Genomic DNA, 144,179 nt, shown 5'->3' with positions numbered 1-144,179 from the left:
TGTATGATCATGTATGAGTTTTACAGGTACACAGAAAGTATAGCAGGCTTGCTACGGGTTCTGGCGGGCTTAAGCCGACCTGAATCCTAGCGCCGGTGACGGTCCTTTTTGGGGTCGTTACAAGTTGAATTTTTTGATTTTTCTAATAACCATAAAGACCATTCAAAGGATCATTTAAACAATATTAACATAGAAAAAATCTATTTTATAAGAAGCAATCATAAAAATTCCATTAGACATTACCGATAAAAATAATGGTGAAATATAAAATATAAAGTTTAGAGTTAATTGATAATTAAATTAATATAGGGTATAATTATAAAAAATTAAAAAGAATAGAGTTTTTTTATTAAGCAATCATATAAATTCCATTAGACATTAACAGTAAAAATAACGGTGAAATATAATATATAAAGTTTAGAGTTAATTGATAATTAAATTAATATAGGGTGTAATTATAAAAAATTGAAAAGAGTAGAGTTTTTTTATTAACTTTTTAAATTTTTTTAAAAATTATATTTTAGAAGTTTTTGTTTATTTATTTATTCATTATTCATTTTTTATGAACTTATTTATTTTTTTATTTTTAAAGTTAAAAGATTCATTCATGTGGAATATGGGTAAGGTAACTAAACCAAAATTGTTTAATTTTGTAGGTCCTATCAACATTTTATATATAATTGATTTGTTAGTATTATGTGTACCCATTGTTGTTTGCGGTGGAAAAGATTCTCCACGCGCAGCCGCAGACTTGCATATTTCAGTAGTCCTTTAGGGCTGTTCCACAATAGAGTAAAGATTTTATAACTCTTTCTGATGGTAGCAAATGACCTTCTAACTCCTAACTTCCCCTTCTGTGGATGTGGTCCTCACTTCCCTTTAAGGAAACAACCCTGAACTTCTATCGAACAAAAATCCTTGTGATTAAACTCTGCTTCTTGTTTGGTCAGATTTAGACTTGCTTTCACTGGTTTTTTTGCAAGGATCTCCAGAGTGAGTTTTACTAGCTTTCTTTCTGTTTCTATCATTCTTCTTCCCTTTTTTTCTTTTGTCTTTCTTCAAGTTTTACATGTTTTATACTGTAAATTCAGTGTTGTTTCGAAGCTATGAGAAATGGGTTGTTATTGTTTTCCTTGTTTTTAATTTCTTTTTTTTTTTTTTTCCTTGTGAGGTTAGTTTTGTTGTTAGTTACTTTCTGTTGTTCAACTGGTGAAGTTGATACCCACTGTAGAATTGATTAATTGGTTAGGTGGTTTCAAGTTGAGTTGGTTTTTGAAATGGTTTCTTAATAATACAAAGTTTGCTGCTGGTAATTTTGTGAAGATTTCCTGTTGGCTAGTAAAAATTTTTATTGGGTCAACCACAATGTTTATGTTGTGTAAGATTGTAATCAAGATCTTCTTTCTGTTTGGTGAATTAGCTTGTATTAGTTGTGAATGAAACTGTGTCCTAGGCTTCTTCCTCTGAAATACATTTCTGATTGCAGTTTACAAAAGCAATTTTTGTTGACGATGTTTCTCCAAGCTGGGCCATATTGGATTTTCGGATACAAGCATTAACAATCCTTCCTGGAAGTTCCTCTTTTTGTTTTACATTTTTTTCTGTTCTTTTTTTGTTTCAATCGGATCATGATACAGTGTACAATTGGGATTTAATAGGTTCTGTTAGATGCAAATTTGAAGCAAGTGCAATATGGAGGATGGTGGCTTTAAAACTGATTCTGTCTCTCGGAACTTACCAGGCGCTGCAATGGATTTGGATTTCATGGATGAACTCTTGTATGATGGATGCTGGTTAACCACTGATGGATTGAACATTTCACAGCCAGGCCTGTCTTCTTCCACTGTTCCAAATGACTCTTCACAATATTTTCCTTTTGTGGATACAAACCTTCATCAGCAAATAAACCAAGATGGAATGGAAAATAACTTTCCTGAAAACCCACCTCTTAGTAATCCCAAAGTGGAGCAACTTGCTGACGATGAATCTCAAGACCATAAATCTGTCAAAATTACAACATCTTCAGTATCTGCAGGTTTTCCTAATGAAGGCAGTGAATTGAGCAGAAGCTTTTGGATTGAACCAAGGGCAGATCCAGGACCAACTTCTTCAGTAAAAGTGAGATTAATGCATGCTATTCGGAGGTTGAAAGAATGCACAAAAGATAGGGAAGTCCTTGTTCAGATATGGGTACCAACAAAGAAAGAAGGCAAACATGTCCTTACGACTACTGACCAGCCATGCTTTGTCAGTCTAAAGAGTGAAAGTCTTGCAAGATATAGATATGTTTCAGAAAACTATCATTTCCCTGTTGAGGGGGATTCAAAAGAGTCACTTGGGTTGCCTGGTCGGGTTTTCTTGGGGAAATTGCCGGAGTCGACTCCAGACGTTCGCTTCTTTAGAAATGACGAGTACCCACGCAAAACTTATGCAAAGCAGTATAATATTAGTGGTTCTCTTGCAGTTCCAGTCTTTGAAAGGGGTACTGGCACTTGCTTGGGGGTTGTTGAGGTTATAACAACCACCCGATATATTAATTACCGTTCAGAGCTAGAAACTATCTGCAAAGCTCTTGAGGTCTCTTCTTTATCTACCTCCTCTTCTTATGTCTTAAAAAAAAAAAAACACTACTACTGGATGGGATCTATAAAACTTAACTTGATGGAAGAATAATGGAACTGACACATATTAATACTTGCTCTAATCCATAATGTCTAAAAAGCCTACAAATTCCCTTTTATGTCCCTGAGCATTTTTCTCATGAAAACTCACCATGCCAGCTTTCCTCAGTCAATCTTTAGTTTGAGCATGTACTCCTCTTTGTTGTACTTGATACATGTGATGAGTTGCCCAGGCAGTAAAAATGACACTAGGCTTCGTCCTTTCGGTTTCTCAGGATTATGCTACTTTTATTTGCAAAAATTTTCCTTTATTTGGTTATTGTTACTACTTTCTTTGATGCTTTCTTTTCCCTATGCTTTGACTTTTCTATTTAGATAACATTAGAAAATGAAGCTTTCAGAGTACTAATGGTTATTACTTTACTTTTGTAATCTGACTCATCTAACCATTTTACTTTAATGGATATAGTCTTAGTTTGATAACATTTTTTTCCAGGCTTTTGATCTAAGGAGTTCTCAAGACTTCTGCCCTCCTAGTGTAAAGGTAAGAGGATGATATCCCATGGAACACGGGATTTACTATCTAAGTTTTTATGACATGTTTACTAGAATCAAAGTTTTCCTTACTTTTTCACAGGCTTGTAAAGAGTTTTGCCAAGCAGCTGTTCCAGAGATATCTGAGATTTTGGGATCTGTATGTGAAACACACAAGTTACCTTTAGCTTTGACATGGGCCCGATGTTTTCAGCAAGGGAAAGGCGGTTGTCGCCATTTTGATGAGAAGTTTGCTAATTGTATTTCCACTGTGGATTCTGCTTGCTTTGTAGATGATAGAGAATGTTTAGTATTCCATGCGGCATGCTCTGAACAATTCCTTTCTCTTGGTCAAGGGATTGTTGGGAGAGCTTTTGTAACAAACAAACAGTGTTTTGCAAGTGATGTAACTGCCTTTTCTAAGACAGATTATCCTCTATCTCACCATGCTAAGGTGCTTGGTTTGCATGCTGCTGTTGCAATTCCTTTGCGGAGCACCCATGATGGATCAGCTGATTTTGTCTTGGAGCTATTCTTGCCAAAAGACTGCCGGGATCCTGAAGAACATAAGCAAATGCAGGAACTGTTGCCCATTGCCATACAACAAGCTTGTCGGAGTTTACAAGTAGTCATGGACAAGGAGCTAGAAGGTAATAGAAGCTGGCAAATGGCTATTGCTTCAAATGAAATAAATAATAAACAAGAAACGCATATATTTGCAGCTTCTTCATTGAATGAACCTTATCCCCTGGGTTCATCCTGGTTTGCCCAGATGTTGGAGGCTCAGCAGAAAGGTAAACGTGTCTGTGTTTCATGGGACAATCCAGAAGAACCAAAAGAAGAATTTAAGGTAGCAACTCATTGGGATGAAGGTCTAGAAAAATTATATGAAGGGCAGGTTTTTGCAGAATCTGGACAACTTCAGCAAAATTCTGGACGCAAAGATAGTACTGAGGGTGGCAACAATTCTTCTTTTGCCGGGCAGCAGTCATTAGGCAGCAGAAAGACAGGTGAGAAGAGACGGACCAAGACAGAGAAGACAATCAGCTTGGAAGTTCTTCGACAGTACTTTGCAGGGAGCCTTAAAGATGCTGCTAAGAGTATTGGCGGTAGGAGAATTATCTATCACAACTGGAAATCAAATATACTTTCGAACTTTTTGTGGTTGATTAAATATTACTTAGCAGCTAAGTAAAGACTAATAATATATAAGCAAATGAAAGCCATCCTTAACTAATGTTATCTTAGACTTTACTGGATGCCTCTATAATGCAATTCTCTAAAAGCTTGAATGGCTGACATTTCCATGAATTAAAGCAATCTTTTGAAAGCATTACTTAAAAGAGATCTGTATAGTTTAATGTGTAGCGTAGATTGTTCATTTTATGTTATGAAGCAATCGGGGTATATTAGAAAAGTTGTGTGCATGCCATCTAAAGCGATGGAAGTAAAAGTGAATACCTCTAGATAGTAATTTTGAAATTATGTCTCCCTTTCTTGAATGCAAATGGTTTACATCTCATGCTTGATTATTTTGTCTTTTCAATAATTCTTGAATTTGTTACCAAACTTTAACTTAGCAATTGGTTTATCATAATTTTTCCGAAGTATTGTGACGCGATCTTCCCTCCATATTGTCCTGATATTTGTGCCTGTCTTGAGACTAATTGTTTCCGCTTATCATAATTGCTTTAAAATGCATTAGCTTGAATTAAGTCTGTCCTTTTTGTGTATATATATGTTATAACTAGATTGATGTCTGTAGCTCATCAGTTTGTTCTTATTGCAGTTTGCCCCACCACTTTGAAAAGGATATGCAGGCAACACGGTATCTCCCGCTGGCCTTCTCGAAAGCTTAAGAAGGTTGGCCACTCATTAAAGAAACTCCAACTTGTGATTGACTCCGTCCAAGGTGCTGAAGGAGCCATTCAGATTGGTTCCTTTTACAACACTTTTCCAGAATTGACCTCTCCAAGTTTTTGCAGAAAACCTTCATTAATGATGAATGAAAATCTGAAGCCCTTAAACCCTCAGCCTGAGAGTGGCACATCAAATGCTGGGGCCACTGCTTCGAAATCCCCATCCTCATCCTGTAGTCAAAGCTCTGGATCAAGCATCTCATGTTCTACTGGAGCAAAGGAGCATACAATCACCAACAATACTTCGAACACCGAGGATGCCTTAGCAGTAGAAGACCCAGGAGGTGTTCTCAAAAGAACACTTAGTGATGCAGAATTACATGCCTTGTATCGTGAGGAACCCAAACCTCTTGCCAGATCCCAAAGCCATAAAATACTGGGGGATCAACCAAGTCTTGATCAGATTCTGCCCCCCTTGGGAAAAGGAAGTGGCAAGAATTTACGAGAAAATGGTGCTTTTAGAGTTAAAGCCAACTTTGGAGAAGACAAAGTCCGGTTCAGCTTGCAGCCAAGTTGGTGTTTCAAAGACTTGCAGCAAGAGCTTGCAAAGCGATTCAATATAAGTGATGTCTGCAAAATTGACCTCAAGTATTTGGATGATGATCATGAATGGGTTCTTCTGACTTGTGATGCTGATCTCGAGGAGTGTAAAGACATATACAGATTGACACAGAGCCAGACCATCAAATTATCTGTCCATCAAGCTTCTCAGAACCTCCGATAGTTGTTGTGGGGTTAAGGCAACATCATATGTGATGACTCTTGGTTTAATATTGTAGGGTCTAGCAACTTGTAAAATGGAAGGAGATTCCAACTGGGAATCCTTTCAGTTTATTGTTTACATGACAGCTATTGAATCTTGTTTTATAATTCAGTGGCTATTTAGAAGGAAATAAAGATACGAAAATGGAAACCATCGGGTCAGAAGTCCAATGGCTGCGCACAAATCCTGTAATTAGATCCGTAGCACTGGACTCTTTAGCGTAAGAGATGGTTTGGTGCTTTACTTTGTATGATGATATTGATGGTTATGGATGGTAGCTTGGAGAGTCGCTAATGCTGGAGAAAAGAGAAATAAATAAGGAAATAAGTTAGTAAGGTAGTTTATCGTTTTATCTCCTTTTTTCCTATTACATTTTTAATCTTTTTATTTAAGTTTAATCTACTTTGAAAATTAAAAAAAAAATATATATATTTATTTATTTATTTTAGGGTAAATTTTAATATCACGTCATTAAAATTTATTGAATTAGCTGAAAAGTGTCCCTTGACTAATGATACGAAGGCAAAATACAAATTTAATGTTTAGACTCTGGAATGAAAATTTATTAAATTACAAGTCACTTTTTTAAATTTTTTGGCACATTAATAATATTTAATTATGCTAGAAAAAAAAAATATTTACTAGTTGCATGTAATTATAAAGTATCACTTTGTCAAAAATTTAACTTTGGATTATTATATGAAAATGCGTATACGATAGTGATGTTGCAGAGATTAGATCGATGATATTACCGGAAGGGAGTTACGCTCTGATTGGTTAGACCTACAAGAAAGAGATTGTGAAGTGCGGGTGGGTGTTCATGGCAGCCACTCCGACACTCAAATCAGAAGATAGAGAGTAATGAATTGCTTAAAACTTGAAAGTATAAGAGAATAACGTACCTTTATTTCTATGATCGTTCTCCTTTTATACTGCAATAGGATGAAAATAAATATAGTATTTTTTGATAATTCGGCGATGATATGGTCGACTGCTTAATAAGGAATGTTGTCAACTGATACGTTGGTAATCCTGCAATTATAGGTGTAATAGGGATACGCTGGACTGTGCTTGATAACAGTAACTTTGTGCCAAGACCTGGGCTATCCAGAGGAGGACAAGTCTTGTTGATGAACCGGGTATTAAGGTGTCCGGGTCTTCCTTTCCTCGGGCTGAACCGTGTTTCCTACTTACCAGATTCTTGTCATGTGGTCCTGTCTCGTGGTGACAGCTCATAGCTTACTTTGGGCGATTATTATGTAGCATTAGAGGTCCTACGTGGGTCTTTAATTCTTCAAATTCGAAGGCGACGATTTTATCTTTTCAATCTAGGACATGTGACACGGTTTGGTTGGTCTTAACTGTTTGTGTCGTTTTGCCTGCCTATGATGATTGCCTTATTTCTTGAGCTGTATTCAAAACTTTGACAGTTACACCATTGTATAAGGACCCTCCTTTCTCTCTCTTTTTTGTTTATGACTATCTTCTGTAGAAGAAATGAATAAGGATCCTTCCTTTTCTATTCTTGAGGATAACTAGATTTATGTGGAGGATAATATTATGATTTGCGAAGAAACAGCTGAAGGCGGGTCTTCATGAAGATGCAAATATGCTGCTTAGCCTTGAGGACTGTAACCAGTCCGACTATAACGACTTTTCAGTGCCACGACCTCAGGAAGGGGGGTTGGATTGTGCAAGATTGATGCTGAAGGTCAGGCCAGGAAAACAGTTGAGAAAATGGTCCTTCATGTTGTTTTTCCTGGATAGACGACTCCTTTTCGGAGGAGGATGTTAAGCGAGAGGCTGATGAGAACCTTGCTAACTGGGCTTCTGCTAATGATATAATAGATGTTTAGGAAATTCTGATGTACTAAAGACTTGCGAGGGATACTAAAGTCCTCCTCTTTGTGATCTTTTGTAATGAAAATACATATTTTACAATCTATTCTTTTGTTTATTCCATGCGTACCCTTGTTGTTGCCCAAGATTTAAACCATAGCCCAAGGGGCTACCTCTCAACCAAACTATGAATCTAGTGTCCATCATTTGTTCCCCAAATAAGGGGGCTAAAGCGCATTTACTTTGCAGGACTTAGCACCCGTTTTAATAGATATAAGATAATTAAATTTTTTTTTTGTAAACCAGGATTAATACTTGGGCATGTGGCCTAGTGGACTTCCGTCGGTCATTTGTCTTGAGATTTTGTTCATAAGACTCACCATATTAATCTTCGGCTGACACATTCGTCTTTTGGAGATTGGTATGCTTGCTTCATGGCTATCTGGCATGGATGACTTAATTAGTGGGACCAACGCCCTAATTATGATATGGCGGAACCCACCTTGTAATATGGCCTGACGGAACCTACCTTGTGACTTAACCTAGCAGAACCCGCCTTGTGGCCTTATTTAGTGGGATCAATGCCCGAATAGTCTGGTGGAACCCGCCTTATGATCTGGCCTGGTGGAATCCACCTTATGGCATTGTTTAATGAGACCAACACTCGAATGGTTTAGTAGAGCCCGCGTAGAGTCCGCCTTGTGACTTGGCCTGGCAGAACTCGCTTTGTGGCCTTATTTAGTGGGACCAATGCCTGAATGGTCTCGCAGAATCCGCCTTGTGACTTGACTTGACTTAGCGGAACCCGCCTTATAGCCTTGTTTAGTAGGACCAACACCTGGATGGTCTGGCGAAACCCGCCTTGTGGCTTTTTCTTGTCTCCTTAAACTTTTTTAGGAAGGAAATCCTATCTTCCTTATCATTGAAGAACACAACATATGAAAAATACTTCGTTAACTTGTTATTGATAAAATTTTCTTAGATTATAAATATTCCAGGGATGGGGAATGACTCGATCGTCTAGTTTGGCCAGCTTATATGACCCAGGGCGAATAACCTTCGAGATCCTAAATGGTCTTTTTCAGTTCTCACCTAACTTACCAGACTTGACACTGCCATTCGTTACATCTGTTCTTTTAAGGACTAGATTCTCCACGTTAAAGGCTTGCAGTCTAACCTTACGGTTGAACATTGTAGATATTTTATTTCTATAGACTGCCATTTTGATTATGGTATTCTCTCGTAGGAATTCAGCTTGGTCCAAATTGAACTATATTTCTTTGGAATTCCCTAAAACCTCATGGTGTTTTGTCCTAAAACTACTTACTTAGATTTCCATGGGATGACTGTCTCAGCCCCGTATACAAGAGAAAAGGGGGGGTTTCTCCTATAGTTTTCCTGGGGGTGGTCCTGTATGCCCACAGCATGTGAAGTAACTCCTTGGACCAGTTGCCATTGGCTTGATCGTGTTGGAAATCTTATGAGCTTAAGATCGGATTAGCGCAGCAGAAAAATAAAATAAATTTAAGCCATAAGATCAAACAAGAGTCAATGCATGCAATAATGACGTCAAAGGTGTAAGAGATACCTTTGCTGAATCGTTTGCAAGACTAGACCAAAGAGAAACAAATCAAAAATCACATTTTTGATCTCCTCTCTAGCAGCAAAACATGACAAAGAGACTGTCCAATAGCGACTCCCCTCTACAATTTCATACACAAATTTTCGGCTAAAGAAAGTGTGCTAGCACCTGGAATGTTTGTCTCTTCCTTTTGGTTTTGTGAGTTCGGCTTAGGTAGAGGATTGGAGATCTAATCTCTATCAATCCCTGATGTGTTTAGTGCCAAAAAAATTAAGAGCAAGTAGGAGAAAAATCTCTTTTTTTCTCTAAGAGATTCAGCCAAAGAGAGAAGGTGTAAGCAATGTGTTTTTCTTTCTCCTTTTTTCTCACCTATATATAGCCACATCTTCAGAGTCTTTTTAGGGTTTTACTTTCCCTTATTTTAGGAACTCTAATTCAGCCAAAGGAGTAGGAAACCTGGAGAGAAAGTTTTGATTTAATTTGAATTCAAATCCAATTAGATATTGACATTTAATTCAAAATAATCTTCCTTAAAACAAGCCTTAATCCTATTACGACTATCTCTCTCTCTCTTTTAACTAATTAATTCAACCTTTTAATTAACTAATTATATCATACCTTAAGCCACATTAAGTGAGTCTAGGAATGTATGCCGAAATTCATATGAGCCCATTGATAATTTTTTAAACAAAAATACTTATTAATGGCCCGATAAAGAAAAGACTAAAATACCCTTTGTCCAAATTTTATCGTGTGTGATCTTGTAGGACTATTCAATGTTGGCAATGAATTTTCAAGGTCCATAAATTATAATTGGTCTCTAGCAAGACATTATAATTACCCAAAGTGAATAGTTATGAATTTGTTCAGAAAATCACCCTACTAGTGGACTAATACAATCCTTTGCCATAAGATATTATGATTTGCATAAGGCATCCTTACTCATTGCTAAATCATTTTCCTTGACCTATTAGTGATACTGAATCAATCAAATTAATAATAACTCTTATCATACAACTTGGATGTGGCCATACTCTTCTCAGTTTCACTAGTCAAGTGGTTGATGATATTTTTCTCTTTCTTCGAGAGAGGCAATCCCTTCACTTCTCTCATGTTGCTTAGCATGAATCGTGGCATTACCCAATCATACCCATACTTGCCAACCCATTTACGGCCGCGTTAGATGTAAGTCAAAGCATACGAGGACTCATTTAGGCATCCATAGAAATTTCCGGTCTAAGGACTTCTAGTACAAGTATCACTAGAGAGACACTTATGACTTTCAACCATATAGTATTCTCGTAAGTGGATCATTTTCAAAATCGGTTCGGTTCGGTTCGATTACTTCAAACCGAAATCTGTAATTTTTTTTTAATTTTCTACTTTTAATTTCAGTAGAATAATTTAATAAATATTTCACATAAATTTACTAATAAATATTGTCTGAATACATAATGATAATACTTAAAAAAATCCATATAAAATTTAAAAATACGAATAAAATTAGTATTTCACATAATAAAAATATGTATAAAATCGGTTATTTGGTTTGTCGGTTATTTAACACGTTTAAACCGAATAAACTGAAAAATACTAATCGAACCGAACCGAATATTCCGATTAACCGAACCATTAAACCGAAATTGATCGATTCGGTTCGGTTTTTCGATTCAAACCGATTTATGCTCTCCCCTAATTACAAACATACGTTGAAAAAAGAACAAAAAAAGTCTCTTCATCCACTTCCATTATTCCAACATTCGCCCCATAACTAGATCTATTAACTGAAATCTTATCAATTTGGTATCAGAGCTAGTGTTAAGGGAGACTCTATTCAACAACAACTTGATAGACTTTTTTCATTGTTTCTTGAAGAACAGGCTGCCAATAAAACAAGACAAGAATAATTAAATGCCAAATTGATCGAGTTTTATCCTTGTTTCTTGAAGAACATGCTACTAATAAAACAAGACAAGAATAATTAAATGCCAAATTAGAGGTCCTCAAATTTCTAGTGCCAATCAGATCTCATCAACTTCAAAAGGAAGTGGACATGGTTGAATTTCAAAATCCAAAGGAGCTGTCAATTCCAATGCTGCAGGATTTGATTCTTTAGGCAATACTGCTATTGTTTCCAAATTTACCAAGCTAGATTTTCCATGATTCAATGGTGAAGACAATCCATTGGGTTGATTAAATTGTTGTGAGCATTTTTTTTTCATCAGCAATAAATTGGAAATTAGAGGAAGCAAGTCTAGCTTCATTTTACTTAGAAAGTATTACACAACTTTGGTTCATTCAATTGTTGAATGATTATCCTGGTCCATCTTGGGAAGACTTCAAACAACCGTGTCACTTACGTTTTGAGCTCTCAATTCATAGCAATAAACTGGGAGAATTAGCTAAATTAAAGCAATCAAGTTCAATTTCAGAGTATCAAACTCATTTTGAGGCTCTAACCTCTCAGGCAGGGTCTTTAACCCAAACTCAAGAAGTCCAACTTTATCTTAGTGGTTGATAAGATAAGACTATATTGCCTTTGAAGTAGTATTGCACCATCCAAAAGGCTTAGCCACTGCCATGAGTATTTCTTGCTTGTATGAATGAAAGCGTTTCAATTCTCGACCACCATCCCATCAACTTTCAACTCGATGTCCAACTGAACCATTTGTCTGAGGCCATTAGTGTAAAAAGATCTTTTGGCTGGATCTGGTGGAGAGCGAGGAAGACTTTGGAGATTCTTCTGTTTCAACCGAGATAGACCCAACACCAGAAATTTCTCTCAATGCTATCAGCGGCATACACACTCCTCAAACCATGAAATTGGAAGGCACTTGTAATAGGAAACCAGTTTTTTTTAATCGATTCTGATAGTACCCACAGTTTTATGGAATCAGAATTGCTTGACAAGTTATGTAACGACCCGAAAATCGGACCGCTACCGGCGCTAGGATCCAGATCGGCTTAAGGCCGCCGGGACCCGTAGCAAGCCTGACATGCAATCTGAAAACCTGTTTAATCCCATACATGATCAACAACATACATAAAAATTTAAAACTTTTCCTTCAAACATCCAACTCAACCTGAACATATACTGTACATGGTCATGATCATAATCGTGATCCCTCTGTGGGATCCCATAAATGCCCCAATGGACGCTAAAACATGAGATGAGTTGGCTTACATGAACATTAAAAACATTTTTGATCATGTAATAAAAGGGATTTCTCATACACAATGTCAAACACAATATCTAATCCTCAATATCATTACATGACTGAAACTATACTTTTACATAACATTAATACATTTATCATGTCCACACTATCTATTACATACACAGGACTTCAATACTCTTATGGATCTTCTGGTCTACCCTGTACCTGCAATCCTGGGGAAAATGGGAGAGGGATGAGCTACTAGAGCCCAGTGAGCAGAATAATAAAACATTTAAAACATATGATAACATGAAATGCATCACATCACAGCTAATCACATCAAGGATGAACTTGTCACCAATAGCCCTCTACATGGTCCAACTGTGCCAGAACGTAGAATGGGTCCTGGTCTTTCCCTTACATATCATAACATAACAGTGTCCAACTGTGTCGGAACGTAGAATGGGTCCTGGTCTTTCCCTTACATATCATAACATAACAGTGTCCAACTGTGCCAGAACGTAGAATGGGTCCTGGTCTTTCCCTTACATAGTGCCAGCGAACGTAGAATGGGTCCCACTGGTCTTACATTCCGTACCGTACATATCACATCGTCATATCATAGATCAAGGGCTATGGATCATCCAACATTCATCCGCATCAACATTTAGAATATGCAATGCAACATATTCGTGAATTCTAATGCAAGCAACCTAATTCATCACATGGCATTCATGATGCATGAAGCATGCTAAAAAGTACATTATTTGCTTTAAAACATAATAAGTTATTCCACTCACCTCTGGATAGCTCTGACCAGACACTGGGGCAATAGACTCACTGCTGGGGTCCTCGGTTCCTTGGGTCCGAACCTACACAGGTGGACTCAAATGAGGGACCAAACATACATGAACATAACTCTAAACTATTCCCCAAAAACCCCCTAAAACATCATGGAAAAATCATAGAAAAACATGCAAGAAATGACTGAACAGGGCACTTTCGGCGGCAGGTTCGGCGGCCGAAAGTCCCTCCAGAGCCGAAAGTCAGGCAGGTTCGGCGGCACCTTCGGCGGCCGAAACTCCCAGACAGAGCCGAAACTCATGCATGTTCGGCGGCACCTTCAGCGGCCGAAAGTCCCAGACAGAGACGAAAGTCTCCTTTCGGGGGCAAGCTTCGGCAGCCGAAGGCTGTCTCCACAAGCACGTTCGGCGGCCGAAAGTTCCTTCGGCTGCCGAACCTGGTTTCTCCCAGAATGGCAGAAACTCAGCTCCCCTATGCATTTATGCCTCCAAAACTATCCAAACATGCATAAACCTATTCTACAACATCTCAATCATACATAAGCAAACATACAAGTTCCTAGGGGCATCAAACTATAAAAAACCCCAACTACAACACACAAGCAACTCACATTGTTCAAAAACACATATAAAACCCATAAACCTAACTATGAGCTAAACATGCATTCTACGCCATAGATCCACTTAAAACTTGCTTAAAACATGAAATGAGCTTAAGATCGGCTCTTACCTCGTGGAGATCGAGAGAGACGACCTAAATTCGGAGAAGGGAGGGGTTGAGTTCCCTTGAACCTCAAAGCTCCAAAACTTTGCTCAAAGCTTGAAAATCTTTAAAACAAGATGAAAACTAGTGAAAAACTCGAAAGATCTGAAGGAAAAGACTCAAGATCGGTGAGGGGTGGCGGAGAACTCACCTTGGCCGGAAATGGGGAAAAAGCTCGCCCGTTTTCAGCTAAGGGACCCTTTTATAGTGGCTGGCCAGGCCACGTTCGGGGGCCGAACGTGCCTCCTCATGCATGCCATGTTCGGCGGCCGAACTTGAGGTTCGGCGGCCGAACCTGGACTTTCCTCACTTATGCTTTTGGGGGCCTAAAGGCGCTCCCGGAGGCATACATGTTCGGCGGCCGAACTTGAGGTTCGGTGGCCGAACCTGAGGTTCGGTGGCCGAACCTGAGGTTCGGTGGCCGAACCTGAGTTTTCCTTCAAGGTTGTTTTTATGCAAAAACTCATTTTCATTTTACTTAAAACCATGAAATACCTTAAAACATTTTATGAAACATGATTCTACCCTACTAGAGGCTTCCGACAACCGAGATTCCACCGAACGGTAGGAATTTCGATACCGGAGTCTAGCTGGGTATTACATTCTCCCCCCCTTAAGAACATTCGTCCCCGAATGTTCCTCAACTAGCACATAGCATGGCATAAAACATAACATACATACATACATAGCATATACACATAGAGATCTAACCTTAAAAGAGATGAGGGTACTGCTGGAGCATAGACTCCCGTGTCTCCCAAGTGCATTCTTCCAAATTATGGTGGTTCCACAGGACTTTCACCATCGGGATTTCCTTGTTTCTAAGCTTCCTGATCTGGGTGTCAATGATCCGCACTGGCTGCTCAACAAAGGTGAGATCCTCTTGGATCTCCATATCAGGCTCACTAAGAACCTTGCCCGGATCTGACACAAACTTCCTCAACATCGAAACATGGAAAACCGGATGGATTCTTTCCATTGAAGCAGGTAAATCCAGCTTGTACGACACATTCCCAATCTTTTGCAAGATTTCAAAGGGTCCGATGTATCGTGGGGCTAGTTTACCTTTCTTTCCGAAGCGAACCACTCCTTTCATAGGAGACACCTTGAGCAATACCAGATCCCCCTCCTGAAACTCTACCTGCCTTCTGCGGATGTCTGCATAACTCTTCTGTCTGCTTGCAGCAGTCTTGATCCTTTCTCTGATTATGGGTACTACCCTGCTGGTAATCTCTACTAGCTCAGGCCCTGCCAAGGCCTTTTCTCCAACCTCTTCCCAGCAAACAGGTGATCTGCACTTCCTTCCATATAAAGCTTCATATGGAGCCATCCCGATGCTAGCATGATGGCTGTTATTGTAGGCAAACTCCACTAAAGGTAGATGCTGTCTCCAAGAACCGCCAAAGTCCAGCACACACATTCTAAGCATATCCTCGATAGTCTGGATGGTCCTTTCTGACTGTCCATCAGTCTGGGGGTGGAAGGCAGTACTGAAATCCAACCTAGTACCCATGGCATTCTGCAGACTCCGCCAAAACCTGGAGGTGAACTGGGGCCCTCTATCTGACACTATCGAAACAGGAACCCCATGCAGCCTGACGATCTCATCCACATATACCTGCGCCAACTTGTCCACAGAGTAGCCACTCCTGACAGGAATGAAGTGAGCAGATTTGGTGAGTCTGTCCACAATCACCCATATGGAGTCCACTCTGTTGGACGCCGCCGGTAACCCCACTACGAAGTCCATAGTTATATTTTCCCATTTCCATTCTGGAATAGGTAGCGGGTTAAGCATTCCAGCCGGCTTCTGATGTTCCAGCTTCACCCTCTGACACACTTCGCAGGCTGACACAAACTGTGCCACTTCTTTCTTCATAGCTGGCCACCAATAAACCTTCTTCAAATCTTGATACATCTTGGTGGCTCCGGGGTGAATGCTGTATCTTGCATTATGAGCCTCTCTCATAATGTCTCCTTTGAGCCCTATGTCATCTGGTACACATAGTTTGCTCCCATAGCGGAGGATCCCCTTGCTGTCGAATTTGAACTCACTGTCATTGCCTGACTGAACAGTCCTGGCAATCTTCACTAACTCCGGGTCCTCATGCTGTTTCTGAGCCACCTGCTCCAGAAACACGGGTGCCACTCTCATCTGGGCCACCAAGGCACCTGTACCAGACAACTCCATCTGTAGACCTTCCTCAATGAGCTTGTAAAACTCCTTCACCACTGGCCTCCTCTCTGCCGATATGTGGGATAAACTGCCGAGTGATTTCTGGCTTAAGGCGTCTGCCACAACATTCGCCTTACCCGGATGGTACTGAATCTTGCAATCATAGTCACTCAGCAGCTCTACCCATCTCCTCTGTCTCAAATTCAAATCTCTTTGACTCAAGATGTACTGCAGGCTTTTATGATCCGTGAAGATCTCACATTTAACCCCATAGAGGTAGTGCCTCCACATCTTGAGTGCAAAGATTACTGCTGCCATCTCTAGGTCATGTGTGGGGTAATTCAACTCATGCTTCTTCAGCTGCCTAGAAGCATAAGCAATCACCCTCTCATTCTGCATTAGTACACAACCCAGTCCCACACGGGACGCATCACAAAAGACTGTAAAGTCCTCATCACTAGATGGCAGAGCTAAAACTGGTGCTGAAGTCAACCTCTTCTTAAGCTCTTCAAAACTCTCTTCGCACTGGTCGGTCCACACAAACTTCTGATTCTTCCTGGTTAGTCTGGTTAGAGGAGCTGCTATCTTTGAGAAGTCCTGAACGAACCTCCTGTAGTAACCTGCCAAACCCAAGAAACTCCTGATCTCCGTCACTGAAGTGGGTCTAGGCCAGTTAGCCACAGTTTCTGTCTTCTTGGGGTCCACCTCAATCCCATTCTCTGACACTACATGCCCCAAGAACGAAATGCTCCTCAGCCAGAACTCACATTTAGAGAACTTGGCATACAAGCCATGTTCCCTCAAGGTCTGCAAGACCAACCGCAGATGATGGGCATGCTCCTCTGCATTCCTGGAATACACTAAGATATCATCTATGAAGACAATAACGAAGTGATCCAGGTATTGGCTAAACACTCTATTCATGAGATCCATGAATGCTGCAGGGGCGTTGGTTAACCCGAACGGCATTACAAGGAACTCAAAATGCCCATATCTGGTCCTGAAAGCTGTCTTTGGCACATCTCCATCCCTTATTCTTAGCTGATGGTACCCCGATCTTAGATCTATTTTGGAGAAACAACTCGCTCCTGCTAGCTGGTCGAATAGATCATCGATCCTTGGCAGAGGGTACCTATTTTTGGTAGTGACTTTGTTCAACTGCCTGTAGTCGATACAAAGTCTGAGGGACCCATCCTTCTTTCTCACAAACAAGACCGGAGCACCCCAAGGTGAGGTACTCTGTCGGATGAAGCCCTTTTCTACCAGCTCTTGCAACTGCTCCTTCAATTCCTTCAACTCGGCTGGGGCCATCCTGTAGGGAGGGATAGAGATCGGTCTAGTTCCAGGCACCAACTCTATCTTGAACTCTATCTCCCTGTCAGGTGGTAAACCTGGAAGCTCGTCTGGAAAGACATCCTGAAACTCTCTGACAACTGGCACCGAGGCTGGCTCCCTGACCTGACTGTCTAGCTCTCTCACATGAGCTAAGTACCCCTGACATCCCTTCCTAAGCAACCTACGAGCCTGAAGAGCTGATATCAGACCTCTAGGTGTGCCCCTCTTGTCTCCTCTGAAGACGACCTCTGACCCGTTCTGATCTCTGAACCTGACTACCTTGTCCCTGCAGTCCAAGGTAGCACCATGGGTAGATAGCCAATCCATTCCTAGAATGACGTCAAAGTCTGTCAAATCTAGAACCACAAGGTCGGCAGAGAGGCATCTTCCCTCAACAAAAACTGGACTGTACTGGCAGACTGACACTGCCACTGACGGGTCACACTTGGGTCCACTGACCCATAGGAGACACTCTAACCCAGAGACTATCAGACCCAACCTCTCAACGGCTCTCGGAGCAATAAATGAATGAGATGCACCCGGGTCCATTAAAGCATACACATCAGAACACCCAATGACAAGATTACCTGACACCACGGTGTTGGATGTGTTAGTCTCCTGCTGAGTCATGGTGAAGATCCTGGCTGGAGCTGATGGACCTTCACCTCGGGAACCAGAAGAAGAGGCTGCCCCTCTTCCTCTACCTCTGCCACTGCCCTGAGTTGTGGCTGGAGCTGCTGGCTGTGCCACACTACCAAAAGCTGTCTGCTGGGGCTGGCCCATAAAAGGCGCTCTAGGACACTCTCGAGCTATGTGTCCCTCCTGTCCACATCTGAAACATGTATTAGTCCCAGCTCGACACACTCCCCTGTGCGGTCTTCCACATCTCTGGCATTCTGTACCATCTGAGCCTGAGCTCGAGCCACCGCCAAATCCCAGACCAGACTTCAGCTTATTCCAAAACTTATTCTTCTTCGGCTTCTTGGTGGTGTTGTCCCACCTCTTCTTACTTGAGCTCTGAGAAGAGAGACCTGGCCCTCCTCTGCCAGGGGACTTAACCCCTGAAGACTGGGTCACTGATTGCTTCACTGACCCCTCAACTATAGCACTTGCCTCCATTCTTCGAGCCATATCCACCACAGTGTGGAAACTTTCCCTCTCAACTAACTGAATCAATGAGGAGTACCTGGAATGCAGCTTCATAACATACCTCTTGGCTTTCTTCGTATCTGAATCTAGAGCTTGCCCTGAGAAAGGCAATAGCTCCAAGAATTTATCCGTGAACTCCTCTACACTCATGTGCTCTGTCTGCCTCAGTTGCTCAAACTCAATCATCTTCAGTTCTCTGGAACTGTCTGGAAAAGCCCATCCAGCGAACTCATTCGCAAATTCCTCCCATGTCATACCGTCTAGTCTCGGGTCCACATAACACTTGAACCATTCCCGTGCCTTCTTGCACTTTAAAGTGAACCCTGCCATCTGAATGGCCCTGCTATCATTCGCCCTTAGCTCATCAGTTATTGTCTTCACTACTCTCAGATACTCAAAGGGGTCATCCCCTGACTTGTATTTGGGAGCATCCAGCTTAAGGTAATCTGTCATCTTTACTTTGCTCCCATCGGCTGAGCTAGGTCTAGGAGGTTGAGTAACTGGGGCTGCTGGTTCTGTGGATGGTGGAGGTGGGGGTGCAGCATTCCCCGAGGTGGGGTTTGCCGGGTTAGGATAGAAGGGTGAGGGTGGATAAGCTGGGTATTGTGTATAAGGTGGATAGAAAGGTGGATAAGGCATGTAGGTAGGGTAGGGGTTAAAGCTGGAATAGTCCGATGTACCTCCCATCGGATACCCTGAACCCTGTGGAAAGGGTGGATAATGGGGTGGAAAACCATACCCCGAGGCCTGAACGCCTCCCTGAGACTCCCCTGTCCCTTCTTCCTCCATGCTCACATCTAGGTTCCCATCCCTCCTCTGATCCTCTTCCATAACCTCCCTCACATCTGAAGAACTTCCTCCTCTATCTGTCCCCCTTCTGCTAGCGTCAAAAGACCTTCTAGGGTCCCTTGACACTCTTTCTTTGTTGGCTCTACAAGACATTGCCCTAGGCAATGTAGGAGGACGGGCGCTCGTGCCCTCATCCTCAGGTGGCACTCCAGTCAATCTTGCAGATCGACGGGTTCCTCTCATCCTATTTTCTGAAAAACAGTACACATCATACAAACATTAGCATCATATGGTTCATGTGGGCACACATGAACCCTCATCACATATACATCATCCATATCATAGCATCAATGCACATGTATATAATCATGGCATTTCACATCATCATACAAGACAGGACTCCACATCCTATCCTAGTGGACATGATCTTTCCTATTGTGCTTGACCTTCTAGAACATCTATGAGCCCGACACTCTAGGTCCGATCCTATGAACCTAGGGCTCTGATACCATTCTGTAACGACCCGAAAATTGGACCGCTACCGGCGCTAGGATCCAGATCGGCTTAAGGCCGCCGGGACCCGTAGCAAGCCTGACATGCAATCTGAAAACCTGTTTAATCCCATACATGATCAACAACATACATAAAAATTTAAAACTTTTCCTTTAAACATCCAACTCAACCTGAACATATACTGTACATAGTCATGATCATAATCGTGATCCCTCTGTGGGATCCCATAAATGCACCAATGGACGCTAAAACATGAGATGAGTTGGCTTACATGAACATTAAAAACATTTTTTATCATGTAATAAAAGGGATTTCTCATACATAATGTCAAGCACAATATCTAATCCTCAATATCATTACATGACTGAAACTATACTTTTACATAACATTAATACATTTATCATGTCCACACTATCTATTACATACACAGGACTTCAATACTCTTATGGATCTCCTGGTCTACCCTGTACCTGCAATCCTGGGGAAAATGGGAGAGGGATGAGCTACTAGAGCCCAGTGAGCAGAATAATAAAACATTTAAAACATATGATAACATGAAATGCATCACATCACAGCTAATCACATCAAGGATGAACTTGTCACCAATAGCCCTCTACATGGTCCAACTGTGCCAGAACGTAGAATGGGTCCTGGTCTTTCCCTTACATATCATAACATAACAGTGTCCAACTGTGCCAGAACGTAGAATGGGTCCTGGTCTTTCCCTTACATAGTGCCAGCGAACGTAGAATGGGTCCCACTGGTCTTACATTCCGTACCGTACATATCACATCGTCATATCATAGATCAAGGGCTATGGATCATCCAACATTCATCCGCATCAACATTTAGAATATGCAATGCAACATATTCGTGAATTCTAATGCAAGCAACCTAATTCATCACATGGCATTCATGATGCATGAAGCATGCTAAAAAGTACATTATTTGCTTTAAAACATAATAAGTTATTCCACTCACCTCTGGATAGCTCTGACCAGACACTGGGGCAACGGACTCACTGCTGGGGTCCTCGGTTCCTCGGGTCCGAACCTACACAAGTGGACTCAAATGAGGGACCAAACATACATGAACATAACTCTAAACTATTCCCCAAAAACCCCCTAAAACATCATGGAAAAATCATAGAAAAACATGCAAGAAATGACTGAACAGGGCACTTTCGGCGGCAGGTTCGGCGGCCGAAAGTCCCTCCAGAGCCGAAAGTCAGGCAGGTTCGGCGGCACCTTCGGCGGCCGAAACTCCCAGACAGAGGCGAAACTCATGCATGTTCGGCGGCACCTTCGGCGGCCGAAAGTCCCAGACAGAGACAAAAGTCTCCTTTCGGGGGCAAGCTTCGGCAGCCGAAGGCTGCCTCCACAAGCACGTTCGGCGGCCGAAAGTTCCTTCGGCTGCTGAACCTGGTTTCTCCCAGAATGGCAGAAACTCAGCTCCCCTATGCATTTATGCCTCTAAAACTATCCAAACATGCATAAACCTATTCTACAACATCTCAATCATACATAAGCAAACATACAAGTTCCTAGGGGCATCAAACTATCAAAAACCCCAACTACAACACACAAGCAACTCACATTGTTCAAAAACACATATAAAACCCATAAACCTAACTATGAGCTAAACATGCATTCTACCCCATAGATCCACTTAAAACTTGCTTAAAACATGAAATGAGCTTAAGATCGGCTTTTACCATTGGAGATCGAGAGAGACGACCTAAATTCGGAGAGGGGAGGGGTTGAGTTCCCTTGAACCTCAAAGCTCCAAAACTTTGCTCAAAGCTTGAAAATCTTTAAAACAAGATGAAAACCAGTGAAAAACTCGAAAGATCTGAAGGAAAAGACTCAAGATCGGTGAGGGGTGGCGGAGAACTCACCTTGGCCGGAAATGGGGAAAAAGCTCGCCCGTTTTTGGCTAAGGGACCCTTTTATAGTGGCTGGCCAGGCCACGTTCGGGGGCCGAACGTGCCTCCGCATGCATGCCATGTTTGGCGGCCGAACTTGAGGTTCGGCGGCCGAACTTGAGGTTCGGCGGCCGAACCTGGACTTTCCTCACTTATGCTTTCGGGGGCCTAAAGGCGCTCCCGGAGGCATACATGTTCGGCGGCCGAACCTGAGTTTTCCTTCAAGGTTGTTTTTATGCAAAAACTCATTTTCATTTTACTTAAAACCATGAAATACCTTAAAAACATTTTATGAAACATGATTCTACCCTACTAGAGGCTTCCGACATCCGAGATTCCACCGGACGGTAGGAATTCCGATACCGGAGTCTAGCCGGGTATTACAAGTTAAATGTCGAGATTGACAAAAAAGATGGGCTTAGAGTGATGGTCACAAATGGAGAAACATTGAGCAGTCTAGGTACATGCTGAAATGTCTTCCAAAGTCTAAACTTTAAATCCTAAACCCTAAAGATTTAGATTAATAGGAGTTATTCTTCTCCAACAAAATAAGCCTATAGCCTATTTTAGTTAAACAATGGCAGCAAGACATTGTGCACGTCTAGCTTACGACAAGGAAATAATTAGTCCGGTTAAGGCTATTAAATACTGGAAATCTTATTTATAGGGGTGTAAATTCCTAGTGTGCACAAACTATTATAGCCTTAAATTTCTATTGGAGCAAAAGGTACTCTATTCAATCTAACAACATTGGGTTAGTAAACTAATGGGATTCTCATTTTCTGTAGAATACAGACCAATAAAAACAATACAGTAGTTGATTCTCTCACGCATGGATGAAGATATTTGAAGATGACAGTGACATTTTTGCTGCTGTCAGAAAATTATGTCCTTTCTTTTTGGCTTAATATTTTTCTTTACTTGTAATCTTAGCATGGCATGGTGAAGTATGGCCTAAGTGTTGTTTAGGTGAAATTGTACTAGCTAAGTATGGGAAAGTTAATCTTAGCAGCTTTTTGCTTTTGTTTAAATATCTGTAATGTTACAGCAATGAATAAGATTTTCTCTTCACTTCTTTGTCCAAAAACCAACAAATGGTATCAGAGCTCTCTTGTTCTTAGAGGGACAGTGGAGTTGAGAGAAAACAAGTGAGAAAACCCCACCAAAAAACCTGTTTCGAACAGAAAATGGCTTCAAGCAATGCTGGAGCACTTTCACCACCAGTCTTCAATGGTGACAACTATCAACTTTGGGCTGTGAGAATGAAAGCCTTGTTGAAAGGCTTAGATTTATGGGAAGCAGTAGAAACAGGAGCTGATCCTCCTCCATTGAGGACCAATCCCACAGTCACACAAATGAAGTACCATGCTGAAGAAGTGGCAAAGAAATTCAAAGCACTCTCTTATATACACTCAGCTGTGTCTGAGTCAATATTCACACGCATTATGGCATGTGAAACAGGAAAAGAAGCTTGGGACAGACTCAAAGAGGAGTTTCAAGGCAGTGAAAAAACAAGACAAATGCAGGTCTTGAACCTAAGAAGAGAGTTTGAAGCTTTGAAGATGAAAGAAACAGAGAATGTGAAGGAATTCTCTGACAAAGTTTTGAGGGTTGTGAACCAGATCAGGGTCCTTGGTGAAGATCTTCCAGACAAGAGAGTTGTAGAAAAGGTTCTTGTAAGTCTTCCTGAGAGGTTTGAAGCCAAAATTTCATCTCTTGAAGACTCAAAGGATCTTTCACAAATTTCACTAGCAGAGCTTGTTAATGCACTACAAGCAACAGAACAAAGAAGGAATTTGAGGCAAGAAGACAATAATGAGGCAGCTCTTGTCATGAAAAGCAAAGAGAAAGTTCAGTTCAACTCAAAAGGAAAAAAGTTTAATGATAGAAGGAATAAAAAAGAAGGTGACAGCAGAAGGAATGCAGAAAGAAAAGGGAAGTTTCCTCCATGTCCAAATTGCAAACAAACTAATCATTTGGAGAAATTTTGCTGGTACAAACCTGGTGTTCAATGCAGGTCTTGTAAAAAATTTGGACACATTGAAAAAGTTTGCAAGTCAAAGCCAAGCCAAGAAGAATATCAAGCTCAAACTGTAGAAAGTTAAGAGCAAGATGAGGCAAAGCTCTTTGTTGCAACTTGTTGTGCAGCTGGAACCAGCAGTGATTCCTGGCTCATTGACAGTGGCTGCACTCATCATATGACATCTGAGATTGCGACATTCAAGAAGCTTGACAAGTCCTACAATTCTAGAGTAAAGATAGGAAGTGGAGAATTTCTGGAAGTCAAGGGCAAAGGTGAAATCTCAGTTGAAACTCCAGCAGGTACAAAACTAATTTCTGAAGTCTTGTATGTACCTGATATAGACCAGAACTTACTGAGTGTTGGTCAGATGCTTGAGAAACAATATTCCTTATTGTTCAAAAATAAGACATGCACAATCATGGATCCTGCTGGAAATGAATTAATGCAAGTTAAAATGAAAGATAGAAGCTTTTCCTTAAGGTGGAATAAGTTAAATGCACATGCATTCTCTAGTTCTGTTGATGAATCTGCACTTTGGCATAGAAGATTTGGACACTTCAACTTTGATGCACTTAAACACATGTATGACAAGTGTTTAGTTCAAAACATGCCTGTTGTGCTTTCCCCAATTGAAGTGTGTGATGTGTGTCAATTTGGAAAGCAAACCAGAATTCCTTTTCCTATTAATCAATCATGGAGGGCAGTAGAGAAGTTGCAGCTTGTTCACAGTGATGTTTGTGGTCCCATGAGTTCTCCTTCACTCAATGGGAGCAAGTACTTTGTCCTTTTCATTGATGATTTTTCCAGGTTCTGTTGGGTGTATTTCTTGCAACAAAAATCAGAAGTGCTACGGATGTTTCAAAAGTTCAAAGCTGCAGCTGAGAATCAATGCAACTCAAAAATCAAAATACTCAGAACTGATAATGGAACTGAGTATGCTAACAAGAATTTCAGCAAGGTTTGTGAAGAGGCAGGAATTCAGCATCAATTTACAACTAGTTACACTCCACAGCAGAATGGAGTAAGTGAGAGAAAAAACAGGACAATTATGGAGATGGTTAGATGCTTAATGTTTGAGAAAAAATTACCAAAAAAATTATGGGCTGAGGCAGTAAATACATCAATCTATCTATTGAATAGACTACCAACGAAGGCTTTAAAAGAACAAACTCCTTTTGAAGCCTGGTTTGGAGTTAAACCTTGCATTGAACATTTAAAAGTCTTTGGGAGCATATGCTATGCTCATATTCCAGCTGTGAAAAGAGATAAGTTGGATCACAAGTCTCAGGTTGGGATTTTTCTGGGCTATGGCAGCAATGTAAAAGGATATAGGGTGTTCAACATGGAGACAAAGAGTGTAATAGTTTGCAGAGATCTGAAAGTGGATGAAGAAGCTTACTGGGATTGGGAAAAGGCACAAGTGGAACTTATGAACAATAATCAAATTCAGAGAGTTGATTGTCTCAATCAAGAACCAGCTCATGAACAAGAAGATGCAGATTATGGAAGTGACTCAGATTCAGATTTTGCAGTCAGAGGTACCAGGTCTCTAGAAGAAATTTATGAGAGGTCTAATATAGCCTTGTTGGAGCCAACAAGTCTAGAAGAGGCAATGCAATCTCCAAATTGGATGAATGCAATGCAAGAAGAGCTGAAAATGATAAATAAAAATGAAACGTGGAACTTGGTTGACAGACCAAAAAACAAGAAGGTAATTGGTGTAAAGTGGGTTTATAGAACCAAACTCAACTCTGATGGTTCTATAAATAAGCACAAAGCAATATTAGTTGTGAAAGGCTATTCACAACAGTTTGGAGTGGATTACACAGATACCTTTGCTCCAGTAGCAAGGTATGATACAATAAGGTTTCTTATTGCCTTGGCTGCTAAAAAATGTTGGAAGATTTATCAGCTTGATGTGAAATCTGCATTTCTAAATGGTCATCTACAAGAGGAGATTTTTGTGGAGCAACCACCTGGTTTCATTAAGAAAGGACAAGAAGATAAAGTTTTCATCCTCAAGAAAGCTTTATATGGGTTGAAACAGGCCCCTAGAGCCTGGTACAGCAGAATGGATGATCATTTGTTGAAATTGGGTTTTACAAAAAGTCCTAGTGAAGCTACTTTGTATGTTAAAGCTGAGAATGAAGATTTGGTAATTGTTTCCTTGTATGTGGATGACCTTTTGATCACAGGAAGTAGCAATGAGTTGGTACAACAATTCAAGAATGAAATGCAGTCTGTATTTGAGATGACTGATCTTGGAGAAATGACCTTCTTCCTTGGATTGGAGGTTCATCAAACAAGTCATGGAACCTTCATTTGTCAAGAAAAATATGCAAATGAAGTACTCAAGAAGTTTGGGATGGAAAATTGCAGTAGTATCAGCACTCCTTTAGCCCAAAATGAGAAATTGAGCAAGGAAGATGATTCAGAAAAAATAGATTCAGCAATTTACAGAAGTGTAATTGGATGTCTATTGTATTTAGCAGCTTCCAGACCTGATATTATGTTTGTAACCAGCCTGCTATCCAGGTTCATGCATAATCCTAGCCAAAGGCACTTCAAGGCTGCAAAAAGGGTTCTCAGGTATGTGAAGGGAACCAGTAATTTGGGCATTTGGTTCAAGGCTGGTCAAGAAGTGAAGCTGATTGGGTATACAGACAGTGGTTGGGGAGGCTCAGTTGATGACATGAAGAGCACCTCAGGATTCATGTTCTCTATTGGTTCAGGAGCTGTTAGCTGGAGTTCAAGAAAGCAGGAAGTGGTAGCTCAGTCTACAGCAGAAGCAAAATACATTTCTGCTGCTGCTGCTGTGAATCAGGCCATTTGGCTTAGAAAAATTATGAAAGATTTGAAGCAGGAACAAAGGGAAGCAACTGTGATCTTCTGTGATAATCAGTCAGCTATAGCAATGGCAAAAAACTCAGTTTTTCATGGCAGAACCAAGCATATCAAGATCAAATTTCATTTTATTAGAGAAGCAGAGAAAGAAGAAGAAGTGAAGCTCATTCATTGTGATTCTGAAGTTCAAGTTGCTGATCTCTTAACCAAAGGATTGCCTAAAGTCAGATTTGAAACATTGAGGAGGAGCCTTGGTGTTTCCAGCAAAAATGTCAAGGAGGAGTGAAGATGACAGTGACATTTTTGCTGCTGTCAGAAAATTATGTCCTTTCTTTTTGGCTTAATATTTTTCTTTACTTGTAATCTTAGCATGGCATGGTGAAGTATGGCCTAAGTGTTGTTTAGGTGAAATTGTACTAGCTAAGTATGGGAAAGTTAATCTTAGCAGCTTTTTGCTTTTGTTTAAATATCTGTAATGTTACAGCAATAAATAAGATTTTCTCTTCACTTCTTTGTCCAAAAACCAACAATATTGTTGTTATAATGGCCATCTCAATGCCTCAACTTAGTTTATTCGATGCCATCAGACATGAGCAAAACAATCACCTAGAATTCAACAAAAATTTTAGGAAATTCATGAAGGAACGATAACCCTACAATGGAGTTCCAAACAAGGCCTATTGCCCTAGGAAAATAGAGTTTACTGGCCTAAGAATTCTTCAACCATCCAAGCAGTTCTTGCAGCATTGCATAATCAAGGGGGTATAGCAACAGTCGGGACTTCCATTGGATTGGAATGAAAAATCAAGTTAAAAATTTTGTTAGAACTTGCAATATATGTCAACATCACAAATCTGAAACACTACAACCAGCAGACTTTCTTCAACCATTATCGATTCCCATACAAATCTGGATAGACATCGCCTTAGATTTTATTGGAGACTTACCAAATTCAAGACAAAAATGTAATACTGGTGATTGTAGAAAGATTCTTAAAATTTACCCACCTCTTCCTCATCTTTATATGACTGTACGTGTGGCTCATCTCTTCTTTCATTATATTTTTAAATTACATGGGTTTTCGGAACCAGTGGTGAGTAATTTTAACGTCACCTTCACCAGTGCCTTCTGGACTGAATTATTTCACTTATATGGTACTAAATTAGCTTTGAGCTGTGCATATGACCCTCAATGGGCAAGCAGAGGTTTTTAATCATACCATTGAAAGTATCTTCGGTGCTTCACAAGCGAGCAACTCAATAAGTGGATGGACCGGCTAGCTTGGGCAGAATATTGTTACAATACAAGTTACCATTCCTATTTAAAATACTACACCATTTGAATTAGTTTATGGAAGGCTACCTCCTCGCCTATTATCATATTGTCTAGAAAGCTCAAACATTGATGTTGTAGATCTAGCTCTTTAGAATCATAATGCTCTTTTAGCATCCTTAAGACAAAATCTTCTCTCAGCCCAACAAAAGATGAAACATCAATATGATGCGTGTCACCGTGACATCCAATTCTAGGAAGGGGATCAGGTACTATTGAAGCTTCAACCATACTGCCAACTGCCGCTTGCTACTAGACGAAATCAGAAATTGGGATCCAAATATTATGGCCCTTTTATTGTTTTGAAAAGAATTGGTACCATGGCATACAAATACCCACTGATTCTCGACTATATCCGATCTTCCGTATGTCAAAACTCAAGAAATTCTTAGCAGGATAACATCCCAGCAGCCTTCCACCTCTACCTATTCCTCCTTAAAAGGAAACAACCCAACCATTGGCTATTTTGGGTATTCGCACGCGAGCTGGACAACAGAAGTTTTAGTTCACTGGACCAATTCATCACCGGTTGATGCTTCATGGGAAAATGCCTTCCACTTAGAGTAGCAATTTCCAAATGTGTGCTTAAGGACAAGCACTTGGTAATGGAGAAGGGGGGAGTAATGTTAACAGACCTCTTCAGATTTATAAAAGGTTCACACATGCAAAGAAAGAAAGGTACGCATGCCAAACAAGTCGTAAATGCAATTGAGAATTCCTAGTTGTTGTCTTGATAACGTGCTGCCTTATTCGGAGGATTCAGTTATTGTCATGATCTTCTATTTTTTAGTAGCTACTGCCATGATCTTTTATTTGTTAGTAGGGAAAAGGCTTTGTGTTTTTGCTTTGTGTTTCTTTCCACTTTCCTAATTGTAGAAGGTTAACTCTCTATGCTCATGCTAATAATTTTCCTTGTTTATCAGAAGAGGTTAACTCTTTCCTCTATATTTAAGTTCACAAATAATAAAGAAGACGTGATTAGATTTTACCACGGTCATTGAATACTCAACTCAAGAGATTCTCATGATCTCTTAATGAGGTTATACTATTACAAACACAGGTCAAAAAGAAAAATAAAGTCTCTCCACCCACTTCTATTGATTCTCTTATTCCACCATTTTGCTCCATAACTAGATCCATTACCTAAAATCCTATTAGAATCTTGATTACACAGTTTACGTTTACAGAGTACAAGAACTAGCAAATCATATTTATAGCTAATGGACAATTGTTCCCCATGTACAAAGTACAAGAGTTAACAAACTAAACAACTCTTAACAGCTACAACTCTCTTCCTGCCCATGCTGTAACTATTTCTAACGGAAATATTCCTTCACAATGGCTACAACGTTGATATGGCAGCAGCTTATCCCTTAGTTTTTTTTTTCTCGACTACACAATGCTTCATTAAACGCCGATGAACCATTTAATTCACTTCCTTCAGCAACTCTTCCTACTCTAATTATTATGATATTGTACAAGTTCCTGCAATAAAGAAGCAAAGAATTATCAACATTGGTCAAGTAGAAAAGAACAGTGGGGGCATGGACCAAGTCTATTCAATAACAAATCCAAAATGATAGACATTATATTATCATCAGAGCAAATTCTCATTAGTCGATTACACATTCTTTAGAAATCCTAGATGCAGGAGCTACAGTGTATTCTAGGATGAAATTCAGGTACTTTTTGTATTTGACTTTATTGCAAGGTTAGAGTTAGGAGTTGGGTTTTTTCACTATATAGAAATCTTGTCAAGGATTCCTTAACGTTACAGTTTTTGGCATGCCATGAACATAGAGAGTTAACAGAATTTTGATTGTATTTTTCCTTTCTTGTGTTATTTAATTATTTAATTATTGCATGACGACAGTTAGCAACAAGAGTATAGAAGTTTAACAATGGAACTGAACTCACTGGTAGCTTTAAAGGCCCAGTTAATTCCACACCAGCACAGTTAGCGAGGGTTGCAACTAGCAATCCTGCAAAAACAAAGAAAGGGCTGAATATAGATGAATTAAATTATTAGCACTAGCAATAGAAGGATAAAAGGTATGAACATAGACCAAAAATTTTTAAAATCTTGCTTGGAAAATTCTAATCCTTTTCAAATGAGATAACATGTCATGAACCCTTTTGTCTAGCAAGCCACCTAATAGAAAACATGACAGAGTCTATATGCAAGTGAAAACATAGAACTCAACCTGCATGAAGGCCAGGAACACCATTGTATTTGATGTGTAGAACAATAATAACCCTTGATGCCTATGTCATGCAACTGTGAGTTTCCCGGGTCAATGGAACTACAAGAATGTCAACTGATACCTCCAAATGTTCGATGAATCAGCAACTCCAAGATGCAAAACACAAGAGTTGTGTGCTATGATTTTTATATATAATCTTTGTGATAACTGGTGAAGAAAAGAAAAATCTTTCAAAAACTGCCAAGTGGGTTCCTACTGTCTGGCAAGTCCACTCTGTATTCTCACATTGCAGGCAGGAATTTCTGTGGAATTCTCAAGTGGCTGTCATTTAAAATCATAGGGACACTCAGTTGTGGAATTTAATAACAATCATCAAGAGAAGAGAGTCTCTAGTTCTACCAAATCTCCACTTAGGTCTCAAGGAAGACAACATTTAATTGCTCCCATCCCAGTAATCAAAGAACTCGTCCTTCTGGCGCCGCAAATTTGATACACTTCCCTGGCCGCAGCCTTTCTCTACCTGCTTAAGTGCTTTTAGTGCAATTCCACAGCAATCATCTCTGTAGAAAAGGAGGTAAAATATGCAAAATTAGGAGTATCTCACAATGTCAAGAGAATTGGCATAAGAATTGCATACAGCATCTACTATGACTCCAAAGGGTTCTTACAACCTACAACAAGCTATTATTGAAAATTCTCATCCAAATCTAGCTTAGCAAAAGTAATTACTTATATATGAAATTTCGATGGAACCTGGAGTATGTATTTGTTTCAAATTAAAAAGAAGAGGGTAAGGGAATTATTAGCAAATCTGGAAAAAGGGACCATTTTGTTGACTAAATCAATCCTTGTGGACTAAATGATTTCTCATAAAAAAACAGGGATTGACCCATGATTTTTTTCGCATACCTTAAAGAATAGTTACCCATGATCTTAAAAAAGGGGACTTGAGAACATGAGTTACATGGTGATATCTTAACTAAACTGTGAGCTTATATGAGGAGAAAATGGGTACAGAAAGTCTAGCTCCAAGCAATCACAGAAAGCAATAAGATCATAGAAGAAAAATAGATGATAATATCTCATATCTAATGAAAGTACATCAAAATACCTGTGTACTATGGTCTGCCAATCAGTTCCACCATCCTTATTTTTTTTGTCATGGATGAAATTGCTCGCATTATGGTAGGCTTTATTTAATGTCCTACTTTGTGAAGCCATTTCCATCATCCTCTCAGCAAGTTCATCTGCCTCACGCTTATTTCCTATTTTACTGAAGCCATCAATTACTGGCATGAATGATGCAGGATCAAAATGATATCCAGTAGCAATTAACCTGCGTATAACATCACTGGCAGCTTCCAACTTGTCATATTTACATAGTCTGTCAATGAGGTCTTTGTAGAGGAAGTTTCCTAAATTAAAATGTTTATCTAAGGCAGTTTCAAGAAGGTCTTTAGCTTCAGAAACATATCCTCCAACAAGTAGCTCATTGAACATTAAACTATACAGAACTTCTTTATGGCCATATATGTTCAGTGCAATCTCAAATATCTCCTGGGCAGCCGTAAAATCACAAGCCTTGCAGAAAGCTCTAATTAATATTCTGAAGGAAGAAATATTATGGGGAATGCCCTTTTGCAGCATCTCATCCAAAACAGAAGGAGCATCCTTAATTCTCCCTCCTTCACAGAGACAGTTAAGCACATTGTTATATGTATAGACATTAGGAGAAATTCCTTTTTCTTTCATTTCATCAAGGAGTCCATATATTTCAAATATTTGGTTTTTACTTCCTAAGCCCAGGATCAATGAATTATAAGTTTGCAGCGTCTTGCTGCAACCTTTTTTCTCCATGTCCTTGAGTACTCGAAATGCAGATGATATCTTTCCCTCTCTGCACAAGCTATGAATAAAAGTATCATAAATTGCTGAATCAGGCTGCAAGCTTTTGCCCATCATCTCAATGAACTTCTTTTTAGCTTCATCCAGCCTTCCAGCCTTGCATAAACCACTAATTATGGTTGAATATGTAATCAAATCAGGTATACATTTCTTCCTGCTGTTACTACTATCAACTAAGCCTATAAATGAGTTCCCTAGATTACCAAGAGCTGCACTACCATGAATCCACATCCCACTTACAATTTCAATTGCCTTGTCCAATTGCCCATTGTTGCAAAGACCATCAATTACAATATTGCAGGTAACTGTATCCACGCCATAACCCTTCTCATTCATCTTCTGTAGCAACTCCTCTGCCTCTGATATTCTGCCCTCCTTCCATAAACTGTGCAGCAAAATGTTACAAGTATATGTATTTGGAGAACAATTATTTCTAATCATATCATGCAGAATATTTTTAGCTTCAAACACCTTCCCCTTACGACAGTAACCATGAAGTAAAGTGCTATAAGTTACTGCATCTGGTGAAATACCATTATGTATCATTAAATACATAAGCATTCTTGCATCAGAAAGCATTCCACTCTTGCATAATCCATCCATAACAATATTATAAGAATATATATCAGGCTCTAAGCCAACACCCAGCATCTCTTTTAGAACTGACTGAGCGTCCAATAGCTTCCCATTCCTGACCAAACCTAACAACCAAATATTATAACTCTCTAAATTCATCAAGTTATTATTTCTTTTCATAGCCTCAACCAGAGTCTTGGCTTCCTCCAACATTCCTTCTTTACAGAATCCCATAAGCACTAAATTATACGTTATGACATTAGGCCTAGGAAGCCCCAACTCTTCATCAATTTGCATATCTCTAAAAATTCTTGAAGCTTCTAGAATCTTCCCTTCACTACAAAGCGCCGATATCCTAGAATTGAAAGTAGATACATCCGGAGATAAACCATCTTCTCTCATCCTGTCCACCAATTCTTCAGCAGCACTAATTTTACCTTCCCTACAGAAACTGGAAATCAAGGTATTATAGACAATCCTATTTGGCAAAAGACCCGAACTCCTCATTTCATTTAAGAATTCCAATCCTTTGCTAGCAAGCCCCGCCCTACAATATCCACGAACCAAAATGCCGAAACTGAATTCATTCGGTTTACAACCTTTCTCAGGCATTTTGTCGAACAATTCCCTTGCATCATCCAGACGACCACTATCACACAGCAACCCAATCAAAATATTAAAAGTATAAGTCTCCGGAGATACACCTGCAACAGCCATATCTTTATACAACCAAGACACAAAATCCACACGATTCTCTCTGATGCACGATCTCAAGAGAACATTATACAGAAATATAGAAGGCGGCTTTTCTGGGAATCGTAACCGCAAGGACTTAAAATGTGAAATGGCCTTATCGAAGAGACACGATTTAGCTAAAATGCTAACAAGGGATTCGAGAGAAGGATCCAGGTTTTCGAGCAATGGCGAGTTAAGAAGTAGTTGATGAAGATGATCGAGTTCTTTAAGCATTTTTGCGCGAATGAGGATACGGGCAATGATGGGTACTGATTGGCGAAGGTGGATTGGTGAGATGGGCAGTGACAGAATGCGCTTGAAAAGGTGCCATGCTAGCCTTGGATCGTGGGTGTTTTTGAGCAGAGCTTTTGTGAGTTTGGTTGTTGGCTCCATTTTTAACTTCTGAATATTTTTCAAGTTGCCGAGCGTATATTTTCAGCTAACCACAACCTTTTGCATCAGGATGCCCCCTTGTTCGATTTGAACCGGAATTACAAGTAGGAGGAGAGGAACATAAGAAAAAGGAAATAGGCTGTAATTTGTAAAAGTGTAAACTACAATTTAATCTCCATAGTCTAGTGAAATCTTCAGTTTAATTTCTGTAATTTTTAATTTAATTCTTTAGGCATTCTGTAAAAAGAAAAATTATGAAGTTAACTTATTATAACCTCAGCCAAAAGTACTAAATAGATTAATATTTAAAATTAAAAGAATTAAATTATAGATATATTTAAAATTATAGAGACAAAATAATATAAATATTTTAAATTTTATAGAATATAAGTGACGTTTTAGTTGAGTAATTTTAAAATATAAATATACCAGTAAATTTTTTCAAAAATTCAAAAACTTTATAGTAATTTACCCATTAATTTTTAAATATTATAATTATTTATAAATAATTCCTATACTTTTTCAACTGAATTTCTTACTATCATAATTATTTATGAATAAACTCTTTTATTTTTTAGTTGATATTTAAATATTATAATTATTTATAAAAATATAAAAATTTAATTAATAAATAATTATAATATTTTAGAAGTAATTCGTAGAAATTATTTTAAAAAAATATAAGGATTTATTTCTAAGTAATTATAATATTTAGATCTGATAAAAAATTGATTAAACTCTATCAATAATTTTAATCAATATCGTTTGTTTAAGACGATACAATACAATATAAGAGAAACGATAGGTTAGAAACCAAAAATTTTTATTAAAATTTTTTAAAAATTGAAAAGTGAATCTCAAATAGTCAAGAAAAACTATTTATAATAAAAAAAATCCTAATATACAAAATTATAAAAATATTTAAAAAAAATTAAAATGTAAAATTGACCTCCTAAACGGTAGAATTTTCGCCTCAAACTTTTGTGACCAGCCTGCAACTCTCGTCACATTTTTAAAAGTCGTGCGTTTCGAAATTTTCTTTCCGAAAAGCTATCATGGGTCTTTATCGAACGTTGGCAACAAAAGTTAGATTTGATCCAAATCTACCCTAGAGTTCAAAACTAGTTGTTTCGTGTCATTTCTTTCCACTTGTAAAGAATTCGGTCTCGAGTTGTCATCAGTAAGATACTACTGAAATAGATTCACCACATTAAACGTCTTGAAAATTTTCATCTCATTTGAGTGATAAAAAACATAGGCATTATCATTAATCTTTTGAATGATCCAAAATGGACCAATATTCTTGGAGTCAAATTTTTTATGTCCTCCACCATGTTTCTTGCGTAAATACATCATAACTTGGTCACCAACATTGAAAGACTTGAAACGCCTGTAGATTTATATTTATCATTGGCTTCTATAAAGCGGAGATATTTTGATGTTTGATATCGGTATCTTAGGATTACACACGTCCGTTGACCAACGACAAGGGCCTTTCTTCCTGTTCTTCTTTTTGTTGTTTGTTGCATGCATACTCTGACTAATTTCATTAATTTAATTAACGAATTAAGCATATTAATAAATTAATCAAATTAATAATGCTTGCTTAAGAGTAGTTCTATTATGCGTGAGGTTATAAATTTATAATTAATAGAAACATCTTTAAAAAATGACAATATCGACATTGATATTCATAGAAACATCTTTGAAAAATTAACGTCTAAATGCTCCTTAAAAAAAAGTAGAGTTTAATCTATTTCTTCGTAAATGATAGTTTTACAGTAAAAGGCTATAAAACTGCACCAATCACTCAGATCAGATCAGATCAGATCAGCTCAGCTGAGATGATGCAGATGCTGTCTCATCCCCTTGTTTTTCAATTCGTACATGTATCGATGGTGGCCCGAATAAGCTCAGTATCACCTGCGAGCCAAAATGCAAGGCAAATAAACGCGTAAGGGAACTAGTATGAGCTATCACTTTAGCATCCAGATTAAAGTTAGAAGTTTACGCTATTTGTCTCGATTATAGCCAATGACTAATGGACAATTATGATAATCAACCACCCTAAATAGATTTTGTACTTTGGTGAGTTGGATGAACTTTGTTATAATTGCATCCCATTTCAAAGGTTTAACTCTTTATTTAAAATTAAAAAGTTTAGATATAATGGATCGAGAAATGATTAAATATTCCAACTTTGAAGTTCAATTGGCCTAAGGTCACAACTTTTTTTCATAATAACACAGAAGCATCAATACAGGAAAGAACCAAGAGATTGCAGTCGAACAATGGTTATTGTAAACCGGGGTATATCAGTTAACTTACTGGTAGAAAGATTAGCCCATGCAAGAAACCAATAATGACCAGTGCCAGGTACATTTGGAAGTAATAAACCTGCAAAACCCCAAAGCCATTTTTACATCTCTGATCCAGTTAAAGCTAGTCAAGGGTTAAAGAAAAGGGGCAGAGACCACAAAAATTTCAGATCTTGAGAGGGAAAGGACAATGACTCCGACAAGCTTCGTGAGAGTAATTCCACTGCAAAAAGAAGCGGCAAAAGACAATATTATCAGCAAGTGCTTCAATGGCCAGAGTAAATCTGAAAATAATCAGGCACAAACATGGGCTTTAACAAGGATCTTAAAAGCAATGGTGCACAAAAGAATGCTCAAATTCAAGTTTATGGTTAATCTTCTTCTAGTAGAAGACATACTACTAAAACTGATTACACAGCAGCCACGTCCCTACTCCACAATTCAATTGCGAAAATTAAAATGTAAGCAGCAAACCTGAAGACAGAAGCTCCCATGGTACTCAAGGCCTCCTTAGCCCTATGGCTCCTATTACCATGACTTACCTGTAAGGAACAGCACAAGATTGTGGAATATTGGCAAATTATGGGAGATTATCAACAGGAAATAGATCATCTGATGACATGTCAAGGAGAGTTAAGTGTTGAATTGGGGATGCAGTGACCAATTGCATGTAAATGTAATACATCTATAATGATCATTACTTCGCAAAAAGCATAAATATTCAGGGAAAAAAAAAAAGGAAAAGAAAAGAAGCCAGACAAAACTCTTTAACAATCGTGAACTGTGCAGCCATATGCCCCAGTTATAGCTGTGCTACCTTGTCCAAGCCTTCTAGAGAAGAATTTTGAAGCAAAGAAAAGCCTTTAAGTTAATACAACTGAAGTGATACTAACCAAGAAAGCATGTGCAATATGCACACAAAATTCAACAGCAATTCCGATTGACATTATAAGGTTTACGACGGAGACAGCATTTAGTTGAATATCCAGAAGTGCCATCATACCCTGCAGCGTTAAACATAAAAAGTAAATATCCTTGCAAACATACAATTGAAATTGATGAAGAGCAACATGTGATGTTGTGCAAAGTCAACATGTGTACTGTATATGCATTCCTTTTTAGGCTAATTAAATAATTCAATAACGGGAAAATATATATATATATATATATATACACGCATGTACATATAGAGAGACAACAAACACACAGATCAAATCATTATGAATTGCAAGAATTTCTTCTCCCATGGTATAAGAAGAAAATTATGCATATAGTCTCTTTAATGTGTCTTCTGATTATTCTTGTCTTCAGAAAGGTGAAAGTGTTTCTCTTCGACTTTTTCTGTTATCTTGTATTTGCAGAGATCACATTATTTGAATCTGCTCCATTTTCCTCCCTCATTCATTGATGAAAGTTGGGAGAAAGAAGATGGTCTCTTCGCATACAGTGTAACATAAATATAGATGATCTTCTGCCATACTGTCATACAAATATCTAGTTCTCACTTCTCAGAACTTTAAGAACCCTCCTGGTCTATCTACCCTAGCAACTTCGATCTTCTAGCATTCATGTTTGCTATTGAAGATTGGATACTCTTCCCACCACTGATCATGATTCTAACTTAGATCTCCCCATTGCTCTTAGCAAAAGAAAAATTGTGAAAGGAGTTATGGTGATAGCACGGGACATAAAATTTGAAATTTTATACACTATTGCATGGGTGTTCGGACATGGTTGCTGCGGTGGCAAAACAGGCTTGGACACACAAGTGAGAAGGGGATGAAGATGCTAGTTTCGAAGGGGTATCTGTATGGGTGGATTTCTGTTGATATGGGTCTATGTGAGAGTTGTATTCTGAAAAAGTAGAAACGAATCAGTTTCACAAAGGCTACCAGAGAACCAAAGGCAAAACGCTTAGAATTAGTACATATGACTAGTGTGGGGGCCATTCCCAGTTTCTTCTCTTGTTGGTTTGAAGTACTATATTACCTTCATTGATGACTTAAGTAGGAAGGTATGGGTTTACTTTCTAAAATACAAATCAGATGTGTTTGCCACTTTTAAGATGTGGAAAGCTAAAGTTGAAAATCGTGCTGAGTTGAAGATATATGCCTAAGGTCTGATAATGGAGGAGAGTATGATTATACAGAATTCAAAGAGTTCTGTGCTGATGAGGGAACCAAGTGCACTAGGACAATTCCTAGTAAAGCAAGACAGAATAGGATTCCTGAAAGGATGAACAGAATGTTGAATGAGCGAACAAGAAGCATGAGGCTACATGCTGGGTTGCCAAATATGTTTTGGGCAGATGCAATGAGCACAACTACATATTTGATAGAGGAGCTTCAGTTCCTTTGGGTTTCAAGATCCCAATGGGTAAAGAGGTTAAGTTTACTCACCTGCGGACTTTTAAGTGTGCTGCTTATGTTCACATTGATATAGAAAAGAGAGACAAACTTGATACAAAGGTTTTGAAGTGTTACTTTATTGGGTATGGTTCGGCTTAGTGTGGGTACAGATTTTGGGATGGCAAAAACAGGAAGATTTTGAGACACTATGATGTGACATTTGATGGAATGTCCTGTATAAAGACAAGTCTGAGGTGCAATCTGAAGATGCAAAAGAGGACCTTCAGTTCCTTTGGGTTGCAAAAGATGCTGGGCTGCCAAATATATTTTGGGCAGATGTAGTGTGCACAACAACATATTTGATAAATAGAGGACCTTCAGTTCCTTTGGATTTCAAGATCCAAGAAGTTTGGTCGGGTAAAGAAGTCAAGTTTACTCACCTGCGGACTTTTGAGTGTGCTGCTTATTTTCACATTGATCCAGAGAAGAGAGACAAACTTGATGTAAAGGCTTTGAAATGTTACTTTATTGGGTATGGTTTGAATCAGTTTGGGTACATATTTTGGGATGACAATAACAGAAAGATTTTAAGACACTGTGATGTGACATTTGATGAGAATATCCTCTATGAGGACAAGTCTGGGGTGTGATCTGAAGATGCAAAAGAAGTGGGAGCTGAGATTGAGTTGCAAGAAATTTCAGCTAGTGATGTTGCAATAAGACCACAGGAGAATTCAGAAAACACTGTTGCAGAACCAGAATAATAGCTAATCACACCTGCACTGGTGTTGAGGAGATCTACCAAGGCTACCAAATCACCATAAAAGTATTCACCTTCCTTATATTATTTGCTGTTGACTGATTGAGGGGAACCGGAATCCTTTAGAGGCTTTGCAAGTGAAGGATTCAATCGAGTGGGAGCAAGCCATGGATGGTGAGAAATGGTCACTTGAGAAGAATGACACTTGGTAATTAACTGAATTGTCTGCAGGAAAGAAAGCTTTGTTGAATAAGTGGGTTTACAGAATCAAGAATGAAACTTATGGTAAAGCTAAGTTCAAGGCTTAATTGGTGGTTAAGGGGTATTCACAAAGAAAATGTATTGATTACACTGAAATATTCTCTCCGTAGTGAAGCTAACCACAATCAAAATTTTGCCGAGTATTATTGGAGCAGAGAACTTGCAACTTGAACATATAGATGTAAAAATAATATTTTTACATGAAAATCTGGAGAAAGAGATTTACATGTAGCAACCACAGGTATATGAGGTTTCTGATAAGGAACACATGGTGTGCAAGCTTAAGAGGAGTTTGTATGAGTTGAAGCAAGCTCCAAGACAGTGGTATAAGAAGTTTGATTCTTTTTTGTGTAAAAATGGTTTTCAAACGAGTGAAAAGGATCAGTGTTGTTATATTAAGAAGTCTACTAACTTTTTTGTTATTTTACTCTTGTATGTGAATGATATGTTAATTGCAGGGTCAAGTATGGAGGAAATCAATAATCTTAAGGGGAGACTGTCATTAGAGTTTGAAATAAAAGATTTGGGTGCAGCAAAGTAGATTCTAGGCATGAGGATTTTCCGGGACAGGTCTGTTGAAATTCTAAATTTGTCCCAGGAGCAATTTGTCCAGGTTCAGAATTGATGATGCCAAGCCGAGGACCACGCCTTTGGCTAACTATCTCAAATTGTCAAAGCAACAATCACCCAAGACAACCATGAAACGTGATCACATGGCAAAAGTACCTTTACACTTCTGCAGTTGAGAGTATGATGTATGCTATCGTCTACATTAGACCTGATATAGCACATGCAGTAAGAGCTGAACAGATATATGTCAGTTCCAAGGAAAGCGCATTGGGAAGCTGTGAAGTGGCTTCTGAGATACTTAAAAGGAATAGCTAATACATCACTTTGTTATGGGAATAGCAAGGTAGTATTAGAGGATTTTGTTGATGCTGATCTTAGTGGAGATGTGGATACAAGCAAAAGCACATCTGAGTATGTCTATACTATAAAAGGGACAGATAGGACAGTAGTGAGCTAGATGTCTAAACTTCAGAAGTGTGTTTCTATATCATCTACAGAGAGTGAATATGTGGCAATTGCTGAAACTGGTAAGGAGATGATATATTTGACTGATTACTTGGAAGAGTTGGGCAAGAAGTATCTTGACAAGATTCTTTACGATAATAGCCAGAGTGTCATACAGTTGGTGAAAAATCTAGTGTATCACTTCAAAACAAAATACATCCGACATAAATATCATTTCACTCGTAGTCTGATGGAAAAGGTGAGATGTGTCTTGTTAATTTTGGGCCAGGCCTAACTCACCCCAAAAGCTAACTCAAGGGGGAGGAGTGCCTATAACCCATATAAAGGGCACATTACCCCTTTCCACAACCGATGTGGGATTCAACACGCACCCCTCATGCCCATAATTTTTACTGGTGCGTGGCACATTTATGGGGCGCCTAACATCGGATGGGAAGGCTCTGATACCATGTTAAATTTGGGCCAGGCCTAACTCACCCCAAAAGCTAGCTCAAGAGGGAGGAGTGTCTATAACCCATATAAGGGGCACATTACCCCTTTCCACAACCGATGTGGGATTCAACATGTCTGAAGAAAATTGAAGGTACTAAGAATCCAGCAGACATGTTGACTAAAGGAGTTGATGCTGGAAAGCTGGGCTGTGCGAGGCCTTAGTTGGTCTTCTACGTTAGTGTGAAATATGTTTGCAACTTGGTGTTTTTTGTTGGATACATTGGCATGGAGAATGAAGATGGCTGGGTTGACTAGATTAGTCTCCAAGTGGAAAAATTGTTAAGACATGGAGCCTAATACTATATTATGGACTGTCCCAAAAGTGGGGATTCCGGGGCTCCCGAGGCTAATTTTTTTTAGAGCTATTTTGTCATTTTGTATTTTCCTTGAATGTATAAATACGTAATATTCTCCTAATGTATTTTGTTTGAAAAATAAAAAAACCCTAACTGCACGTAGCCAAATTGATCAATCACATTAAATTTGTGTTTTGATTTCTTTTCGTGCTTATTCTTTGAATTGTGTGATTATTCGATTCTTAATAGCCTTGTCTCATCTTTTGACTCCTATGATCATTTGTCTCCTTTCATTGTTTTATTTCTCTATAGAATCTATTCCATTCTTAACATGGTTGTTGAGTCATTGTCCCATCTAGGATGCTGCTATAGAAGAGGAAATGTGACCCTAGATGGTAATGGTACTAAAGAACCGGTGTTTTTGCCTATAGATAAGAAAACTATTAGCTGTAAATGAATATTTGCAATAAAGAACAAAATAAATGGTATTCTCACTCGTTTAAAAGCCTGAATTATGGCCAAAGAATATGCTCAGAGTTATGCAATTGATTATTCTGACTCATGCTCTCCTGCGACCAAACTTACGTTTACTTATTCATTTCTCTAGATGCTACCTATGACTAGCCTTTCTACACCTGAATGCCAAAGAATATTTTCCTTCATGGTGGTCTACTTAATTTTGTTGCTCACGAGGAGTTGGATAAAGTTTACAAGATTGAAAATTCCCTTTATGGCTTGAAAGGGAAGCCTCAAGCTTTATTGGGAGATTTAGTGAGGCAAATAGGAGTTTAGCATGAAAAAAAGTATGTGATCTATGTTGTCGTTATGAGAATGGCCTAATCTTGATAGTAATGCATGTGGATGATACTGTAATCATTGGAAGTGATCTTGCAAGTATCTCTTCTCTCAAAGAGGGCTTTCTCCAAGCCTAGATTCAAACAAAACATTTGGATTTGCTAATTACTTCTTGGGCGCTGAAATTATAAGATGTAAGGAAAAACACTTCTTATCTCAAAGGAAGCATATTATTAATTTGTACATGAAAATTAGGTGCTAAGAAGAAATTCTTCCTCGCATGAAATGATTAGGAGAACAGAGTATTTTTTTGTTACTGAAATAAACACACACAACACACATCCACACATGTTTAGATCCATACCATTAAATCGGCAACAATCATCAGCAAAACAAGTAGAATGATAGCAGAACTCCAAAAACTGCATTCAAAGGCAGGAGCAGCCAAATTAAAAATGAGTTGCTTAAGGATAACAATGGTGCCTTGAACAGTGAAAGTATACAGAAGGGCTAGAAAATGAATTCAAACCTGGAAGTGATAAGCAGGCAGACAATAAATATAGCACCTGCAAGGTATTAAATGACAAACCCAAATAATAAATACAGCAGCCACTACCTCCAAATCACAGTATCACATACTCGCCAAAAGAAAAGTAGGCAAAGAAAGACGGTCAATTTAAAGCTAAAAAATTCAAAAAGGAAATCAATAGTAGAAATGCAAAAAGGACAGTATCCCAACATAAAGAGAGGTAGGTCAAGAGAAAGGGAGATCTGAAGCAAATAATAATGCGAAAAATTATAACAACTCTATAATTGCAAGGGCCAAATATTTGTATAAATAGATGAAAAGGAAAATTTGTCCCGAAAAGTACAAATTTTTAACAAGATACGAATCTCTTGCCAAGCAGGAAGGCAGCTTAAACCAAAAAGAGAAAGCAACCCTTTCACAAAAGCCATAGAAGCCGTTCATGAACCAATATTACAAAACTACAGATATTAGCTGTGCATACTAGTATAATTAACAAATTACCACGAGAGTCTCACTTCAATTATAACCGAACCAGAACACCAAATGGACATTATCTTCTTACAATAAAATGCAGTGCAATAATGTGAAATAGAATAAACAAATGTTAGTTGGATTCTATAATATTGCGAAGACAGAAAACAAAGGAAATATTGACTTCCCCCTCAAGCTATGGGATGTATACGTACACAATTTCAAAACCCTGTAAAGGAAAAAGTACAAAATTAAGGAAATGCCTTAATTGTAGGCTCCCAATCAAGGAAAAAATACACAAGTTAGAGATGTATAGAAACACAATTTAGGGAAAAAAGTTTGCTAAATTGGATCCCAATCAACTGGCCCCATGTCTACTGAGTCCTTCAACTTCTTGATTTGGGCTTAAGAGTGTAATGCCATAAACTAAAACGCAAGTAGACATTTTGTTAAAATAGTTAAACGGAAACCGTGTGGTAATTAAAGCCCAGGTCTGAATCTTATTTTTCTCATTTTACTTGTTTCCACCTTGAAAATAAAAGCACTCCATTTTTTTTTTTTTTACAGCGTAGACTATTCTTTAATACCAAGTAAAAATAAATTATTTCTCAAAAACTAAAAACTCACTCTGTTGCACCAAATGAACAAGTTGGAATGTCCAACAGAATACAATTTCAATTGACAGCTTAATAGAATAGTTTGTTCAAAAAGTTCAAGGGCCTAATAATGTTTTTGCTCCAATAAATAATCATTTTATACACAAAGCGAGAGAGGGAGACAGAATTTTTTGGAGAGTGTATTAATAAAACAGGAAATGAAGATCTAAATTATGAATAACAGTTTATAATACTAACCAAGGGCTATAGCAATATTGATCAAAGCTATCCTCCAAATATCCAGATATTGCTCAAAGAAGATGTAGAACACAGAATATGGAAAGATGTCAATCTGCGGCAAACAAGTAATGACAATGAGCTTTTATTCAGTTTCATTACCTAACCTAAAGAAAGAAAGATAAGTACATACAGAATCAAACAATTATATTTGCAGCACAAAAGTAAAGAGAATGTGGAAAAAGCTGCAGGAAAATAATGCAGGGAGCAGGTTAAGCAGGAAAGCATTGAGCCAAGAGTCTAGGGATCCTACTAGAGTAGCTCATCTGAAACTGAAGACATGGACATGTTATTGCAACTCAAAACATCATCTCATCAACATCTTGTCAAGTATGGGTTTACAACCGTAAAGGAGTAATATTTGTTGTGTATATTACGATAGAGATTACAATATATTTATACATGAAAAACCTTATCTAAAAAGAAAAGAGAATTCTTTTATCAAGCCTATGATCATGCAATCCCTAAGATTACGCAACTAATATATGTATCAATATTTATTTCCTATAACACTCCCCTCAAGTTGAACTATAGATGTTAATCATGCCCAACTTGTTACATATATAATCAACTCGAGTCCTGAATATATCTCCTAATTATTTTCCACTTCTGATATGTCCTGTTAAGATTATCTTTTGTTGGACCTTTTCACGAACAAAATGACAATCAATCTCGATATGTTTGATCATCTCATAAAATACTGGAGGCAATGTGGATAACTGCTCAATTATTACGCCACAACTTAGTAGACACTGAATTTTTGAACCCAACCTCCTCCAACAGTTGACGCACCTACAAGACTTCATATATGGCTTGTGCCATGACTCAATATTTAGTTTCAGCACTAGAACGAAAGACCATATTTTGCTTCTTACTTCTCTGTGAGACCAAGTTACTACCCACAAAAATACAATATTTAGTGTCCGACCTTCTATCAACCTTCGACCCTGCCCAACCAATATCAGAAAAACATTCAATGTTTAAGTGCCCATGATTACCATAGAAGAGGCCTCGTCTTGGAGCCCTTTTCAAGTAGCAAAGAACTTGTCCCAGTGCATCCTATTGAGCAACAGTAGGAGAAGCTATAAATTGACTCACTACACTCGCTCAATACGCAATATCAGGACAAATCACCATCAAATAAATCAGTTTGCCAACTAATCTTCTATACATTTCAGGATTATCTACAAATGGCTCACTGTCTTCTGTGGTAAGTTGAAGATTAGAGGTCATTAGTGTACTATAAGGCTTAGCACCCAACTTTCCTGTTTCCATCAACAAATCAAGAACATATTTTCTTTGAGATAAGAAAATGCCTTTCTTACACCGCATAACTTCAATACCCAAAAAATATTTCAAGGAGTCCAAATCCTTCGTATAAAACTGTGTTTTGAGGAATTTTTTTAGAGATAGTAATGCCAGCAACATCACTTACTGTGATAACAATATCATCCACATATACTACAAGTAGAATTACTCCACTATTAGAATTTCTATAAAACACTGAGTGATCATACTTATTTATCTTCATTTCAAACTGTTGGACCACCTCACTAAACCTGCTGTGTTGAATCCCACATCGATTGTAGAAAGGCGTAATGTGCCTCTCATATGAGTTATAGGCACTCCTCCCCCTTGAGCTAGCTTTTGGGGTGAGTTAAGCCTATCCCAAATTTAACATAATATCAGAGCCTCCCCATCCGAGTTGGGCCTCCTATAAATATGTCACCCACCAGTAAAATTCTGGGCGTGAGGAGGGTGTGTTGAATCCCACATCGGTTGTGGAAAGGGGTAATGTGCCCCTTATATGGGTCATAGGCACTCCTCCCCCTTGAGCTAGCTTTTGGGGTGAGTTAGGCCTGACCCAAATTTAACACCCGCCAAAACCATGTCCGAGGACTTTGTTTCAAGCTATAGAGGGATTTTCGACAAACCTTGCCCAACTCCCCTAAAAAACAAAACCAGGTGGTTGCTCAATATAAACTTCCTCTTGAAGGTCACTATGGAGAAAAACATTTTTAATATCCACTTAATGCAAAGACCAATCATGTGTAGCTGCGAAGGAAATAAACAATCAAACATATACAATCTTGGCAACTAGAGAAAAGGTATCAAAATAGTCAACTCCATAAGTTTGAGTATTAACCCTTAATCACTGAACGGGCCTTGAGGCGAGCAATAGATCAGGATTTACTTTCGCCGCAAACACCCATTTACACCTAATAGTCCGCTTTTCTAGGGACAAAGACCAACTCCCAAATATCATTAGTGTTTAGAGCCATCATTTCTTCTCCCATAGCAGCACGCTAACCAGGATGGGATAAAGCCTCAATAACAATTTTGGGGACTGAAATGAAATTTAAAGCAGTGGCAAAACAATGAGAAAAAAAGAATAATTGACCATAAGAAATAAAAGACAAAATACAAGTATGTATACCTTTGCGAAGAGCAATGGACAAATCCAAGTCAAGCGGTGAAGGATCGGTGGGAGCAGGATCTACTAACGAAGAAGCTGATAGCTGAGCACAGTCAAAAGTCCTCTAGGCATTTGGAACAAACATGAAAAATGGGAGGGCGACCTGGCGCATGAGCGAGAGGTGCAAGAAGATTTTGAGGATGAGCCAAAGAGCGAACAGTGTACAGCAAGAGGTCATCTTCCTCTCCCGTGTATAAACAGATGATGGTGGAAAGAAATGAGTAGACTAAAAAAAAAGTTACATCAGCAAACACAAGGTACCAATTAAGATCAAGAGAAAAACAAGGATGTCTTTTTAAAGCTGAGACTAGCCAAGAAAGACACATTTGAGTGATTTGAGATCCAATTTAGTAATCTGTGGACGAACTTCACGAACAAAATAAGTACAACAAAAAATACATGGTTTAATAGGATATAAAGATTTGGTGGGAAACAAAATGTTACAAGGAATATTACAACAAAGGAGGGTATGCGATTGATTAAAAAAACAAGCAGTAGATACAACATCAGCCCAAAAGCGTTTAAGGACTTTCAGTTGGAATAAGAGAGCTCTGACTACTTCAAGAAGATATCGATTTTTTCACTCGGCAATCCCATTATGTGAAGGAGTGTCAACATAGGAAGACTGATGAAAAATCCCTTTTTGTGACAAATAAGATTGAAGTTCTCCATAAAAATATTATTTAGTATTATCACTTTGCAATATTCGAATAAAAATATTTAATTGAATTTGAATTTCAACATAGAAAGCACAAAAAAATAGAGAATAATTTTGAACAGCTCTTCATTAAAAATAACCAAGCAGTGCGAGAGAAATCATTAACAGAAATAACAAAGTACTTAAAGCCAGACTTAGACATAATAGGACAAGGACCTCAAACATCTGAATGTACTAACTCAAAGAGAGACGAAGCCCATTTATTGACTCCAGATGCTGTAGGTACACGATGATGTTTGGCAAATTGACACGACTCACAATTTAAAACAGATAAAGAGTGAAATTGTGGACATAACTTCTTCAAAGAAAAGGGAGAAGGTTGCCCCAACCGACAATAAACACAAAAGGAGTTAAACTCATAGAACATGCAAGAGATCTAGGTAGTTTCTGATCCAAGATGTAAAGACCCTCTGACTCACGCCCTCTATCAATAATCTGCTTCATTGAAAGATTCTGAAGAATACAATGATAAGAAAATAATGAAATATAACAATTTAGTGCACGAGTGAGTTTACTAATGGAAAGCAAATTAAAGAAAAACTTAGGAAGGATAACATAGATGATACAAAAAGAGGTGTTAAGTTGACATGCCCAAAACCCATGACAGAAGATTTAGAGCCACCAGCAATAGTAATATAAGAAGACAATGTATGAGACTTAAGATTGGACAAAAAGGTACAATTACTTGACATTTAGCACCAAAATCAATAACTCATTTTGAGGATGAAGACACAAGGCATGCAGTAGAGTTACTTGACTCAGCAATTGCAGTGACAGGAGAACTAAAGGATTTCAGAGATGCTTGGTATTGAGTGAATTGTGCATACTCATCTGCAAATATGAAAATTCCCTGATCAGAGGTCTCACCTGCCCTGTGCGCCATTTGTGAGCGCTAATTTTTATTCTAAAGTTTCAGGCATGTCTTCTTAGTGTGTCCAGGTTCATGGCAGTAATAACAAATGATTCCACCGGAGTCAGAAATAGGAACTGCTTCCCTAGGATGCTGAGATCCTCTACCACCGTTAAAACCTCCGTTGCTTCGACCTTTGTTATTCTGTCTGTCATTGTCATTGCGGCTAATAACGGCACTAGTGGTGTGTGAAGAAACTGGAGAGAGATTTATACGCAACACCCTAGTAAAAACATCATGTATCGATGATATTTCAGAGTCCGAAAGAATTTAAGATTTAGCTGTCTCAAAACTCTGGAGGGACACCTACAAGGAAGCTCATAATAACCATTTGCTCTAATTGAATTTGTTGAGTTTTCACATTTGTGCTAAAAGGCATCAAGCCATTAAGTTCCCCATACACTTTTAAAATCCATAAAATATGAGGTCAGAGTTCTATCCTGTTTCTCAACTCGATATAACGCCTAACACACATCATACATGCGAGAAATATTCCCTTTGCCAGAGTATAAAAACTCCAAATAATCCATCAATTTTTTAACAAATTTACAGTGAATAATAAAGCTGATTACCATATTATGAATGAAATTTCGGATATGCAAAAATAATCATCCCTCATCCAAACTTTTCTAGTGTCATTAGTTGGAGGATCCGTAGTAAGATGATCATCCATTTCGATACTTCGTAAATAAATACGGATAGTCTTACTCCAATCCAGAAAATTAGATCCATGTAATTTGTGTTCCATGATTTTAGCCATCACAGGAATTACACCAGCTATGCTGTTTTTATTTTCAGCCATGAGAACAATCCACCCAAAGCAATGGCAACAGAAGGCACAAGGAAAAAAAAGGGACGTGAAAGTACCAGAATGCGTGAACAGTACCCAAAAATGCAATCCAAACCAAAAACACCTCCACAAAACACCCTTTTGAGATACTTTCTGTAAATAGCCTAGATATGTAGTGATTGTATATAATTAGGGATATGATTATATGATATAATTGAAATATGATTAGGCTATAATTAGGGAATTAATTTATTTTCTTATCCAGTATGTATTCTTGTAAGTAGTATATATACCCCAATTGACTTGAAGGGAATCATCAAGCATTTTTCTCTCAAAGCTTCTTCTTTCCTCTTCTTTTTCATTATCGTTTTCATGGTATCAGAGCCAAGAAACTTGATTCAGTTGTGAGTGGCAGATCAACCACCTTGCTTTGGAGACTTTCTGGAAATCAGTTGGTCTCACCACCTAGCCACCTTTCTCGCCGTCTTCTGATTGGCGATTCGTTGAAGTGCCACCACCAGAATTGCCTCCATGCTCCGCTCAAGCAGTCTATCTCCGGTACACACGCCAGCGCGTGAACTGTTTTCCGGCGACCTTTTCACGCTGGCGATCCTTCCTCCAACATCGCCTGACGCCGGCGACTCTAGCCCACTAGGTTCGATCACCTGCCCAACTCGTCTTCACCCGTCACTTGTGAACAGTAGCTTTGGATCTACTGTTCACAGACACAGATCCTCTTTTTTGGCAAATTCAGATTCAGTACCCATAGCCCAATCAAATATTGCTCATTCCGGTAATTTTTTTGCTCATCTAACCAAGTCTTTACCCGTTGGATCATAGATCCTCGACTCTAGTACTTCTGATCATCTTTGGTACTCCCAATCTTTTCTTTGCTCTTATTTCACCTTCTACACCATCGAAAATCACATTAGCTAATGGTTCACAAACTGAAGTTAAAGGGATCGGTAATGTATATCTCCTTCCTTTTATCCCCTCGACTAATGTTTTATTTATTTCTGAATGTCCATACAACCTAATCTCTGTTAGCAAATTGACTAAAGATCTTCACTGTTCAGTCATCTTTACTGCTAAATCTGTGGTGTGCAGGACCGAAGTATTGGAAAGATGATTGGAGCAGGATATGAATCACAAGAATTGTACTATTTTTTTCACTTCCAACTCTCCAACTGCTTTTGTGTCTTCCACCTCCGCTGAACTCATTCATAATCGTTGGGGATATTCAAGTTTGAACAAGTTACAAAAACTGGTTCCTAGTCTCTTTTCCTTGCCTTCTTTAGAATGTGAGTCTTGTCAACTGGAGAAGCAAACTCCAATTGTTTTTCTCAAGCGAGTCAATAATAGAACCACTTCTATGTTTGACATTATTCATTCAGATACTTAGGGTCCAAGTCGGGTTAGTACAACTTTGGGATTTCAATATTTTGTTACCTTTATTGATGACTATCTCGTTGCATTTGGCTTTTTCTGATGAAAAATCGTTCTGAGTTGTTCTCTATTTTTCAGAAGTTTTATGCTGAAATCAATAATCAATTTGGTGTTTGCATTAAAATATTGCGAAGTGACAATGCAGGAGAATATTTGTCTTCCTCATTCACTCATTTTTTGTCTACTAAGGGTATTATTCACCAAACTTCTTTTTCTCATACCCCACAACAAAATGGGGCAGCCGAGAGAAAAAATCGACATTTGATTGAAATCGCTTGCACCTTACTCCTACATCACAATGTTCTGTTGCGTTTTTAGGGAGAAGCTATCCTCACTGCCTGTTATTTGATTAACTGAATGTTTTCCTCTGTTTTGCAACATCAAAGTCCTTATTCTGTTTGATTTCCTAATCAGAATTCCATTCGGTTGTCTCTATGTGTTTTCAAATGTATATGCTTTATTCATGATCATACTCCTGGCAAAGACAAACTTCAGTCAAAATCAGTCAAATGTGTCTTTCTTGACTATTCACGTCTTCAAAAAGGTTACAAATGCTATGATCCTACTACTAACCAAAATTGTGTTTGCAGATGTCACCTATTTTGAATCCTCTCCTTACTTTTCTTCTAGTCCAGCACACAAAACCTTTGTTCCTAGAGCTTTGCCTATACCTCCGACTCTTATTTCTCCTTTGCCTCAAGTGTGTCCATCTCCCAATTCTATGCCACCTCTTCAGATCTACACTCGTCGGCCTCACCCATCTGCTAATAACAATAACATTTCTCTCCCTAATGCAGATACTTCTAATGACTCACCTCCCGTTCCATCATCACCTACTTCGGTCATGCCTTCAACAACAATAGCTACTCCTCTTGCTCTTCGAGAAATCCTCATCCCATTTATAATTTTGTGAGTTACCATCGTTTGTCTTCTTCCTATTATACTTTTATTTCTACTGTGTCTACTGTCTCTATATCCAAGATAGTTAGAGAAGCATTGGATCATCCTGGTTGGTGTAATGCAATGGTTGAGGAGATAATTGCTCTTCATAATAATGAATCTTGAGAACTGGTACCTTTAACACCTGGCATGCCTACTGTTGGTTGTCGATGGGTTTACAGTTTTAAGGTGAGACCTGATGGCAAAATTGATCACCTTAAAGCTCGCCTTGTAGCTAAAGGTTACACACATATTTTTGGGCTTAATTACAGTGATACTTTCTCTCTAGTAGCCAAAATACTTTTGTTTGCCTCCTTATCTCATTGGCTGCAATTAATCACTGGGCCCTTTATCAACTGAACATTAAAAATGGCTTTCTTCATGGTGAGCTCGCCGAAGAAGTCTATATGGAGAAACATCTAAGGTTTGTTTCTCAAGGGGAGTCAGGCTTAGTATGACGTCTTCGACGCTCCCTGTATAGTCTAAAACAGTCTCCAAGAGTATGGTTTGGACGATTCAGCACTATAGTTCAATAGTTTGATCCGTATTTTTTCGTCCTAATGATAATAGGTGCATCTACTTGGTGGTCTATGTTGATGATATTGTCCTTAGAGGAAATGATTATGACCAAATCTCTCAACTTAAGCAATATTTGTTTAGTAATTTCGAAACTAAAGTCCTAGGGAAATTGAAGTATTTATTGGGGATTGAAGTGACACAGTCTAAAATGGGTATTGCCATTGAAGTGGCACAGTCTAAAATGGGTATTGCAATTTCTCAACGGAAAAATGTTCTAGATATATTAGAAGAAACATGCATATTAGACTATAGACATGTGGACACTCACTTGGATCCAAATGTCAAACTTGTTCCTGAACAGGGGTAGCCACTTAAAGATCCTGCTAGATACAGAAGATTAGTTGGCAAGTTCAATTACCTCACTATCACACGACCGGATATTTTCTTTGCTGTGTGTGGTTAGTCAATTTCTTCAAACCCCATAAAGTAGTCACTGAGATGCAGTCATTCGCATTTTTAGAACTTCAGGATAGGGTATACTCTATGAGAATAAATGTCACTCACAAATTGTTGGCTATTCTGATGCAGATTGGACAGGTTCCCCTTTAGATAGACGATCTACTTCAAGATATTGTATTATGATCGGAGGGAATCTTATATTCTGAAAAAGTGAAAAAACAGAGTGTGGTTACAAAATCAAGTGCAGAAGCAGAATATCGAGCGATGGCTTTGGCAATATGCGAACTCATTTGGTTGAAGTAACGCCTTCAGGAATTGAAATATAGCGATAATGGCCAAATAAAGCTAATATGTGATAATTAAGCTGCCCTTCATATTGCATCAAATCCAATTTTTCATGAGAGGACAAAGCATATAGTGGTGGATTGCCATTTTATTAGGCAAAAGATTGAGTCGAAATGCATTTCTACTAGGTTTGTTGACTCAAATGATCAACTAGCAGATATTTCACAAAATCTCTTATGAATTCACGAATCGAATATATTTGTAACAAGCTTGGAGCATATGACATGTACGCTCCAGCTTGAGAGGGAGTGTTGATATACTTTCTGTAAATAGCCTAGATTTGTAGTAATTATGAATATAATTAGGGATATGATTATGTGATATAATTAAGATATGATTAGGTTATAATTAGAGAATTAATTTATTTTCTTACCTAATATATATTTTTGTAAGTAGTATATACACCCCAATTGGCTTGAGGGGAATCAACTATATTTTTCTCTCAAAGCTTCTGCTTCTCTCATTCTTTTTCATTATTGTTTTCACACCCAAACGGCAAACTAACCACAGAACTCAAGAGAGTACTTGGAGGCAACTCCGGCAATGGTGACCAGAGCAAAAATGGACATGCAACGCGCTGGCATGTGGAACGACATCAGAAACTTGTCGCGGCGCATGAAGCTCACTTGTCGGTTGGACAACTGTCAGCTCTTCACGGCAGCGTCGCCAGCTCTCCAGCGTCCTTTCTGGGTGGGCGGCGAGAGATAAATGTCACTCTATATGGGTAATCTAAAAAAACCGCACAAATGGAGCTCTAAGTCTCCAAACAAAACAGAAGAAAAAAAAATTCAAACCTTTTGTATAGAGACTCTGATTCCATATAGAAGAGTAATATTTATTGTGTATATTACAATAGAGATTACAATATATTTATGCATGAAAAACCTTATCTAAATAGGAAAAAAAAAATCCTTTTATCAAGTCTATGGCATGCAATCCCTAAAATTAAGCAACTAACATATCTATCAATATTTACTTCCTATATCAACGTATTTATTTCCTATAACAACTAATTACAATTTCCAAGGCACCACCAATGGCACAATATAGAGCTCTATCCATAATTTAACCCATGAGAAATATACACATTCTAAATCTAAAGAATGGTCACATGATTGAATAATATAGTTAAGAATTATAGCTTACAAGAAGTTATTTGCCTAGTCTGCAAGGATGTCTATTTCATTCCCACATAGTAGAGAAGCATTAGTTGCTGAATATGTTGAAAGCAATCAACATATTGCAAAACAAGGAAGAGCAACAAACCAGAAGTAAAAAGTCTTTCTGCCACAATACTGTCAATTTTAAAGACCAGAATTTTTCAAGATTACTCGACTCTTCACTAGAAAACAATATTTTAAGCTTAGCCATGGAATCATATAATCTACAGATACAACAGCTTAATTCAAACCTTCAGAGAATCAGACATTCTTGAACTGAACTCCCGTGCAGCTCTCATTGCATTAACATAGTCACCCTGAGGAAAATGACAGTCAAACAAGCAAAACTGGATGTTCAACAAACTTTATATAAAGTAGTACTTAAGCGATCTAGAATCAGTTCATTTTAAGGCATTGCAATACTTGTTTGTTAAGTGGCGTGTGATATGTACGAAATTCTGAAGCTTGTATAACACCAGTCTCATAACCTGACAGGAAGTTGAAACCAAAGAAGTCAAATGGAAGCCAATTTACTCGATGAAAGAGAACATGCCAATTTACTCGATGAAAGAGAACATGCCAATCTTACTAACCATTTAGATCCACACTGTTGGTATATGCTCCATGACCACCCTTTGCACAATCAGCAGATGGCAGAGCATTTAGGAACCATGGAAGCTTCTCTCTGAATTGCACTGTAGATGGCCTGTTGTTGATCAAATCTGAATGAAGGAAACACTGGAGAGAACCTTGTACGTCAGTACCTTGAAATCCTATAGTAGTACTCTTCAAGTAATTAAAAATTTTCTGTTCTAGTTTCCATTTTATATCAGCTACTCAATTAATATAGAATCTATTGGTAAGGAACTAGAGTGTAGACACCACATCACATAGAGCATGCAATTGAGAGAGAGAAAGAGAGAGATTACAGTTGTACAGTCTTTGCAAACTCCACCTATGCCGCAATAATCTTCATCAGGAGAGCAGCAAGGTGGCTGAAAAGAAAGATCATTACATCAGTGAACTGCTTGTGCATCATGGTTTTATAACTAAAAATATTACAAATTGCTGTTATATTTCAGAACAAATTTACTTATACATGCTATGAGAACAGTCCACTGAAATGAACTTAAAAGAGAAGAACAAACTAGCAGTACCCATTCTAGTCCCACCAAGTATTGGTGTTCCATACTTTAATGGCACACATTAGGCACAAAACCCACAGAGTTGTGCAGTTTTTAAAGTTGTGCACAGCTATGGCTTAGGGATGCACTTTCTTCCAAGGCCCAAGAAAAGCATGCCCTACGAGTCAAAATCTTCACCTCTGGCTAGCCTATCAACTGAAAAGGGCATCACCACCACCACTACACCACCGGACTAAGAACTTCCGAATTACCAGAAAGGTCTCTTGAAAACCATGTTGTTGCTGCAAAGTCATAGAAATCCTACCAAACCAACACCCAAGGAGTTGCCACTCTCTCGCATGTACTGGTTTAAACCAGCTGGGAGATAGGTAAGGCAAAGCATATGGTCGGTTCAAATCTGAACTAAACGGAAATCGAAAAACCTAAGAAAGAAAATGCAAACTGAACCAAACTGATTTTAGAGGACAAACCAAGCGAACCAAACAAATATAGATTTGTTCAGTCCAGTCCATCGGTTTCGAGAGTCACACTCCAGGCAAAGCAAAATTCCAAATCCAATACAAATTATACAATTTGAAAAACTCGAAACAACCACAGATTCGAAGAAGGGAGAATCCATCCCCACAATACACTAAATCATAATACAAGCGTCTTAAAAAAAAGGGAAATACAATACAGTGAAATTCCAAACTCAATAAAAAATCACAGTGCAATAATATCACAACACATTTGTCTGGAAGCGAACTGCGAAGATCAAAACAGACCTCAAAACAGGAAAACTAAGTACAGTAAATCTAAACCTATAAAGTGAAAATCAAAACAAACCAACACCCATAGTCAATGCTAGCAGAAAGGAACATAAATCCATTGATAAACACAATCCATAAATCCATGAGCACCGACGATGCCAATGAAGGAATCGAGAGGGTTCAACAGAAACCCATGAGATCGAATCAATAGTGCAGAGAATTTATTTCTTACATCATTTCAGTATAAAAAATATTACACATTTATATACAAGAGTCGCGATTACAATGGAAAGAGAGTCCTAAAAGCATGCCTAAGATTGAGTCTAGAATCAAGCCTTATGAACATACAATATCTAGTATATCTGTGCATATTCTATTTCCTATAATGCCCCCCCCTCAAATTGGACCAAAAATGTTAATTATGCACAACCTTTTACATAGATAATCAATCCAAGTCCCATTAAGAGCCTTAGTGAAAATATTCCCTAACTACCCTTCAGTTTTGACTTGTCTTGTTGAAATTATCTTTTGTTGGATCTTTTTCAGAATAAAGTAATAGTCAATTTTGATATATTTGGTCTGCTCATGAAATACTCGTTCAGAGGCAATATGGATACCTACTCGATTATCACACAACAAATATGCGGGCAAGGAGTTCATGAAACCAACCTCATCTAACAGTTGAGGAATGTATAAAACTTTACATCCAGCTTGTGCCATGTCTGGATATTCAGATTTAGGAATGGAACGGGAGACAACATTCTATTTCTTACTTCTCCATGACACCAAGTTATTTCCCTTATTAGAAAGGGTATTTTGTTATTGACTTCGAATCAACTTTTAAAACTGCCCAATCCACATCAGAAAAAGATTTAAAATTTGAATGTCCATGATTACCCTAAAAGAGACAACACCATGGAGCTTTCACATAACAAATAATTTTCCAAAGCTTCCCAATGAGCAACTGTAGGAAAAGACATAAATTGACTCACCTCACTAACTAAATATACAATACTTGGACGAGTCACATCAAGTAATTCAATTTACCAACTAATCTCCTATAGATTTCAGGATCTACAAATAGCTCACAATCTTATATGGTAAGTTGGAGATCTAGAATCATTGGTGCACTTTTTCTTATTTCTGCTAACAAATTAATGACAAACAAGAAAATATCTATCTTACACCTTATAACTTCAATGCCCTCCATTTCGGAAAAAAAAAAAAAAAAAAAAAAAAAAACTTCAATGCCCAAAAAGTATTTTAAGAAGCCCAAATTTTTTATATGAAATTGTGACTTGAGGAATTCTTTTAGAGACAGTGTTATTAAGACGAGAGGCGACAATAAGGCGATAAGAGCCTTAGGCGAAAGGTGAAACGTCAAGCCATTTTTTTTTATATATTTTAAATATACATATGCATATATACGTATAATTAATATAAAATTTTTCATATACTTAGTTAAAAATATATAAACTATATATAGAAGATTAATATTAATTTTTCAATATATATAAAAAAAATTGATACAAAAATAAAAAATTACAATTATTATAATTATAAATAGTATATAATTAAATTGATATATAAATACTTAAATAATAATAGAATAATCCATATAACAATTAATAATAATATTTGATATATAATATAAATATAGAATATAATTTTAATATATAATAATATAATATATATAACAAAAAAATAAAATAATAATAAAATATATAAAATATAACTAAAGAAATTAATATTAATTTTCTATAGATAAATGGACATTATTTATAAATAAATAAATAGATAAATATTATTTATTATTGAAGAATTTTGGAGAATTTTATAATATTCTTGTATTTCACTCTAAATCCTTACAAGTGATTTACATGACTATTTATACACAAAGAATTATGACTAAAAAGGAAGCAAATAATCCAATAATTATCGACATAATTAAAGATCCTAATTTATACATAGAATCCATAATCAAATCAAATCAAATCATATCACTAGAAATCAGCAAATAAATCAACACTTCCCCTCAACTTGGGGCATAGATATCTCACATGCCCAACTTGCAAATAAATTATAGTAGGTATCGTTGAGCCCTTTATTAAACACATCCGCAAGCTGCCCAGTAAAAGTAAGATGAACTAAGCTTAAGACACCGCCTTTAATTTTTCTTTAATGAAGTGTTGATTAGCTTCTCCAATAACTTCTGCAACCACAAAAGTTCACACAAGTCTTGGGCCATTATTATGTATTCTGCTTTATCACTTGACCGAACAACAATACTTTATTTTTTGCTCCTTCAGGTGACAAGGTTACCTCCCACAATTGTGCTGTAGCCAGAGGTTGATCTCCCGTCATCAAGAGATTCTGCCCAATCTGCATTTGTAAATACTTCAAGTCGGAGGTGACCATGTTTGGAGTAAAAAAACTCTTTCCCTGGCGCAAATTTTAGGTATCCCAAGATGCAAAAGATAACTTGCATATGAATTTCGCGAGTGCATGAATTGGCTGACTAAATTAACAGTATAGGCTATATCTAATCGAGTGTGAGAGAGATCAACCTACCTATCTCTACCATCTTCCAATATTCATAGACTCACCAGTGTTCCTGCTTGTATCTTGTGATTACTTTCAATAGAAGATTCTGCTAGTTTACACTCCAATATACCAGTTTCTTCCAAAGAAACCAAAATGTACTTTCTTTGAGAGATAAGGATCCCTTTTTCTGATATGGCCACCTCAATACCTAGAAACTATTTAAACTTTTCTAGATCTTTGATTTCAAATTCTTGAGCCAATAATCTTTTTAGTTGAGTCATTTCCTCTTTGCCATCACTTGTCACCACTATATCATCAAGATACACAATAAGAAGGATGGATGATCTTACTTTTGTGATTTTTAATAAATAAAGTGTGATCAATATTACTATGTTGGTAATCAAAGGACATTATGATTCTGCTAAACATGTCAAATCAAGCTATGTGAGATTGTTTTAGTCCATACAAAGCCTTTTTTAATTTGCAATTGTTTTAGTCCATAAAAAGTATTTTTTTAATTTGCACACCTTTCCTTGTGTTTTTTTATCAGCAAACCCAGGAGGGATCTCTATGAACACCTGTTCCTTTAAATCTCCATGGAGAAATGCTTTCTTCACATCAAACTACCATAAGTCCCTGTCCAAGTTGGCTGTACAAAATAACAGGACTTTGATTGAGTACATTTTTTCAACTGGGGGCAAATGTCTCTTGATACTCCACTCCATAGGTTTGGGTGAAACCTTTAGCAACCAATCTAGCCTTAAACCGTTCAATTGTGCTATTAGCTTTGTGTTTCACTGTGAATACCTACTTAAAACCAACTAATTTCTTCACACCAACTAATTTCTTCACAGGTCGCAGAGAGACAAACTTCCATATCTCATTTTTTGCCAATACTTTCATCTCTTCAATCGGTGCTCCCTTCCATTTAGGATCTCCGAGAGCTTCCTTCCAATCTTGTGGAATAGACACAAAGGAAATAGACAAGACAAAGGCTCTATAAGAGAGATAAGAATTCATAAGAAACAAAGTTAGAAATAAAGTGTTTGGTATAAGATTTGACACCTTTTTTTTATACAATAGATTTATCTAAATCAGTGGAGCATTCAACAGTTGAAGGTTACTAACCAGAAGAAGAAGAAAATTCTAAACTTTGAATATACTGCATAATGGCTTCTTCTACTTTATCTCTCCTCGAATACATCCTCAAATCCGGCTTATCCAAAGACGTCTCTTCATGTCTACTAGAATAAACCTTAAATCCTAAACCCTAAACCCTCCCTTTGAATCAGATCATTCAGAATCACGAAATTTGGGATCGTCGTTTCTTACTCATTATTCTCCCCCTGAATAGGTGAGTGAATAGTACTGAAGTAGGGTTCAGTTTCTCTGAAGATAACATCCATACTTACAAAGTATTTCGTAGATGGAGAGTGATAATACCTGTATCCCTTCTGTCGGAGAATATCTAACAAACACACATTTAAAGGACCTTGGGGTTCAACTTTCTTGCCGTCCTAGTATAGACAAAGACGACACACCCAAATACTTTTAGTGGAATAATATATGAATTCCTTCCTTGTAAAACCTCCAAATGACTCATAAAGTCAAGGGCTTTGAGGAGCATTCGATTGATAAGATAAGTAGATATAAGGATTACATCTCCCAATATGCATTGGGTAGGTTCATGGTGAATAAAAGAGATCAAACTACCTCCAATAGATGTTTGTTTTCCCTTTCAGCAACCCCATTTTGGACACTGGTGTACTATCCCATTGAACTCCAAATAAGTAAAAAACCTACTATTTGTATTCTCTGCCATTGTCATTTCTCAAATTTTTTGCTTTAGTATCAAATTGACTACAAATCTATCTTGTAAAATGATTGAAAACAAGAAAAAGCATCACTTTTAGCTTTAATCAAATATACCCAAGTCTTCCATACCAACAATCAATAAAAGTGACAAACCATCGATTACCAAATAAGGAGACAATTTGAGTAAACCCCCAAACATCAGAATGAATAGTCACATAAAGAATTTGGCTTTTATTATGACTCAAAAGATGAGAGGTTCTAGTGTGCTTAGCATACTCCCAAGTATATAAAATAATGAATCAAACTGAGTTATATCAAACAAACTAGGATAAAGTTTTTCTAAGGCAAAAAATGATGATACTCTAACTGCTTGTGCTACAGTATTATTTCCTTATTGACATCCTTATTTTCTCTAAAATAGGCTTGAGATTTCATTGAACCTAAATTATCTTCCAACATGTATAAACCATCACGCAGTCTACCATTGCCAATCTTCTTCCCTATGAAAAGGTTCTGAATAACACAATGATCAGAAAAGAATTCAATTTTACAGTTAAAAACGTTAGTAATAGCATTGACAGATAAAAAGTTGATAGAAAAACAGAAAATATAAAAGACATATGATAACTTAATATTGGGTGCACAAATAACAGAACTTGTTTCGGATATAGGAGTAAAAGAGCCATCAGCAATTCTGACATTGTCTTTGTTTAGAGAAGGAAAATAATTGAGAAAGCCTTTAAAAAAGTCTGTCATGTATTTATTCGCACCAGGATCAATAATCCATGGGACAGTATCAAGAGAGAAAGCATTATCTGATTTTACAAAGTTGGAAGCGGCACCAAAGGAGGAAGAGGATCAATATGAGACAAGAGATGCTTGAGATTCTGAACATCATTAGAGAAAAAGAATTTAGCAGTTATTGTCTCCTTAAAGGACATCTCCATAATTTCTGATAAACTAGCTTGGGCTCTAAAGGTACCTACTATGCCTCTAGTGGTCTGACTACGTAACTTCCAGTGAGTCTCCTTACTATGCCTTAGTTTCCCACAATAGTCACAATACAAGTGATCTTTTTCAGAATTAGGATCTTTCTTAGAATTAAGAGGCTGCAGTATGCTCAAACTAGCGGCTAACCCAACCTTTTCAACTGGTGCACTATAGAGCATAGCATATCCGCGACTTTCCTCTTGTTGAACATGGGCATGGGCCTCTTCTAGTGAAAGAAAAGGGTTTTCCCCAACACTTGGATCCGAATTGGATCATATTCATCATTCAACCCTACAAGAAAATCATAGACCCACTCCTCAATCATTTTTCGAAATTTGACTGCATCCCTAGTATAGTATGCCTGAAAGTGCTGACAGTAATCAAGTTCCTACCATAAGCCACATAGCTCAGAATAAAATTGTGGCATGGAAAAACTCATTAGTTGATCCCTCGATTTGAAAAGCACATAAAAATGTCACTGGAGTTTTAAAAAGTCTACTAGTTTATTGGAGAAAAGTCTAAAATGCGCTCAATACGGAGAGACTAATAAGTAAACTTCTTTTAAAATTTCATAAACATTTTAATGTATTTTCCAAAACCAAGAAACTAACTACTAATGAGTTTCCCCATACGACGGGGACTAAATACTATACACTCAACAATTAAAACTAATGAAAAGACTAATTAGTAGATGTTTTAAAACCTCACGGACATTTTTATGTATTTTTCAAAATTAAAGGATCAACTAATGAGTTTTCCCATACTACAGGGACTAAATAGTAATTTTCTCTAACAATGTTATGCCATATATGTCTTGCATCTCTCATTATAATTAGAGAAACTATATAATATGAGAGATGGAATACAATTAAATAAAGATGCAGCCCTTTAGGCTTTGCCCATAGGTTAGGCCCTTGTAAAATAACCATGCAAATCTTCTCTTATTATTTTCGTTTTTCTCTTTGTTCTAACTTTAACAAATAATACAGTTAGAACCACAAATGGTAAGCAAAACCTAAACCTTTCATGACTACCAACTACCAAGTACTAAGTTCGCTAAAGTTGGTTAAAAGATTCTAATATCTTGAATTCCGTTATGAACATCTCCAATGTATTTTATAGAAAATTTATTTATGCACTTGAGGTATCATGGTTTGCATGGTATACACCTATGTCTTGCACCTTGCACCTAAACTTCAAGATTAACCTTCCTCATTAGCACCATTGTGTCCTTAATAACTATGGTTCTACAAGATTAGCCTTCAGTATTATGGTTCTACAAGATTAGCCTTCAGTATTTTCATATTAAACGACTATTCTTAGGCATCATAACTACCACCCCTTGTATGCAAGTTTGATACAAAGAGACAACGAACTATTAACATATAAACTTATATGATTGGATCATTAAAAACTACATGCTAAAAGTATAAAACTATTTGTTATTGGAACTAAATAAGTATCCAATATGAACATACAAGACATATTTTAAAATATGAAACCAAATTTTAATTGGAAACAGTAAGAGGTCTCCAGCAAAAGATACAAGAGCTAGAACTTTCAAAAGTTTAGCATATGGCATACAAGCTAAGCACCAACCTGATCATCTGGTGGACAGTAAGTACCATTTATAAACTTTCGACAGCAGCCAAACGCTTCTGGTGATATCCACACAAGAAAGTCATCAAGCCATGATGCGGCAGGCTTTGCAATGTAGCTTGATTCTGGAATTAATGACGCTCTTGATATCTGTAATGTAATTTACATATTCATATGTTCAGAGAAAGCGTTTTACTGCTGGTAATGAGGAGAACAGAATTTTATCATCTAATGGCGGCACCATGTGAGGCACCATGTGAGACTTTCGACATAATAAGTCCTGTAGGTTATAACAGTATGTAGATAAAATTACACGAGAAAATAACTATAAAAATAGAAGAGGAGGAAGAGACGGAGAATAAAAAAATCAAGAGAATTGGAATGAGTTATTATTCCTGCATGCATTTTTGTGTAAATAAATAATAAGTGATAACAACTGACTGCATAACTAAGCACATTCAAACAATTATACACACAATTACTCGCATGATTATAGTAATCAACTAGCATTCTAACTGGTGAGATACTTTCTGTAAATCACCTAGATTTGTAGTGATTGTCTGCATAATTAGGGATATGATTGTGTGATATGATTGAGATATGATTAGGCCATAATTAGGAAATTAATTTCTTCTTGTAAGTAGTATATATACTCCAATTGGCTTAAAGGAAATAATAAAGTATCTTTCTCTCAAAACCTCTTTCTCTCTGTTTTTTCATCACTGTTTCATGGTATCAGAGCCGAGCATCTTGGCCTATCTATGAGTGGCTAGTGGCCTGGGTGGTGAGATTGACCGACTTCCAGAAAACCTCTAAATGAAGGTGGCAGATCTGCCACCTTCATTTGGAGGTTTTCTGGAAGTCGGTCAATCTCACCACCCAGGCCACTAGCCTCGCCAGTTTCCAACTAGCATCTCGTTGAAGCGCTGTCACCAGAAACGCCACCATGCACTTTCACGCGCCGCCACTCTGTTTTTGCGTCCGGTACACACACCAACGCGTTACCCTTTCCGGCAACCTCTTCATGCTGGCGATCCTTCCCCCAGACTCACCCAACGCCGACGACTCCAGCCCACTAGGTCCAGTCACCTGACCAGCCCTCCTTCACCCATCCTTCGTGAACAGTAACTTCGGGACTACTGTTCACATCCTAAAGCAAATTCCTTTCCTCTTCAACATGTCTGAGAAGCAGATAACCCAAAATAAAGTTCACATGGCCCAATCAAATAGAGTAGACTCACGTTCCAAACCGAATTCAGTCACTAAATGAAGCAAAGTACAGAGAATATCTACAGTTCCGATCTACTCAACAACATGCTTCTCCAAATATTGCTCATTCTGGTAACTCCTTTGCTTATCTAACCAAGTCTTTACCCATTGGTTCATGGATCCTCGACTCTGATATTTCTGATCATATCTTTGGTAATTTCAATCTTTTCTCTACTCTTGTTTCACCTTCTACACCATCTAAAGTTGCATTAGCTAATGATTCACAAACTCAAGTTAAAGGGACAGGTAACTTATATCTCCTTCCTTCTATCCCCTTGACTAATGTTTTATTCATCCCTGAATGTTCATACAACCTAATTTCTATTAGCAAATTGACTAAACATCTTCATTGTTCAGTCATCTTTACTGCTGATTCTGTGATTGTGCAGGACCGAAGTACTGGAAACACAATTGGAGCAGTATATGAGTCATACGGATTGTACTATTTCTCCACTTCTAACCCTCCAAGTGCTTGTGTGTCTACTACCTCCGCTGAACTCATTCATAGTCGCTGGGAACACCCAAGTCTAAACAAGTTACAAAAACTGGTTCCTAGTCTCTCTTCCTTGCCTTCCTTAGAATGCGAGTCTTGTCAACTTGAAAAGCAAACTCAAACTTCTTTTCCCAAGTGGGTCAATAATAGGGCCAATTCTATGTTTGACATTGTTCATTCAGATGTTTAGGGTCTAAGTCGAATTAGTACAACCCTACAACCCTGGGATTTCAATATTTTGTTACCTTTATTGATGGCTATTCTCATTGCACTTGGCTTTTTCTGATGAAGAATCGTTCTGAGTTATTTTCTATTTTTCAAAAATTTTATGCCAAAATCTATAATCAATTTGATGTTCACATTAAGATATTGTGAAGTGACAATGCAAGAGAATATTTGTCTTCCTCATTCACTCATTTCTTATCTACTCAGGATATTACTCACCAAACATCTTGTTCTCATACCCCACAATAAAATGGGGTTGCGGAGCGAAAAAATCGACATTTAATTGAAACAGCCCGCACCTTGCTCCTACATCACAATGTTCTATTGCGTTTTTGGCGGAAAACTGTCCTTACTGCATGTTACTTGATCAACCGAATGCCTTCCTCCGTTTTGCAGCATCAAAGTCCTCGTTCTGTTCTATTTCCTAATCAGAATTCCACCCAATTCTCTCTGCGTGTTTTTGGATGTATATGCTTTGTTCATGATCATACTCCTAGCAAAGACAAACTCCAATCTAAATCGATTAAATGTGTCTTTCTCGGTTATTCACGGCTTCAAAAAGGTTACAAATGCTATGACCCTACTTCTAACAATACTTTGTGTCCGCAGGTGTCACCTTTTTTGAAACCTCTTCTTACTTTTCTTCTAGTCCAGCACACAAAACCTTTGTTCCTAGAGATTTGCCTATACCTTCGACCCTTATCTCTCCTTTGCCTCAAGTGTAGGCAAGTGTGTCCATCTCCAGCTTGAGGGGGAGTGTTGATACTTCCTGTAAATAGCATTTGTAGTGATTGTGTGCATAATTAGGGATATAATTGTGTGATATGATTAAGCTATTAGGGAATTAATTTATTCTTGTAAGTAGCATATATATCCAATTGGCTCAAGGGAAATAATCAAGTATCTTTCTCTCAAAATCTCTTTTTCTCTTTCTTTTCTCATCACTGTTTCACTAAGAATAACAATATCCATAGCAAGAATAAGTAATGCTGCAATAGGCCAACATGGCACTATGCACACATAGGAATAATCTCCCATCTAAATTAATATCCAACCATGGTTTTAAATCGCGGTCGCGGCCACGTTCCCGGTCGTGGTCGCGGGTAACGGAAACAGACCTGTAACGGCTGTAATGTAACGGTAATGGCCTGGCGCTACGCAAATTTTTTTAAAAAACTTGCAAAGTTCATAAGTAAAATGATATTGATTAGATTTAATTCAGAACAATATATACAAATGCATAATAAACATAAACATATAAAATATAGATTATTTAACTTACGTTAAACATCATATAGTTTAAAATAAGAAAAATCAACATAATCTTTATAGATCTAGTAAACTAATAGCTCAAAATACAATTTTAACTCAAAACTAACACTTTAATCCACAAAAACTTACAAAAAAAAGGGAAAAAAATAACAATTAAAAACTAAAATATATAAAATTTAACTAACTTTTTAGAAGAAATAAGCTTGAAAATAGAGTATTTTATAATGGATCTAAGTTTATACAAGAAATATGTAGGGAAAATTGAAATTTGAAAGAGAAAGGGAAGAGAAAACTTAAAAAATATAGTCTTTGAAGCTGCTGAAAAGTGTAGAAACTAAAGAAAATGAGAATAGCAAGCAGAAGATAAAAGGATATAAAAGAATTTTAATTATTGGTAAATGGCCGTTACCGTTACATAACGGATGTAACGGTAACGGCCGTTACGCCTGCAAATCAGGAGGGGCCATTGTATAACGGGATAACAGGTAACGGCCCCCTCAAAACCCGTTACATAACGGCCGTTACGTTACGTAGCAGCCGTTATTTAAAACCATGTATCCAACTGACAATGTTATAACACAATGTAGTTCATTACTTCCAAGTTCCAAGATTGTCACAGCAGCTAACATCCTAATCCCAACTTTAGAGGGTCAGCAATATGAATCTTCCTATGCCAGATGCTCTACCAAAAGTCTAATCCTCAGTTTTACTATATCACTAATATTATTTCACGTAGTTTCTAATGTTGTCCTTAGAAGCTATCTTTTACACAAGCTCTCAAGAAATGGACAAGATTTTCTTTTTCCTGCCACAGATACAACTTGTCACTTCTTTTTTCCAAACATATTAAGTCGCAATATGTATAATCAAAAGCATAAATGCCATAAAAATGTGAACACTAAGATGATTTAGTAACTTTAAAATGAAAATGTGTGATACTATGCATAATAATCTGAAATTTGGAAAAGAAAGATGGATTCAAAGAACACATACATGCAAATTAAGAAGAACAAAGAAGTGCTACTTAGCAGTCCAACTTGCATGTAAAAATAATTGACCAATACATCACCTCATTCAACAGTGAGTTCGAATCACATTGGCTGATGGAGCATAACTGGTTTGTATGTCTTGATTCAAGGCTGCATAAAAAAGTTATTTGACAACAAAGATGAGACCAAATTATTCGAGAAACAAATTACAAATTATCATATGCAATAGTTAATCAATAAAAGGATCAATTGAAATGTTACAGCAAAATGAAACTGTTATAGATAACAGATAGACTTTCTGAATATTATCCATCTTCTTTATTGTTTAGATTAGGATAAACTTTTTAGTTATTTTCAAGTAGGGTAGGGCTTTTAATTTGTTAGGAATCTGTTATGGATTGAATCCCTAACAAGTCATAAAGAGAGGAAAGCGGAGAGAAATAGAAGAAGAGAGAGATAGTAGAAAGAAAGATTGATTAAAATTGATAATTCTTGAAATGGTTCCCCTTTAGTTATAATAGCTGTTATTTATACAACTTTTACATCTCTAAAATAACTGTTCCCACCACTCCACTCTCTAACTAATTCCCAGCTAAGTTTACTATCTTCTACTCTATCCTTTTATTACAATTTCAATTTTCAACCCTCAATACCTTCTATTTATTTTCTAACACGTTTTATTCTCCTTATAACAGAATCCTTATGCTATCGTGAACCCATCATTATATGGGGTTAATTTATGAGTAATTAAAAAAAAAGCAAATTAATTACAAATATATTTGAGATTTAAGATCCTCCCATCAACGAGTCTGAAGTGTTAAGAGCTTCTTTTGATGAACGCCTTCCTTATCCATCATCTCATGACATGATCCATGATCCGGGACCACAATAAATTAGTATAAGCCCATTGTCATGGGAGATTCGACAAACTTAATCAAGAAACTAAAATACTTACTTTGTGATTTGCAAGTACAAAACAAGGCTAGATTGGTTCAGCTCAAATCAAAGATGGAAGCTAGGATTGCTCAATTTGAGTCTCAAATGCAAAATATGTTTCGGCGTTTACAAAATTTTCTAAGTAATCCCAATGACAACTGCAACAAAGACACATGTGCGGGTATAGATAACAATAGTAGTATTCTAAATAGAGGCATTCAAATTGAAGATAATCCCGACTCTCAAGTAGAAGCAGGAGAGATGGCTGCTATGAATCTAGCACGAGCATTTGAATGCAAGCAACAAGTGGAGAGAACCAATGGATGGAAGACCATTTCCTATTCCACCGCACAATCTACAATGGTTCCTTCTAAGATTACAAAGGGATCATATGATACTAATGTGAGCAATATGTCGAGCTTCAAATGAAGAAATATTGCTTCTCTATTCATTAAAAAGCTTATAAGACCAAAAATGGCAAAAAGAAGGGCCAAAAGTTTTTCTTACAATAGCAATAAACTTTATTATATTGTTTATCAATACAAGAAATTTTTTGGGTTGGACTTGGAAGTGAATGAGCAAAAGGATCAAATGCAAACAATAGAAGATGATGCTTCAAAAAAGAACCCGCTATCTTATTTTAGCCAAGCGTATCTAGAATTTGAGCTTGAGGACAATCTCTCTCTCCTTAAGGGAAGTGATGTTACAAATAATGGATAGATTCTAATTCTCATCAATCTTTATCTATTGTTTAGATTATGAAAAACTTTCTAGTTATTATCAAATAGGGCAGAACTTTAAATCGTTAGGAATTCTTTTACTATTGTAAACTTTTAATTATATATATATAGGGTTAATTTATGAGTACTAAAAAAAAGTAGATTACTTGCTGTTGAATCCCACATTGGTTGTGGAAAGTGGTAATGCGCCCCTTATATGGGCCATAACACTCCCCCTTGAGCTAGCTTTTAAGGTGAGTTAGGCCTGACCCAAATTTAACACTTGCAAATATATTTGAGATTTAAGACTCTTCCACTAACGAGTCTGAAGTGTTAACAGCTCCCTCTGATGAGCTTACTCTCTTTCAATCACCCCACGACACAACCCGTGACCTAGGATCACAATAGAAACCTTTGGTGGCAAAAAGATGTGTTGAATCCCACATCGGTTGTGGAAAGGGGTAATGTGCCCCTTATATGGGCTATAGGTACTCCTCCCCCCTAGAACTAGCTTTTGGGGTGAGTTAGGTCTGGCCCAAATTTAACATGGTATCAGAGCCTCCCCATCCGATGTTGGGCGCCCCATAAATATGACACGCACCAGTAAAAAATTCTGGGCGTGAAGGGGTGTGTTGAATCCCACATCGATTGTGGAAAGGGGTAATGTGTCCCTTATATGGGCTATAGGTACTCCTCCCCCTAGAGCTAGCTTTTGGGGTAAGTTAGGCCTGGCCCAAATTTAACAAGATGAATAATTTTCCTGTATTAGAAGTTGGATAAACTTCCCTAGAATAAATTGTAAATTTCCAACAACTTCTTGACCGAAGAGCTTTTATTTCCCCAAACTAAAATACAACCAACTATTCTTATATTTCCCCAAACTAAACTACAACCAACTATTCTTCAACGCATTTGTAGAACTAGCCCTTAGTACTCATGCACACGTCATGTTAAAAATGGAGATTAGTTCAAAGATACCTTCAGAAAACTCCTAATGGAGCTCAAGTTAACTATATTTATAACAAGATAGGCATGATTAACATCTATTGCTAAAACCTAAGAGAGAATGTTAAGAGAAGGCAACCATATATTCCTAATTAATTATGTATTCCTTGTATAGTTGAGTTTATAGCTCAATTTTAGGGATTTGGAATTCCTAATTAGTTAGGAACTTGTTTCATATTCACATTTGTATCTATTCTTTCATGGAATAACATTCGAGAAATACATTCATAATAAATACTTATGCTTTGGAGAAAATAGTTCTTGAGGGAGAAAAACACTTTTCCTTTTATTGTTTGCTTGCACTTAAATATGGGATTAAAATTGTTTTGGCAACTAGCCCAGTGAGAAGCCAGAACAAACCAAAGATGCTTGGTGATAGAAAGTAGGCTAACAAGTATGTGCTATGTGGTTCCTTATTAGTTCAGTCCCTTCTAATAAATATATAATTTTAGGAAAATAATTTTCTCTTAAAGTTAATTTCTTGAAAATGCCTCAATTTTCCCTCTAACCAATACAACATTTTATATTGACCATCCAAAATGCACCAAACATTTGAAAATCAAGAAAACTTGTGGAGCCTTAACAATATAATCCCTCTTAATTATTGAAGTATGGAATCCAACAATTAACAAAAGAATTGATATCAAACAAACAACATGACCTGAGTTTTTCCCTATTTCGCCTATATCCTGTTTATGTTCACCAAGCCATTTCATCCTAAAGACAATTTCTAAATCTAATAGATAAACTTTGTGTCTATAAAAATTTAGAATTTCTACCATACTCTTTGCCTTCTGCATCTTCTCAGTCTTCCCGCCCTATATCTGTTTTCTGAAACATAACCACTCCCCTAAAAACACAAACAAAACTTGCATTACGTTTATCTAACACTAATTAGTTCCCCTTTGCTTATATCCTAAAAATCCTCATATTACAAATGTATAATTTATTAGGTTGCTAGCTTACATAACACATGGTCATGGAATCAAATAACAGCCCTTACATAATGTAACAGGATTTTGGGTGGTTGTTCCCCGTTTCACCGTTATTTACAGGCCCCCAAAAAATTTGTAAGTGTAGCAGCTGTTACGTTATGGCCATTACCGACCATTACTTACATGTAACTACCTTAACCAATAATTCACCTCTTTAAAATCCTTTGTTATAAATTAATTAATGATAATGATGTTTAAGAATAAGGATTTATAGTCTTTATTTGATGTACTGAGCCTATTATATAATTGTGTATATGAATCTTATTTATATCTACCAATATCTCTTCATTTCATGAACTTTGAAAATTTTTCAAAAAGATGGGATAGCACCTGCCGTAATGTTATGCCCGTTATAGGCCTATTTCCATTAACTGTGACAATGACTGAATGCAGCTGCAACCACGATGTAAAACAATGCACATGGTATAACTTTGAACACAAGAAGTGTTGAGATTTCAAGGAAGATGAAAAAGACAGAAGAGAACAGAAAAAAACACTAAATTTTTATTCACTCTAAAATCAGGCCTAATTACAAAAATCAGTCAAACCTTTTCATGACTTGACAATTAACGCAAATGTCCAAATCTTGGCACAATTATCCAAATTTCTAGAAAGCTTTAAAATTTTATCCAATTTTCCTTGGTTGAACCTTTAACTCCATTTTTCAACTTCTTTGCAACTACCATTAAAATCTATCTTTACCATATTCATCAACTTTTCCATAATATTATTTCCACAACCAATGAGCATCAAATAGTGATGTGATTTGGTATTAATGAGGAAAGAGACTGTGTATGACTAAAACCACCTAATTTGACTACATGATAAGAATTTTGATATATCATGGATATCCAAATGAAGTTTTATAGTCATTGATGGTATTAATAAGGTTAGATCAACTAGAAAATGAAATTAAAAAACATATAAAAAAATGGATAAATTACAACAATATTTCACAATTTCGTAAAATTTTGGATAAAATTCTTTAAATATATTCAGTTAAATAAATTATGCCAATAATTAAAACTTTTGGATTAGACTTGCAAAAACGCAAAAAGCTTTTGACTTATTTTAGCAACTAGACCTTCTAATTGCACAATGCATAAGTCCATATTTGTATTGAGAATACAGGATATATATGGAAGACTATCAATATATCATTCCTAAGATTATGCTAATAAATCTCAGTTCTTTCTCATAAGCATGAGATTCTTCAATGAGACATGTCCCATGCGTTAAGAAAAAGGTGTCACCAATTCCAACACTCTCCCTCAATGAGATTTTTGCTAAACCGAAGGCAAGTCCAGAAAACAAGCAAGTCCAGCAAAACTAGGATCCAAACAGAGCAGATCCCTAAAGCTGTGTTACTGTTACCAGATTTAAAGGAGTCAAAGACCCAAAGACCAAAGAATGCTTTGCTGGAATTGACTAAACTGATTGAGGTTGCTGGTGGGGGCAGAACTAGAAAGCGGCAATAAAGAAAATAAAATTAAAAAAGAAATAAAGAGGAGCAGCGGGAAATTAGAGAAATAGAAAGAGCAGAAAACTTGGAGCTGCACAGGACTTCAGACACCCCTTCTCCAGTTACTGTCTTTTGGAGCTGAGATAGCCGACAACTAGTGCTGCTTCCTTGTTAGGCAGTGAATGTAGAGGTGAACTTGTCAAATCTTTTTCTTCATATGTTTCTTCTATTTTTCTTTATCTTGGGCCTTTTTGTTTTCTCTAGAGACAGGAAAAAAAAAGAAGAAAGAGAGTAGGGAGACCCCTGCTTTGAAATGGAGAAAAAAATGCAAAAGATAGGGGAGGAGGAGGAGGAGGAGAAGAAGAAGAAAAAGAAGATGCTCAAAGTTTTAGGGGAAAGAAAAGAAGGCCCAAACTTTTATGCAGGATCTAGTACATGACGACAAGCAAAATAAAGAGGCAGGAAGGAGAACAACAAACTACAACAATAAACTACAAAGCCTACATTTTTGTTCAGCTCATTCTATTTCAATTACAGAATACAAAAGTCTACATTTATAACGGCATGATACATATGGAACTCTATTGACAAATAACTACTACGTGCTAATCAATCTCCTAATTTTCTCATATTCATGAGATCTTCAATGTGATATCCCATGCATAAAAGAAACGTTTCATCAATTCCAACAGAAGGCTTAATAAATTAGAGTGTCAAGATAAAACAAAAACTGATACCTATAGTTGTAATCCTTCACAACAAAATATAGTGGTGGTCCAATTCTCAAATATTCAGAAACATTATTGAAATAACCCTGAGATACAAAACAAGTTTTGTTTTAAGAAAGTTAGACATGAAGGAAAATACCAAAATAAAAAAGCAAATTTTTATAAAATAAACGAAAATCAATATAGCATGAACCTGAAGGTAAGAGTCTCGGGGAAGAACAATCTTTTGCTCTAAACCAGACTCAATCCTTGTAGATAGTGCCTAGAAGAATAAAAACATTTAAAAAAATTATTGAAATGGTGAATGTATAGCAAATACAATGACGAGACGGCCCCAAATCAGTTGTGTAAAGTCGAACAACTTACAATGCTCGTCAAAGCAAATCCAACAAAGACAACAATAACAACTATTTGAACTCCCCAAAGGCCAAGAATGGGTGCATGAACCTCCTACAGTAAGATCAAAATACAAATTGCCATTAGGTAATGAAAAATATTACTTAAAATTCTCAAGACTTTCCAATACATAATTAACTCAACTCATTTAATTGTTAATCCAATATTAATTGCAATCAATTATATGAGTTCTTTACTCCATTCCACTTAGTTTAAGGCATTATCCAAAAGATCTAGCATAACTATTCTCTTTTTACTACATCTTGCAACATCCTAGGTCTACCCTCAACTATTTTGATTTATTCAGCTTTCCATACTGGAGCATTTGGAGGGCTACCGGTGCCACTTCAACATTCCTCATAGTTGAGGGATGGTCCTTTCACCAACCCCCTATAGCAATTTAGTTCTCAATATAAGTCCGGCATACTCTTTGAATAAAAAAATGATGTAAAGACATTAGTTTTATGACCTGAATATTGAGAAGTTACCTTCATATACCTAGTCAGCAGACCAGATCTTCTCTGGTAGATGCCTAAATTCAAAAAGATACTCCATTAGAGGTGGTATAAAATAATGAAAATAATTTAGATCTACTGATTCGTTCAATATCATACTTCCCATATTAGCAAAGGAAATTAATATGGTGTAAATGATACAGATACCTTCATTAGGCCCTTCAGAAGATGAAGGCATCTTTATGCATGGGAAACAGTCAATCCTGCTATCCTCAGCTCTCTGACAGTCGAATACAATCAATGCAACAAAAGCTGTAATTTGTAGAAAGAAGTCCAATAGAACAGCCAAAGCTACAGAAGAACGGGCAAACAATATCCAAGTTCAGTTTAAAAAAAAAATTAAACACCAAAATTACAATACAAAATGTAATTTGCAAACCTGCAAACATAGAGAAAACACGACATGCTGGCATAGGAATGAAACTTCCAACAGCAAATGCCAGAATCTCAGATAAACTAGCAAGTGTTATTGATGGACCAACTTCAACCAACGCATTACTTATTCGCTCCTCTAGTAGTAGCTCAAATGATTGCCGTTTCACAGCATGCACCAATATACACATGTTATCCACCCCAACCTGTTTGTAGGAACAAGGAGTGAAACAAACAATTAATTTTAACATTGTTTTGTACCCTAGCATGTATATGCTCCTCTGTGGGCCAAGTTCAATTACCGCAAACTGGGGGTGGGAAGGTGTCAGAAATCAGAATATGGCTTGTGGGAATAAATGTCGCATCAGCAGTGCACAAAAGAAAACAATAAAAATTAAAGGGCATATAAGTTAAAGGCAACGCAACCAAACCAAACCAAACCAAAACAGCTGAAGCCATTTTGGCGAGGGAAGCCCAGTTTCAAGTCCAGTTCAACATGGAAGATTGGAATTCTAACTGTTTGTTCATCCGCATTTCTGGGTTTGTGATCAAAGGGGAGAAATAGGAAGAAAGCCCCACATATAACTGGGCTTGAAAGCACAGTTATGCCTATGAATAGTAATTTTTTGCATGGCCATGACATATAAATGGTTAATATCCCAATCACTTCTAGTGAACAGTTCCACTAGATAGCCCCCACCTTTTGCCATTTCCCGAGTTGTGTATTAGAACAAATCAAGCTCAAATGAGGACTTTTCACTGATCAATTAATCATATCCTCCATAGAAAACAAGCTTGCTGTAATTAAATTCATGCATAGAAGTATCAGGCATTTTAAGGCTATAGAATTTTTTTTGACGAACAAAATTAAGTGACTTGTCCTATAAGCTTCGAGCGCATGGAAAAGAGAGAGAGAGAGAGAGAGAGAGAGAGATGCAACACAAGACTGGCACTTGCAAATAGCTAGATAGTCAACTTACCGCCAAAACCAGAAAAGGAATAACTTCCATTATTATTAGCGTTGATTTAACTCCAACACAACTGAAAAATCCAACAGATCCGAGGACAGAAAGCATGACAAGAACAACTCCTGAAAGGCCCAGCAGTACCTGACAATCATTTGATCAAGCAGTTAGTAGCATTAACATCAACATCTGAGCACTCAACCATAACCATTGGAAGAAGACAACCAAGAAAAAGTAGAAAATATTACTAGTAAAACACATCCCATGTCCTTCTACACAAACCCATGTAAATGGATATGCAAGGAAATGTAAGTGCGCCAAATGCTTAAATTTATCTTATCCTTTGAATTGCTTTAACAATCAAAGGAGCAAATGAATTCAACACTTGCCAAACCTTATCAGATATCAGACCATAAAGGGTTAATGGAAAATCAGGTTTCTTAGATGAGTGGTCAGTGGGAAAGAACAGAACAACTTCATTAATTAATCTTCTATATCATAGAATAGGGGCAATCCAACGGCACTGATGAGTGATGACAGCAAAGGAATGTACTAGTAGTAGTGATGGTTTGATGTGATCATGTGACATTATAGATTTGCAGTGGAGTTTATATGGCAGTTGTGGATGTGGTGAAACATGTTTACATGGATTTTTCAACTTAAAAACTCTGGAAGTTCTATGGAAAAAAAATAGTAAAAACAAGGTCTAGATCTTTTTGAACACGGATGTCCTGTCAAATTTTTCAATTCCAGAAAACCAGCCAACTACAACTAGCCATGTTCAGCAGCTTCAGCTCTGGAAAAGTTGGGAGTGTTTTCCATCTTACCTACATTAATCCTTTTTGTTTATTCTGCTTGGTTTAATAAACAAAATGTCTGGAACACACAAACTAGCTCATCTGAGGGATACCCTAACCCAACAGTGAAGAAATATTTTTTAGATTTTACATATACATGTGTGTGATGAAGGTAAAAAGAGTTAGAGAGTGCACAGAGGCTAAGGTTTCTGGGATAGGAATGAGGGATTTCTGGATAGGAATGAAGTAAAAATAATAAGTACTTAGGGATTTAAGATGAGAAACAAATTCTCAATTTGGAAAAACACTAATTCTCAACTTTATTTGCTGAACTCAATAGTCAATAATCATAATAAGTTCTATAAAAGAAGTAAAGAAACTAAGCCCTATTTATAATGTTTTCTAGCCCTAATTTTGATACTCCGACTCTTCATTTTGCATGTCATACCCATGTCAACATAACACTTCATGGGATACAACATGAAATCTGTGTCTGACACGTATTCATGCACTTAAGGCCCTTTAGCGATATATTCATGCATATAGTAAATAGAACATTCTTTTCTCTCAAGATAAAAATAGTTATTAGTTGTATTTTAGATGATGTATTTGGTTGTACTCGACCATTTATTTAGACTATAATTGTTACTACATAACTTTATATTTTATTTATTCTAGTTTATTTTATATAACATAATGTATTCAAGCATCCATATCTAAACATAGATCTATATCCATGTATTTTCTATTTATAAAGTTGACAATCTATTTCCATGTATTTTCTATTTATAAAGTTGACAAATCAGACATAAGAATATGCACCCATTTCCGACACCCATATCTGAGTCCAAGTAACATAGGCCCTAATTATAAACCCTAATCCAATTATAATTAGGAATCGTAAATCAAATAAAACTACTTAAATAAACTACTAACATTTTTTTCCCTAAAATAAAGTAGTCCTAGTATCTGTAGGATTCCTATATCACATAAATATGTTCCTCACAAAACTTAGCCTTATGTACTGTTTGCAAAGTTGTACTAGTAAGCTAAATAACACAAAGTGGTACCTTCCTTTTTGTACCTTAGTTGAAATATAAAGTACATGTATATCATATTTGATGCACATAAACACATGCATAAATCCAAACCAAAACTGAAGAACACTTCAGAGCCAGACTAAAGAGTACCTTGGATGAGACATAGAATGTAGACAAAGAAGGTACATCACCCAACGTCACAGATATGTAAGCAAACATCACAACATAGCTCACCTGCGAGACAGTTGGACAAAAAGGGAAAACAAAAAGAAAATCATTTTGTTTCCAAATGATAAATAAAGGCTGCAAGCATAGTAGTAGAATACAAATTATTTACACACATATCACCACCTGGCTAGTATAGAAATATCAGTAATATTATCACTTACAATTATGGTTACAACATCCGCAGTGCTCTCTCTTTTCAATTCTTCCTCAATTGAGCTCTCACTTGAGTATGAAAGAGTAAGATTTCTAGAATGTATCATGGGCAGTAGCTCCTCCTGTCCACAATATTGGTTTGAACTTTTTTAAGCATAGCAATCCACAATTTCAATTCCATTGATGCAACATCCAACTTAAAAAGGGGAAAAAATGGTAACTTTTTGCACATTGCGGGACATAAAAATGTAAGCCCGGAGAATATAGAAATTCTCTCAGTAATATTCTAGCCACTATCAATATAGCTTAACCTATCCTTGCATGCTAAAAAATGTATATATAACCTACAATATTCAGTATAACCAAAAAATAGCTGTATAATTATTCTACATATTATGAAGTTCATTTCTAATACTACTTTTCTCAAAAACAATAGGGCAAAAACACATTATATTATCACCACTACGTCATAAGTACTAGGTTGTACATAGATATATTAAGGAGATTTTCAACCTTTCAACAATCTATCCCACCAAAAAAGAGTTGAGTACTTGAGTTCTTGTAAAATTCTCTCGCAAAAGGTTTTAAAACATGAGAACTTAAGCAATTAAACTAATCAAACAACATTTGAATGGTTTTCAGACACACTCAAGTGTTCTTATTGAATTGGACAACATCATTTGACCAATTTCCCTGTGCATCCCAAATGTCAAAATCATTCAGGAAAATACTTTTATTGAGGAAGCAAAGCCTTCTAACAATTTTCACTTGCACGCATAAAAATATTCCTCTCCAAAAGCTTATGGACACTAATAAACAAAAGTCATGTCCAAGCAAACATTAGCAAGAGTAGGATGGACATACAACATTTTACAGGTAACATACTTTTGCATTAGAAAGAACAGAATGGACATATAACATACTTTTGCATTAGAACTCCATAGCATGGTTTTAAATAACGGCCGTTACGTTACGTAACGGCCTTTATGTAACGGGTTTTGGGGGGGGCCGTTAATAACCCGTTATATAACGGCCCCTCCTGATTTGCATGCGTAACGGCCGTCACGTAACGGTAACGGCCGTTACCAATAATTAAAATTCTTTTATATCTTTTATTTTTTGCTCCCTATTCTCATTTTCATTAGTTTCTACACTTTTCAGCAGCTTCAAAGACTATATTTTTTAAGTTTTCTCTTCCCTTTCTCTTTCAAATTTCAATCTTCCTTGCATATTTTTCATATAAACTTAGATCCATTATAAACTACTCTATTTCCAAGCTTATTTCTTCTAAAAAGTTAGTTAAATTTTATCTATTTTAGTTTTTAATTGTTGTTTTTTTTCCTTTTTTTTTTGTAAGTTTTTGTGGATTAAAGTGTTAGTTTTGAGTTAAAATTATACTTTGAGCTATTAGTTTACTCAATCTATAAAGATTATGTTGATTTTTCTTATTTTAAACTATATGATGTTTAATTTAAGTTAAATAATCTATATTTTATATATTTATGTTTATTATGCATTTGTATACATTATTCTAAATTAAATCTAATCAATATCATTTTATTTATGAACTTTGCAAATTTTTTTAAAAAATTTGCGTAGCGCCAGGCCGTTACCGTTACGTTACGGCCGTTATAGGTCTGTTTCCGTTACCCGCGACCACGACCGCGAACGTGGCCGCGACCGCGATTTAAAACCATGCTCCATAGTCCATAACCACAACAGAAATGTGGATATTAAATTTACTGAACATTACATAAATGTAAAACCTACAAATAGTTGGGAAACAATTAATTTTACAACCAAAGTAATGTACAATGATCAAACCTCCACTAGCTTAATAAAAGCTTTTTCCCACGCCACTGCCTTTTTGTTGCCTTGTTCATCAATTGCATTATTAACTGGATAGGTAACCACGAATGCAGAAGCCTGCAATTGAGAAGTGATACCAAGTGTTAGTTTGCACATATTCATAAACTGAGGAAGGACTGAACACATTTATGATTTACCTGAATGTGGTTATTTCCTGGAAATCCTCCCAAGGCAGTGCTCGGATCAAGGGGAGCCTCAAATGCACTCAAACATGTGTCTGCAGAAGTATAATGCTGAACACAAGAAAATTTAGGCAGATAGAGGTAATATAATACCAAGCAGTTGAAGTGAGCTTCAAATAGACTATAAATAAATAAAAGTGAATTCTTCAACACAACAGTATCTTCTTAAATCAAACAATTAATGCCCTAGTACCCCGTCAATTAGGGGGAAAATACTTAATAATTTAAACCAATGCTCACGCTTCGCACACATAAAACATCTGAAGCAAGAAGAGATATTCACTAGGCTCTAACAAGAATAGAATGAGATTTACATGATGTTCACACATGACAAAGCTAAAAGCGGATTGGAAAACCAATGATAGATTTAACTCGAACAACTTTTTACCATCTAAGAAAAAAAATGACTACTATCAAGAAAAATGACTTGTTTTAGAATTGTTAAATTTCACATCGGTTTGGGATAAAGGTAATGTGAATAAGAGCCTTAGGCACTCCTCCCGCTTAAGCTAGCTATTGGGGTAAGTTAAGACCGATCCAAATTTAACATGGCATCAGAGCCTCCCACCGACATTGAGCCTCCCCTAAATGTTTCACACTCCAGTATAATTCTGTGTATAAAGAGGTGTTGAATCCCACATCGAGTTTGGAATAGGGGTAATAATCCTTTAAAGACCTTAGGCACTCTTCCAGCTGAAGAGGCTTTTAGAGTAAGTTAGGCCTAATCCAAATTTAATAAAAATAATAAAAGGAACCTATATTTCGACATATGGAATTGTTTATTGTCACTTTTTACCCATGGTGAGCTTTAGTTATACCACCAGTGTTATCAAGACAAGAGGCAACACTAAGGCGACCTGAGGCGAGAGGCAGGCGAGGCAACACTTTTTTGAAAAAAGCAACAAAGCTAAATTTTTTATTCATATTTTGGATATACATGTACATATACATATAATGTATCACCAACTATAGTTTATATATTTTAAGTGATAAATTATATCTATATAATACACAGAAATTAATATTAATTTCTTAATATATATATATAAATAAAATTAATATATAACTAAAAATTATAATTTTATAATTTAACTACGATGATTATAAATAATATACAATTAAATTAATATAAAATTAACAATTAATTAAATAATAATATTAACTAATAATAAAATAGTATATAAATTTCTAAACTATATAAATTATGTATTGTATTGATCAAACAAAATTTAGACCCATTTTTCATATTGTTATTTATGTTAATTTACACATTTTCTACCTAATTTTGTGGTTTTGATCTTATTTTGCAGAAAATGGTATAAAAGAGTAATTTGATAAAATGGCCTTAAAACTGCCCAAAAGAGAATAAAAGAGAACAAGCCTGGTTTGCCCAAGTCGGATTACCCAAACCAAGTTGAAGCTGAAATGGGAGGAGGTTGAGAAAAGCACAGATATGTTGTTAGACCAGATTGTTTTCCAAAGCAAACTGGGCAAACAGACCCGCAAGACAGAGGCAGAGTGCAGACAACACCCAAAACAGACTGTTTGACTGAGTTGTTTGCCCACACAACCCGGGCAAACAGGGCCTGCCACAGCAGACAGCAGAGACGCGGGAAAACTTAAATTTCAAGTTTTCAAGAAGTCTTTCCCTCCTCAAACACGTGAGGACAGCTCAGCAAATCTTCAAGACACCTCAACACTCAATCCCACATATCTAGAAAACCAAATCTCAAGAAGATACAATTGTCTTCCAAGAATTCAAATCCAAATAGGAAAGAGAAGTCCATCTCAACAAGGAAACAAAGGGCAACCTATTCAGCTATAAAAGAACAGCAAACCAGCAAGAAAAACATCATCTCATCTTCGGGAATCAGCACCAGCAGCCACGCGCCCCCTGCCCCCTGCCGGCCCTTCTTCTTCTTCTTCTTCTTCATTCTTTCTTTCTTTCTTTCTTTTATTTTTGTGTTAGTTTCAACCATGAGTGGCTGAAACCCTTTTTCTAGTTGAAGATTAGGTGAAACTTCAGTTTTTTTATGGATTGTGAGATCTGAACTTATTATGTTCTTCTTTTATTTATCAATATTTATGCAATTTCATGCTTAATTCTATTATTGCTTGTAGTTTAGTTCAATAGAGCCCACTGATTCTTGATTGTAAAGTGATAATTTGTTAGTTTAGGTAGTTTAAGTCCGTAATTGCTTGAATTATTCAAACACAAGTAACTCTGGGTAAAAACCAATGAGATTGCATAATCTAGCAAGATCACCATACGTTTGGGCAGCTAGAATTAGGTCTCTCTACTTCTTAATGCAATTGACAGTTGTATAATGCTAAAAGCTCCAAGGACGTTCCTTGGCAACTTGTTGATTAGTGATTAATTAGAGAACGTTTCCTAGTTAATCTATGCTTAAGGAGAGATATGGAGGTGAGAAGCGTCTTCCACCTCCATAACTAATTTATTGAGTCAAATACAAGAATATAAGCGTCAATGATCAATCCCAACAATTGAAGTGGATCTAATTCTTCAATTAGGCTTTTCTCATTATTGAATTCTCTTTACTTTATTATTTGCTTTACTTTGCTACTTTTAATTCTAATCTAGTTCATCCATCTCAAACCCCCCCCCCTTTTATTTTATTTTCAGTTTAATTACTTGGTCTTGATAAGAAAAATAGGTAAGTATCAATTCCCTGTGAATTCGATCCTTTTACCACTATCTACAAGTTGTAAAATTGTGGATAACCAAAAAGGTTAACTTTTACTAGCTTCGACAACCGCACAGTCAAGTATATAATAGAATATATACAACGACTAATAATATTATTTGATATAGAATACAAATATAAAATATAATTATAATATAGAATATAAAATAATAATATTGTTAAATTTGGGCCAGGCCTAACTCACCCCAAAAGCTAGCTCAAGGGGGAGGAGTGCCTATGGCTAGGGGTGAGCATTCGGTCGGTTCGGTTCAAAACCGAACCGAACCGAATAAACCGAAAATCGAAATTTTAGTTTTTATGAAAACCGAACCGAACCGATTTTGGTCAGAAACCGAATCGAACCGAACCGGTCTGATTCGGTTCGATTCGGTTCGGTTTGATCGGTTTCGATTTTTAATATTTTTTTAATTTTTTACACTTTATTTTTAGTATTTTAAAATTTAATTAAAATATTTTAATTTTAATATAATTTAATTTCTCTATATTATTGAAAAAACATATTATTATCCCTAATCGGTTCGGTTCGGTTTTTTCGGTTTTTTTCTGATTAAAACCGAACCGAACCGAAATAACCAAAATTTCTGAAATTTAAAACCGAACCGAACCGAAATATATAAAAAACCGAACCAAATTTTCAAATCGGTTCGGTTCGGTCGGTTTTTTCGGTTTGAACCGGATTCTGCTCAGCCCTACCTATGGCCCATATAAGAGACACATTACCCCTTTCCACAACCGATGTGGGATTCAACACACCCCCTTCACGCCCAGAATTTTTACTGGTGCGTGGCACATTTATAGGGCGCCCAACATCGGATGGGGAGGCTCTAATACCATGTTAAATTTAGGTCAGGCCTAACTCACCCTAAAGGCTAGTTCAAGGGGAAGGATTGCCTATGACTCATATAAGGGGCACATTACCCCTTTCCACAACCGATGTGGGATTCAACACACCCCCTCAAGCCCAGAATTTTTTACTAGTGCGTGGCACATTTATGGGGTGCCCAACATCGAATGGGGAGGCTCTGATACCATGTTAAATTTGGGCCAGACCTAACTCACCCCAAAAGCTAGCTTAAGGAGGAGGAGTGCCTATGGCCCATATAAGGGGCACATTACCCCTTTCCACAACCGATGTGGGATTCAACAAATATAATATACATAATAAAAATAAATAATCATAAAATATATAAATATAACTAAAGAAATTAATACTAATTTTAATAAATAAATATTATTTATTATATATTACTAGTACCAATATTAATATTTTATTTCCATATTATTAATACCAAAATAATTTATTATATACTACTAAAACCAAGGAAAAAGCCAAAAAGGTGAAGAAAAGTTGAAAGCTTCCATGTCTCTTCTTCTTCCAAATAAAAAAGTGACATTTAAATAATATTTAAACTACTTTCTCTTCAAAAGAGGCATTTTCTTCCTCTTCTTCTTCCCCTTCTTCCTTCTTCCAAGAGAGACCACCTTCTGCTCTTTTTATTTTTTCTGCTGTTGAAAAGAAAAGCAAGTGCTGGCCTGGCGCCTCTCTCTCTCTCTCTCTCTCTCTGTGAGGCAAGTGCCTCAGAGAGAGACACCTCGCCTAGCACCCTTCAGCGCCTTTAACAACATTGTATACCACAAATATAAATTTGCTCCGATACTTGTCTTGTCTTCATTTTTTACTTTTGCCAATTGTTTATTTTCCAATGATTCCTATAAAAAGAATGGCGTCTACAATCCAAAGAAGTCCACAACAAGCAAATGGTTCACATACAGCTATGTGAATGGCTAAAGGAAGCAGATAAATGGAAATACCTGAAAACAATATTCTACATGTTGGACTCCTCCATAGTTGTCATAGTTTTCAGGGTCCATCTTAAAATACTGTTAAAGCAACAAGAAAAAAAAAATAAAAGAAAAGAAAAGAAAAGAAAAGAGAGGACTTATGTAATTGAAGATTAAAAAAAAAAAAGAAGATTGTTCAATAATTTACACATAAGGGAATATTAAGCACAAATCTCAAAATTCATACTTGTACCTTCAAATAAAAATCTGTAAACAATAAAAATAATCAAGGCTACCCCAACAATCCCAGTTTATCAGCTATACTAAATGCATGATATAAAATGATTATGTGTACCCTTCAACTTCAAAATGCAAATATACAAATGTAGAACAATATAAGAAAACCTGTAGAACACTTTGAGTCGCACAATCCTGGCCCAAAGGCTTCATGCAAATGTCAGTTAGAGATACAACTGAACCAGAAGAATTAGCACGTATGCCATCAACCTGTAAACATTGAGAAAAGACAGGTGTTACTGCCAATATTCTTAGATGCAAAAGAAGTGTCAAATAGCAAAAACACGACCACCCTCTTAGATTTTGAAAGATAAACAAATTAAACTAGATAAATATATTTTTTGAATAAGCAAAAGTAATATAAGTTAAAAACAAAAAGATCAACTTGTTGAAATAATGAATGACGGATGAAAGGCAGCAAGAAGCATTCAGAATACCTTCTTCTGTATTTCAAAGAGTAACTGGATATTTTCATCTGTAACAATACTGGGCTTCTTGCCATGCCTTGAATCAGGCAAAGTTGCTAATATAAGCTGAGAAATTAGAATATCAAGTGACTTCATAAGTATTCAATATAAACTCCCATAACAATTCACTATACTGAAACAAGAGTAAAATAGGATAGATATATAGCAAGCAGAGAAGGAAATCCACGTCTGTTTCCATAAAATGACATTCAAATAAATAGTTAAAGCTTTGACAGCATGAGGTAGGAAAAGGAAAATTGGGAAAAGGAGGAAAAAGAAGAGTGATATTCATATTAACCTAAATTCATTAGCTAAAAGTTGCGATGAGATGACATATATCCTATCACTAATACTCACGCGAACTAAAAGCAAACTTTATTAATTTCACCATCAGACCATGAGTGACTGACTACCCAAAAAAAACTCATGGCATCCATGTCATGTGATCATGAAAATCCTGGAAAATAGAGGATCTGAAGATTTCTATAGACTTTACTAATGCAAACCTGATTATAGATGTCGAATCCCCCATCGGTTGTGGAAAGGGGTAATGAGCCCCTTATATAAGCCATAGGCACTCCTCCCCCTTGAGCTAGCTTTTAGGGTGAGTTAGGCATGTCCCAAATTTAACATGGTATCAGAGCCTCCCCATCCGATGTTAGGCCTCCCATAAATATGTCACGCACCAGTAAAATTCTAGGCGTGAGGGGGGTGTGTTGAATCCCACATCGGTTATGAAAAGGGGTAATGTGCCCCTTATATGGGCCATAGGCACTCCTCCCCCTTGAGCTAGCTTTTGGGGTGAGTTAGGCATGTCCCAAATTTAACAACAGATAATCTCGAACGAATTGTGTGTTAGAGTGTGAACATAATCTATATATAATTATAGGATATTACGTAATCATAGGCTAATTGATTGATAGAGGATTATTAGGGGTTGCCTTAACAAGGCCTTATCATAGGCTAATTGATTGATAGATATTTGGGGCCCATGCCCGGTTGGATCTAAGACTGGATTAAGATATTTTATCACTTTTGTAGATGATTACTCTAGAATGACTTGAATTTATTCTATGAAGCATCATTTAGAAGTGTTTTCTCATTTTTCTGCCTTTTGTGCTGAAATCAAGACTCAATTTAATGTTTCTGTGAAAAATTTAGTGGAGCGACAATGCTAAAGAATATATGTTAGAATCATTTCAGGCTTATATAACTCAACATGGTATTCTTCACCAATCGTCATGTGTTGACACACCCACTCAAAATGGGGTAGCTGAAAGGAAGAATAGACATCTCCTTGAGACTGCTAGAGATCTGTTATTTTAGATGCAAGTTCCTAAGCAATTTTGGGCTGATATTGTCTCTACTGCATGCTTTCTCATTAATTGTATGCCCTCTGCAGTACTAAACGGTAATACTCCTTATAATGTTCTATTTCCTAAGAAGCTATTATTTCCTCTCGAACCACGACTGTTTGACAGTACTTGCTATGTTCGGGATATCAGACCTCAAGTGACTAAACTTGATCCTAAAGCTTTGAAGTGCCTTTTATTGGGATATTCTCGCTTTCAGAAGGGGTATTGATATTACTCTCCAGACCTCAACAAGTATCTGGTCTCAAGTCTTTTCCAAACAAGTTCCTTTTTATCCTGTTGGACAAACCTCTCCTGATCAAGAGGATAATGATGAGTGGCTTATCTATAGAATCATAACTGACGATGGAACCTCTTCAAGTATGCCTTCTGTTGTACAATCTGATGTTAACATTCCTCCTAATACTCAGCCTCTTGTTAAACCGTCAGTCATTCAAGTTTATTCTCGGAGACCAGTACCTGATAATACATGTCCTGCACCAGAATCTTCTTCGCCATCAAATCCACCACCGAGCGACCTTGACCTCCCCATTAGTGTTCGTAAAGGTAAACGACAGTGTTAATCTATCTATTATGTTGCTAACTTTCTGTCTTATGATCACCTGTCTTCTTCTTCTACCTCCTTAATTGTCTCTCTAGATTCCATTTCTTTGCCTAAGACAGTTAAAGAGGCCCTAGCTCATTCTGGATGGCGTGATGCAATGTTTGAGGAGATCAAGGCTCTAGATGAAAATCATACTTGGAAACTAGTTGATTTACCCTCTAGCAAGAAGGTTGTGGGCTGTAAATGGATTTTTGCCATCAAAGTCAATCCAGATGGCTCCATAGCGAGACTTAAGGCCCGTCTTGTCGCCAAAAGTTATGCCCAAACCTATGGCATTGACTATTCTGACATTTTTTCTCCTGTGACAAAAATGACCTCAATTCGCTTGTTCATCTCCCTAGCTGCTTCTCAGCATTGACCTTTACACCAATTAGATATCAAGAATGCATTTTTACATGGTGACCTCCAAGAGGAGGTGTATATGGAGCAACCACCAGGGTTTGTTGCTCAGGGGGAGTATGGAAAAGTCTGCCATTTGAAGAAATCTTTGTATGGTTTGAAACAGTGTCTCCGTGCATGGTTTGGCAAGTTCAGTGAAGTTATTCAAAATTTTGGGTTGAAAAAAAGCAAGTGTGACCATTCAGTCTTCTATAAAAATTCAGATACTGGCATTATTCTCCTACTAGTATTATTCACCTTGTGTATGTTGATGATATTGTCGTTACAGGGAATGATAGTACAGGGATCTCTTCTCTCAAAAACTACTTGTATGCGAGTTTTCATACTAAAGACTTGAGTCAGCTTAAGTATTTCTTAGGAGTTGAAGTCTTGAAGAGTAAAAAGGGAATTTTCCTATCTCAAAGGAAGTATGTCCTTGGCTTACTTGCAGAAACTGAGAATATAGGAGCTAAACCATGTAGCACACCAGTGATTCCTAATATATGTCTTACAAAAGATGACGAAGACCCTTATGGTGATCCAGAGAAGTACAAGAGGTTGGTTAGAAAACTGAACTACCTTATGGTGATGACTCGGCCAGATATTGCTTTTGCAGTAACCATTGTAAGCCAGTTCATGTCTGCACCTACAGTGAAACATTGGACTGCTCTAAAAGAAATTCTATGTTATCTAAAAGGGACTCCTGGACTCGGTATACTCTACAGAGATCATAGACATACTGCACTTGAGTGATTTTCTTATACTGACCGTGCGGGATCCAAAAGTGATAGAAGATCGACTACAGGCTATTGTGTATTTGTTGGAGGAAACCTAGTGTCTTGAAAGAGTAAGAAGCAAAATGTGGTATCCAGATCCAGTGCTGAGTCAGAATATAGGATCATGGCTCAATCCACTTGTGAGATTATGTGGATAAATCATCTGCTGAAGGAAGTTGGTATGGATGTTGCGTCACTTGCGAAACTTTAGTGTGATAATCAGACTGCTCTTCACATTGCTTCCAATCCGGTATACCATGAACGAACTAAGGATATTGATGTTGATTGTCATTTCATTCGTGAGAAGATTCAAGAAAATTTAATCTCCACCAGTTATGTGAAGACAGGAGAGCAACTACGTGATCTACTCATCAAAGCTTTAAATGGGCCTCGAATAGAATATCTTTCTAACAAGTTAGGCATGATAAATATCTATGATCCAACTTGAGGGGAGTGTTAGAGTGTGAACATAATTTGTACATAATTATAAGAGATTACGTAATCATAGGCTAATTGATTGATAAAGGATTATTAAGGGTTTTCTTAACAGGGCCTTGTAATCTGTATATATACCCACTTACTTCAATGGAAAAATATACTGAAATTACCCAATTATTCCTTATCTTGTTACATTGTGATTCTGATGTTTCATGTTTCCTTCAACTCTATTCAACTGCCTTGTCTTTTATGGCAACAAGATTGTCAAGATAACCAAGCTTTAATTGTTTGTCCATATTCTTTTTCTATGAACTAAATAAAGAAAAGGAAAAATTACTACTTAGTCCCTGTGATATGCGAAAACTCACTAATCAGTCTTTCAATTTTGAAAAGTGCATTAAAACGTCTCTGATATTTTAAAAAATCTACTAGTTAGTATCTCTGTTAATTTTGCCATTAAATATTTTACTACTTAGTTCCTATGGTTTTGAAAAACTTGCTAATTAGTCCCTCAGATTTTTAAAAAGTTTACTAATTAGTCCATCCGTATTAGAGACATTTTAGACTTTTTTATAATACTTGACAACGAAAATTGACGGAGGGACTAACTAGTAGACTTTTTAAAATGTAAAGAGACATTTTAATGCATTTTTCAAAACCAATGGACAAACTAGTGAGTTTCATTATATCATAGGAATTAAGTAGTAATTTTCCCTTTAGAAAAAGTAATCAACAAGAGTTTATATAATAATTAAATAACCTAATAAGATATTCTGTAGAGCAACCTTAAAAAGAAAATGTCTTTTCTGCCAGTTATAATGCTCAAACAAAAGAATTACAGATAAATAATCTAGCTCATTGTTTATTCAGGTCCACTAAGTGAAACCTAGTCAGAAGTAATCTCTCTATTGTATGTAAATACACAAAACACTGGGGAAAACACAGAAAGAGCACCATTAAAAGAATAGCAAAACCTGTTCAATTCTGTAGAAGGGGGCCAGGTGGCTGTCAAAAAACTGTTTCTCTTCTGCTGCCTTACTCCCTTTACCTACCCACAACTAATAACTACATGTGTCAAGCCTTGCCAAGATCAGGTTGGACAGATAAATTGCCAGAAAGAATACTAAAATAGACACCAAAAAAGTACTACAGAGAAAGTCGGTAGATAATTAATCAAAATGAAAGAATATCAGAAAGAAATATCAGAAAGTAAGTTCTACTTGAAAATAAATAAATAAATAAATGGTTTGGCAGTCAAATCTATGCATCAAATAACCAAAGGGCCTGCAAGGTGCCAACTAACAGCCTAAGAAGGAATAAAAGATAAAAGTACGCATGATTATCTAAAATGCTTTAGAGCATCTGGTTCACAATAGAATCGAGTTTCCATGATTATCTGGTTATAAGACGAGACAAAAGCATATACTTCAATGAAAATCACTGCTTGACTAAAAAACTTTCAAGGCCTACAAGGTAATGCCAAAAGGAGAAAAAAGCTCTTTTACATAATACTGAAGTGATAGAGATTTCCATTTGATACCTTATCAGGCCTTGTCTCCACTTTAAAACGAATTAAACCTACACAAAGTACAAGAACAACTGCCAAGGACGAACACAAAACAAGAGTGGGATTTCTAGCAACTTTGGTACCATATTGCCTGGATGTAACATAGAAATTATCAGCATATTACTTGTCTAAAAGTGGATAAAAGTGATAAAGCACTTTACCTGTAGAAATTTGACATGTAACTTTGAACAATGGGAAGTTTGAGCCTATTCATCAGAGAAGCCTGCAGGAAAGAAAAGAATAGGCACACACATTTACAATCAGACCTCCCATTGGAATCAATCACATTGGACAAGAAAAATTGCACAGAGCAAAGAGGGGAAGGTGGATATCATTTAAAATAGCACAAGTGTGTGCAATTTGGCCAGAGGATCTGAACCGCGACTCGGGCTAATTTAAGCCTATAAACCACGTTACACCATGTTACAAACTGTAAGTTGGATTACAGATTTGAGTTCAAATTAGCTTGAAACTTGAACACATAAATTTACTAATAAATTTTTCAGCCTAAGAAGATAAATCACAGCATCCAAGAAGATCAGGAACCTGATCTAAGGAAATCAAGGGGCTACCTATGCAGAATCAAAAGTACAAAAAAAAAAGAAGATATTCCAATTCCATTTCAATTTTCTCTCTGTTTTTCTAGGCACTAACTTGGTCTGAGAAGATGTCATAGACTCCTAATTTTGCCAACTGCCTTAACTTCCTAACTAAACCTCTTTCTCTTCATGAGACTTTTTCGACCATCCTCTTTGTGATTGTCTTAGGGTTTTCCCTAAAGAAACAGAAAATAAGAGAAAGAATAGAGCAGAGAGAAAAGGTTTAGAGAGTAGCAAGGAGAGAGAATATTATTCATCGACTTTCCAGAATTCTTCTACAGGCTTTCTTGATCCTTATTATACTCTTTTACAGCAAGAGAACTGCTCCTAACAGAACCAACAACTTGCTCTTAACTGCCAATCCTCTAGAAACTATAAACTCTCCAATCAGCTACTTTCACTCCACATAGTTCTCTTCATTTCCAAGCCTCTTTCTCCCATGCTTGACAGATTGGAAAACAATCTAAAGGCACCATCACCTATGTATTTCTACTTTTCTTACTCTATATCCGATAAAGCCCATTCAATTTGCAACCAATCGCTGGCTAGCTGACCCGAGCCCATGCGTGACCTCACGGGCCGCCGCAACTCTCTGAATCTTCTTCCACGTGCCAGCACATGAGCCTCTCTCCAGCGCTCCTTTCTGACCTTTTCTCCAGCACGTTGCGCCTCTGACCAGCTCAGTTGCGTGACCTGGTTCTTGTTTTTGTTTTTCGAGTTCTTTTTAACAGTATCTTTGACACCCATTTGTGGTGTCCTTATTCTTCATATTGCTGGCCCAAGTTTCTTTTAAAATGGCAGACAAGAAAGGCCCTAATGGAGGTGATGTAAGTGTTTTTGATACTGCTTCATGGATTATTGATTCTGAAGCAAATAAACATATAACGAGCTCCTCTAAAGGCTTCATTAATTACCTTCTGTGTCTATAAAAGGATATAGTCAGAATAGTCGATGGCTCCCGCACTCCTGTCTCTAAAACTAAATCGATTGTTTGTAATTTCAATATTAAGCTTTCTTCTATTTTTCACGTTTCTCATTTACTTGTTAATCTTTTACCTATCGATGCTCTTACTAAAGCTCTTAATTACAAAGTTAGACTTTTTACCATTGTCTTATTCAGGATCTTCAAACCGGAAAGAGGATTGGCAATGGTAAATTGCACAATGGCTTATATAGTGTAAAAGTGTAATATTTCTTATGTATATTATAATAGAGATTACAACATATCCATAGATACTCTTCTCCTTGAGCTAGCTTTTGGGGTGAGTTAGGCCTGACCCAAGTTTGACATAGTATCATAGCCTCCCACCGATGCTGAGCCTCCCATAAGTGTGTCATGCTCCAGCCTAGTCCTGAGCGTGAAGGGTATGTTGAATCCACATCGGCTTGGAAAAAAAGTGATGTACCTCTTATATGGGCCATATGCAATCCTCCCTCTTGAGCTAGCTTTTGGGTGAGTTAGACCTGCCCAAGTTTAACACTATCAATATTTATTTCCTATATCAACATATTTACTTCCATTAACACTCCCCTCAAGTTAGAGTATAGATGTTAATCATGCCCAACTTATTACATATGTAATCAACTCAAATCCGATTTAGAGCTTTAGTGAAGATATCCCCTAATTGTTCTCTCTACTTCTGATGTGTCCTTTTGAGATTATCTTTTGTTGAACCTTTTCATGAACAAAATGACAATCAATCTCGATATGTTTGGTCCTCCCATGAAATACTAGATTAAAGGCAATGTGGATAGCTGCTTGATTATCACACAACTTGGCAGGCATCAAATTTGTGAACCAAAAGGCTTGTGCCATAACTCGATATTCAGATTCAACACTAAAAGGAGAGACCACGTTTTGCTTCTTACTTCTCAATGAGACTAGATTACCTTCTACAAAAACACAATATCTAGTGGTTGACCTCCTATCAACCTTTAAACCTACTCAATCCGCATTAAAAAAATATTCAATATTTGAATGCCCATGGTTATCAAAAAAGAGGCCACATCCTGGAGCCCCTTTCAAATAGCAAAGGATCTGTCTCAGAGCATCTCACTGAGCAGCAGTAGAAGAAGCCATAAACTGACTCACCACTCACTGAATATACAATATCAGGACGAGTAACCGTCAAATAATTCAACTTGCCAACTAATCTTCTATACACTTCAGGATCTGCAAATAGCTCATTGTCTTCTATGCTAAGTTGAAAATTAGGAGTCATTGGTATGATTTTAAATCGCAGTCGTGAGTAACGAAAACAAGCCCGTAACGGCTGTAACATAACAGTAACAGCCTCGCGCTATGCAAATTTTTCAAAAAAATTTGCAAAATTCATAAATGAAATGATATTAAGTAGATTTAATTCAAAACAATGTATACAAATGCATAATAAACATAAATACATAAAATATAGATTATTTAATTTAAGTTAAACATCATAGAGTTTAAAATAGAAAAACCAACATAATCTTTATAGATCGAGTCAACTAATAACTCAAAGTACAATTTTAACTCAAACTAACACTTTAATTGACAAAAATCATTTTAAAAAGGGGAAAAAACAACAACTAAAAACTAAAATACATAAAATTTAACTAACTTTTTAGAAGAAATATGCTTGGAAATACAGTAGTTTGTGATGGATCTAAACTTATATGAGAAATATGCAAAGAAGATTGAAATTTGAAAGAGAAAGCGAAGAGAAAACTTAAAAAATATAGCCTTCGAAGCTCCTGAAAAGTGTAGAAACTAATGAAAATGAGAATAGAGGGCAGGAGAGGAAAGATATAAAAGAATTTCAATTACTGGTAACAGCCATTACTGTTGCGTAACGGTCGGTAACGGCTGTTACCGTTACGTAAATAGTCGCAATGGCCGTTACGTCTGCAAATCACGGGGCCATTGTATAACAAGGTAACGAATAACGACCTCCAAAAAACCATTACATACGTAACAGACATCATTTAAAACCATAGTCATTGGAGGACTATAAGGCTTAGCACCCAATTTTCATGTTTCCATCAACAAATCAAGAATATACCAACAAGAGTACCCCCTTGCTCAAAATAAAGAAATTTGCAACAATTCAATTCAACTGATTTCCTTTTTATCAATTTTCATATTTGGAATGAAAGAATTCAACTCCCTTTATCTAAAAAAAGAATTCATTTTAAAAGAAATAGAAATCAGGCATGATTGTGTAAGAATTTAATTGAATTATTTTCTTGGAAATGATTTATTTCAAACAAGTGGTATAGATCAGAATTTAAGCAAAATATTAATGCCATAAGTTCATCAATTAACTCCAGTTTCACAGAATCAACCAAACATCTTGCCACAACATACAACTGCAAAAAGCGAAAGCTAATCATAACATAACAGCAAAGCTAGAAAAGCGGAAACTATCAAATTCAAAAATCATGAACTGACATTTAATATCATGGGTTAAGCATACTGAACAAGGAAGATGAAATATTATCTACCTTTCTATCCCATGGAACATTCCTACCATCAGACTCCCCTTCACCCATAAACTTCAATAATGGTTCTGTACTAGCTGTATCTCTCCTTTCTTTTCTCTGATGGAAAAATGTCCAGCCCACTAATGCAGAAACCAGCAGAACAAATACAATCACTAATGAGACATCAACGCATTTGACCTGCAAACATTAGTCAACAAAAACAAGTAAATAATGCATCAAAAGCAAGTTTCCACTGTATTTGTAGATCAGTTAATCTCCAACTCATTTTGTGACAGCCGCTGATCATCAACATGACAAAATGTGGACCATGACCATCGCTAGAGCAATAGAATAGTCAAAACATAAAAACCAATTAAAGTTGCTACATTGCCAAACCTTAAGAGGCCCAACTATAATTGAACAGGAGTCTTCCCTGTGAGGAGTAGGAGGCTCTAAATTTGAGCACACTGGAGATGATGGGCAGTCACCACAAGAACATCCCAGTAAAGTGTCTCCACATGAATAAGCAGGCACATCCATAAGCTTCATTTCAGATGAATCAGGAATGCTCGACTTAAAATTAATGGCATAAGGAGACCCAGGAAATCCAGGGGGTGTTTTCTGACCAATAAATGCAAGCCATTCTAAAAATAAAAATAAAAAATAAAACAACATTCAGGATAAAGCCCGTATATTATCAAGCAAAAACAAAGAAAAATTTATAAGACAAATGGCCAAGAAATTGTATGACAAATGGCCCAAAAACCGCCATAAGAACTTGCTTGCACATTATCAGGTGCATTGCTCCTTCAAGCTCAAATTTCTTCCAAACTAACAAAGCAACTTATTTCCTTACAAGTCATAAGAAGGTTGTTGGAGAAGAACTAATGGAAAAGAAATACCCATAAAATATTTATCGATCTAGAAAAGACATATAACAAAGTGTTTTAAAGATATTTATCAATCTAAATATTAAATAAGTTTATCATCTAATAGCATATTAAATTTTATCAACGACAAATAGATTTCATTTGTCTAGTAATTTCATATCAGATTTCTATTATATTATCTTAGTAGTTTCTTATTTAATGATTGCTTGTATTAGAAATTTACTTTAATTAGAAGTGTTGAATCCCACATCAGTTGTGGAAAGGGGTAATGTGCCCCTTATATGAGCCATAGGCAATCCTCCCCTTGAGCTAGCTTTTGGGGTGAATTAGGCCTGGCCCAAATTTAACATGGTATCAGAGCCTCCCCATCCGATGTTGGGCGCCCCACAAATATGCCACATACCAGTAAAAAATTATGGGCGTGAGGGGGTGTGTTGAATCCCACATCGGTTGTGGAAAGGGGTAATGTGCCCCTTATATGAGCCATAGGCACTCCTCCCCCTTGAGCTAGCTTTTGGGGTGAATTAGGCCTGGCCCAAATTTAACAAGAAGTATTATGAATGCATAAACCTCCACCATATAAGAGGTTTTTCTTTATTCAGAAAGGTAAGTAGAATAATTATAAACACATGTGAGATTTGAGACTCTCATTAATAAGGTGTTAGGAGCTCCCTCCAATGAGCTCCTTCCCTATCCAAAGTCCCTATCATGTGATCCATGACCCAAGACTTTAATAGTTGAGCACATGAAACTGTGGGAGACAAGAAAGCGAACAGGGCAAACTGAGCATGACATAAGGGAAAATAGTTAGATAGTTTTACAACCATTAGAGTTTTTGGAAGACATAGCCTTAAACCAAATGAATTGAAGAAAAGGATCTGTGAGTAGCCAACAAAAACTGGTAGGCTATTAAGGATTAATTGCATTGACCAATCTTGTAGAACATAATGTGACATAACCAATATGCATTATTACTAAGTCAAGAAAAATCTCAGAATCAACATAAGGCATGTGACCTTAAGTCTCATTCAATTAAAGATTTGTTTTAGGTTACAGTTTTGACATATACAAGGGATATGGGATATTATGAAAAGTTATTTCTATTTAGGGTAGGATTTGTTTTCCTAGATAGGTATAGAGAAATTTGATGTATTCCTGTTTAGTTTAAAAATCCCATAATTTATGATATCATACCATATATGTCTTAGATTTTCCACTATAAATAGGCAACCCTTCGTATATATAAGATATAGAATACAATTACATAAAGATGTACTCGTTTATGGTTTTGGGTACCTAGACATAACCAAACCACGTAAATAGTCTAATTTTATTTTCTTTTTTCTTATTTAGTTTATTCTAACTTTAACATGGTCAAAGATTTTGATTCTTTAGGGTTTTGGTACTCCTCACAGAATATTGTTCACAAGTAATGTTTATTGCGCTATTCATGCATATTGTTTGTTGACACTATTCATGGGTACTATCTATCAGCACTATCCAAGGATAATGTTCATGCCTAAGTTTCTGCATTTGATTGCATTTTATGCAACTCTATGAGTTTTTTTGTGTTGATGTTTCCTTGCTAGCATTGCCTTTAGAGAGGGACTTTAGTTGACGTTTCCTTGCTAGCATTGCCTACAGAGAGGATTTTGTGATGATATTCCCCACCAAAATCGATTTTGGAGAGCGAAGAGCAATTCTAAAGGTTGTTTGTCTTTGGTGCTTTGTGCAAGTGTTTTAAAATCTGCTTAAAAGCTTCTGGTGGTGAGTTGTTGCAATGAAGTTGTTTAATTCCACAAATAATCTCATCAAAGAGTATTGGAATTGATGAGATTCCATGCTCCAATTAAGAGCATTAAGGAAAGGCATTCCCACTTAACATAGAATTGATATTTCTAAATAGGCAGAATAACGTAAATTTATATATTTTTAGTTAGGGGGATTTGTTATATTCCTATTTGATCAGAGAATTCCTTAATTTATGATAAATAGACAAGCCTTTATATCATGATAATATAGAATACAATTAAATAAACATTTAGCTCTTTGTAGTTTTGTGTCCATGAACATAAGGAAGCTCTCATAGCCATACCAAGTAAATCGTCTTATGTTATTTTCTTCTTTTTTTTATTATTCTAACTTCAACATGGGAAAAGTTGTAATACTGATTCTAAGCTCCCGACAGATAAGGAGAAAAATCTCTGCCCAAAAACATATCTTTCCAAATTCATTCTATAGGCTCAGAACATCACACACCTTCCACAATTCGGGCAATTGTTTAAACCAGTCACAAAGATAAAGTTAACTAGCAAGATCCGTTATGCGAAGCATAACGAAAGTCCAACTTATTAGAAAGAGGGTCACCTTTAGAATTTTTAGCACCACCACCAACAAATTCTATTGCACGTGTATTCATCGTCCCAAACTTAACATCTTTGCATGAATTGTACAGCCCTTCTCCAAAAGCTTCAGATAAATAATAGTCAATACCATCCACAGTCAAATTACCACCAACCTGGAATAATGACATTAATACAGATGACTCAAAAGCACATCGTAGATTGTACTATCACTAGCTAAATCAAACATGAAAATAATAGCATATCTCGACTAACTTATTGATAAAAGAACTTGTGATCAAGTTCTAATTTTGGTCAGCATAAAATTTCAGTAGGATATAAAAGCAAAGCATGGCCATGAACTAATGATGGATATGAACTATTGATTTCAGTTGCTTGGTGGAATACAACATAATAGACGATAGCATATGACCACTAAGACACAGACAAAGACATTGATAAAGTTACATGACATCATTACTCGAGCATAATTCGCCACAACATAAATAATTAAAACCATTACAAGGACAAGGTATTGCCCTTAAACACTGGAAATTTAACTAATAGCATTAGATAAGCTTTCAATAAACTGTGCATTTTTACCACAGAAAATGGAGCAAGAAGGATCCATAAATCTAAAGGCAAAAGCAAAGGCATTATAAGACAAAAGTCTATGTTCACCAGAATGGAGAAACACAAACCTATAAAGGAAAGGGAAAATAGGTATCCTACAAATCTAAACTCAAAAGGATACCATCATTAGAACAAACTCTTTCATAGCTTTAATCAGCAGGCCTCACCTCAGCAGTGGAAGTCACATTGATGAAAAGACTTTGATTTGGAGAGCAGGATAGTTCACAGAAAAGATTTAAGAAGTTCCGCAAGCATGACGGACAACCCACGAGGAAAGGAATAGCCTGCAAGAAATTACAAACCTCACTATCACATGGTTAAAAATATTAGAATAAAAAGGGGAAAGGGATGCTTTCAGTGTGCCCCTTAATGCTCCAAAATTATGTGGAGATCGGAGAATTATGGAAAGGCTTCCAAATCCCAATCCCTCTGAAAAAGGACAATAGGCAATCTCAATAGCAAAGGCAGGAAAAAATATTATTCTATAACAACCATAGGGGAAAAATTAATTTGATGAATACTTGGCATTCCTTCCAACCAAATACACTAGAACTCCTTCAGTCCAAATTCTCTTCTGTGGCCTAAATGAAAGACAATAACAACCAGGACGCTAAGCATTTGAAAATGCACATACTTAGATGAAAAGAACTGCGCATCAATAACAACACAGCAAAAAAGGCAAAACTAGAAAACTAACATGACAAAGTAAAATAAAACTTTCCATATACTTCATCATATAACAATAACCTCTGGAGTAAAACCACAAGCACAGAATAGCCTCAAGCCAAGTCAAAAGAATGCCACATGGCATACTTTCCTCATTATTGATGTAGAAATGCAGTAAGAAACCCAGAAAAATCCAAAAGTCTCCAAGGAAATGTAAGGAATATGCATGAATTCACAAAAACAAGTTTCATCAATTCAGTTCAGCTGGAGTGAGTACACACACAGAAATGGAGAAAGAGAAAAACAGGTCTTACTTGTTGGACTTGTCCGCGCAATGTATCAAATTGGGCCTCTGTACAACAAACATTTCCCCTTATTGTTGGACACAAGCTTTGAATCTTGGCTGAGAAAAGCTCATCAGGCTGTGCAAAGCATACACGACAAGCATATGAAATTGATTGCAAATAGAACTAACATAAAAGATGAGATCGACATTTTAACTAACAGTATCAGTTGCCAAGTCTTTGGCATTGGACCATAAACTACATATGAAACAATTTGTAGGACACATAGTTTAATTGATTGCTAAAAAGGTTCTATCTACAGACGTCTAGATGGATAAATTAAGTATATATCATGATCTATATTATTAATGAATATGTATGTCGATCCATAGATACTCATACACAATGCATTTGAACTAGTGACACGATGATTTTCAGTCCTCTACTCTACCAACTGAGCTATCTTGACTATTCTCAGCGATCATCTTCCTCATTTTACTAAACGACTTGGGTCTATGTCAATTAAAAAAAAAAAGACGAAAAAGTATTCTAAAAGCCTTATCCAGACCTAAAATGTTTTGTATCTTTAAAATAAAAAAGAATAAAAAGAGACTTGTTTTTTAGTACAAGTAGCTATGGTACTCCTCATGGCACTATCCTCTGAAAGGCTTTGTCCAATAGCGACATCCGCTCTTGGAATAACATTTCAATTTTACACAACTGTATCCTTCTATTTAGGGTTGAAACGGATGATAAAAAGAAGAAGAAAGCAGAAACTTTGAGAGAAAAATAATTGATTATTTCCCTCAAGCCAATCGGGGTATATATACTACTTACAAGAGTAAGTACTAGATAAAAAAATAAATTAATTTCCTAATTATAGTCTAATCATATCCCAATCATATCACACAATTATGTCCCTAATTATGCACATAATCACTACAAATCTAGGCTATTTACAGAAACATTGGCTATTTACAATCTCAAAACTCCCCCTCAAGCTAGAGCGTATATGTCATATGCTCCAAGATTGTTATAAATATACTCGATTCGTGTACCAAGCTTGTTATAAATATACTCAATTCGTGAACTTCAAAGAGATTTTATGAAAACATCAGCTAGGTGATCATTTGAGTTGACAAAGTTAGTAGAAACATATCCCGACTTAATCTTTTGCCTAATAAAACGGCAATCCACCTCTGTATGCTTCGTCCACTCATGAAAAACAGAATTTGATGCAATATGGAGGGCAGCTTGATTATCACATATCATCTTCATTTGGCATCAATTCCTGAAGTAGTTGTTTCAATCAAATGAATTCGCATGTTACTAAAGTCCTAACTCGATATTATGCTTCTGCACTTGATATTGCAACCACACCCTATTTTTTACTTTCCCAGGATATAAGATTCACTCCAATCATAATACAATATCCTGAAGTAGATCGTCTATTTGAAGGGGAACCTGCCCAATTTGCATCAGAATAGCCAACAATTTATGAATGACCCTTGTCCTCATGAGTAGACCCTGTCCTAGAGCTCCTTTGATATATCTAAGAATGCGAAAGACTGCATCCCGTGACTACTGTATGGAGTTTGAAGAAACTGACATCAGTTTGACATTTGGATCCATGGGAGTGTCCACATGTCTATAGTCTAACATGTTTGTTTCTTCCAATATATTCAAAGCATATTTTGCAATACCTATTTTAGACTGTGTCACTTCAATCCCCAAGAAATACTTCAATTTTCTCAAGTCTTTAGTTTGGAAATGACTGAACAAATGTTGCTTAAACTGAGAGATTCCATCATGATCATTTCCTGTAATGACAATATCAACATAGAGCACCAAGTAGATGCATCTATCGCCATTATAACGAAAAAATACGGAATGATCAGAATTACTTCGAGACATTCCAAACTGTTGAACTACAATGGTGAATTGTCCAAACCATGCTCTTAGAAACTATTTTAGACCATACAAGGAGCGTCAAAGATGACATACTAAGCCTAACTTCTCCTGAGAAACAAACCCTAAGGTTGCTCCATATAGACTTCTTCAACGAGCTCATCATGAAGAAAGGCATTTTTAATGTCCAGTTAATGAAAGGACCAGTGATTAATTGCAGCCAATGAGAGAACGAGACGAACAAAAATTATTTTGGCTATTGGAGAGAAAATATCAATGTTATCAAATCCAAAAATCTGTATACCCTTTAGCTACAAGGCGAGTTTTAAAACGATCAATTTTGCCATCAGGTCCCACCTTAACTGTGTAAACCCATCGACAACCAACATTAAACTTTTCAGGAGGTAAAGATACTAGTTCCCAAGTTTCATTATTGTTGAGTTTATTTTTGTAAATAGCCTAGATTTGTAGTGATAATTAGGGATATAATTGTGTGATATGATTGGGATATGATTAGGTTATAATTAGGAATTAATTTATTTTCTTACCTAGTATGTACTCTTGTAAGTAGTATATATACTCCAATTGGCTTGAGAGGAATAATCAAGTATTTTCTCTCAAATCTTCTGCTCTCTTTGATTCACCTTTGAGTGGCAGATCTGCCACCTTGCTTGCTGACTTTCTGGAAATCAGTTAGTCTCACCACCCAGCTCATTCTCCACACCGGCCTCCGATCTGCTTTCCAGTGAAGCACCGCCTCCAGACGCGCCTCCACGTGCCACCCCGCACAGCTTGTTTCCGGCCACGCGCCGGCGCATGCACCACCTTCCAGTGACCGTTTCACGCCAGCGATTCTTCTCCCAGCATCGCCTAGCACCGCCGACACTAGCCCAATAGGTCCGGTCGCCTGTTCAACTCGCCTTCAGACGCCCTTCAGCCACGAGCACACGCTTGCACCATCCTCCGGCGACTGTTTCACGTCGGCGACTCTTCCTCCAGCATCGCCCGGCGCCGACGACTCCAGCCCAGTAGGTCCGATTGTCAGATTTACTGTTCACAGTCATTCTTTTTGGCAGATTCGGCTCTTTTTTTGCAGATTCGGGTCCCTACTCGGTCCTTTGTTGTTTCAAAATCTCTCTCGACATGTCTGAGAAGCAAAACACTCTCAATACAAGTTCTAAGTCTCTTAAACCTTTCCTCTCAATTGCTACATCACTGTAGCAAGGAAGTAATAATTATGTGTCTTGGGCTGCATCCGTAGAATTATGGTTTGCAGGACAGCGGTATGATGATCATTTAACAAAAAATGCCACTGATAGACCCAACTGAGTTAAGATTGATACTCAACTATGTAGTCTTTTATGGCATTCGTTAGATCCAAAATCGCATGCTTTGTTTCAGTCTTGCAAAACTTGTTGTAAGGTTTGGACTAAAAGCCAAAACATTGTATACTAATGATATACAATGCATCTACAAGGTTGTGTCAGATATGATTCACTTACAACAAAATCATTAGGATATGGCTAGTTACTTGGGTCAAGTAGAAACTCTGAAAGATGAATTTAATTCTCTTATGCCCTTTACTGATGATGTTCATGCGCAAGAACAACGTGATAAATTTTTTATGGTTTTGGCATTAATTGGATTGCGATTTGACCTTTGCTCTGTGAAATATCAAATTTTCACCGGTTCAGTTATTCCAACTATACAATATGTGTCAGCTAGACTCTTACGTATTTCCCTTAATAAGAGTGACACTACAGATATGGAATCCTCAGTTTTAGATGTGCAAGGAAATCAAGGACAAGGAGGAAATTGCAAAGATAAAGGGAAAAGTTTCATTGCTCCTATTTTGATAAGAAAGGTCACACAAGGGATACATGTTGGGCACTACATGACCGACCACCACGGTCCAATCAACCTGATAATATTGGAAAGTCAGCAGCTCATCTTGCCCAATCTAATGAAGAAGGTCTGCTTCCACAACCTACCAATAAATCTCAGAACCTAGATTCAATTACTTTAACTAGAGAGGACTATAAAGAATACTTGCAGTTCCAAGCAGCTAAACAACATCCTCCATCTTCCAGCATTGCTTACTCCGGTAATTCCTTTGCTTGTCTAACTAAGTCTTCACCTATTGGTCCATGGATCCTAGACTCTGGTGCTTCTGATCAATTCTCTGGTAATCACAATCTTTTTTCTACTCTTGTTTCACCTTCTACACCATCTAAAGTCACCTTAGCTAATGGTTTACAAACTCAAGTTAAAGGAATAAGAAACGTACAACTTCTTCCTTCTATTTCCTTAGCTACTGTCTTGTTCACTCCTGAATGTCCATATAATTTAATCTCCATTAGCAAATTGACCAAAAATCTTAATTGTTCAGTAACCTTTACTGCTGATTTTGTTGTGGTGCAGGACCAGAGTACTGGGAGAATGATTGGAACAGAATCTGAGTCACAAGGATTGTACCACCTCCCCACCTCTCCATTTACTTTTGTTTCTACCACGTCCGCTGAGCTTATTCATAACCGTTTGGGACATCCTAGTCTTCTCAAATTGCAGAAAATCGTCCCGTCTTTCTTATTTGTCTTCTTTAGCATGTGAGACATGTCAACTTGAGAAACAAACTCAAACTTCATTTTCCAAGCGAGTCAATAACAGGGCCACTTCGATGTTTGACATTGTTCATTCAGACATTTGGGGTCCAAGTCGTGTCAGTACAACTTTGGGATTTCGGTATTTTGTTACTTTTATTGATGACTATTCTTGTTGCACTTGGTTGTTTTTAATAAAGAATCGCTCTGAGTTATTCTCCATTTTTCAAGAATTTTGTGCTGAAATACATAATCAATTTGGTGTTCGCATTAAGGTTTTGCATAGTGATAATGCACGAGAATATCTTTCCTCCTCTTTTTCTCATTTCTTGTCTATTCAGGGTATTACTCACCAGACTTCTTGTGCTCATACTCCTCAACAAAATGGTGTTGCCGAGGGCAAAAATCGGCATTTGATTGAAACCATCCGCACCTTACTCATACATCATAATGTTCCGCTGCATTTTTGGGGCGAGGCGGTCCTTACTGCCTGCTACTTGATCAACCATATGCCTTCCTCTTTTTTGCGGCATCAGAGTCCTCATTCAATTCTCTTTCTTAACCAGACCTCCAACCAGTTGTCTCTGCGAGTTTTTGGATGTGTTAAATTTGGGTCAGGCCTAACTCACCCCAAAAGCTAGCTCAAGGGGGAGGATTGCCTATGGACCATATAAAGGGCACATTACCCCTTTCCACAACCGATGTGGGATTCAACACACCCCCTCACGCCCAGAATTTTTATTGGTGCGTGGCACATTTATGGGGCGCCCAACATCGGATAGGGAGGCTCTGATACCATATTAAATTTGGGTCAAGCCTAACTCACCCCAAAAGCTAGCTCAAGGGGGAGGATTGCCTATGGACCATATAAGGGGCACATTACCCCTTTCCACAACCGATGTGGGATTCTACAGGATGTATATGTTTTGTTCATGATCATACCCTTGATAACGACAAACTCCAGCTCAAATCAGTTAAATGTGTCTTTCTTGGCTATTCTCAACTTCAAAAAGGTTACAAATATTATGATCCCACTACTAGCAGATATTTTGTCTCTGCAGATATCACCTTTTTTGAAACCTCCCCTTACTTTTCTTCTAGTTGAACGCACAAAACCCTTGTTCCTAGAGCTTTGCCTATACCTGCACCTCTTATCTCTCCTTGGCCTCATGTTAGTCCATCTCCCACTCCTACGCCACCCCTTCAGGTCTACACACGTCAGCCCCACCCATCAGCTATTAACAATAATACTTCTCTCCCTAATGCAAGTACTTCTAATGACTCACCTCCAGTTCCATCATCACCTGCTTCGGTCATGCCTTCAGTAGCAACAGCTACTCCTCCTCTTGCTCTCCGAAAAGGCATTCGCTCTTTTCGAAATCCTCATCCCATTTATAATTGTGGACCATCATTTGTCTCCTTCCTATTATACTTTTGTTTCCACCATGTCTGCTGTTTCTATACCCAAGACAGTTAGAGAAACATTGGATCATCTTGGTTGGTGTAATGCAATGGTTGAGGAGATGACTGCTCTTCATAATAATGGAACTTAGGAACTGGTCTCTTTACCACCTAGCAAGTCTATTGTTGGTTGTCGATGGGTTTACACTTTACACAGTTATGGTGGGACCTGATGGCAAAATTGATCACCTTAAAACTCGCCTTGTAACTAAAGGCTACACACAGATTTTTGGGCTTGATTACAGGATACTCTCTCCAATAGTCAAAATAGCTTCTGTTCGCCTCCTTATCTCACTGGCTGCAATTAATCACTGGACCCTTCATCAACTGGACATTAAAAATGTCTTGCTTCATAGAGAACTCGCTGAAAAAGTCTATATGGAGCAACCTCCGGGATTTGTTGCTCAGGAGGAGTCAGGCTTAGCATGTCGTCTTCGACGCTCATTGTATGGTCTAAAACAGTCTCCAAGAGTATGGTTCGGACAATTTAGCACTGTAGTTCAACAATTTGGAATGTCTCGAAGTGATTCTGATCATTCCGTATATTTTTGACATAATGGCGATAGATGCATCTACTTGGTGGTCTATGTTGATGATATTATCATTACAGGAAATGATCATGATGGAATATCTCAGCTTAAGCAACATTTGTTCAGTCATTTCCAAACTAAAGACCTTAGAAAACTGAAGTATTTCTTGGGGGATTGAAGTGGCACAGTCTAAAATAGGTATCGCAATTTCTCAACAAAAATATGCTTTTAACATATTGGAAGAAACAGACATGTTAGACCGTAGACATGTGGACACTCCGGTGGATCCAAATGTCAAATTGGTTCCTGAACAAGGGGAGCCACTTAAAGATCCTGCTAGATACAGAAGATTAGTCAGCAAGCTCAATTATCTCACTATCACTGGACCAAATATTCCTTTTGCTGTAAGTGTGGTTAGTTAATTTCTTCAAACTCCATACAATAATCACTGGAATGCAGTCATTTGCATTCTTAGATATGTCAAATGAGCTCTAGGACAAGAACTACTGTATGAGGACAAGGGTCACTCATAAATTGTTGGCTATTCTAATGCAGATTGGGCAGGTTCCCCTTCAGATAGACGATCTACTTCAAGATATTGTATTATGATTGGAGGGAATCTTAAATCCTGGAAAAGTTAAGAACAGAGTGTGGTTGCAAGATCAAGTGCAGAAGCAGAATATCGAGCTATGGCTTTAGCAACATGCGAACTCATTTGGTTGAAGCAACTCCTTCAGGAATTGAAATATAGTTGTTGAATCCCACATCGGTTGGGCGCCCCATAAATGTGCCACGCACCAGTAAAAATTCTGGCGTGAGGGGGTGTGTTGAATCCCACATCGGTTGTGGAAAGGGGTAATGTGCCCCTTATATGGGCCACAGGCACTCCTCCTCCTTGAGCTAGCTTTTGGGGTAAGTTAGGCCTGACCCAAATTTAACAATAGCGATACTAGTCAAATGAAGTTGATATGTGATAATTAAGCTGCCCTCCATATTGCATCAAACCCAGTTTTTCATGAGGACGAAACATATAGAGGTGGATTGCCATTTTATTAGGCAAAAGATTGAGTCCGGATGCATTTCTACTAGCTTTGTCAACTCAAATTATTAGTTAGCTGATATTTTCACAAAATCACTTCGAGGATCACGAATAGAGTATATATGTAACAAGCTTGGAGCACATGATATGTACGCTCCAGCTTGAGGGGGAGTGTTGAGATTATTTCTGTAAATAGCCTAGATTTGTAGTGATAATTAGGAATATGATTGTGTGATATGATTGAGATATGATTAGGCTATAATTAGGGAATTAATTTATTTTCTTATCTAATATGTACTCTTGTAAGTAGTATATATATCCCAATTGGCTTGAGGGGAATAATCAAGTATTTTCTCTCAAATCTTCTGCTCTCTTTTTTCTTCTTTTCATCAAAATTTCAATTATTATGAAGAGCAGTCATCTCCTCAACCATTGCATTGCACCAACTAGAATGATCAAATGCTTCTTTAACCGTCTTGAGTATAGAAACAGCAAACACGGTGAAAACAAAAGTATAATAGAAAGGAAACAAATGATGGTGACACACAAAATTATAAATGGAATGAGGATTTCGAGAAGAGCGAATACCTTTTCGGAGAGCAAGAGGAGCAATAGCTGTTGCTACTGAAGGCATGATCAAAGTAATGATGAAACTGGAGGTGAGTCATTAAAAGTATCTACATCAGGGATAAAAGTATCATTGTTATTAGCAGATAGGTAAGGCCGACGTGTATAAATTTGAAAGGGTGGTATAGGAGTGGGAGATGGACTGGTTTGAGGCCAAAGAGAGATAAGAGTTGCAGGTATAGGCAAAGCTCTAGGAACAAAGGTTTGGTGCATTGGATTAGAAGAAAAGTAAAGGGAGGTTTCAGAAAAGGTTTAGTGGGATCATAGCATTTATAACCTTTTTGAAGCCGAAAAAAGCCGAGAAAGATATATTTAACTAATTTGGGCTAGAATTTGTCTTTACTAGGAATATGATCATGAACAAAACATATACATCCAAAAACTCGCAAAGACAACTGGTTAGAGGTCTGGTTAGGAAAGAGAACCAAATGAGGACTCTAATGCTGCAAAACAGAGGAAGGCATACGGTTGATCAAGTAGCAGGCAGTAAGGACCGCCTCGCCCCAAAAATGCAGCGGAACATTATGATGTATGAGTAAGGTGCGGATAGTTTCAATCAAATGCCGATTTTTGCCCTCGGCAACACCATTTTGTTGAGGAGTATGAGCACAAGAAGTCTGGTGAGTAATACCCTGAATAGACAAGAAATGAGAAAAAGAGGAGGAAAGATATTCTCGTGCATTATCACTACGCAAAACCTTAATGCGAACACCAAATTGATTATGTATTTCAGCACAAAATTCTTGAAAAATGGAGAATAACTCAGAGCGATTCTTCATTAAAAACAACCAAGTGCAACAAGAATAATCATTAATAAAAGTAACAAAATACTGAAATTCCAAAGTTGTACTGACACGACTTGGACCCCAAATGTCTGAATGAACAATGTCAAACATCGAAGTGGCCCTACTATTGACTCGCTTGGAAAATGAAGTCTGAGTTTGTTTCTCAAGTTGACATGACTCACATGCTAAATAAGACAAAGAAGATAGACTGGGGACAATTTTCTGCAATTTGAGAAGACTAGGATGTCCCAAACGGTTATGAATAAGCTCAGCGAACGTGGTAGAAACAAAGGCAACAGGAGTGGTGGACAGGTAATACAATCCTTGCGACTCAGATCCTGTTCCAATCATTCTCTCCGTACTCCGATCTTGCACCACAACAAAATCAGCAGTAAAAGTTACTGAACAATTAAGATTTTTTATTAATTTGCTAATAGAGATTAAATTATATGGATATTCAAGAGTGAACAAAATAGTAGTTAAGGAAATAGAAGGAAGAAGTTGTACTTTTCCTATTCCTTTAACTTGAGTTTGTGAACCATTAGCTAAGATGACCTTAAATGGTGTGGAAGGTGAAACAAGAGTAGGGAAAAGATTGTGATTACTAGAGATGTGATCAGAAGCACTAGAGTCTAGGATCCATGGACCAACAGATGAAGACTTAGTTAGACAAGCAAAGGGATTACCGGAGTGAGTAATGCTGGAAGATGGAGAATGTTGCTTAGCTGTTTGGAACTGCAGGCATTCTTTATAGTCTTCTCCAGTTAAAGAGATTAAATCTAGTTCTTGAGATTTATTGGTAAATTATGGAAGCAAACCTTCTTCATTAAATTGGGCAAGATGAGCTGCTGACTTGCTAGTATTATTGGGTTGATTGGGCAGTGGTGGTTGGCCATGCAATGCCCAACATGCATCCCGTGTATGACCTTTCTAATCACAATAGGAGCAATGCAACTTCTTCCCTTTATCTTTGCGATTTCCTCCTTGTCCTTGATTCCCTTGCTGCACAACTAAAAATTAAAGATTCCATATCTGTAACGTCACTGTTACTAAGGAAAATACGTAAGAGCCTAGCTGACACATTTTCTAAAGTTGGAATAACTGAACCAGTCAAAATTTGATCTTTCACAGAACAAAGATCATATCACAGCCCAATTAATGGCAAAACCATAAAGAATTTATCTTGTTGTTCTTCTTGCACATCAACATCATCAATTAAAGGTGTAAGAGAAATAAATTCATCCTTCAGAATTTCTACTTGACCCAAGTAACTAGCCATATCCTGATAATTTTGCTGTAAGTGAACCATATCTAACACAACCTTATAGATGTGTTGTATGTCATTAATATACAATGTTTTGGCCTTAGTCCAAACCTTACTACAAATTTTGCAAGACTGAACAAAGCAAGCAATTTTGGATCTAATGAATGCCATAGAAGACTACATAATTGAGCATCAATCTTAACTCAGTTGGTTCTATCAGTGGCAATGATATCAGTAGCATTTTTTATTAAATGATAATCATACCCTTGTCCTAAAAACCATAATTCTACTGATGCAGCCCAAGACATATAATTATTACTTCCTTGCAACTTTACTGTAGCCATTGAAAAGAAAGGTTTAAGAGACTCAGAACCTATATTGAGGGTGTTCTACTTCTCATATATGTCGAGAGAGATTCTGAAACAACAAAGGACTGAATAGGGACCTGAATCTGCCAAAAAAAGAGGATTTATGCCCGTGAACAGTAAATCCGAAGCTACTGTTCACAAGGGATGTGTGAAGACAGGCTGGGTAGGTGACCGAACCTACTGGGCTAGAGTCGCCGTCATTGGGCGATGCTGGAGGAAGGGTCGCCGGCGTGAAAAGGTCGCCAGAAAATGGTTCACGCACCAGCGCGTGTACCATAGACAGATGGCTTGAGCGGCACTTCACCGAGTCACCGATCGGAAGTCGACGAGGAAGATGGGCTAAGTGGTGAGACCAACCGCTTTCTAAAAAGTCTCCCAAGCAAGGTGGCACATCTTCCACTCAGAGCTAAACCAAGTTTTTAGGCTCTGATATCATAAAACCGATGATGAAAAGAACAAAACAGAAACTTTGAGAGAAAAATAATTGATTATTTCCCTCAAGCCAATTGGGGCATATAGACTACTTACAAGAGTAAGTACTAGATAAAAAAATAAATTAATTCCCTAATTATAGCCTAATCATATCCCAATCATATCACATAATTATATCCCTAATTATATACATAATCACTACAAATCTAGGCTATTTACAGAAAGAATATCAAAAAGGGTCATGCACATGCTAAGCTTGTTCTTGCTCTTTTTTATGACGAGATACATAATAATATAAGGGGGAATTTCTGCTTCTAAATAAATTACAGAAAATGATAATAGAGAGTAGAAAATAAAGGATATTAAAAAATTTTAATTATTGGTAACGGCCGTTACCGTTACGGCCGTTGTATAACGGGTTAACGGGTAATGGCCCCCCCAAAATCCGTTACATAACGGCCGTTATGTAACCGTTATTTAAAACCATGATTTAGACTCCCTGTCCGACTTGACACGCACCCCAATCAAGATCTTGGTGGTAAACTAAACCTACCACTTTAAGCCCTTTCCATTAATGACATGACTTCTATCTGCTACCATCCGATGGTTAGTAAGGCCACTCCTAGACCCATTATTCAGATAACTAGAATTCAACACAAAAACAAGTTTCTAAATAAATATCATGAAGCCACTTTAAACAAAATTTTGATAAAGAAATAAGAAAATTACGGTTAATGGTTCAAATGCAAAATGAAAGGAAATAAGCTTTGAAATTGTTTTATATTGTTGACAAAATGGACAAGGTTGCACATAAAATACACCTTATAAGGGGAGGATTTCCAAGTCCTACAAGAAAATATTTGCCTTGTACCCGGTCCATGCACGACGACAACAACCTACCCCACCCCCCCAAAAAAAAGGCCCAAAATTGGACATCTAGCATGTGAAGTTTGTGGGCTCCACATATGTGGATGGCGTAACATTGAGACAAAGTTGGCTCTAATATCATATGTTCTTCCACATTAACCAAGTATAAGGCAGATAAGCCTCACATAAGACAGGGACAATCCTCTTCCTTGGTGTGGAGTTAGGTCCTGTCCACTTGATCAACATGGCATTGGAGCTAAATTAAATTGTGGATCACAGCATATTGGACTAATATTAAATAATTTTCAAGTTATAACCATGCGGTTGCAATTGAGGGGAGTGTTAGGAAATCAATCAACATAAAAGTCCCCAATTGAAATTATAAACAATGGAAGGGTATAGGATAAATGGTTCAGATGTAGGATTAAATTGTCTAGTCATTTTAATATATAAGCAGCTCAATCGCTTAGGTAAGTCCAAATCAAAAATAAATTAGTTTGAAATATACCCAATGTTCTCTCCAAATTTGATGTAACATATATCAACAACACTAACTAAATATTAATCTCAAACCAGTTGAGTTCGGCTATATGGACTCTTGCCATTTAACTCTGTTAAACACCAAATCCACATCAATATTCAAAAGTTAACATATATCAAATAGGAAAAAATTTACAAAAAAGTGTCACTAATCATGCATTGGCAATTAGAGATCTGAACTTAAGTTCATGTAAATAGATATATGTGCTCTGTTAGCAAATGAGTTTTTTTTTTCTTTAACATCGTTGATTTTTTATAACATGGCACTAAATGAAAAATTAATTTTTTTTTTCTAATTATCATAATGGATCCCACTTAAAATAAAATGAAAAAAGAAAAGGAGGAATCAGCAACTGTTTTTCCTTCCTCATTGCTTCTTCCACTATCCAACAGGCTTTCCCAAACCAGCATCAGTGACTTCCCACCTCTAGGTGATGAATGACAACCATCAGCAAGGAAAAAATCCGCAACACTGATGGTGGATCAATGGAAAAAGAAGAGAAGAGAGGGAGAGAAAGCTTAATTGAAAACTAAACCCACAGAGAACTTCCACCACCAATCATTGGAAGCCTGCCTCACATAGCTTCCGCACCTTCAAATGAGCTCACTGGCTTCAACAGCCAGTAGATTGGCATTAGTTTGAGGGTGACCTGAGCCGTTCCCATCAATCTTACACATGTTTTTAATCACCACTACCACCAGAAGCCTAGAATCTGTTCACATAACCTCCCCACCTCCTAACAAGCTCACCAATGTCAGCAACTTGTGGATTCAACGTCAGTTTGAGGTTGACCCAAAGACCGATGTGAACCCACACCAGCCTGCTCTTTTTTCTTTAATTTCAATTCAAGTTGGCATATGTTTATGATTAAGAATTATTTTAATATAATATGTAATGCCCTGTCACCACATTTTAACAGTGTTAACCAAAAAAGCCTCCCTTTGCTAAAGGGGAAAAAATTATAATGCCTTTTTTGTCACAAATTGACCACAATCCCTAACTTGAAAAAGCCACGAAACCACAGGGCACTTTTTTTGTAATTTCCCTATTAATTATTTTGCTTTATCATATAAATGGGTCACCAATGAGTCAATGATAAATGAAATTAAGTTAAAGCCAACAACATATTAAGGCTTGAACAGAAAAGACAGGACTCTCTCTCTCTCTCTCTCTCTCTCTCTCTCTCTCTCTCTCTCTCTCTCTTCTCCCCCCCCCCCTTCTTTTTTCTCTTATTCTCCCTTGCCTCGGGAGAAAATTTTTGTTTTGGCCATTGCATACAGTTACATATCAGAAAGTATCAAACTAGACAGTGTGAATCCAAACTCAACCATGTAAGAACAGTGAATCCCATCTCAGTAAAGCAAAAAAAACAGCAAGTACCAGCCAATATTTTTAACCATGGTTTTAATATAAATCTCAAGTGAGCAGAACACTTGAAACATCAGATTTTCATACCTTCACAGATTGGGAACCGTAAGGGCAATTCAGAACCTTTCCATCGCTACGTTCTCCACATATGTCGTACATTGCACAATATTCTTCAGAATGTCTTTTCCTGCCAAATACACCAGAACCACATGATGGTTCCTCCAATGAAAGAGATTAAAAATACAACTTTTTAGGCAACTAAAACAAAGTCTTCACAGAAACCATGATGCAACTATTGGGACATTGAAGTTAAAAAATGTCAATAGCAACCATCATTAAAAGGGGTACTTGCTGGAGAATTTAGATTTGGCATTGAGAACATAATTCCCCTTAATTAATATGGCCATTATTCACAAACCAACAACGACAACAACAACAACAACAAAGCCTTAATCTCAGACAGTTGGGGTTGACTTGCGCATCATTCACAAGCCACTAAGGTAAATTGTAGCCAAAAGTTTGGATGACACTGAGTAGACTGATCAGTTATATTGTTTAAAAGCAGAAGGGGACATCACCAAGAAATGCACCTCGAACATATACAACCAATCGAAGTATTGCAAAAAGAATCAAATTTGGTACGAACAAGCAGAAAATGCGAACAACTAGAAACAACAGACATCAAAAGCCCAGAAGATGAAAAGATGGCCAACAGACTAATATCATTAAAAACGACAAAAATATTTTTCATAAAAAAGATTTTGAATCCGAGTGGACAAGGTCAACTTGACTAAAGCGAGCTTACCTATTTGTAACCCACGAACCAGTCTTCTCTGCACCCAATAAAGATGCGAAAAAAATCACCTATAGAAAGCACAAAATCACCAGCAGTTCAATAACATTTCTGACTAACATGATATGGTCTGAGTTAACATCAAGAAAGCAACTTGATATATTTAGACTCTATCAAAGAAAGAACTATGACGATATACCGTGTTTCACCAAAATCCACCACCAAATGACAAACGCAACCACAAAATATAGCCATACCCGATCGACCCACTAAAGAATTCAGTAACAAAAAGCAATAAAGAAAAACTTTAAGGATCTCATACAATTAAGTGACAGAACTAATTCAAGATGCAAGACAAAGGAAACAAACTATTTGCCTGAACTAGGGAGACTGCAGCGAAGCAACCCAGGAAAGACGCCATCTCCTTTCCTTCTTTAACTGCAATTCTTTTGTGGGATTTATGAGACTTCCAGTATAACAAGAAGAAAACAAAAGTGAAGAGGAGTAAGGGTTAAGATTCCGCTGGTGTGTAGGTTGTTTAGTTGAAGAGCAATTGACTAATTTTGGAGGAAACAGGGAGCGAAGCATCAGAGGAAGAAGAGAGTAGGCAAATATCTCGGATGTTGTCTTTTTGCGGTTAATGGAAAGTAATGACAATGGGACACGCTTCATTAATCGTTGACGTGGCAAAAGCTTTTTCATGGTTTGGTTCTCTGAGGGAGGCAACCGGGTAACTGGATATTTTCGTATTTGGTTAGTTTCGGGTCCGACGCGACATGGATGTCACTAGGGGTGAATTCGACCCATTCGGTTTAAAATGGATTCCAATAAATCAAAATCTAAATTTTAGGTATTTATTAAAACCAAATCAGGAAAAAAAAAAGTGATTTTAGCTTAATTGTCCGGGTTCGATTTAAGTAGATCTTGATTGGACTTTTAAATGATCTTTTTTCATTTTAATATTCAATTAAAATATTACCATCTTAATTTTTTTCTAATAATAACTATTAAATAATATAATAAAAAATAGCAAACTTTAAATTAAAAATTATAAAAAAATTAAAAAATGGCTTCATATTCATATATTCATTCGCACAAAACTATTTATAAATAACTATTCAGCTCGATTTAATTTTTTTTATCAAAATTGAATTAATATAAAAAATCAAATCAAATCAAAATTTTGAATTAATTCGATTCAAAATGTTATTTCAATTTAAATCGAATATTTCTCGCCTCTAATTGTTGGGCAGCTAATTGACCATGGTGAATTTATGGATATGAACCAAAGAGAGAAAATGGTTAATTGTTTGCCAAATTTTTTTAGTGATGCCATATAATAATAGCCCAAAATAAGTTATAAGTTGTCACCATAAAATAGATCCGCTACATAACAATAGCCCAAAATAAATCATGAGCTGTCACCATAGAATAAGTCCACGTGATGAGAATTTAATAAGTAAGTAACATGGTACTGTCAAAAAAAAGAAAGACCCAGACACCTTAACACTTGATTCATCATCAAGACTCGCCCTCCACTGAATGAGCCGAACCTTAGTGTAAAGTTACTGTTAAACATGGACAATAGCATATCTTTGTTATACCTATAATCGCGAAATCACCAATTTATTAGCTGGCAATATCCTTATCAAGTAACCCGGCACATCATCGCCGGATTATCGGAAAATATTATATTTATCTCCACCTTCTTACAATATAAAAATAGAAGAATCACAAAGTCAAAGGTACACTATTCTCTTACACAAAAAGTTCTAAGCAATTCGTTACATTCACTCTCTTCACTAGTATACTAACTTGAGCGTCTGAGTGGCTGTCGTGGACACCCACCACCACCTCTCGTTCTCTTTTTTACAAGTCTAGTGAATCACAGCACAGCTCTATTTTCTAGCTATATCATTTGGTTCCACTGCCGGGAGATTCCATTGAATTCTCTCTATTCATTTGGATTACGATTGGTCTCCTACTCTTTCTCTCATAGAAAAATATTTCTCTCTCCTTGCACTCTCAAAATGGCAGGTAGTTCGCGAGCTGCTGCTAATATTGCCACCAACGAGGGTGTTATCATTTCTTCCTCTCCTGACAATGGACAAAACATGTCCCCAATGATCAATGAAGCAAACCTTAATAATTTAAACAATAAGCAGATGCTCCAATACATCCAAAGGTTGTAAGCTACTCTCGGACAGTACAAGGCTCGAGAGGAGGCATCAAACATGGCTCCCGGAAGAAGGGAGGAAGCCTCTGTAAACACTTTAAGAGCTCAAACAGAAGCGGTCAAAAGGCAGCGTAAAAGAAAGGTCAATTCCGAAGATGAATCAGATGAAACTCTAAAAGGCATCGATTGGAAGCTAGTATGGGTAGTGTAAAGGTACCAAAAGTAACAAGAGGATGATTTCGACTTAGACGGTGCCTCACCTCTTTTGAAAGAAATCTTAGTAGAAACCTTCCCAACCAAGTTCAAACTGCCTAGTTTGGACAAGTATGATGGAACGGCAGATCCTAGAAGCCACCTGGTAATCTTTAGGACAACCATGCAGCTTCAGAATGTCAATAATTTTGTGTTATACCGAGTGTTTTTACCAACACTCACAAGTTGGCTCAGAAATGATACCAACATCTGAATCTATATTTAATTCAAAACTTTATACAGTTTGCTTCGTTATTTAAATCTAAATTTATTACTTGTATACCTCCTAAAAAAACTTTTCTCGGACTTTCAGAAGATCTGCCAAGGAGAGGGCGAGTCTTTAAAGAGTTTTATCTCACAGTTCAATGCTAAAGCCATACAGGTAGAAGAATTAAATCATGAGATAGCGTGTGAAGCATTGAAGAAAGGAACACGCAACATCAAATTCATGGATTCCTTAATTAAAAACCTAGTTGCAATGTATCAACAGTTGATAGACAAAGCTCAGAAGTATATCAGACTGAATGACAAAGTCTAAGCATTAAGAGACGACAAGAGGGCGAACCAAAAGCAAAGTTAAAAGTTCGAGAGGCGAGAATATGAATGAGATTATAGGAGTTATCCCATCTCTCAAAAGAGGGATGATCAAAGTAAGTATAAAAATTATACTCCATTGAATGACTCACGGACTCGTATTTTAATGTGGATTAGAAAAAATGACAAGGAAATCAGGTGGTTGCCTTAACTCAATCCCGATAAAGTAGAGAAATGAGACAGGACCAAGTACTATCGTTTTTACGAAGATCACGGTCATGCAATGGAAGAGTGTCGGCAAGTAAAGTGTAACGACCCGAAAATCGGACCGCTACCGGCGCTAGGATCCAGATCGGCTTAAGGCCACCGGGACCCGTAGCAAGCCTGACATATAACCTGTAAACTTGTTTAATCCCATACATGATCAACAATCATACGTAAAAATTTAAACTTTTCTTTCATTCATTTCTCATACACCAAACTCAACCTGTGCATGCACTAAAACATAATCATAAACTTGACCCCTCTGTGGGATCTCATCAATGCCCCAATGGGCGATATACATGTGTTGAGTTGGCTAACATCTGTATCATCAAATATCTAAGATCATGCATCAATAAGGGATTACAATACTCATAGGGTCAAGCACAACTATAACCTCAATATACCTCATTACATAACATACTGTAATCTCTTACATTACATCATAGTACAATTGTCATGTCCACAATCTAACTATTACATAAACATACTTCCAAACTCTGGCTAACCTCCTGGTCTACCTTGTACCTGCACATCTGGGGTTAGGGGAGAGGGGTGAGCTACAAAGCCCAGTGAGCAGAATAGTGAAATCATATATTAAAATTTCATGCCATTATGTAATGCAACACATCACAACTAATCACATCTCGGATGGTATTGTCACCAATAGTCCTCTACATAGTCCAACTGTGCCGGGACGTAGAATGGGTACAACCGGTCTTTCCCTTAACATAACATATCATACAGTCCAACTGTGCCAGGGACGTAGAATGGGTACAACCTGGACTTTCTCTTACATCGTGCCAGGGACGTAGAATGGGTACAACCTAGACTTCCATACCATGTCATGCCGTAGCATCATCATGCCATATGAGGACTAAAGGATCATCCAATAACCAATCCACATCAACATCATAAATGCAATGCAACATATTCGTGAATACTAATGCAAACAACCTACTATATCTCATGGCATTCATGATGCATGGATTATGCTCAAAATTCGTATTTCATTTAATTTAAAACTTAAGGTTTATTCCACTCACCTCTGGCTAGCTCTGACAAACTCTGTAGCAGCTGGCTCACTGCTGGGGTCCTCGGTTCCTCGGGTCCGAACCTACACAGGTGGACTCCAATGAGGGACCAAATATACATAAACATAACTCTAATATACTCCCCAAAAACCCCCTAAAACATCATGAAACAATCATAGAAAAACATGCAAGAAATGGCTGAACAGGGCACTTTCGGCGGCAGGTTCGGCGGCCGAAAGTCCCTCCAGAGCCGAAAGTCAGGCAGGTTCGGCGGCACCTTCGGCGGCCGAAACTCCCAGACAGAGGCGAAACTCATGCATGTTTGGCGGCACCTTCGGCGGCCGAAAGTCCCAGACAGAGACGAAAGTCTCCTTTCGGGGGCAATTTCGGCAGCCGAAAGGCCTGCCTTCCCAGTCATGTTCGGCGGCCGAAAGTGCCTTTGGCTGCCGAACCTGGTTTCTGCCAAAGGGCAGAAACTTGGTTCCTTTATGCACATTTGCCTCCCAACTCTTCCAACATGCATAAACTAGTTCTAAAACATGCATACATACCATATATTACACCTAGGGGTCTCAAACTAGCAAATACCCCAACTACAACACTTCAAACACACAAAAATCAACATACATTGTTCATCAAAACATCAAAACCCATAAACTCATCACAAGCCTAAACATGCATCTCTACCCATAAAACAACTTAATGCTTGTTTAAAACACATAACAAGGGTGGATCCGAGCTTACCTCTTGAAGAAACGAGAGGAAAGGCGATCCTAGCTTGGAGATGGAGAGATTGAGCTCTTTGAACCTCCAAGTACCCAAAACTTGCTCTTTACTCACAGATCTTCAAAACAGAAGTTAAAACCCATGAAAATCATGGAAGATCTAAGGAGAACACTCAAGATCGAGGGAGGGGTGGCGGAGACTCACCTTGGCCGACAACGGGGGAGAAAAAGCTCGCCCGTGCAGACCTAAGGGACCTTTTTATAGGTGGCTGGCCAGGCCACGTTCGGGGCCCGAATGTGCCTCCGCATGCATGCCATGTTCGGCGGCCGAACCTGGACTTCCCTCACTCATGCTTTCGGGGGCCTAACGTGCCTCCAAAACGCATGCACGTTCGGCGGCCGAACTTGACTTTCGGCGGCCGAACCTGGGTTTTCCTCCAAAGACTTTTCATGTAAAACTCATTTAATTTCATACTTAAAACCATGAAATACCTTAAAACATTTTATGAAAACATGTTTCTACCCTACTAGAGGCTTCCGACATCCGAGATTCTACCGGACGGTAGGAATTCCGATACCGGAGTCTAACCGGGTATTAAATAAAGGATGAGATCGAGAGGCTGATAAGGGATGGCACTCTTCGAAAATTCACCAAGAAGGGCAGGAAAGAGAGGAGACCTGAACTGGAGGCAACAACTCCTAAAACCACCCCTGATCGAGAGCCTGTAGGTTTTATACATGTAATAACGGAAGGACCTAGAGATGATCAGGAAAAATAAGTAGACTACAAATGTAATTGTCGGTCTGGTAAGTTGGACAAGAACTGAAAAAGACCATTTAAAATCTCAAAGATCATTCGCCCAAAAGTCTTGTAAGCTGGCCAAACTAGATGGCCGAGTGATTTCCTACGATCGAGATATTTGTAATATGAGAAAATTTTATTAATAACAAGTTAACGAGGTATTTTTTCATATGTTGTGTTCTTCAATGACAAGGAACAATGGGATTGCCTTCCTCAAAAAAGATTAAGGAGATAAGAAGAAGCCACAAGGCGAATTTTCCCAGGGCAAGTCACAAGGCGGGTTCCGCCAGATCATCCGAGCGTTGGTCCCATTAAACAAGGCCACAAGGTGGATTCCGTCAGGCCAGGTCACAAGGCGGGTTTCGCAAGACCATCCGGACATTGGTCCCACTAAACAAGGCCACAAAGCGGATTACACCAGGCTAGGTCACAAAACGGGTTCTACTAGACTATCCGGGCATTGGTCCCACTAAATAAGGCCACAAGATGGATTCCGCCAGGCTAGGTCACAAGGCAGGTTCTGCCAGATCATCCAGGCATTGGTCCCACTAAACAAGGCCACAAGGCGAATTTTGCTAGGCAAGGTCACAAGGCGGGTTTCACCAGATCATTCGAGCTTTGGTCCCATTAAATAAGGGCACAAGGTGGATTCTACCAGGCTAGGTCACAACCTAGATCATTTGAGTGTTGATCCCACTAAACAAGGCCACAAGGTGGGTTCTGCCAAGACAAGTCACAAGGCGGATTTCGCCAGACTACGATTCAGGCATTGGTCCCACTAAACAAAGCAACGAGGTGGGTTCCACTGGCTAGAAGACTGGATGTTGGTCCCACTAATCAAAAGCAATCATAAGGAGCCACAAGACGAGACTCGCTAGGTATTAATCCCCTATAAGGAATTCTAAAGCATGCTCAAGAGCACAGGGTGAATATAAGTCAGGCCAAAAGGTTGGATGTTGATCCCACTAATCGAGGCCTTCTTACTAGGCCACAAGGCTAGTTTCACCCAACTCAATTATTGGGTGCTAGCCCCATATAAGACTTTTGAGGCATTCGCTAGGCCATATATTCTGGTGTTATTTCCACTATTCAAAGGTTTCAAGCTATTACCACTATGGTGGACGAGTGTTAAACCTTAGCAATTTTTTAAGAAATTGTCTAAGTCTTAGATGAGGGCTGTGAACGAGCATAAAGCATATAGACACTCAGTGAAAATAACGATAAGATATGAGAAAATATTTTCATTAAAGTCATAAAAGATTATATAGAATGAGGGATATCTTCAGGTTCCTCCGTCCGAGTCTCTATTACATCACTATTTTCTACATATATTACGTTATCTGTAGAAACCCGATCATGGGGACTGCCCTCAGCTTATCCCTCCATCTCATCTCCCTCCTCCTCCGGGAAGATGTCGTCTATCCAAGTAAAGTCTTCAGAAGGAAACCATTTTACCAGCTCCTTCTTTCCCGAGTCTTTTGGCCTTGCACGAACATCTCCCCACCTTGGTCTACCGTTTCTTGAAGTTCTTCCTCAAGCTCAGCAACCCTGGTAGAGGCGGCCCTAGCCTCCTCAGCTTGAGCCTGTATGTAACATCCTCAAACCCATAATTAAAGTAGTGACATCACTAGGTATAAGTTAGGCTATTTCACTACTAGAGCAAGTGGCATTAAGGGAGGTGCCAGCTTACCCAGAGCTGCTTAGGGGAGGTGCTAACATAACTCTAAACTACTAATAACTGAATCATGTAAAACTCAAATAAAGAAGCGGACATATCCAGAAATAAAGTAGATAGTGTGATTAACGAGTCGGAAATGAGTCACTTTCGAGAGGTACTTAGGGTTTCCCGACGTGCTTGCTCGAGGTGCTTATTAAAATTCGTCATGCTTACTTAAGTAAAAAGAACTTTTAAAGGCTAAAAGCATAATTTAGTAGGTTAATTTATGAATATTGAAAGTCTGAAAACTAAATAGAAATATGGTAAAGAGTTTAGTAGGTTAAAGTGTGAATATGGAAAGTATATTATAAAATGAAGATGATATTATTGGAAAATAAAGATCTTCATGTGATATATATGGTATGGCCATCAATGAGCTCAAATTGATGGTCTCACAGATTTCTTCATCCACCAATGGTATTATCACATCCTCTTTAAATAAGTACTCTTTCTCCATATTGATCACTACATTTGGGAGTTACTCAAACTGTTTTTCTAATTCTTCATCTACTGCTACATCATCTTCAAATAAACACTCTTTCTCCATATTGTTTATTATACATGTTTCTTTACCTACCATTGTTGTTGTTGACTTACCTTCAGGAAAACACTCTGTCTCCATATTGAATACTGCATTAACCAACTGCTCAAATTGTACCTTTAAATTCTTTAACAACTTATTGATTTTAGAAGTTAGATTTGGTTTCTCCCATAAAGTTTATGATTTCTCCTATGAATTCTGTAATGATCTTAGAGATTGATGCAATTAATTCTTCTAGCATTGATTCCTTCTCTTATTGATGGTCAAATGGTTAGTTTGCTTCTATTGAATGTGAGATAGATGGAGGATATTGATGACTCCAACCCTAGCGTGAAGGATCTCGATGCTAGTGATAGTCAAAATTTGTCATGTTATCCAGTAGGTAAATTGCATCCTTATGGCTTCTAAGTAAAAGATATCCACCAGTGGTCAAAGCTCCATCATCAACTCAACTTTTCATTTTAACATCTGATTCTGTGTAAAAGTAAGATATAAGAGACTCATTTGAAAGATCGTGATTAGAAAATTATGTAATCAATTCACTAAATCTATCCCAAGCAGCATAAAATGGTTTCAAGTATTATTGAATAAAATTTATGAAGACATGTTGATGAGACATAAATACCTCAGAGTAGAACAAGAAAATTCAATGTAAAAATAAGGAAAAATTACTACTTAGTTCTCATTGTATGGAAAACTCATTAGTTGGTTGCTCGGTTTTGAAAAATATATTAAAATGTTCTTGATGTTTTAAAAAATCTATTAGTTAGTCCCTCCATTAATTTTAATTGTTAAGTATTGTAAAAAAGTTTAAAATGCTCCTTATACAGAAGGATTAATTAGTAAACTTTCTAAAAATTTGAAAGATCAACTAATAAGTTTTTCAAAACTATAGAGACTAAATAATAAAATACTTAACAACAAAATTAATGAAAGAACTGACTAGTAGAATTTTTAAAACGTCAGGAATATTTTAATATATTTTTCAAAATCGAGAGATTAACTAGTGAGTTTCCCGTATCATAAAGAGTAAGTAGTAGTTTTTTTCTAAAAATAAATAAATAACACATCTATAATTAAAGAAAAGAAATAAAATAAAATAAAATGTCTAAACTAATAATAAATTTACTATTTTGATATTAATATTACCGGTCCCCGACAACGGCGCTAAAAATTTGACAAGTGTGCGATATTTATAAGCGTATGGGATCATCTCAACTAATAAAAAGGAGTAGAGTACAGTGGGAATGGAAATTAAATATTAAAATATTTATAAATCTAATTATTATTTAAATTATCAATAATAACGATAGTTGTAAATTAAAATAAAATAAGACTACAAAATTAAATATTTTTAATAAGGCAGAATTTGTGGAACAATTAATATTAAGTTCTAGAGTACCTTGATTTCATTTGGACCGGATTCAATTAATTTATTTGATTAATAATTCAAATTTAATTATCAACTTTCTCCTAATTAACACCAACTTAATTAATTAAAAATTATCACCTAATAATTTGATAATTTTCTTTGCATAAGCACCGTGATTATTTTGTTTAAGGATCCATAAGTCAAATCTCCATTCTCAATCCAATTAATATTCATGTGATATTCAATTTCGAATTCAATTCTAAAACGTTTTCTTCTGGTATTAATTTAAGAATAAAATCATTCAAATATTTCGGAGGTACACTAAAGTGTTAATTTAAAGGATTGAATAATAAGTAAATAAAATAAACTCAAATAAAATAAAGAAAATCAATAATCTAAGTTACATCAAGGTTTGAATTTAGTTACTCATGTTCAAGAATTTAAGAATAAATTCTATTGAGAAATTATTCAAAATTATTCTAAAATAATTGTGAATAACAAATCAAACGAATAATAGAAGGAACAAAAACTCTAAATGTATGAATTTTTCTTTTTAGATCTTCTAAATCTTCCTTTTAGAGTTACTCATAATTTTTATCATGTTTTAGTGTTTAAAAATGGGCAAAAAGCCCTATCGTATCTTAATTATGATATATTTATATTCTTTTAAAACTTTTAATCTGTGACCCTAAAGAAAAATTTAGAAAATATAAAAATACGAATTTATTCCGTATTTTGTTTGGATTTTCAAAATCTCTCTGAATTTATCCGAATGCTCTCCAAAGTGGCTCTTTCATTCATTTGACTTGCTTTAATCTATAAATACTCAAAATTAAATGAAATATTAAATAATAGATTAAAATTAAAAATTATATAATTAACATAAAAATTTAATAAATCTAAGAAAAATCATTCAAAATAAATGGATGTGATTTTAAAAATATATTAATAATTGTGTAAAATTTTTCGTAATATTTTAATAAAAGTTATAATTTTATTGTAAAAAATTTATATAAATAAATTAATTTGAAATAAATTTTATTATTAAAATTTAATTTATAATAATTATTTTTTATAAAAAAATTATGAAATTATATTATTAAATTTATTCAAATTAATTGAATTAAAATCATTCATAATTGTAGAAATTATTTAATATAAAATATTAAAATTTGTGTTCTGTGAGATGCTTAAAAAAATATCAATTAGATCGATTATAATATATAAAATTTTAAATATTGAATTATTTTTATTTATGCTAAAATTTAAACAATATTCCAAAATTTATATATTATAAAATATACATTTGATTTATAATACCATGTAATGTTTTTATTAAAATAATATTGAAGTTAAAGCAAATATTATTCAATTTTATGTTCAAATTTAATAACATTATGTTCAAATATTGAGTATATATTTGATTTATAATACTATACATCTATAAATTTTATGTATCATTCAACTTTACCTTCAAATTTAATAATATAAATAATAAAATATAAAATGCAATTATTTTATCATTAAAATATCAATAAAATAATTTATTAGTTTAATTGTGAGCAATATTTGATTCAAACCGAAAAAATCGATCGAACCGAATTAATTTGAAAATTTGATTCACTTTTTTATTTATTTCGGTTCAGTTCGGTTTTTAATTTTGAAAATTTTGATTATTTCAGTTCGGTTCAGTTTTGATAAAAAAAAATTAAAAAAATCAAACCGAATCGATTAGTGATAATATTATATTATTTTAGATTAGATCATATTAATATTAAAATATTTTAATTAAATTTTAAAATATTAAAAATAAAATGTAAAAAATAAAAAATTTATTAAAAATAAAAATCGACCAAATCGAATTGAATTAAATTGAATCAGATCAATTTGATTTCTAATTAAAATTAATTTAATTTAATTTTTAAAAATATTTAAATTTTAATTTTTAATTTATTTAATTTAATTTAATTTTAAATTAAATCGATGGAATGCGGTTCGAATAGTTTTATTATAATCGGGAAAAAACATAATTATAAAAGCGTCAAATATTGGATTTTTTAACAGTTTGGCCAAACTTTGAAAAGAAAGAGAAATTCAATCAATTGGACTCGTTATAGTGGGACTGGACCATGCTTGCCTAAGGCCTCTATGTTTTTGCTGGTGATCTGATGGCTGGCTGGTGCTGCTGGCTGGTGCTTCTTGGGCTATGCGCTTTCCAACGATTCTCTCTAATTCAAAGCTCTCTAATTGGATTTTGAGAATCAAGGAGGCATCATCAAATGGAAATTTCCATGAAGTGATTTCACACTATATTCAACTGAAAATTGCAGGACCTCTACCGGTATATGATTCGCTCTTCCCTCCTATTCTCAAAGCATTTTCATATGTTTCCCCCAAGCATGGAAGGGCTGTTCATGCTTGCTTGATCAAGCGAGGATTTGAATCATTTACTTCTATTGGGAATTCCATCATGAGTTTTTACGTCAAGTGTGCCGACATGGATGCTGCAAGGAGCGGTTTTGACTCTATGAGGTGCAGAGATTCGGTTTCTTGGAATATTTTAGTTCATGGGTTTCTTGATCATGGTGCTTTGGTAGAAGGGTTGTGGCATTTCACTAGTGCTAAGGTTGCTGGGTTTGAACCCAACATTTCCACATTGGTACTTGTAATTCAAGCGTGTCGTAATCTTAGCGCGAAGTTTGAAGGGCTGCAATTACATTGTTATCTAATTCAGAGTGGGCATTGCACCATTTCTTCCATTCAGAATTCCTTGCTCTGCATGTATGCTGATGATGACATGGAATGTGCAAGAAATATGTTTGATGAAATGCGTGAGAAAGATGTCATCTCTTGGAGTGTGATGATAGGTGGTTATGTGCGGAGCCTGGAAGCTCAGACGGGGTTGCAGATGTTTCAAGAGATGGTATCAAACCCTGCGATTGAACCAGATGAAGTGACTATGGTCAGTGTTCTAAAAGCATGTTCCTATTCAGTGAACATACATACGGGTAGATTGGTGCACGGATTTTTGATTCGCAGAGGTTTTGTTAATGATTTGTTTGTCAATAACTCTTTGATTGATATGTATTCTAATTGTTATGATGCTGATTCTGCATTTAATATTTTTAAGGAGATGTCTAGGAGGAACGATGTCTCATGGAATTGTATGATATCTGGATTAGTCCTTAATGAGAACTATTCAGAAGCTCTATCAGTGATTAGTTCAATGCAGCAGGAGGGGACTGAGGCAGATGAAGTGACTTTGGTGAATATTCTTCAAATCTGCAAATACTTTGCTCACCCATATCAGTGCAAAGCAGTCCACTGTGTGATAATCCGTCATGGATGTGAATCAAATGAATTACTGCATAATTCTCTTATTGATGCTTATGCAAAGTGCAAGCTTATTGAACATGCATGGGAAGTCTTTATTGGGATGAGGAGAAGAGATGTGGTTGTTTGGAGCACAATGATTGCTGGGTTTGCATATTGTGGTATGCCTGACAAAGCAATAAGTGTCTTCCAAGAGATGAACAAGTCAACAGAGATTCCTAATGCAGTTACCATTATGAATCTTCTCGAGGCTTGTTCAGTTTCAGCTGATTTGAATAGGTCAAAGTGGGCACATGGAGTTGCAGTTCGAAGAGGTTTAGCTGTAGAAGTGACAGTTGGAACTGCAATTGTCGTTATGTACTCCAAATGCGGGGAAATAGAGGCCTCAAGAAAGGCCTTCAATCAAATTCGCCAGAAAAATATAGTAACATGGAGCGCTATGATAGCTTCGTATGGGAGGAATGGTCTTGCCCATGAAGCCTTGGCATTGCTTGATGAAATGAAATTGCATGGCCTCAAGCCAAATGCTCTAACTATTGTCTCAGTGCTTGCTGCCTGTAGTCACTGTGGATTAGTTGAAGAGGGGCTCTCTATATTCAAGTCGATGGTTGAAGACCATGGGCTTGAACCAGTTTCTGAACATTACTCGTGCATTGTTGGCCTGTTAGGTCGTGCAGGAGAGCTCGATAGCGCAATGGAATTGATCAAGATGATGCCTGAAAGTTCTAAGGCTGGTGCAAGTGTTTGGGGGGCACTACTTAGTGCTTGCAGAAACTATGGGAATACTAAGCTTGGCAGAGAAGCTGCCTCTTGCGTTCTTGAGCTGGAGCCTCTAAATTCAGCTGGTTATTTATTGGCATCAAGCATGTTTGCTGCTGATGGTTTGTGGGTTGATGCAACTAGGATGAGATTATTAGCCGAGGAAAGAGGAAAAGAGGCTACTGCTGGTTACAGCTTAATACATGCTGATAGCAAGGCGAGTTGATGCAACACGCGCGATAGGCTACATCAATTGCATGAGAATATTGATGAAATTAAAAACATGGTTTTGTTGAATGCTAGCCCTTTTGCAGATTGGACAAAGAGTTTGGTCGTGATTGGTACAGGAGTGGGCATGGTTGTTGAGAGTCTCAAACCGACTTAAAGGATCTAAACCGACTCAAATTATAACATCGAATTAAATTTATTCTAATATTTTGGTTTGGTCCTGATTTTTTTTTTTGAACAGAATCAAAATAAAAAATTTTATACATTTTTTTATAATTCTTTTTAGATATATTATGAGTGGTTCTCATACAATTCTTGAATTTAGAGTGCTGTAATAATGTGGTTAGAAACTTTAATTTGTAATATAAAAGTCTCTCATTTTAATTTAAAAAAAACTAAAACTGTTTGTTATTATTTATATTAGTTTTAAAGTTAATCTCTAACCTACTTTTATTCTGACACTATATTAACATTAGCCTTGATAACATATAAAAGATAGGGTTCACAAAATCACCATATGTGTATATGAAATTTAGAAGGGTAGTGTGAATCTTTCTATTTCCATTAGCTTCACCTATAAAATACAAGAAACAGACCATTAATATTTTTGACTCTGTCAAAATCCGGGACGGACGGATAAATCTGTTTAAAACTCGGCATTGAATACGGGCGTGATTGATTTCAGTGATCGAAAGGAATTCATTTTTGTATAAATCGAGTGAGCTGAACACGACCTAATGAAATCAAGGTAAGGTGCTGACCTCTAATACGCTGATCGTCTACTCGGTGCATCATCAAAATATAAATTTTAGCCTAACGTAATGTATATAGATAGGGTATAGGTTAACCGGCTTTGCATTTATTAACCGATTGTCTAGCCTCCTGACATGCCTGCAGAAAGACACCCCTATCTAGTTCGAGGGGAGTGTCAAAATGATCAACCAATATATATATTACTGATCTAACTAAAAATGAGCTCTCTCTCCCAAACTCTCCTCAGCACATACCATCAGGAACTTTCTCCATCTCTTGAATACTCTAAATTTATTTTCTCTTTATACTTTTAAAAAGTTCCAGATTTGATTTGAGTATCGGATCCAATAGACTCTTAACCATTTTCTCATATTTTTCAGATCCTCTTCTTCAAGATAAGTATGGAAAGACCTATATGAAATTTCAAAAGTATTCACCCTCGTTAAACTAATCACGAATCAATCATCAACCCGTCTAAGTATGTGCATTTAACGACCCCATTGAATCTTCAGTTCATTAGCCTCTTTTAAACAAGATATTTCTCTCTTTTTCCAATTTCCTCTCCTAAAAATGTCTTTTTGTTGCAATCTTTGCGGATTTCTGTTTGAAATAATGATGATCTCAACTACATAAAGCTTCAAATGTCGTTAGAGAAAAATAACCTATCATGTGAACTAACATATCTTCTTTTTGCACATTTTGTGTGTATACATTGGGTGAGACTAATAAAAGCATGTATTTATATAAGTATAAAATTTTAAGTTATTAATTATTTATAGGGATGGATATACTTGAAAATTTTTTTTCCTTCTTCCCATATATAAGTAATGGCTGAAAGCTGATAGTATTTTCTTGATGGAATTCATCTAGATAGAATGGAGAGAAAATTAGCATTATGATGATTATGCTTTTTAAGAGCTCCACTATCTCATATTTCCATGCAAGAAATTACTACTTAGAATTTAATATGAAAATTGGCATCGCCAACTGCAACCGGCAATTCAATCTTATTTGAAGATCGAACTGAAAACAGTTCCATTTTAATTTTAAGTGACACATTTTTATTAAATAATTTATTTTAAAAACTTAAAATACAATTGAAATCGAACTAAATTATCAATTTCAATTGGTTAATTCTAATTATAGTTAAAAGAAATGGACCGTTACCAGATATTTCAGTTTTTCAACATTAAGTGTGTGAATAGGTTATTGAACTTGGTTGTTTTAGTTTTTCAATATTAATAACGGAATAGAATCAGAAGTTAAAACTTTTAAACCAAATCGATTTGTTAAAAGATTTAAATTTTTTTAAAAAATTATTATTTAATTTCTATAATAAAACTCATTAATTAATTTTTCTGTTTTAAAAAATATATTAAAATATTCTAAAATTTTAAAAAGTCTATTTCTTATCACTCACTCTATTAATTTTGTCATTAAATATTTTATTATTTAATTCTTATAATTTTAAAAAATTTATTAATTGATTTTTTAAATTTTAAAAAATTTGATTAATTAATTTCTGATATGTATTTTAAACTTTTATTTTAGGATAATAATGAAATAATTAATTGTAGAAATTATTCATTAATAGTATATTAATGATATATTTTAAAACTTAAATGATTATTTAAGTGCTACTTTTTTTTTTAACAATAAATGCATATAATTGTTTTACAAACTGAAACTAATCGGAACTAAGTTAAAATTCAAGTATGTGCCAATAAACATAGAAGGCTAAAATTATATGTTTAATCATTATTATAATTAAAACTTTTATGTTGAATGATAAAATTTTAATTTCTAAATTTATTCTAATTACAATAAATTTCTAAGATAATTTATTTAATGTGTAATCACAATTATAGCTAAAATTACTTATAAAAATTTAACTAATATTTAAAAAAATAAATAAATAATACATATGCTAATTTAAATTTAGTTAAAATTATTTTAAGAGTTTGATATAATTAAAAAAATTAATTTTAGGTATAATATTAAAAATTTTGATTATAATCGAAATTAAATATAAACTTTTACATATAATTAGACAAATTATTTTAAAAATTGAATATAAATTTATAATTGTAATAAATTTAAGAGTTATGATTTTATCATCTAAAATTAAAAATTTTACTATGATTAAACATAAAATTTTAATCTTTTATATCCAATAAATTTTAAAATATGGTGATAAGTTTAATAATTTCAATTTTAATTTTTTGACCATTCTAACACATCTTTGCATTAAAAATGAAATAAGTCTAAACACATTAAAATATCAATTGTTTTAATAATAAATATTATTTCTATTATTTTTAGTAGTATAATTTTCTGCTGTTGTTCAGTTTTTTCTTGGGTCTCCTGGTATGTGCGTCTTCCGGTGTTGCCGATGCTGATGGATTGTCGGTGGAGGTGCTATCGATTAGGATTAACCGTATTCGGCTCAAATCGAAAAAATCAATTTAACTTAATCAATTTGAAATTTTGATTCAATTTTTTATACATTTCAATTCGGTTCGATTTTTAATTTCAGAAATTTCAGTTATTTCGATTCGATTCGATTTTGATCAGAAAAAAATTGAAAAATCAAACCGAATCGATTAGTGATAATAATATATTTTTTAAATAATATAGAGAAATTAAATAATTAAAATATTTTAATTAAATTTTAAAATATTAAAAATAAAATATAAAAAATAAAAAAATTATTAAAAATCAAAACCGATCAAACCGAACCGAATCAAACCGAATCAGACCAATTCAGTTCGATTCGATTTCTAATCAAAATCAGTTCAGTTTGATTTTCATAAATACTAAAATTTCAATTTTCGATTTATTCGGTTCAATTCAAAAACCGAACCGACCAAATCGATTAGTGATAATAATATATTTTTTCAATAATATAGAGAAATTAAATCATATTAAAATTAAAATATTTTAATTAAATTTTAAAATATTAAAAATAAAAAAAATTATTAAAAATTGAAACCGATCAAACCGAACCGAATCAAACTGAATCAGACCAATTCTGTTCGATTCGATTTCTAACCAAAATCAATTCAGTTTGATTTTCATAAATACTAAAATTTCAATTTTCGATTTATTCAGTTCGATTTAAAAACCGAACCGACCGAATACTCACCCTACTATCGATGGTGACATGTATACTTTGATGATAACTAGGTATTCTGGGTAATAGAGTTGTGCACCCAAATTCATCTAACAAAAATATTAATTCTAAAATCTAAGAATACAAACAGTCGATGAGAATATAATTATTGAAAGACAAAAATTTTATCCAAAAGAGCAAAAGTGACGAAAAAATAGAAAATATACTAAATTAGACATGCCCAATAAATTGTTAGGCTACACAAATGTGCAATAAGTGAAAAAAATGTAAATAAAATGAATTTCTTCCATAGTTGGCACCACCGATGAGATCTCAACCAGATTTGTCTACAACTGTCTTATATCAATATCATGGAGGGGTTTTACAGAAGAACAATGAATTCCCCTCCTTAACTAGTACAATCACTCTGCACACATCCTTCTCAATACACCTCTTCATTATTAATTCTCCATACAAGTCACTATTAAACTCGCCATAGATTTTACAATATCACATCAATAATGATAATAACAAATGTTTCAGACAAACCACTATCAACATGAGGATTGGTGTTCATTAGGAACTAGTTGCAACCCAGTTACCTCGCTCGTAGAGGTTGTTGATACGCTCGGTTTTTGTCCGGCCTTGGATGAAGCGGAGAGCGTTGCTGCAAATTTTGCTGGGTTTGCTGGCGGTTAGAACGAGCTTTAGGCTCTCTTGGTATCTCATCACTTGCTTCAATCTTTTCCAGTGTTTCCACAACTTCTTTCATTGATGGTCGATGCCTGTGTTCAGATTCGATACAATTTAAAGCAAGCTGCGCTATTTTTAATGCAGCTTTTGAAGGATATTTCCCCTCTAATCGAGAGTCCATAATGTTCTTCAACTTTCTTCTATCATATAAATATGGTTTGATCCAGTCCACCAGATTATGTCTCCCACTTGGACGGTTTTGATCGAGTGCCCGTAAGCCGGTCAAAATCTCAATCAGGACTACTCCGAAACCATACACATCGCTTTTTACATACAAGTGCCCTGTTGTGTTAACAAAATTTTAACATTAGACCAAGGTTACAAAATGTATTTTAGCTCAAGTAGCTTTGATGCTTGAGCAAAAACTAATCTAGTAGCAATATTGAGCCAGACTCGATTTAACGCACATGAGACTGAAGTAGAGTTTCAGCATTACCTGTCGTAACATACTCAGGAGCAGCATAACCATATGTGCCCATCACCCTCGTTGTCACATGAGATTGACTAGCTGAAGGCCCAAATTTTGCCAAACCAAAATCCGAAATCTTGGCTGTGTAAGACTGCAATAAGGTAAAAGTTGAACAAGTTAACAATCATACACGTCTTCCACTCACATCTTCTAAATGAAAAGCATCTCATCAACAATAACTTTTAACCCTTATTGCTTCCACAAAAGTAATGCAAAGAAGGGAAAGAGGACATAGGGTGGGGAGTAGGAAAATAAATAGAAAATATATGTGAATAATAAATTGCCATGTCAGCGGCTGTATGAGGAAATAAATTCGAAATGACAGTTTGTTCTCAGTAGTGAACTGTACCCCATCAAGCAATATGTTTGATGCCTTAAAATCCCTGTAAATCACTTGCTTGTCTGATGTGTGCAAGAAAGCAAGGCCTCGAGCTGCTCCTATGGCAATTTTTAGTCGTATGTCCCATGGAAGTGGCTGAACAGTTGAACCCCCTGCAACAGTTAAAAAAATAAAGAGATTAAAATTCGTTTATATTTTGATGTACTTGCCAAGGGGGTATTAAATAAGTCAATCCAATTATTATTAGCTCTTACTTCCAAATAGATGGTTTTCCAGGCTTCCCTTTTGCATGAATTCATAAACTAGGAGAAGCTCCTCTTCTTCCCAACAATATCCTATCAGCCTTACAAGGTTAGGATGAGATAGCCTTCCCAAGAATTGTACCTCAGTCTGCAACAACAAATAGGACAAATTTAAAAATAAGTAACTTTTCAGAAGATATCTAAATGGGAATAATTTTCCAGCTAATTGGGTAAAGAGGAATAGTCCATATTAGTATATGTGTGCATGTGCATACATGTCTCGGTGTGTCAATGTGCGTGTGTGCATGCATATAGTGCTGTGAGATAGATTCAAAAAGAATCTAGAAATCAAGAAAATTGAAAAAGTATAGCTTAATTTGATGCAGAAGTATGATTCAGGATGATGTGATTCTATGTACTAACAGTGTTAAGTTCATCATATCAACAACTCCACAAACAGTAGAAAATTGCTAAAAGGACTCCCTTGATTTCTGTCAATTGATCCACACCTCACTCTGGTTCACAAGGTAATTTATGACCATGTCCGCTTTCTTAGTTTGTTTCTCTAAATGAGTAAATGATACTGAAAGCATTATGTTTTGAAAAAAGCACAGTGGTTGACAGCCTCCAACATTGGCTTGACAACCTTGAATGTGGAAATAATAAAGTAGATGAAAGAAACATTTCAAATTTACGTACAATATCATAATTTTTTCAATTGGATATGGGTTCCTTCCAATTTCATAATTTTCTTCCCACAGGGGAAGTGCGGAGGAGGAAGAAATGTGTAATAGAACATCCAAAGCTATTCAAATTCAGCAAAAATTGTCACTTCCAAACAGCTTGGGCTCCATTTGGCATGCAACCAAATATGCCATTGTATTACAATATAATATTTGGTTCTATTAACCTTATCAAATGTAGCCTAGCTTCCAGGATATTTTTTTTAGAGCATTTGGGTTGGTACCTTGTGCCTTATTTGAATTTCAATAAAAGATTGATGTAGCCCTGAGCTTAGGCACCTAATTCAAGCCCAATGGGCTTCCATGTTCTAGTGTTCTAACCTATTATTAAGGCTCCCTACAAGCTTGAGCATTTAGGTCAGTTTCATTAATAGTCTGAACACATTTTTCTCTATTCTCTCTCTCTCTCTCTCTCTCTTCCCCTCAAATTGCCATTCTGCTTTTTGGTTCCTTTTCTTTTCTTTCGAGCTATTCACACTATGGTAAAGTTGGGGAGATACAAGGAAATTGAGCACAGATGAAAAGAAAGAATGATCAACACATTGCACCTACCAAAATAATATAATATCAGCATCACACTTTGCTCTGTCCTTGTAAAGGGGAAAAATTATTTCATGGATATATTATGCGAGAAGCCTCAACCACAACCCAATAACTAAAAGTTCAATGAAAGACAAGTAGCAACTAGAAATTTGCACCAACACTCTTGAATTTTCTTGTTTAAATGGGTACAGAATCTAAGTTTGACCTCTCAATTGTGGCAATCAATCCTTCAAGTTCCATACAGCATAACAGAGTAGCAATATTTGGATTGGCAGCAGTATAATTTTTATCTCTACATTTCTATGCCAATGCAAACACCTTATGAAGGGAGGTGCTCCTTCAATTTTTTTTTGCTTGACCTCTTCGGTTAAGAATGCTAAAACTAGAAAGGCTAGAGAGTGTATAAACATCGAGTGAACCGATCCAGATTCACTTTGCAATTTCCATAAAATTAGGGTTAAGCTAGTTACTGAAAATAACAAATCCCCTACTCTACCACTTGAGGAAAATATTAACAACTGCAATTTGAGAAGCGTTGGAATGAAGTCCAATGAAACTATCAATCAGTCATACGATAATGAAAAACAATGGAAACAGAAATTCATGCTATAAGTTCTTTCTCAAGTTGAGTTCAATTACCTGCCATTCTTCAAATCCTTGCAAGCTCTCAGAATTCAACTTTTTGACAGCAATTACATTTCCACTTCCACTTTTTCCAGTTGACTTCTCATCAAGCCAACCTTTGAAGACTCTACCAAACCCTCCCTCTCCAAGCACCGTGTCAGGTCTGAAATTCTTGGTAGCAGCCTTCAATTCTGCAAAAGAAAATATCCTCAAGTTGTCCGTGGGCAAAATCTGCCCATTTGAAGAGGCCTCATCACTGCCTCTCCCGGAAAATCTGCTATTCCCAGAGACGTTGCTGCCCTGAGAAGACGCTGTATTGGTGCTTCGAGATGATGTTGTGTTGCTGATGCGAGAAGAAATTGTACTGCTAGTTGTCTGAGAAATTCCAGCTGTAATCACAGAATTAAATTGAGAAAATCCCATCTTGAAGTCAAAGCAAGGAAATTAAGAAAAATGATAGAGAAAATTGATGGAAAATCATATTATTATTTAGATTAAATGACTATTAGAGGATATAACAATTCACAAAAGAAGTTGAAAAGCATACCAGTTCCCCAATTGCAATAAACAATCAATATGACCCAAAAGCAAAAGTTTCAAATGAAATAATTGCAATAGATGAATTCAAATGGAGAAATTAAAAAGACCCAGATGAAATTATTGTTTTAGATTGTGAGAAAAATGATAAACATTTCTTGAATTATTAGGACAGTAAAACAAAACCCAGATAAGAAATTTGCACAAATTAGATGAGAGACACAGTAAAGCGAGCAATCAAGATAGATATACAAACTAGCACATCAAATATAATTACGGGTCAGTAATATTAAAATGGTTACCTGAACTGAGATGACCAGTGGTAGTAGGTGTAGGATTAGTAGCTGGAGAACCCCAGCAAATCCCCATCAAAAAACAACTAGTGGGAATGTATAGAGACAACAGAAAGAGAAGCTTAAGTTGCTGGTGCTGTATCCAGCATTCAAGAAAGAAAGAAATAAGAGAAAAAGGAATGAGTTTTCTATGTGGGTATGATTGATTATGAAGATTTCTCAACCGGGGTAAAAGTGGGTATTAGCTTTGTCAATAGTTACAGGATCAGACCTTTATGAAGTCTGCAACTGAGTGCGTTGTGTGTATATAAAAGAAGACTTGTTTGACGATAAAGAAAGAAACGGAGAGAGACAGAAAGAAAGAGAGAATAATAAAGCAAGGGCAAGAGAGAATGAGGAGAAGACTGAGTCTTGGCGTTGGGAAGAAGAGAAGAGGGGTGGGAGGGGGGTTTCGCGGGTAATAAGTGGAAGACAATACCAGGTCAACTACAGTGTTTTGGGAAACTTTCTTTCAGTCAGTCAACAGTCGATGTGGCAGAATTCAAAGCTCGCTATTCTTCTTACTTTTTTTTTTATTTAAATCAACCACTATGACCATGACAATTTTGTTTTTTTTTATTTTTTGAAAATACGACCATGACATTGCTTTGTCTTTGCATTTGCCCCGTTTCACATGCACATTATCCAATTATTAATTTAATAAATTGTTTTACAATTAAACAGTAATAATTTTTAAAATCACTCTTTAGATAATTTCCTCATTTAAAAATATTCTTTCGTTTTTTAAATTATTGAAAATTGCCCTCCATTGACATTTTTTGCAAATTAATTTTTATCTTAAACAAAGTTATTGTTATACAAATTTAAAAATTTCAAATTCTATATATTGATATATTAATTTTTAGAAAAATCAATCATAAAATTTACAAAAGCACTTATAAAAAATTTCTAGCAAAGATAAAAAAATACTTTACAATATAAATATAGTTTCAATTTATTAATAATTTTTAAAATATTTTTTTCTTTAACGAGTTTTAATGTGAGATTCAAAGAATTAAATTTTTTTAATTAAATGAATAATAAGTTTTATACTTTTATTTATTTAGTTTAATTATACTAGGAAAGTGTTTAATAAAAACTTATTAAATAAATATTTAATGATAATAATTTAAAATATATAAAAATATAAAACTATCTATATTTTATCATTTTATAATGTATGTATAAGTGAAAATAGTGAGAATATTATAATTATTAAAAATATCCATGAGAATTTTATTTTATAATAAAGGAAAATTTTAAATTATTAATTAAAGATAAATGTTTTTATTTAAAAGAAAAATAAAAAATAAAAGTAAATTCTATTAGACCGGTAATGTGGATAGATGTGAATAATATGGATAGATGAGTTGAATATAGGCTTGAAGTAGGTGGATTGAAAAAAAAATTAAAATAATCCATGAGCATCAAGTGGTTTTACATTTTTATCAATTGAATAATCGATTATGAAATAAATATTCGTTGAATATTTTAATAAATCGATTCGATGCGAATAAAATTTAATTTTAATTATTTAAAAATTTCTGTAATTATATTTAAAAAAATTAAAATAAATTATATATTATATTGATTAAATTTAAATTTTATATGAACTCAAAAGCAACCAATAAATAAAAAATAATAATAAAAGTTAATTTTATTTTTAAAAAATGTGGTATAGATTTAATTCAAGATGTTGTAGGATTTGAAGAATAGCGATATCTAATAACTAATAAATTTTTCACAGGAATGTAGCATGTGATGGGAGAGGACAGGATGGCATAAATTCATAGTTGCTTCAATAAATTAATATTTTTATAGGAAAATTATTATAAAATTTCTGAATTATTTTAGTAAAATTAATTATTAAGTTTTTTTTAAATAAAAATTAAGAATCGGAAGAATAAAATTGAGATCACCAGGTGAAAGAGAGAATTTTAGAAAATTACCAAATTACCCTTACTTATATTCCTTCCTTAAAGACCGTTACCTTTTTCATTTTCTGTTTCATCTTTCTCCTCCATTTCGTTCTCATCTGCCGCCGTCTCTTTGAGCTCTCTTGCCTCCATTGTTGAAGACCTCCACATGCCATCCATCTCCTTGAATCCTAGCAAATTACTCTTTAACCAGTTATCTTCTCCTTGACCATGGTCCATTTCCTCTCTTCTATTCTCTGTACACCGCCTCCTTCCTCATTATTCTAGGGTTCTCCCTCACTTTTCATTCAGTTAATGGATCATCTCCCTCCCTCCTCACTCTTGGTCGGCCGTCGCTTGTCTTCATCGGTCAGAAATATCTCCTCCATTGGTTCCTAATTCAGCTAGTAATTGCAGATCAACTTGTGAACGTCGCAAAATCATCGGATCACAAGAAGTAACGATCAGTGATGTGTGAGGCCCCAAATGCAAGCGGTGAATGATTGAGTTTATTGTTCTTTTGTGTTTGTACCAAAAATAAAAAATAAAAAATTAAATTCTATTCTTTACTTTTACTTTTAGATTGTGTTGATGGATTGCATTTTGCAAATTAGAACTTGCGTGGATTGTTTTTAAGCTTTGTTGATTTTAAGAAATTTCTGTTTGGTGAGATGTTGTGTTTGGTTGCGGAGAAAACTTAAAAGAAAGATTGTGAGATGATGCAATAAAAATTTGAAGGAGGGAATGGAGGAATTGAATCAGGTTGAAGTTTTTTATACAGGAACTGAATCAGGAGGGATGAAGGTTATTTTAGATATTTCATATAAAATTAACAGAATCAATTAATGATTTTTAACTTACAGACTTAACAGTCGCAAAACAGTTGCATTTTGCGAGTGACATTTTAATTGAATTTTATAATTATAAGAGTGTAATAATTAATTTCACGAAAATTTAAATATTCGTGATAAATTTTCCTGCTCTTATCCTAAGCGGTGAGATTTTTATTTTTTTTTCCTTTCCACATTTTGATCAAACTAGACTAACTTTTCATATACTTGACACACTGGAAAAACTTATGTGTAGGTTTTATTTTTTTCATGAAAAATGTTCAAAAAATATTTTTTATATTTTCTTATGCTTGGAACACTTAAAATATTTAATAAATAAAAAATATTTTTTTAGTCAATAGTTTAAAATTTTTATATATAAATTTATTAATAAATTTTATTTTTTAAATTAAATTTAAGTAAAAGAAAATAAATTACTTTATTAAAAAATATTTTTATAAAAATTTTTTTATAAAAATTTTTTTTTAAATATAAAATTTTTTTTCACAAATAAATAGAGTTTTAATTATATCTAAACTATATTAGTTATAGTAATCATGACTAATATATATTTTGATATTTATGTTTAAATATCTAATTTTATGAATGTGGTTATATATATATATATATATATATATACACGTGGCATGAATCTTCCATGGGCAATACAGTATAAGATTCAATTATAAGCGGTTCATGTATAGCTTATCTGCTCAATAGATAATATTTATGGAAGCGCATATGATTTTTTCAAGTTTCTCTAAAATTATAATTTTTTCTTCTGTGACTTTTTCACAATGCACTGTCAGTTTCTATTAATTTGATTGATCGAGGTGTTTTGCAAGATTTCAAGTGATTTATTTGTCAACCTTCCTCTTAAATTTTAGAATATGTTTTTTTTGGTATTCAAATACTCGTACAAATTGATTTATTGGTCCATGTAATTATAAACCTGATTCTATGGATTTTTCTAGTTTTGTAATATGGTAGGAAATCTTAATGGAAATGTTTTAGATAGACTCAAAAGGGTCCTGACTCTAACTACTCTTACCTTATAATATATCAAATAAATATATTTTTGAGTCGGTACAGTCTGATCCTATCGCTATATCACGTCATATCTCTATTGATTTCAACCTATTTTAACATAATGAACTCAAAGGGCCTTGACTCTAACTACTCTTACCTTATAATATATCTGAAATGAAAGAAATAAATGTGTTTTTGAGTCGATACCGTCTGATCCTATCACTATATTACGTCATATCTCTATTGATTTCAACATATTTTAACATGATGATGTTTTTTGTGATTCTCCTTGTCAGCCACATAAGTCTTGCTCAATTGCTATTTGGTGTCCCTCCTTTTGAAATGTATCAAATTGAATAGTGATGTGGTTTGACTGGATCAGTTTTTTCTTGCTGCTATTGCTGTGGTAGCTAAAGATAGTATAGGTAGGATTGTGCATGGTAATGCTATGCAAGTATGGTGTTCTTCTACTGTGTAAGAAGAAAGACATGATGTACTGTTAACAGTCAAAATAACATAAAATACAGACTTTCAATTTATTGTATGTGAAACTGATTCTGCTATCATCTATAATACTCTTTTCAATTTGACATTTACTATATCATGAGATATTAGAGTTTCAATTAGGGCTAGATTTAATATTTATTCTAACATTCCAATTTTTTTTTTTCGGTAGATTTTTTGTCAAATAAATATTGTTGCAAATATAATACCTAAATTTTAGCTACAAAATGTATTATCACCGAGCTGATAGTAATATCAATTATCAAATTCACGTGTAATAAAACTTTGCTGTAAGTTCCAGCTATGAAATGCAAATGTTGATTTACGGGAAAAAAATCAAATTATTAATGTTAATATTTATTTTCAGATGAATAATTAAGAAAAATAAGTTTATAAAATTATTTTATTTTATAATTTCTTTTAATAGTATAATAAAAAGACAAAGTAATTATAAAAATATATATAGAAAAAAATTTTTACAATCCCTTTTAATAGATAATTTTATAAAAAATATATATATTCATATATTAATTAAATTTAGTTTTTAAAAAATTAAAAAAAGTGAATAATTTCTAAAATCACTCGTTTTTAATTATATTTATACACGACTAGATTTATAAATAATTTGAAATTATTTAATTTAATCAATAAAAATTAGCATAAAATGTGAATTAATTAAATATTTTAAAACTATTAATAAATTATACATGTAAATATAAATTTAACGTAATTATATGATAAATTATTAATTTTAATTTTTGCTATAAATTTCAAGTTTTTTTTTAAAATAAATTTGATTATGATTGAAATTGAAAATAATTATAATAAATTGAACTATAAATTTTCAACTTTAAATTCGACAATAGTTTTATAATGAGATAAAAAAAATTAATTTAAAAAATCTAGAATACATATTTAAATAATCTTTAATAAGTCAATTGATTAGACTAGTGGATTAAATTGTCAACTATAAGACAAACAGTAAACCATTTTTTTTAGTGAGTGTTACGTGACAACTCTCTGTCTCTCTCTCTATAAGTATAGAGAAATTAAGGGATTTAAATATTAGAGATTAATTTACTAGTTTATAAAATTTGTGTTATACAAACTAAAATTCGGTAAAAACTACAGTTCAATCCTTTCTTTTTTTTAAATAAAAGAGTTTAATTCTGAAATTTTCATTTTATTAATAAAATAATTTTTTTTATTAAATTCAAATTAACCTAAATTGTTACAAATATTAGAACAACAGTACCGAAGGTTTTATAAAAAGAATATAAGTTAATATAATCCATTTATGACCCACTAACATGAAATGCATTATAATCAAATTCTTGCTACATCTTGGGTTTGATTAGTTTCCATGTTACAAATGAAAGCTTCTCTCTTTTTATGAACCTACAAATTAGGATAGATTAATCTGTACAGAAACAACCTACTCTTGTACAATACAATTAGGCATGGCTCGGATGGCTCCTCCCAGGGACCTTCCACGAGCACAAATTCTGAACCCACCATTCTATGGTTAACATAAATCAAAGAGATGAGAAAAAGAAAATAATGATAATAACTCAGGATTATTCTTACAGCTGCAATGCCAAATCTGGCTGTGCTGAATCCACACGGCTAGAACTGGGAGAACCTGGAGACTGAAATCTGACATTCAGGTCAGGTGGGACTAAATCTGGCTTCTGTTGTGGTGACACTCCTGGATCTGGTTTTGACTGTTGCCAAGAATGTCCATGTTTGACTCCAGATTTTTGTGCTTCCTTTTCCTCGTTCCCAGAATTAGGTAGTGCACCCGTGGGATTTATTGTAGAGGAATTATCTGAAAACTTGGGATTTTCCGAGTTCAAGCTGTTTGTTGTTGCTTGATGGACAAAGTTAGTATTAGTTCTAGAGATTCTATCAGACATCTGACATGGCTGAAATCCAGCACCAGCAGGTCTGGCATTCCCAATTAGTTTTCCCATCTGCGCTGGAAGACTAAACTCGTATGCGCCATTAAATCCATTAATGCCCGGGTGAACAGTGCCGCTCTGGTGAATCTGGAAGGGAAGCCTTGGCCTGATCATAGTTGTATTGCTGTTGATAATGTTAAGACCCACGTGTGAATTAAGTCCATCAACTGCTGCTTCTGCTTCACTATCTGTGCAAGGTTCAGATTTACGAGCAGCTGCAGGGGGTGTAGATGTTGAGGCAGATGGAGGAAGAGCATTGATTAATTGTGCCTCCGAAGCTGAGTGAATTTGAGGTACCTCGTTCTTGCTCAGAATATTGTCAGGTTTTGCTAATAGTTTTTCTCTCGATTCAACATTGCAAGGGGCAACAGCACATGAATCCTCAGGAAGAGAAAGAAGCCGTGATGGTGACGGCAGACCTTGAAGGGTTGAAGAAAGAAGCAATGGCCTCTGAGGCGGTATGTCATTTTCCCCAACCCACCCAGGGCCAAACTTCACTCCAGGAGGCAAAGACCTCTCAATCCTCTTCGAAGCAATTCTCCAAGCAGCAGTGCCAATATTTGCAGCGAATCGATCTAAGCTCCTTGCATAACCATGCTCTGTCAGAAGCCCTACCTGATTCATATGAAAGCTACATCAATCAAGTAACTAGAGCATGACAACCTAACAAGTCCAAAATATATTAGCCCATGGGAAAGAACAAAAAAACACACATGGAGCCATGGATGGTTCAACAATGATGGTTAAAATAATTAATTAAAAGAATGGATATCAACGTGATACATACAGCCATTAGCTGCTTCCTCTCTGCATCAAAAGTAGTCAACACAGATGGTTCACCTCCACCAGCCGGCAATTGCTTGTATGTGTTCCGTCTGTTCTCATCAAGTACAAATTGTCTTTTCCCATACTTCATTGAATTACCCTTATACATGGAGCCTGCAACAAAGTGAAAGCGACTCAAGCCTCCTATTGTCTGAATCATGAGATCCTTGTTTAAGATCATATAGGCCACAAGAGGAAATGGGGGCCAAAAGAAAGAAGCGGTGGGGAGGTTGGGAGACCAATATTTCAAACCTGTAGCATCTTCATTCCTTTCAGATTTTTTGTTGTCAGTTAACCAATACGCGTCATTGCGAGAACCATGTGATCGACTTGATGAATCTGCAAAGCTCTTGTCTGAAACATGAGGTCCTTTTCTCAGATCATTATTGGACCAGATGGTGCTCTCTCCCCCAGTTGGAGGAGTTCGATCCAAGGCAACCTCTGAACCAGCATGCTCCAGTGAAGGCCTACCAACTGGTTTTTTAAAATTCTTGGTTGGAGGTCTACCTCTCCTCACTATTTTAGTTTCTGGTTCATTATCATCACTATCTTGCCTTAAATTTTCAAAACTCTTTTTGGCCAGCTCTTGAATACTTCGTGCCTAACAACAACAGAAATTCAAATGACATTTCTAAATGACTGAACAACGGGAAATTCAGAGTTATAAGGCTGATGGTACCTGTCTAAAATATATGGTATCAGGAGCATTATACTGCATCGCATTTGAACATATTAAGAAAACATCTTTCTGCAAGACAATGAGAAGAAACTTCAATGCAACTCTCCAAAAATCAAAGAAAGTGTAAATCACTTTGACATCATTAGATCAGTACATTGGATTAATTCAGCTTCCGAAAACACCCATGCATTCAGATATGAAGCTGAGAACATTTCAAGAAAAACATTCAATATCAAGGAGAATATAAGTTCTCATCAGGTCTACAATTTCTATAGCAATTACTAGAAACCAACTCCATGGCCATCAAAGATCAAATCAATAGCATGGAGACAATGAATTAGTACCATTTCACAAAATTGGTCAGCTATAAGCCTTAATTCATCACTCTATCTAGGGCAGATAAAGGAATAAAATTTTTAAGCATTAACAATGTTCCATAAAAAATATTCTGGAAAACAATAAAGAGTAAAATCTGTAACAGGGATATGCATGTCTAAAGAATCTCTCCCTAGCACTCATACGCATGAATATAACGTCAAGTAGTAGGAGATTGTGGTATAAAACGATGGGATATCAGACAAATGGGGCATTATGACCCATATTTGTTTATAGAAAGCACACATTCTGTGTTATCTTGAAATGAGGACTCACTCACACCACGAAGTGAGGAAGCAGCAGATATAAAACTCTGCATGTATTGATGTGAAAGGTTTATTTCCAAGCCATTTATTAGCAAAATTTGAGATTTTGATGGCACTACTCAACACATATAGGCCCTCCAAAGTACACTGATTAACCAAGCACATTTGATGGCAGAAAATGATAGGTGCAATCATTATCCATTGACTGCCCCTCCACAGCACAAATAAGCTACATCAATATCGCGCTCTTAAGATGTGCTATGCTGGTCTACTGTAGTTCATCCCCACAAATTCTCTCAGACATTAACAATAATTACAATTACCACAAAAGATGATGTAAGCATATACTATTAAGTGGATCATAAGGTTCTAATGGTACAAGTGGATACACAATCAATTGGCCAACTAAAAAGAAATTTGCATAGCTAGAAGGAAACAAGCCAAATTCTGTTG

The 144,179-nt window shown here is 36.2% G+C and overlaps 6 protein-coding genes across 9 annotated transcripts in view; 2 read left to right on the top strand and 4 right to left on the bottom strand.

Annotated features, from left to right (window-relative positions):
• Positions 1 to 722: 722 nt before the first annotated feature.
• LOC110626566 (protein NLP2) lies at positions 723 to 6,187 on the top strand. 3 transcript variants are annotated; one of them, XM_021772548.2, is made up of 6 exons: positions 723 to 993; positions 1,487 to 2,577; positions 3,118 to 3,165; positions 3,259 to 3,805; positions 3,878 to 4,264; positions 4,945 to 6,187. In XM_021772548.2, exons 2-6 carry the CDS (start codon positions 1,693 to 1,695, stop codon positions 5,796 to 5,798), a joined length of 2,721 nt encoding a protein of 906 aa, XP_021628240.1. In that variant the 5' UTR covers positions 723 to 993; positions 1,487 to 1,692; the 3' UTR covers positions 5,799 to 6,187. The 3 variants fall into 3 exon arrangements, with proteins under 3 accessions (XP_021628240.1, XP_021628239.1, XP_021628238.1); XM_021772547.2 differs by having other exon boundaries at positions 1,659 to 2,577; positions 3,259 to 4,264; XM_021772546.2 differs by having other exon boundaries at positions 3,259 to 4,264.
• Positions 6,188 to 29,064: 22,877 nt separating this feature from the next.
• LOC110625731 (pentatricopeptide repeat-containing protein At2g17140) lies at positions 29,065 to 34,030 on the bottom strand. Of its 2 annotated transcripts, XM_021771359.2 has the most exons (5): positions 31,383 to 34,030; positions 30,671 to 30,831; positions 30,272 to 30,592; positions 29,985 to 30,049; positions 29,065 to 29,552 (listed from the first exon to the last, which is right to left on the bottom strand). In XM_021771359.2, the coding sequence occupies exons 1-2, from the start codon at positions 33,878 to 33,880 to the stop codon at positions 30,705 to 30,707; spliced, it is 2,625 nt and encodes an 874-aa protein (XP_021627051.1). In that variant the 5' UTR covers positions 33,881 to 34,030; the 3' UTR covers positions 29,065 to 29,552; positions 29,985 to 30,049; positions 30,272 to 30,592; positions 30,671 to 30,704. The 2 variants fall into 2 exon arrangements, with proteins under 2 accessions (XP_021627051.1, XP_021627050.1); XM_021771358.2 differs by having other exon boundaries at positions 30,272 to 30,831.
• A 1,478-nt stretch (positions 34,031 to 35,508) lies between these two features.
• On the bottom strand, positions 35,509 to 113,801 carry LOC110627097 (NPC intracellular cholesterol transporter 1-like). Its single transcript, XM_043962152.1, has 39 exons — positions 113,536 to 113,801; positions 113,172 to 113,230; positions 112,454 to 112,553; positions 98,607 to 98,714; positions 97,794 to 97,910; positions 97,019 to 97,169; positions 94,158 to 94,405; positions 93,783 to 93,959; positions 89,862 to 89,923; positions 89,674 to 89,791; positions 89,108 to 89,191; positions 84,535 to 84,630; positions 84,206 to 84,307; positions 83,831 to 83,899; positions 79,248 to 79,343; positions 79,066 to 79,167; positions 77,250 to 77,363; positions 77,011 to 77,094; positions 75,039 to 75,167; positions 74,066 to 74,264; positions 73,834 to 73,977; positions 73,660 to 73,703; positions 73,142 to 73,225; positions 72,969 to 73,037; positions 72,785 to 72,861; positions 67,011 to 67,080; positions 62,683 to 62,832; positions 54,770 to 54,835; positions 54,434 to 54,578; positions 54,264 to 54,328; positions 54,092 to 54,157; positions 44,040 to 44,133; positions 42,715 to 42,751; positions 42,550 to 42,607; positions 37,092 to 37,202; positions 36,673 to 36,740; positions 36,355 to 36,421; positions 36,209 to 36,277; positions 35,509 to 35,803 (listed from the first exon to the last, which is right to left on the bottom strand). Exons 1-39 carry the CDS (start codon positions 113,578 to 113,580, stop codon positions 35,711 to 35,713), a joined length of 3,837 nt encoding a protein of 1,278 aa, XP_043818087.1. The 5' UTR covers positions 113,581 to 113,801; the 3' UTR covers positions 35,509 to 35,710.
• A 10,865-nt stretch (positions 113,802 to 124,666) lies between these two features.
• On the top strand, positions 124,667 to 127,154 carry LOC110626971 (pentatricopeptide repeat-containing protein At2g17210). Its single transcript, XM_021773182.2, has one exon. The coding sequence runs from the start codon at positions 124,780 to 124,782 to the stop codon at positions 126,889 to 126,891; it is 2,112 nt and encodes a 703-aa protein (XP_021628874.1). The 5' UTR covers positions 124,667 to 124,779; the 3' UTR covers positions 126,892 to 127,154.
• A 3,808-nt stretch (positions 127,155 to 130,962) lies between these two features.
• Positions 130,963 to 135,752, bottom strand: LOC110626972 (probable serine/threonine-protein kinase PIX13). Its single transcript, XM_021773183.2, has 6 exons — positions 135,312 to 135,752; positions 134,488 to 134,861; positions 132,575 to 132,710; positions 132,330 to 132,472; positions 131,948 to 132,071; positions 130,963 to 131,793 (listed from the first exon to the last, which is right to left on the bottom strand). Exons 1-6 carry the CDS (start codon positions 135,376 to 135,378, stop codon positions 131,357 to 131,359), a joined length of 1,281 nt encoding a protein of 426 aa, XP_021628875.1. The 5' UTR covers positions 135,379 to 135,752; the 3' UTR covers positions 130,963 to 131,356.
• A 5,162-nt stretch (positions 135,753 to 140,914) lies between these two features.
• The window catches only part of LOC110626970, an 8,586-nt gene continuing 5,321 nt past the window's right edge, over positions 140,915 to 144,179 (bottom strand). Inside the window, exons 6-9 of the mRNA XM_021773181.1 lie at positions 143,086 to 143,154; positions 142,659 to 143,007; positions 142,369 to 142,520; positions 140,915 to 142,196 (exon numbers count right to left, since the gene is read on the bottom strand). Of these exons, the coding sequence (XP_021628873.1) occupies positions 141,204 to 142,196; positions 142,369 to 142,520; positions 142,659 to 143,007; positions 143,086 to 143,154 (1,563 nt within the window). The 3' untranslated portion in view covers positions 140,915 to 141,203. The remainder of the gene's footprint in view (positions 142,197 to 142,368; positions 142,521 to 142,658; positions 143,008 to 143,085; positions 143,155 to 144,179) is intronic.

Source organism: Manihot esculenta, chromosome 11 (assembly GCF_001659605.2).
Source record: "Manihot esculenta cultivar AM560-2 chromosome 11, M.esculenta_v8, whole genome shotgun sequence".
NCBI classification, from domain to species: Eukaryota; Viridiplantae; Streptophyta; class Magnoliopsida; order Malpighiales; family Euphorbiaceae; genus Manihot; species Manihot esculenta.
Note: the sequence above shows the minus strand (reverse complement) of the source record. Positions and strands in the feature narration are given on the sequence as shown.

Excerpts from the sequence above, each read along its gene's own strand:
- LOC110626971 (XM_021773182.2), top strand. The coding sequence starts at position 124,780 with ATGCGCTTTCCAACGATTCTCTCTAATTCAAAGCTCTCTAATTGGATT.
- LOC110627097 (XM_043962152.1), bottom strand. The coding sequence starts at position 113,580 with ATGGCGTCTTTCCTGGGTTGCTTCGCTGCAGTCTCCCTAGTTCAG. Across the intron at positions 112,554-113,171 it reads GGTTCGTGGGTTACAAATAG|GAAAAGACATTCTGAAGAAT; the intron begins GTAAGCTCGCTT and ends TGTATTTGGCAG. Across the intron at positions 72,862-72,968 it reads CCCGAGACTCTTACCTTCAG|GGTTATTTCAATAATGTTTC; the intron begins GTTCATGCTATA and ends TTTGTATCTCAG.
- LOC110626972 (XM_021773183.2), bottom strand. The coding sequence starts at position 135,378 with ATGGGGATTTGCTGGGGTTCTCCAGCTACTAATCCTACACCTACTACC. Across the intron at positions 132,711-134,487 it reads AAGGATTTGAAGAATGGCAG|ACTGAGGTACAATTCTTGGG; the intron begins GTAATTGAACTC and ends TTGTTGTTGCAG. Across the intron at positions 132,072-132,329 it reads CAAACATATTGCTTGATGGG|TCTTACACAGCCAAGATTTC; the intron begins GTACAGTTCACT and ends ACCTTATTGCAG.
- LOC110625731 (XM_021771358.2), bottom strand. The coding sequence starts at position 33,880 with ATGGAGCCAACAACCAAACTCACAAAAGCTCTGCTCAAAAACACCCAC. Across the intron at positions 30,832-31,382 it reads TGGCAGACCATAGTACACAG|AGATGATTGCTGTGGAATTG; the intron begins GTATTTTGATGT and ends CCTTTTCTACAG.
- LOC110626566 (XM_021772547.2), top strand. The coding sequence starts at position 1,693 with ATGGAGGATGGTGGCTTTAAAACTGATTCTGTCTCTCGGAACTTACCA. Across the intron at positions 2,578-3,117 it reads CTATCTGCAAAGCTCTTGAG|GCTTTTGATCTAAGGAGTTC; the intron begins GTCTCTTCTTTA and ends ATTTTTTTCCAG. Across the intron at positions 4,265-4,944 it reads TGCTGCTAAGAGTATTGGCG|TTTGCCCCACCACTTTGAAA; the intron begins GTAGGAGAATTA and ends TTCTTATTGCAG.